This window comes from Rattus rattus, chromosome 11, assembly GCF_011064425.1.
Source record: "Rattus rattus isolate New Zealand chromosome 11, Rrattus_CSIRO_v1, whole genome shotgun sequence".
NCBI lineage: Eukaryota > Metazoa > Chordata > Mammalia > Rodentia > Muridae > Rattus > Rattus rattus.
Genome location: NC_046164.1, coordinates 63766284 through 63910462, shown reverse-complemented (window position 1 = coordinate 63910462; position 144179 = coordinate 63766284). Strand labels below are relative to the sequence as shown.

The 144179-nt window shown below is 39.5% G+C and overlaps 1 protein-coding gene across 3 annotated transcripts; it reads right to left on the bottom strand.

The window, feature by feature from the left end:
* Window positions 1-45942: 45942 nt before the first annotated feature.
* Rab28 (RAB28, member RAS oncogene family) lies at window positions 45943-126575 on the bottom strand. Of its 3 annotated transcripts, XM_032917156.1 has the most exons (8): window positions 126117-126575; window positions 121836-121932; window positions 116749-116837; window positions 105817-105946; window positions 57124-57227; window positions 54227-54304; window positions 47945-48039; window positions 45943-46826 (listed from the first exon to the last, which is right to left on the bottom strand). In XM_032917156.1, the coding sequence occupies exons 1-7, from the start codon at window positions 126189-126191 to the stop codon at window positions 47950-47952; spliced, it is 663 nt and encodes a 220-aa protein (XP_032773047.1). In that variant the 5' UTR covers window positions 126192-126575; the 3' UTR covers window positions 45943-46826; window positions 47945-47949. The 3 variants fall into 3 exon arrangements, with proteins under 3 accessions (XP_032773047.1, XP_032773046.1, XP_032773049.1); XM_032917155.1 differs by lacking the exon at window positions 47945-48039; XM_032917158.1 differs by lacking the exon at window positions 47945-48039 and having other exon boundaries at window positions 45943-46056.
* Between the last annotated feature and the right edge of the window lie 17604 nt (window positions 126576-144179).

Genomic DNA, 144179 nt, shown 5'->3' with positions numbered 1-144179 from the left:
GGAGTTAGTTGCTTCTTCTCCTGCCTCCGTGTCAGATGTCCTGATTGGTTGATATTACATGCAGTTTATCTATTTAGTCTTTGTGTTTCTGATCTCCATTCCTTATAAACTGCATAAAGCTTGTGGCTGTGTCTTACTCGTAGTTGAAATGCCAGGGCCCCTATACATGGACCCCTGGACTCTGACCTCATAGGAAGCAATGAATATCCTAGTAAGAGCACAAGTGGAAGGGGAAGCCCTGGGTCCTGCTAAGACTGAACCCCCAGTGAACTAGACTGTTGGGGAGAGGGCGGCAAAGGGGGGAGGGATGGGGAGGGGAACACCCATAAGGAAGGGGAGGGGGAGGGGGATGTTTGCCCAGAAACCGGAAAGGGAATAACACTCGAAATGTATATAAGAAATATTCAAGTTAATTAAAAAAAAAAAAAAAAAAAAAAATGCCAGGGCCCAGCACACTGCCTAGAGCACTGGAATCGCACCACGAAAGTTTGTTGAATTGAGATTCTACTCCAGATGACTAGCCTGACTTTCAAATTCAGCATTCCAATGGTAGATTTCAAATGCACACAGTTTGCAAACAAATACCTGGTCCAGAGTAGAAATAATTTGTTCAAGTGGGGAGCAGACATTGTGTTGTGGTTTGCCTTGCCAAGATGTGGTGTGGATAACATGGTTGGTGAACAGAGTTGGTGGACTGGGTGATCAGCATATTGTTGGTTTTGTAAATTGCAGAATGGTAATAATACTTGGTTCACCTAAGTATAGGGAAAAGGTTTTTTAACTGGACAAAAAGGGGGAAATGTTGTGGTTTGCCTTGGAGTTTTCTCTGAATTTGTGGAATAAAGGCAAGAGCACTAGATTTGGGCAGAGGAAGGAGTCAGGAGCAGGAGGGGGATTAGATTCAGAGGTTAGGTTGAGAGAGGACAGTTGTTGACAGTTGAGCCAGTGGAACCTGAGCAGGTGGGGGGGAGGATGGTAGAGTTTAAAAGAGTGAGCGGAAGAGTAGGAAGCTAGGAGAAAGAAGGGAACGGTTTAGAGACAAGATGGGGAACTGAGAAGGGTTAGAAGAGACAGGAGATGGAGAGAGTGGAGAAGCTAGGAGTCCTTGTAAGAGAAGGAGAAACTAAAGCATAAAAGAGTTGATATATTTGGGAGAGTGAGTAAAGAAAAGAGAGAGAGAGAGGAGAAGCAAGGAGTCGTTGTGGGAGAAGGAGAAGCTGGAGACCTGGCAAATAAAAGGTGCAAGGGATGGATGGTACCGGGCTTTGTATGTTTAACTGAGCAATTATATCCTACCAATTGGACCAAAGATTATTGTGTGGTGTGTTCTTTTGTGTAGGAGTCTCAGTATAAGAAAGTGTGTGGCTGGGCTATGTTTCTGCCCAAGATATCCAGCAGATATCTGGGGCAGTGAGGTGTGGAACCCTAGCAGGGAAAAACACCCTGAGGGAAAACATTCACCCCGCTTTTGTTTTTACTTTTTTATTTTTATTTATTTTTTTACAACAACAACATTGGGCATTAACTTGATCCCAAATGCTTCTCTAGAGCCTATGGATAATGTAGAGAATAAACACAGACCAGTTTCACAATAGTAGAAGGAAGGGTGATGGAATGTGGCGTCTAGTGCAATCCAAGGACCGTAGATGGGGATATTTCATCAACAAGAGTTCCCACTAAGATAAGAACCTTGATAAAGGCTCACCAGAATAATGACTTGAGCTCGATCAAAGAGCCAACCATCAGACTGAGTTCAGGTAACCTGGTAGGGGAGCTGGCAGAAGGACTGGAGGAGCAGAGGGAGATTGCAACCTCATTGGAGGAACAACATAGGCTGGCCTGACCACCCAGTTCTCCCAGAGTCTAGACCACCAACCGAGGAATATAGCTGGAGGGATCCATGGCTCCAGATACATGTGTAGCAGAGGATAGCCTTGCCTGACAGCAACAGAAGGGAAAGCCCTTGGTCCCCAGGGAGGCTTGATACCCCAGCCTAGGGGGATGCTGGAGTGGTGGGGTGGAAGAGTGTGGATGGATGGGGAAGCACTCTCATACAGGCAAAGGGAAAGGAAGAGACAGATGTGGGATGGAGGTACTGGTGGAGGGATACCTGGGAAATGGGATATCATGGGATGGGGAAGTGGAGGGGGTAACTGGGAAGTAGGATATCATTTGATATGTAAACAAATGGAATGATTAATAATGAAAAAAAAGGTGAGCCTCATAGAGAGAAAACATTAAGCAAGCAAATAAGACAGATCCATTCCTACCCCTAAGACTGTGGCAAGCAATGGGACATATTAAGAAAGTCTGAGGTTTGAATGTGTCCACTGTTACTTACCTACTGTCTTAGGTAGGGTTTTACTGCTTAACAGACACCATGGCCAAGGCAAGTCTTATAAAGGACAACATTTAATTGGGGTTGGCTTACAGGTTCAGAGATTCAGTAAGATTCATCAAGATAGGAGCACAGCAGCATCTAAGCAGACATGATACAGGAGAAGCTGAGAGTTCTACATCTTCATCTGAAGGCTGCTAGTGAAAAACTTGCTTCCAGGCAGCTAAGTTGCGGGTGTTTAAACCCACTGTGACACTCAAATAAGGCCATACCTTCTAATAGTGCCACTCCCTGGGCTGAACATACACAAAACCACCACGACCACTGTGTGATAACAAAAAAAAGTTGTGTTAACCTCTTTAAGAATGTGTTACAGGAAAACCCATGAATTTGGTTTGTGGTGTGTTGAGATGTAAATGGCTTTTGAGTGAAAAAGTCAAAAGGCAAGAGGCATAGTGACAACCAGGTCTAGAGCTCAGGGGGAGATTTTTGCACTAGGAATATTATGAAGGGAATTTCCCCTGGTGCATTTCGTGAAGTTGCTTGTTTTATGCTCACTTCTGGGAACAGGGTGTGGAAAGAACGGTGCACAAGGAACTACAGGAAACACTCAGGAGAGGGTCCAGAAGCTAAGTCCTCTGATGAAGGGCTTGTCTCTTCTGTATTGTTGGTGAGCTCTTTTATCCAGCCATTATATTTGATGGGAGCATCAAACTATCTAGGAGATCCACTTTTATCCTTCTCTTTCCTCTCAATACTGTGAAGTCTCAGAGGGTCCAGCTAAGGCCAGGGCTTAAATAATTCTCACACCACCAGCAAGTAACCCAGTGTTAATACCATAGGTAAAGAAATGAATGAACTGTCTAAACTATAATCAAACACAAAGTCCTGTTGGGAAGATCTGTCATAGGGAACTCAGCAAGGATGTTACAAAATACAAAACACACTTCAGTTCAGCACTGAACTGCCCAGTGATGGAAGGAACTACTAGGAGAAGTAGTCATCTTTATCGCAGAATGCCCATAAGCAGAGATGCATGGCACTCTCCTGCCCTTCTACATGGAAGCCCAACTACAGTGTCTAAGATAAGCAGCTCCAGAGGGGCTGTGAATTCAACATGCTACCTGTGCCCATTGACTTTAGAGAAGAGGAGTTCAGCCCATCATTAGAAACAAAGGAGAAATATCTGCAGGCTAATGTTGCTGTAAAATTATAAAAAAGCTTTCTTTTATCCTGCACTAAACTGTCACTGTAGTGCCCCCATGATATCTGGTAGATGTCTTCATCTCAGTCAGCAAAGCCTCTCACTCACTTTGCTCCATCCCATATCACACTCCAATGGCCTCTCTCTGAGCCTGGCTGCAATCTCTCTACCCATCTAGTTCCCAAGGCAGGTTGCCACCATGCCAAACACACACATCTCAATTCCGTGGCAGCCCAGTGTCTCCCCTACCACAAACTCTCTTAAACTTAAACCACCAAATGAAAGAACACACAACACAATAACCTCTGATCCAATTGATAATAAATAATTTGCTCATCTAGATACACAAAACCCTGTACACATCCATCCCTTAAGGATATTCATAACAACCTGTGAATGTGCAGAGAGAAATCTTAACATAAGCCTCCATGTTCTCTCTGCTGCTTCTTCTGCCTCCTCCAGTCTCCTCCTCTCTCTAAAACTTTTCTCCCGCCCATCCTTCCTTCTCATCCAATGAGAGGCCTTGTTCTACCTTGTACCTACCTTCACCTGTATGATATCCTACAGGCTAAAAGTACAGTTCTGTGGAATTTCCAGAAGGCCCGTGACAGATTCAGCCTTTCCCTCAGTATTTAGTACCCTCAGATGAGAGTCACTTGCCTCTCTCTAAGCAGATGTTCATCTGACAACACAGACTTGATTTGTATGTGTTCCACTTACACTCATCCCAATCAGATAGGCGGTCCCTTGAGAAGAGGGACCAGGACTGTTTATTCATCAGGCAAAGGTGGTTGGCAGCATAGTGCTGTGATCACGAGACTTTGTTTCCTTAGCCTCCAGCCCAATTCATAGAAAAGCTGTGAGGACTAAAGAATAAAGAGGAATACTGCTCTAATGTGTAGGAGAATCTGAAAATGAGCTAACCATTACAGTTATGTTCATGACTAACTTCTATACCTTCATAATATCAGTCAATAAGGCTTTCTTAGACTTTTTCAAAAGTGAGTACATGTATAACTAAGTGTGAATGTCAACCATCACTTGCCGGGCAATGTTTATTAATCTCTACTATGTGTCATATACTGTGCACGATACTGAAAAAGACTGAGTTCTCATTGCCAAGGGCTTTGCCATCTAGTGGTAAGGATAATGCTGTATTTTTTTATTATTAAGTAAACACCTTTTTTTCTAGAGTACATACTAAGCACATATTGATCAAGTCCTGAGTTGGGAGGACTTTGATCATCAGTCTTTTTAGGGGAATCAGATGGACTTCCACAGTACGGAGGGTTGGACTTTCTTGAAAAGTATCAATTTTGTCTTAATATTCCACAAGTATCCCCAAAATGGTCGACTTAATGAGGCAAAAAATGGGATGCATGAAGAGGTACAGGCAATAGAATCCATGGGTGGCAATGAATCAAATCCTTAATTAATATTAAATTACTTTTTAAAAAAACCCTGAAGGGCTCAAGCAGGTATGGCTGCTCCTCCTCTTACAGAGAAACTTCCCCAGTGTAGGCAGGAATTCTTGGGACATGGGTCCTCAGACTCGAAAAGGGGAAGGAAGAGTAAACTATCACAAAAGAAAGACACACAGCTGACCTAGCACCGGTAGGTGGGTTCTAGTGAACTCACCCTCAGTGTCCTAACACAAGAAAACACCAGCACCATTGACTGCTTTCTAATAACTGTTTTACAACACACTTTATACATATGAGAGGGCTCGCGGGGAGGGCATTATTATTTCTCTAATGCAAAGCAGCTGGGCCTGACAAGGGGAAAGAGGACTTTCTGGGTGTGGCTCTGAAAGTTTGTATTTTCCCGGAAGGTTTTGAGCCAGGGCCAAACCAGACCCAGAAATTCCCATCTAACCCTGTGTCAACACATGACTTTCATTAACAAAATTGTATTGCCCTTTTCTGCAGAAAGTGGTACCATTACTATAATAAAAACATGTCCATTATGGGTCAATTGCCACCTACATAGTGGTGAGGAGAACTCAGGAAGGAGAGGCAGGGAATGTTGAGAACAAAGGAGGGCCTGGCCTCCGGGACTCCTTCCAGTCCTGGGACTTAGACAAGGAGATGCATCTCCTACAGTCAGAACTTGGGCTCGGTAAAGTTTCCGATCATTGAACCAGTCTATGAGCCTGCAGGTATCTTGTCTCTCCAGAGACTCAAACACAGCCTAATGCCCTCCCTCCAAGCCCACTCTTGGACCACCTAATGGATTCTCCTTGACTTTCTGACTTTGCTTTATTGGTTCATCCTAACAAATGTCCATCTGGCTTCCAGCTTAATGCTTACCTTTTACGTTTAATTTTGATTTGTGGGTTGGTTATGGACATCAACATACTGACCACAAGTTAGTACTTCTGCTATGGTCAGTTGACTTCTACCTTGCCAGTATTCACTCCTGTGCCTACAGCCAGAGGCCAGCACAACCCATTTTGGCCAGTCATTCCCCAAATACTCCAAATATAGCCACTTACATATATTTTCTCCCAAATTCTGAAATAAATTGTTTATTGCCTAAGATGTGATATAAACTTGTGAGTACTGCCTTCAGAAATGTATGTTCTATATGTCTAAATGGACCAAGAATATCCCCTTCTTATGGTGGCCAATTCTAATGTAGGAAGCACCTAAAAGGTGTTAGAAGTCAGAGCATTAAAGTGCTGTTGAGCACCTTCACTGGTTCTATGCTTTGGACTTGAATTGTCTCCCACAAAATCATATTTTAAATGCTTGGTCCCCATCTTGTGGTGCTGTTTTGAAAGGTCCCTGTCCAGTCTTACATTCCCTAGCCTTGCACTGCTTCCTGTTGGCCAAGAAATGAAGAAAAGCCTCTTAACTGAACTCCTGCTGCTGTGAGGATCTACTGAAATACCTCTGCTCAAGCTATCATCAACTGACCATCCTGAAACCAAGAAACACAAGAAATCCTTCCTCTTCTAAGTTGCTTATATTGAAGTTTCATTGCAGCATCATAAAATGACTCATCCATTGAAATCTGACAGACAAGCTCAATCTTGACCAGGACCAGGCAAAATGGCATGAAGGAAATCATTGGGGAAAGTCCTTCCAAGACAGCAAAATTATTTGGGGAAAAATAGTATTTATTTTTTTAATAAAGGAAAATACCAGGAATGGAGAAAAGAGTTAAAATATAGAGTCCATTAAATCCACATTACAGTTATTTGAGGCCATCAATTTTACTCTGAGTCTCATAGAAACCACAGAAGAAAAGAAACTGGAAACTGACTTGCCATTCTTTGTACTGTAAGGGCAAAGGGAAAGCACACACTCTATTACAGAAAGCTGAATTCCTGCACTGGAGTCATTCCAGAGCCTGATATCATTACACATTAAACGTCCTAATAGGCCTACAAGGCTATCATTACAGCCACTTTATAAAACATGGAAATGTTACTAAAAATCCAGCAGGAATCTAAGAGAGGATGGCACAGCCTCAAAATGCATCTTTTTGTTGGCTGTATGCAATCATCCCTTAAAAGGCAGTATAGGTGGCTTCCTCTCCCATGGATTTGGATGCCTGTCTCTGCTATTGAGTTTTCAGTGTCTTGTTGCTGCTCTACCAAGAAAGTCTGACCACCTACTCATGCAGAATCAAGCATTGCCTTGTTTCTGCCCACCTCCTGGAGTATTCTTCCCACCATTCTAAGAAAGTACTCTAGTAAACCAGCCTTCAGAGACAGTGCAAGTCTCTCTTCAATCTCTAAATCCTGTGTTACTCGTTCTACCAAGAAGACCACATTCCAAATTTTTCATATGACCGTTGTCTCCATATTCAGCAGGTCTCACCCTAAAGTCCCTAATTCTCTTGGATCTTCCATGATCAGTCTAAACTAGGCTTCTCCCATATTTTCCAATTCAGATCTTACCACATCCCATCATGGAACCAACTGCAAGCTATAAATTCTGTATTTTTGCAACATCTCCCCACTGGAAGGTGAAATAGTAGTGATGCTGTCTGCCTACTATCACATATCCCTAGGATGATTATAGATAAGACTTGATACATAAGTGCTTAACACATACTTGCTCATAAATGGAGAACTGATTTCTGGTGAGGCCTGGAATGCAGATTTTCCTGCATTGAAACCTGGCTTAAAAGATCCAATGCTTCAGAAATGTATCCTTCCAAGGAAATAGAAGAACCCCAGTGTACTGGTGAATTTGCTATACCAATTTGTGTTCCCAATGGGTCGCACTTGCACAACCACCCAAGAGCTATCTGGATTCATGAATGAAAGAAACACACACACACACACACACACACACACACACACACACACACACACACCAACTAATTTTAATATGCATTGACTAGTTGAAAAGCTGGGCAGTTCTAGCACTCCACCAGGCTAGCACACATTTCCTACTAATACTCCTGGCTCAACACCTTCTAAATCTACATTTTATCTTTGCTGTCCTATTATCTTTGGGGAAGCCCCTCCCATAGGGCTCCTTTCCCTTTTCACCTACATTTTGGATGAATTTTCTTCTGCAGGTCTAAATCTAATGATCTATTTCCCTCTAAGATATCGTGATCTCCCTCTCCTTCCTTTCTCCCAGTTCCTAGCCCATGCAAATCTAAAGGTCTTCAGTCTACCTGCCCAGCCACTGGCCGTTGACTCTTTATTGATCAATCAAAAACCAATTGTGGACAAAGACCTTCAGTGTTTGGACACATAGATTCCCAATTTTGGGGGCCAGATTAATTCAAAGCATTAGAACCAATCCCCAACATCTTACATTTTCTATCCAAATAAAAAAGGCTCTTCTCTCAGATATAAATTGAGCATAACCATAGCAATTATGTAAATAATAAAGTATGAGTTACAGTTAACATCCAGTCCATCATTTGTCAATTAGATAAAGTACTCTACCACCTATCCTAACAAAAGAGCTTATAATTCTTTACCTGAATTATGTTATGATTTTAGCCTGTATCACCATCTGAAAACCATCCTTTTAACTCTATATCATCTCTCTCAATGCTAAACAATTTGAGTTTGAATATGAGACTATAACTAGTTTTTAAACCATCAGAAATCTGAGAATGAATTAAATATTACCTGAATAGTTGTGAAGCACAAAAATATAGCTTCCAAAACTTAAACAAATAGTAGAGACAGCTGACTACCTGGAGAGTCCCCTATTCCTCAAAATATCAGAGCATCTCTATTCAGCTTTCTGACCCAGAGCCATCTGGCAGACCTTGAAATGAAGCAATAATATGAAGGACTAGTTTACTCTGTCTTGGCAGAGCTTAGCTGTTGACTATCTCACATCTGTTTGTCCTCTTTGGGCAGTATTTTGTCTGCAGATGAATAGGACAATTTTTTTTCCAGTGGATCCCTTGCCATTACTGGAGTAACTCTACATGAAGGTTTTGATGTTCAATTTCTTTTTTGAAGGAGAATGGGGACATGTCTCATTGTCAAATGATTCTTAATAATGTAATAACATTAAATGTCACATTCTGTGGACTTCTGATGCTTTTGAAGACTATCTATAAAAAGTTCAAGTATTAAATCTTAACTACTGTTGGCCATTTCTATTTGAGTAAATTGAAAACACTTTATTATAATTAAATCAGAATCCAACATAACCATGAGTTTACTATCTGGCCCTTAACTTGTATTACTAATCATCCTAAACAGTCTGTAATAGCAGCTATTAGAAAGACTGGGTCAAAACCTTGTAATCTTAAATGAGTTGTATAGGCACAATGCGTATTTGAGAGTAACAATATTAATTTCAAATTTTGTATCAATATACAGATTTATACCAAGAAAAACTTAATTCTACATCAATATATAAATCTGTAACAAAGTAAGAAATTATTACTTCAATTTTGCAATTACAAAGATTTCTCTCAATGTAAGATTATGACTATACAATGCTTTGTTCAAGAATAAAATTAGTAATCTATCCTATCTACTTCCTCCCTCTTTAAAATAATGACCATTTTCAAATTATCCCTTAAAATGAAAAACTACCTATAATTTGTAAAATAGCCATAACCAGACACCCAAACCCAAGGAATCAGGCTGATAATTCTCCATGGCTTCTTCCTGCTAAATAGGGATGATGAGAAAATCTTTAAAGGAGTGGGGAGGGATAGGAAAATCAAAAAAAAAATTGGATAAACTTAAGAAAGCTAGCTTTAGCATCTGATATTCAGTCTTTGTATGCTTAGAGCACTCAGGACTTGGCTGAAGTTTTGACTGGATCCGTCTAAAAGGTGGGGTGAAGTGAGATCATCTGGGATCAGTAGCCATTCCTAAAGCTGTTCTGGAAGCAAGTCTCTGAACAGCATCAGGAAGTAGTGAGTTGGAACAGCAGGTCAGTTCAGCATCTCTGAAGGTGCATCTTGCCAAAGCTGTACCTTCTATAATATATGAATTTCACAACCAAAATTTTAGTACCATTAAGATATTTGTACGGATTGTACAAGATGCACAGATAAGTTAAGGATGCACTTTGTTTCTTCTTTGAGCTGGTGAAAGACAACTATACTTTTGTGAGTTCATTTGATCAATAACCAATTGTAATAAATCTTCATTCATGCCATATAAAGGAGGGCAGAAAGAATCTTAAGGATTCCGTAATCAACAAGATTTATTGTCTAATTTTTGATGAAGTTTTGGCTAAAGACTTTTTTATGTCTAAGCCAGTTTCTGTGCTGTTCCTGTGTTGAAGAAGCAGCATATCAAGTTATCTGTCCCGTTTGATTTTTTTTTTTTTAATTTTTCTTTGGTGTAGCCAAGATCCTTAGGGGATCTTCAATATCGTATCTGATTCATATCACTCTAGAAAGGATCCAAAGCCTTTTCTCCTTTCCTGTCAACACAAATGCAGGGCCTCTCTTCCAAAACAGCATGTCCTTGATCCAGTAACTGGAAATCACTAAAGGTATGGACAAAATTAATTTAATAGCTTGCCCCCTCTCCCAGAGGAATTTTAATATAACCACCAAACTCATAACCACACACATATGATAAATAAAACAACTCAAAGCAATTAAAATAATTTAAACAGATATTATAATCTGTTTAGATGATGCTTCTTAATCATCTCCTGTTTTGTTTTTACATGATTGATTTTTAATAGTGAGATCAAGGTTTAAGTTTCTACTGACCAAGATAGTTTTTAGGCTACCTATCTCCTGCTTATGACCTACAAATTAAGATCAAAAGCCTCAATTATTTATCCATCTATGTATACTTAAATCCCCCCTTCTATGGAGATTAATATTTCTATGGGTATATATAGTAGTATGCCCCTTTCTCTTTGTAAAATTAACAAGGCCTAAGTTCTACTGTCTGAGATAGGCTAGACTCCCTATCTCCTGCTTTCACCTAATTTTTAAAGATCAAAAACCTCAATTATTTATACACCTATATGATCTTACTGTGTAAGTCTATTTCCAGGTTCTATTTTTGTCATACCAGGCAAAAGCAATCCTAGAATTCCCATATAGACCCTATTCAAAGATCACAAGTATTTGCCCTGGCATATTTCTATAAAGCATTTTTTCATTTGATCTCCCTAAATTCTCCCTTCTTGCCTTTATTTCCTACATTTGAAATCAAAGGCTTGGATTTCATTATTCCATATAAACTTAAGAACATTTAAACACCTACCATTATACTCCCTTTCTATCCTTAAAAACAATTAAATCAAAAGTTACTTGTCCCTATCCTTTGATAATTTACTTGTAGGAAACAGGCAGCTTTTATTGTCTACCCCTCTGCCTTGGAGTAGCCATCCTGTCTATTTGCACAGCGGGGGCTCCCAGCATCTCAGTTAAGACTTTCAGAGCCGGCCAGAATCCTTTTAAAAGGGTAAATCCCTGCAAGCAGCTGTGTTCCTTTGTTCTAGTTTCATGGCTTATGGGGGAATAATGTGACTTGTCTCTGTGCTCACTGAGAAACCAATTCTCCCCTCCTCCTAAACTTATCTCATGATTCATGTGTATTCCATTAGAGAAACTCTAAATTATTTTTAATAGTGAGTTCCTCTTACCATGTTGCACACCATCTGTAACAGTGAATTTGTGCTCCCTGTCCCACTTTGGGACCCACCTAAGAGATACCTGGATTCTCAAATGAAAGACACACACACACCAGTTAATTTTAATTGACTAGTTCAAAAGCTGGGCAGTTCTAGTCTTCCACCAGACTAGCATACATTTCCCTCCAATACTACTGGCTCAACACTTTCAAAATCTATATTTTATCTTTGCTGCCCTGTTACCTTCTGCACAGTCCCTCCCATAGGGCTGTCTTCCCTTTACACCTGCACTTTGGATGAGTTTTCTTCTGCAGCTCTAAATCTGATCCATCTCCTCTCTGAGATATGCAGATCTCTCTCTCTCTCTCTCTCTCTCTCTCTCTCTCTCTCTCTCCCTCCCTCCCTCCCCTCCCTCCCCTCCCTCCTTTCCTTTCTCCCAATTCCTAGCCCATACAAATCTAAAAGTCCAGGCTGAGTCTACCTAGCAAGCCATTGGCCATTGATTCTTTATTGATCAATCAAAGACTAATCATGGACAAGGACCTTCAGTGTTTGGACACACAGATTCCCAACCATGGAGGCCAGATTAATTCAAAGCATTAGAACCAATCCCCACCCCAGCCCCAAAGAGCATTTGCTCCAAGGACAGCCAGCCAACTTCAGCACAAAGATGGCTCACAGATCCCTCTGGCAATGAGGTCAGATTTCTCCAGGAGCTTCTTCTGGGTAGAGTCAAATATGTTCCTCCCTGCAGTCTCAGACAAGGATGGAGCAGTGCACTGCATAGGGTAGTAGGACTGTTTTCCTCTATTCCTTTTAATCCAATAGGACAAAAATGTCCCTCCAACCCAAAGGTCCTGCAGACTACTACATGGTATAAGAAAATAAAGAGATAGTGTCTGACATGAAGAGAGAGAGAGAGAGAGAGAGAGAGAGAGAGAGAGAGAGAGAGAGAGAGAGAGCCCTTTCCAGCTCTTTTCTGAACTTAGCGCCCAGTGGCATTACTGAACAGCTCAAAGCAGCAGCCTCTCCTAAGAGAAGCTTCCACCCTGAGCCCACAGAGAGAAGCACTAAGCAGAGAAGAGGCCACCCACCAGTGCCCGCAGCCCAGACTGAACTGAGGGCTTATTATCACAGGCAGTCCTCGCTGTTCCCTTTGGTTTCCTCTCTCTTTCCCACACTCTTCTACAGCTCCAAACGGGCCAACTGGTGCCCAAACCCACATTCCTATTCTCCATTCTATCCTTCTCTGCAGCCACCTGGGGCAGGAACATAACAACCAGAGAGTTCTTCAACTAGACACCGAGGCGGTATGGTCAGAGACTATGTTCTTGCTGGACCACACTCAAGCTGTGGGACCTTGTACAAAACCATTCCTTGCCTCAGTCTGTAAAACAAGTGAGCTGTTCTCATTCATGTTTTAGCCACGTGACTGTACACTTGTAAATTGCCTGCTCTGATTTTAAAGGCACCATTCTTCTTGTACTTGTCCTTATCCTTCTACTATCTCATACTTCATCAGCCCAGTAGATGCATGTTATGGAGATAGTGGGTTAATTCAATGCGCTCTTAGATACATTTCACAGAGCATGACTTTAAATATAATTCAAAAACACAATAGAACCAGTTCCAAGATCCATTGCTGAGGATAGCAGTCCAGAGAGAGAAAGTTCTATTTTTCTCATAATTTATCAAATGTTTAAGCCCTTGTTATGTGACCAGCTAGAAGTTCCAGTTGGGTCTATTAGAAGACATAGATCTGTCTGCATTAGGCATGGCAGAAACAAGGTGAGATGTAGGCCAAGATTCTAATAATCCTATCACTGTGCAGTAAGAGGAACAGTTTGAAAACTTGGTAAATGATCAGGGAAGGTTACTTTCCCATGAGTCCCTTTCCCTGGCATAGTGCCCAGCACTTAATGTAGACTTTACTGGGATCTCTGCTTCAGGCCCACAATGAAAGGTTGACTAACTTCGCTAGAGGGATAGTGGATGTGAAATTCATTCTACGAAGGGAGAAGCACGGTTCTGCTAAGGACATATTCAGTTCATAGCAAGGGTACTGAGTGAATTCCAAGGGGAAACTGTTGGGTACCTGCATCACTTGTTATCCCAATTTTCAAAACTTACTGAGTGGAACGCCTACAACCTATGAAATTTAAGGTACATAAAATATGTCTCCAAAACAGTCATATGTTAGATCAATCATTCCCTACTCATAAGCCCTTGATGGCTTCTCAAACACCTCTCTGTGGCTTCCATGACCTCCCCCCCTCCCCTGCCTCTTGCAGTGCCTGCCCATCCTTTGGTTTCTCTGGCATCGTCTTGAATGTTCCTCTTGCTCACTCCACCCTTCTCCTTGGCTCCTTACTGATAGATCATTCTGTGCCAGCAGAGCTGTGACACTGGCTGGCCTCTGCCCCATGTTCTCCCAAGACACCCGAACTACTATGCCCTTCATCTTTTGAATCTCAGTTCAAATGCCATCTCAAGGATTCCTACCCCATGAACCATGTTTAAAATGCAACCCACTCACCCAAACTACCTCATCTGTTTGACTTCTTCTTTATAGCTTTGTTTTTAACATAGCATTTTTGTTTTTCTTCGATGTCTCACTGAGCTATCTTTGTGCACACTACAGTCAAAGCACAAAGGGAGTGAGAACAAACCTGTTCATTCATTGGACTTCCCTGAGCGGCTCAAAGAGAACCTGCTGCCCACAGAATGCTCAGGGGGCATCTGCTGAAAGAGTAAACGAACCACTTGACAAACTGGTAAAGACAACGCCTGACACAAAGGATGTAAAGCCTTTCTGTGAACGTGGAAGAGAGGAAAAATGCCAATCCTTCACCTTTGACCCTATTTCCTTATTCCTGTTGCATTCCACTATGATGCAATGTTTTATTTTATTCTGAAAATCTGTTATTGTAATTTTTAAAAATGTGGGGTTTTTCGCTAACCTTATAAGTGGCAAACAGAACTTTGATCATCTGGTACATAAGAGAGTAAGAGTAGGTCCAAAACAGCATAGGAGTATGTGAAGTTTGAATAGATTTAGTCCAATTGATTCATGTCTTTGAGAGCTTGGCCATGGGGAATAGCCTTATTGGAGGATGTGTAGCTTCATTGGAGGAAGTGTATCACTGTGTAGGTGGGCTTTGAGGTCTCCTAATGTTCAGGCTCCAACAGTGCAGAGCCTTCTCCTGGCTGCCTGTAGATCACAATGTAGAACTTCCAGTTCCTCTAACACCATGTCTGCCTGCTTGCTGCCGTGCTTCCTGCCATGATGATAATGGACTAAACCTCTGAAACTATAAGCCACCCCTGTTTTCCTTCATTAAGAGTTACCTTGGTCGCTGTGTCTCTTTATAGCAATAAACCTTGACTAAGACAGGGTGGTTCACACACACTTAGAAATGGGGTTTCATGTGTTTTGATGCTGTTCTCACCACACTTTTATTTGAATAGCTCTACTGATTTACCATTGCTAGGTAATTGCATTCTCGTGTCATTTTGAAGAGTAGTCAAGAAAATGACATGTCAGGGCCATGAAGATGGCTCTGAAGGGAAAGGTACTTACCCCACAAGCCCGAGTTTCAAAGGTGTGTACAAAGGTAGAAGGAGAGAATGGAGTTCACAAAGTTGTCTTTTCACCTCCATGTAAATGCCATGGCTTACATTCACATACCATAATAAATAATAATAGGAGGAGTACATGATGATGTTTTTCAAACAATGCAAGAAGTGATTCCATACACGATTCTTTTCTACACTTCTTTCATCACTGTACCACAAAACGCTTTGTGCCCTCCCGGGTGACCTAGGGAATAAAAAGTGTGGGCATATCAGAGCTGCAGGCAAGTGCTGCTTCCAAGGCTGGAGCACAATCTATAAAAGGTGAGCCAAAGGGACGCTAATGGGCTCAGCAGGAAAGCACAATTAGCAGTCCTGACCAGCCAGGCTGTGTTTACATTCTGACAGCCAGCTCTAATGCCTGAGCTCCTGTCTGTGTTTATTGTAGGCATTAATGCCTGTCAGGTCTTCATTTCTCAACGGGGACCCAAGCTCAGTCAACATTTTCACAGTAGGGCAGCAAAGGTGAACAGTGACAGATGTAGTTCCTCTGGCAGTCTTCGTACCTGCAAATTGCAAGGGTGTTGTGACTCTGCATCTCTGACTGTGGTTGCTGGTGCCAAAGTGGACCCCTGCCCCCACACTCCTCTCGTCTGAACCAGGATTGCATGGCAGTACTGTGTCTTTGCCCTCAGTTACAGCCATAGAGATGCCAACGCATGGTATTCAATGCAGTCATTATTGTGCCCATGCCAATTAGACCACCTAGGCCAACAACCCAGGAGAACACAGAAAGTCAAAACAAAAAGGAAAGCATTGAATGCAGGATACACAAGCAACAGCAATGAATGAAAAAGGAAGGCCATGTATTTGAAAGAGAGCAAGAAAGGGTATATGAGAAGGTTGGAAGCAAGGAGTTGGAAGGGGGAAAACAGTGTGCTTATAATCTCAAAAATAAATGAAAATGTATTATAAAACACTCTCTTGGCTCTTGGCACACTGTGCCACCAGGGCCTTGCAGTTGTTGGGTCCCAGCAGCTACCTCACTATCTTTTTTCTCCCCAATACATCATTTAACACATTTGAAAATGAGTGTGCCTTTGAGTCATTGTTTTAATGCTCCCCATTTAGCCTCATGCCTTTTGTGGTCACGGAATCAGGAGATGGGTAAACAAACGAGGAACCCTGTTGTATGTATCAGCATTCATCCCCACTTATGCTCATTTCTAATTTAATGGCCCTGATAAATGACGTTTTCCCCCTTATACTTAAAGAAGTATAGTACTTCAAATACTGTGTTACTAAAATTCCTCTAATTTTTTTTAAATTAGGATGCAAACAACCAGCTTTTTTTGTGGCACCTTCATACTTTTTTCCACTTTCCTGACACATGTTCTATTAACCTCCAGATCCCTCTAACTTAAAGCCTGTTTCCCCTCTTAGGAGCATTTTTGTAAGCTCTCCCCACTCTACATAACTACAGAAAAACTGGAAACTAGGATGTTCATACAATAGAGAACTCGCAGTGTCTTAGCTTTCTACTGATGACCGACTGTTGCATCAACTGTCCGAACTTCTGCAACAGATGGAGCTTGTGCTAAGAATTAAGAGCTATAATTACAGCTAAGCCAATGAAGATTCGCTGCCTAAAAGAATTAGAGACAGAATGTGGTGTCACCTGACTACAGTCCCTGACACTCTGGATGCTGAAGCAGAAGAATTAGTTAGACCCAGAGGTGCTGAGACAGCTTAGGAAACAGTGAGAACCCTGTCTTTAAGAGAGAGCAATGAAAACAGGACCTTAATTAATTCATTAACTCATTATTTTTCTGTGGATCATTTAATAGTCCTAAGGTTCTCCATAAAGGATTCCGATAGCCTCACATCCAGCTCCAGGCTCCTGCTGCCCACCTTCCAATCCACCCTGTCCTGTTTCTTCCCTAAGATCATGGGACAATGGCTGGGGACACACCTCAGTTAGAGAGCACATTCATGGGTCCGAGGTTTGGTCCTCAGCAGATACATATGCATTCACACACATGAATGCTTTTCCATTAAGAATGAATGTCAGTTTCTTCATCACCTACTGCATGACCTCAGATCTCTGAAGATTCCCTCACAAACCCCATCCCCACTCAGTGGGTGACTCCTGCCCCTATAAAGCTCAGATCCTGATGTGAAGCTACTGGAACTGCACTAGCCAACACAGCTGCTTCTAGCTGCATGATGCTCTTTACCCTGGAATGAAGTAAAACTGAGCAAAATGAGGTCTACCCTCAGTCACGTGGACTGTACTTCCTGTGTCCAGTAGAAGAGCTGTGCGCTGATGACATGTACACATCGCTCAGCCTCAGCGCTGTAGAAGGATTTCGGGAAGCATCTCTAGGGTAGTGTGCTCTATCCTGCTGCTCACTTGGGTTGCCCCTCGTCCCTCAGCTTCCAGTAGGAAGTGACACGGGCTTTCCATATAAAGGCCTCATCACCAGTTGGTGAAATTCTCAAATGGCCCATTTGTTATCTCCTTGGTGTTAAGCACCTGGCCTTTGGATCCTACCCTATAGTCTCTGGGCCACAATGAGTAAAGCAAAATGCCTGAAGGATAGTTATCAAATCTTAGCGATTTCTCTGTGGCAAATTCAGCTGATAATGCGGGGGGGTGGGGGCTTTTAGATGCTCACTACAAAACAGTTTGGAGAACATTAGATAATGATATTTGTCCACTGGTTTCACTTAATCATTGCATGATGCTTGCATCGAAACATCACACAGTACCCCATAAATATATACAATCATTCGTCAGCCAAGGATAATACAGTTTTAAGTATTTTGCCCCCCCCAGAGCTCTCTGCATCTCCAGCTCTCCCCCTCCCTATTTTCTTCTTTCCCCACCTCCCTCTTCCTTCCCTCTCTACATTTTCCTTCCTCCCTCCCTTCTACCTTCATATGAATATTTGTGGAGCATGGACTACACACCAGATCTTGTTCCAGGTGCTAGAAATATACCTAATGTATATAATCCATTACATACTCACATTCTAATAAGAGAATCAAAGAGTCAGTATGTGTATATATGTATATATGTATATACCTATATGTATATATAATGTGGTATATATTATATGTGTATATAATATATATTAATAGGCTAATTGGAATAGAGGGTGGCCAGGGTACTATGCTACACTGGGTCGTCAGAGAATATTTCTCTTACAAGGTGATGTTTGAACAGAGACCTGAATAAAGGTGGACAGCAACCTCCATGGATACCTGCTATCCACAGGCAGGGTCATATAGATGTCAAAGAAGAAGCACTTATCTAAAATCACCTGAGCAGGTCTTTAAAACAAGAAATTGGGGATGAAGCTGGAGCATCCTCCACTCTCATGAACAGCCAGTCCACCCACAATTCCTGGGGCTGCAATGGTGAGAAAGCATCAGCAGTTACTCCCTTATCTCTACTAACATCAGTGTCTAGCTTAAGTCCCATTTTTTTTTTTTTAAAAAAAAAGGGTTTTCTTATTTATTTTAATTTATTCCCTTTCCGGTTTCCACAACATCCCCATAACCCCTTGGTGTTCCCCTCATCCCCCCCATTACCGTTACATTCAGACACACCCCCTTCCAGCTTCCCATTTTTTAAAAAAGATTTATTTATTTTATTTATGGGTACCTGTAGCTGTCTTCATGCACACCAGAAGAGGGCATTAGATCCCACTACAGATGGTTGTGAGCCACTATGTGGTTGCTGGGAATTAAACTCAGGACCTCTGGAACAGCAGCCATCACTGCTCTGCATCCCAGAAACAGAGATTCCTTGGTGATCTCCCATCCTGACTTTTGTTCATTAAAAGGCTCCTTTGCAGACAATACCCCACAAACACATTTTCTAAAAATTCTCCACAAATTTCCATTAAAGATGCTCACAAGAAGACTAGAGAGCAGATTTCACTTTAAATATGACTATAAAATGAAGCCAAGGCCTGCAAGTGTGTGCTTCCTGGGACTCCTGATTTGACTCTGTCACATAAGAAGAGCTCTTTCCCTTCAGTGCAAGTACACAAAGTTCTCTCTGTCCTTCCAGCATAGTTTTGCTGGCATGGAAGAAAACCATTGCCTTGAGAGCTGGAGTTCTAAGTTGAAGGCCAAGGGCTTTGTTCTAGCCATGAGACCACAGAAGGGTGGGTATCTCAGTCTATTCTGTATAAAGTTGTACAGAGTTGAATGAGTAAAAATAAAATACTAGTAACACTCCAAAGTGGAAATTCAGCATGTGGTCCCCATCTTCTTGAATCTTTTCTATTGGAAATAGTGACTATTAGGTGCCATTAGAGTGACTAGTCAATAGGTGGCCCTCAGGTGGCATCTTTTTCTTTTTTTTAAATTCTGTCTGCCCAAAGTATGGTTCCTAGAAACTGGTCGAGTACCCCCCTGCCCACAGAGCCATCTCTTGTCAATACACAAATGATTTCACAATTAGTTGTCACTGTGACTATTCCCTGGGACATCCAGATTAAATTACTTCTAGGTGTTTTGGTGAGAATGTTTTGGAGATTGACACATGAACTGACTCTATAAAGTACATCACCTTCTGTGAGAGTCTACAAGGAGAGAAGGCGCAAGAAACAGGCATTTGCTCCTTGGCTGGCTGGATGCTGATTTGATCTGAGATACAACATTTCTGCCACTGGCCTGGCACTTAAGTCAACTTATTTGGTTCTCACACCTTTGGCATGAGCTGGAATTACTGGCATCACTGGCTTTTCTGGTTTCCAGCTAGCAAATAGCAGATGGTAGGGTCTCTCAGCCTATATAATCCAAGGAGCCAATTCCTCTGAATAAATCTTTTCCTGTGGATTTTATATAATGTTTGATTATGTCTCTCTAGAGAACCCTGTCAGATAAAAGTCTATGCCCTGTAGCCAAGTTCTTAATTTACAAATAAGCCTACCTCTTTCTGAGAATGACAGGAAGCAATCCTTCCACATATTTCAAGGATCAGTGGCAGGGCTCACATGTGGTGGGCAGTGGCAAATAGGTGCAGGAAGTCTAAAGCCATTCTCTAGGCTTCCAACTCTTCGTTATATCTTATGTTCTCCCTCAGTTGGTAGTTACCTCTGTGTGTGTGTGTGTGTGTGTGTGTGTGTGTGTGTGTGTGTGTGTGTGTCCTACAACTAAGAAGCTGGCTCATTAGATAAAATACTTATTACATAACTGTGAGTGCCTGAGTTTAGACTTTCCAGCATCCACTTAAACACTTAGGAAATACATACATGCCAAATGGATGTGGGACCCACTTGTAATTCCAGCACTCAGAAGGTAGACAATAGTTGGAGCCAGGACTAATTGTATGGGCAAGCTCAAGGTTCAGCTGAGTAACCCTCCCTTATGAGTAAGCTAGAAAGTAACTTGGGAAGATGCCTGTTGTTGTCTGGATCTGTATGACCACCTATGACTAATATTTAATTCAAATCAATCAAGAAGATAGAAATTTGGAGTCTAGCTCTTCCATCATGGACACATTTCAAGTGCTCAGTGCAAAGTGGCTAGTGCCTGCACAGAAGTCCTATGCATGCTGTTGTTCTGGGTCACTTTGATGACTGTACCATCAACAAATGTCACCAAAAGATTTCAGAACCACCTTGTGATTCTGACTTGTGATTACCATTGCATGGGAGTTGGACAAGGCCCCAGTGACAAAGCCTCTAAGGATAAACAAACACCTCACTAGCAAGCTGAGTGCCCTGCAGCAGAGACTTTACTCTGGCAGTTGTCACAACAACACAGTGAAGAGCAGCAGCAGAGGTGTGAACTGGGGCTTTTGGGGTGGTAGACTGTGAGGGGAAGCCTGGTAAGGTCGAGCCAAAGACTTAAAGCCAGAGACCCTGAAGGGATGGTAGGAACTTTGCCTGCTCCCGGCACCAAGCCCCTGTCATATAGCTGCAGTCCCTAATAGATTTGTGGCCATCAGTCACATAAGGGCAATGCCCCAAGCCCTTCCACGTGTAGATGAGGCATCCCTAATATCTCAGACCAAGACAATAGGAAAAGAGATGTGACCACAGTCAAGTAGGCTCAAAACAATTCTCTGTGCTAATGAGGTACCTAGAGGCCTAGAGGGCATAGACAATAAACTTTCCTTCCCAGACATTCTACCTGCAAAAAGTATTTAATTTCAGACCCACCCTGAGAAGTGGAGTATGGTTATGCATCCATTTTCTACAATGACAATAAACTGTTTAGAACCATAGACTCTTTTTATTGAGATCCGCTGTGGGGAGCCATGGAGAAGGCCTTCGCCTTCAGAGTCACAGTCTAGTCTCCCATAGAAGGCCTCTCTGCACTCCTAGCCACAACCACCACCAAGCCTGCCGTTGTCAAGCTAAGAACAATCTCACCCACTGGGACAAGCGGGAGCTTCTCTTTCACCCCCAGCCCAGGGCTAGATGCAACCCCCAGGACCCCAACTCCATTCTCTGCTCTTCTATGACTCCCAGTGGCATCTGGATGTTCAAGAGCCTGAGAACCCTGTGGCCCTGGCTTAGTCACAGGCCTGGGAACCCCCAAACCAGCTCCAGCTTTCCCATGGCTCAGACTGTGCTTTCCCACCCCTAGAGCAGTATCTCAGGCTTCCCTACAGCTAACACTACCCAGAGCACAGTCAAACTCCCTGCATCCCACCTCCTGAAGCAGCCATGCCAGTGGCAGAGCACGGGCCCACAGCCCAACAGAGGCTTCCCAGCCCAATAGCAGAGAGAACTCCCTAGTAACGTGAGCAAACATGGAGGCCAGGATCTCATGAAGTCTCTGTCTCCTAAACTGCCCCAAGCTATATAAAAGCCACAGCCTGGGGGGTCACTGGTGCTTCCTTTATCTGAAACATGTCCTCTTAACTGTCGGCTAGAGTTTCTCTGTAGAGGAATTTTAATCCAGCAATATGGATGATCTGACAAGGGATCACATCCAAAGACCTTCTAGATCTATTTTATCTGGCTGGAATATAGACATACCCTTAGCATATATGTTTAATCCCTAACTATGAAAGTAAAGTCAGTTTGTAAAAGGAAGCAACCATGTTTGAAAGTGATATCTAATTGAGAAGCAGACAAAGCAGTGAATCAGAGAAAGGTTTGATAGAATGATAGAAGAGTCAGAGATAGAATATGCCCAATTTTGACAAGAAGAGACAGGAAAGAAGTGAATTAAGAGAGAGAGAGACAGCAGAGACAGAGAGACAGAGACAGAGAGAGAGAGAGACAGAGAGAGAGAGAGAGAGAGACAGAGAGTGAGACACAGAGAGAGAGAGAGAGAGAGAGAGAGAGGGGGGGTTTTACCAGGACAATTTTACAGAGATGGACTGTAGGAAAAAATAGAATGAGGCAGGAAATGAGAAGGAACCAGAAGGTTAGAGCATGAGGCCAAGCTGAGCAATTCAGTCCAAAGCCAAGAGATGCCGATGTGAATCAGTCAACTTGAAGAAGCATTTGAGCCAGACCAGCTGAACTGAACCAGCCAGAGTTCAGAAAAAACAAAACTAGAAAAGGTTCGTTTATCCAGCAGTAAGATGACAGTTACATCAGGCAAACAACAAAAAAAGAAAAATACTTTTACATCTGTTATGTGTGTTCTGTTGGGCTCTTCAGTGACATCTGGCCACTTCTGTGAGAGGCAGCATGCTCTAGATCACAAGGAGCTCTATGACTCCCCACCAGCCCAAAGAAGCTACATCACCTTCTTCTGCAGACCAGTCAAATGTTAGATACCATTACCACACTCACCAATCGTTTTCACGCCCAGCTACTTGAAGGAAACTATGCACCTTCATTTCTTTCCCATTGAGGAACAGCTCTGCGAGCTAGTGGGGAGGGGAGGAAAATACTTAACAAGAAAATGCCTATTTATAGAATGATGTTAAATACACATAATGACCCTCTGTGTCTGTGGATTTCACGTTCATGGATTGAAAATAGTTTTTTAAAATGTGTTATAGTGAACAAACATTAACAATTTTCCTGTCAGCATTCCCTTGACAATACAGTACAACAACGACTTACATAGTGTTTTTAGTGCTGTAGGCATTACAAGTGATCTAAAGATGATTTAAAGTCTGCAGAAGGTTGTGTGGGTTCTATGAAAACACTACACCATTTTATGTAAGTAACCTGAGTATCCATGGGCTTTGGTGTCTGCAGGAAGTCCTGGACCTAATCTCCATGGATACCAAAGGACAACTAGACCCATGAAGGAGGGAAAACAAACTAGTAATTGTAGTTCTACACATGCAATGGGGCTCAGTTGTTCAATGAGTGTCTGTCAGGTACTTTCTAGGTGCCAAGCTAAGTTGGGTCCTGAGGACAGCAAAGAGCACAGTAGGTAACCTCAGTGGGAGGGAAGGCAGTAAAATCGAGACAGTCCACAGTGTGTCTGCTCTGCTGAGTGCCAAGAATGGAGTGATGTAGGAAGGGAAAGGGCCAGCTGCAAAGACACATATGGGAGATGCTGGAAACAGGGCGGGAGGCACTAGGATAACATTTAATTGCTGGCCTGAAGGAGCTGAGGGGAGCACCCCAAGCAACAGAGATGGAGATTCCTCCCTTGACCTGTATTCTTCCTCCTATCTTCAGAGCAGCGTCGCTCACCAAAAATTTGTTGATCCTTGTTTTCCGTTGTTCAAAAACAATTATATGAGTCATTTTCTTTAGTATTGAATGTATATGTATTCCAAGTATAGAACTATGCTGTAATACTAAATATGTTCTTTCAGGTAAAAGAGCTACTGCCCAGAAATGTTCATAAGCTGTCTCAAAGTACTTGCCTTATCTAAAGCAATCCTGATAGCAAGTTACAGTCTTTCAAAGCTGTCTTTGGGACTTGGGTCTTCTGAAAAGAACGGCTTTCCACATTCTCTCTCACAGAGAGTTTGCCTATGCATGCCCTTAATGGATGCAGGCAGGCATTATCTGGAAACAATATCCTGGGTATTACAAAACATGAGGAAGGATGGAATAGATGCTTATGAAATTGCTGGGGTGACAGGAGAGAACAGGGAGAGCTTGTCCCACTGTCAGGTTCACAAGCTGCATTTAGAACATCAAGAAGCTGAGGGGGTCACATGAGGGACTCTCCTGGTCCCACCAGCAGCAGTGAGTCAGGAGGACAACACCTGCTGCTTACTTCATAGACTCACACTTGGATGTGCCCCATCCCCAGTGACAAAAACTCCTCAGTGCTGCCAGGAGAACAATGATTCTGACTCTGTCTCTGAGCACCTTCTAGTTACACCTTACTTGTTTTTCATTGATGAAATGTGATTAGGAAATTTGCCTCAAAGAGTTCTGGGAAATGTCATTTCTGGGCTTCAGCCCCTGGAATTTAGGAAAGATCAGGGGATCTTCATCCAGGTGGGTGCTTGGTGCTGACACACAGTCACCTCTCTAGCACAATCAAGTTGCTTGGATTTCCCTAAATGTTTCCCTCCACTCCAGCGCAAGGTAGGTCTCCCTAGATGCCACAGTCAGTGCCCCACATTAGGCAAGATAGCTGTTTCTCCTAGGTAGCCACAGCTCCTTAGAGTCATACAGCTGTGCCAAGAGAAGACAAGTAGAATTCTCCCATTTTGGTCTGCCTTAAGTCCCTGGCGGGTGGTCACTCGGTAGGCTACTAACCTAGCGCTAGTGTTTTCAAGACGAGGTAGCTGACTTGTCTCACAAACTTCTCCCCATTTTCTCTTATACTTGCAGCTCTGCACCATCCCATCCGAGGTCCCAGTGGAACATGAAGACATTTCCAAATTAGCTGCAGTGAAGGCTAGTTTCCTCTCTTCCCTGAGAAATCTCCATTTGCATAAAATATTGTCCAGTTTTTTTTTCTTCCATGGAAATATGGCCCAAAAGTCTTGAGAAGAGTTACTCCTCCCTTTAGACTGCTAAGGGATCATATCTTTTCATTTCAAAGGGAGAGAAAACAAGTGAACTGTCCATGTTTCTGCAAAGTTTGCAGCCCTGTCAGGGTGCCTGCCCTGCTGCAGTAGCATTCCCAACACAGGGAGTAAAGTGAAGGACGAGGCCTGAAATCTCCCTGCACCTTGTCCTGAAGTCAAGGTGATGAAACCATGGCAGTCATTTGGAAGTATGTGCATTCACAGGAGAAGCTATGATTAAAAAAATAAAGAACAAAAACTAAAAAACCTTTCACAGAGCAAGAACTGATTTTATTTGTTCCTAGTGTTTTAACAGCATCCTTACTGGTATACTCTGCATGTGAAGTAAACCCAGATAGTTATCTCTTTATAAAACACTGGAATCATGCAAAAGTCCACCCCAATACTATTGGTAGTATTCTGCACTTGCAGACAGGAACCTAGCAGAACTGTCATCTGAGAAGCTTCATTCAGCAGCCAATAGAAACAGATGCAGAGACCCACAGCCAAAAATTAGGCAGCACTTGGGGAATCTTGTGGAAGATAGGAAGAAAGGACTGAAGGAGCAAGAGAGGTCAAGGACACCACAAGAAAACCTATAGGATCAACAAACCTGGGCCCATAGGGTTTCACAGAGACTGAACTACCAACCAAAGAGTATGTATAGGACAGACCAAGGCCCCTACATTTATGTAACAGATGTGCAACTTGGTCTTCATGTGGGTCTTGTAATAACAGGATCAGAATCGGATATCTCTGACTCAGTTGCCTGCCTTTGGATCCCTTTCCCCTAACTGAGCTGCCTTGTCTAGGCTCAATAGGAGATGTGCCTACTCCTACTGCAAGCCAAGGCTGATAGGTGTCCACGGGAAGCCTGCCCTTCTCTGAGAAGAAAAAGAGGGAGGATGGAGGGGTGAGGTAAGAGGGAGGGATTGGGGGTTGGGGATTTAGCTCAGTGGTAGAGTGCTTGCCTAGCAAGTGCAAGGCCCTGGGTTCGGTCCCCAGCTCCAGGAAAAAAAAAAAAAAAAAAAAAAAAAAAAGGAGGGAGGGACTGGGAGGAAAAGCTATAATCAGAATGTAAAGTAAATAAATAAATTTAAAAAAACCTAACCACAAACACTGAATGAATACTCAAGGCATGCTAACAAGACCAAACAACATAAATAAATAAAAATGTGTTCCTGTGTGAAAACAAAGTGCCCTCTCTTCTTGAGTAACATCTAATAGGAGACTAAAGTGTAGCCTATACTGTTCAGAATATCTTCCCTAGACATTTTACTCACAGAGCCTTTGAGGATGTTGTAGACATCTACCCACTACTCACTGCAGCCTGATTGCTCCAGTTTTCTTTGCTCTCTAAGCCTTGCCACCATTTGTCTTGAGTACTTCTTGCTCCCCTATTCCTTATTGGTCAGCAATATTATTACTCTTAGGGTTTAGGGATGGGGGCAGAGATGACTCTGGTTTGTCACGTACACTGGCTTCATGCTCTAATTCCAGTAATTACCATAGTGATTGCTATGTGATCCATGCAGGAGATGGGGAGTTACCTTCTTACCACCAAGAGATGCTAAGCTGTAAAGTCCCAGTTTAGATTCAAAGGAAACAGAAACCAGACTTGCGTCAGAAGCAAGCTGAGTTGAGAAGTAGAGAAACCAACCATCCACTGGGTCCTTATAAAACTTCTAGAGAATCAGCCGATTAATTACTATTATTCTCAAGGTTTGTCTCATCCAATAAAAAACAAAGTACTGATTTTTCTTAATTGAAACCCCTTTCTTATAGACTTGTCATACATGAAATAATTCTCATAATTTCAAGAACTGACACTTATAATATTGGAAGCTTGTCCATCAAGTTTTTAAAACTGTGTTAGGTCTGAACTAATTTCACCATCAAAACCTTCTTTTTCCAATGTACTAGAGTCCTGCTACACGGTAAAATGTTAGACCTGGAAAAGTAAATACCACGAGCCATTACTAGCCAGTAACAGTCATCAACACAAAGTGTAGGGAGAACTGTGATTCAGAATTAGCCGTAGAGAATTATTTGGCTACAAGATGATGAAGAAGTGGCACTTGGCTCCTATGATCTAAGCTTGAACAAGGCATTTTCCCCATCCAAGGAGTCCCTTCTATTTATATAATGAAAAGTCTGGATGGATTTCTAAGGGTTCTTTCACTAATGGATCTGTTAAATTAACCATAAGTGCTTCTCCCATTTTTTTATTATAATGCAAGTTGAAGCCAAGTTTAAGAAGGAAATATTTCTTCCATGAGCACAGCACTTTGCCCATCCCCCACCTGTGGGTGTTAATGTTGTAAAAATGAGCTCTGGTTTCTTCTCCACCCAAGGAGTTTGCTAGAATAGCATGTGGAGAGTCTAGAATAATATATGTATCCAGCAACCTTTTAGTAGTTGTTCTTCTAGCTTTTCCAAGAAGATGCCAAACTCTGTTAAACTCCCTATGTTCAGGAGTTTCCCGGTAAGGGTTGGAAAATAGACTCTTTGATATGGATGTGTAGATTTATTAAAAGATATAGTGAGCTATTTTAAGAAAAAAATGCCAAAACACTCTGGGCATATGTCACACACCTATAATCCCAAGCGCTTGGAAGATGGGAGCATGAGAAGCTGCACTTCAAGACCATCTCAGCTTTATCGGGAGTGAGAGGTCAGCAGGGCCACATCATGATGAGACCATGTGTTAAGAAAATATCAAAAAGGATTTATCATTTTAATAAATCATACATGTTACAAACTGAAGCATAGAAATATACATGTGACAGATTCATCACAAGAGAAAAAATGAGTTGATGGGTAACTGACTCTGAAACTTGGTGGTGTTCTCTAAATCAATATGGAGAGATCTTACTCTTCGTCCAACCTCTGTTCTCACAACATTTTTACAACTAGCAATGATGGAAAGACAGTGGGGTACTAAAGAATGCATTTAATCAGGGAAACAACATTTCTTGGTAGGAAAAACTCAGTTTAAGGAGTGTGTGCTGCTTTTTTATAAGCCTGACCAAAGAAACTATACATTTATAGGAAACGGCTGGAAATGGTTCTTTGTAGGGGTAGAGTGAATCTGGGGACAGTTCACAGTTCTATCCTAGCATGTCTCCACTCTACACACAGGGTTCCTATCTGATGTGTGATCAAGCTGTTGCTAGGTTAAGTAAACACAAGTTAGAACAAGGCAGGTAACATGCAAGGTTTCCACAAACTAGAAAGAGGATAAGTCTCTAGAGAACACAAAAATGGCAGACATGCCTCTAGAGATTCCCAGAACCATTTGGAAAATTCTGAGGGGAATGAGGGAGGCCTGTGTTTCTCTGGAAAAGCAGATCTGTTGTACTTTCCATCCTCATGATCTATGTGCAAAGAGACACTCTGTGTTCCCTCAAAGTGACACAGCCTGGTGATCAGAAGTGCCAATAAGGTAAGCCCATGAAGCTTTGCCCAACAGTGGTTGGAAGATAATTAGAATGTGGAACATTCTACCCTTTCCAGCCTTCTGCCCAAACAGAGGCCAGCTGCCAGATTTCCAACTCTCCTCTCTTGCCATTCAGAGTATCTACATCCGTGCCTCTGCTTGCAGGAGCCCTTTGGAGGTGAACACCTATTGATTGTCAAAATGATGAAATGAGATCAGAATATTCCAGACACAAATTTATAAGTCATAGGCTTGAGATGGAGGGAGCTATGAAGGCCTCTTTGCCTTGGTGATAGAGTGTTCTAAAATTATGCTTCACTAGAACCTGGCTTGTGAACCAAGTAGCTGCACTTCCTTCAATTCAAAGCAAACAACCTCAGTTTAAAAATAGGCAAAAGGAGTATACATATAAGTGAGCCCACCAGACTCCAGCAGATAGCTCACGTCCACGGTAACACAAAGAGCCATGCTTAAACTCTGTGAGTCAAAAAACAAAACAAAATAAAATGACAGGAACATGGAATGGGACCCATAGAAAATTGGGAGCATAGCAGGAGTAACGGGGTAAAAAAAAGCAAGTGGGTAAAAGCAATCAAAATGTATTATATGCGTGTTTGAAAGTATTTAACCCTTTAAAAGAAGCTAGTAAGTTTCTACAGAGAACAAAGCTCTTATGGGTAGACAATTCTGATGGCCCTCACTTTATAAAAGAGATGGTGAATGAAATGGTAGATATTGTCAACATCTTTACATAAAAAAATCACATACGTTTATCTTGTTCGAATTTCTACTTATATGTTGTCTGAGAGACAACACAAAATCATTTTCATCTTGGGTTCTACTTTCCTTATGGTGGCCAACCTGAAAATATGTTCCAAATTTTTTATGTGACATTTCCTGCTATGTGGGGAAAAAAAATCATGTCGCAATGGCAAAACCCATGGTAACTATTTTGGCCTTGCATCATGAGGTGTTTTCTCCTCGGTGAATACCTCTGCCCTCTAAGTCAATGCGTCTGTCTAATGTCTGTTATCAGACAAACTCTAACCTACCACTCGCTCCTACCACAACACCCAACCCACTGAAGAACAGACAGAAGAGATAGAGGGGTAACATTTTCCAACATGAGTAACTGTGGCTTGGGAGGACAGCTATGCATTCTTCCATACAAAGGAAATGATGGACAGCCTATTGCTACCCTATGCTAACAGCAAAGCGAGCACAGACTACGTGACAAACACAGGCTTGCAAACTTGAGATAAACCCACAAGAGTGTGGGCGGAGAGCAGAGGTGGCACAGAAGCATGGGGGAGCAATGACTCTAACAAACTATTCTACCTTGCTTTCTGTTGCTGTCATAGAACAGTGTAGTGACCTTGGTATGATCACAAGGACACTTAGAAGAAGAGATGGTAGTAAGGCACAGAGGCAGTAATGGCACATGAACTCAGTCAGCTCCTACAGCCTATGAACCTCAAGAGTTTCCAAGCCAAGAATATAGGCAGCCTCTGCTGGTGAGGGCAAGTAGTTGCCCTCTGCCTCATTGCATCTCCGCCAAAGAGCATCACCCTGAAACACTTCAGCATCGATGCAGGGAGAACGAGGTTAGACTGTAGCTCTCGAGAGATGTTGGGCAATAAGCATGTATCGTTTGTAACCGCTGTTGTTTCTTGAAGGCTCATTATTGAGCATCCAGAGGAAGACAGTACAATATCCTTTGCCAAATAAACATGTCAGCCTTTTCTTTATCCTATTCCTGCTTGGGACTTGAATATGAAGGCAGGGAGAGAACAGCCATATTGCAATTTTGAGGTATTACGGATAATGGGGGAGGATTCGTACACAGGAAACCAGAGTCAGAATCTGAAGCCCTGATGGCTTGTCAGAGAATTGGCCTGAACTGGCATTTGCTAGCTTGTTGTCACATGAGACAAATGGCGTGCATGAGTTTTCCAGTTTCTCTTTAATTCCTACTGTATATAATCACTGTGTATGGGGCACGTTACACAAGAGCACTTATACAAGTGTGCATTACACACTTCATACCACCTTCGGTTTGACTTCACTATGTGAGAACTTTGTAGAAATATGTGCTGGACTTCCTATCCCCACTGTTTTAGGGGAAACTACATGAGTTTAGGAACTTTATAGCCCAGATATTGAAGACAGAAGCATTAAAAATTAACTTGCATTTTCATATAATTCAGTAAACCATATTTAAAATAATGGTAGTAAACAGCCATCTCTTCCTAAGGATTTTACAAGAGAAAACACTCTTCATGCTGTTGGGTCAGTATTATAGGCATCTCTTGTCTGAGCACATGAGATACAGCATGTTACCAACTTCATCATCACCCTCTGGCATTTACACCACACTGGTCTCTCCATTCTGCCCACCTCCACACACAAGGACATCAGGTTGGCAGCACCACGTCAGTCTTGAGAGAAAACGAAGCATGCACTGTGGATACAGCAAACATCATTAATGAAAGCTTTATTTTTCCCTAAAGAGTCTACTATGGCAGCCAAATACATTTAAGAAAATTTTGATTGACACAAAATCAATGTGAATGATATTTTGATACATTATTCTAAGATACTACTCATATCTTTCTTCTCTATGGTAAAAGATTAAATCACTTTTCTTGCAATTTTTGGAACTATATATGGTTACCTATAGGCAACCCACTATGCTATTTAGCTCACTAGAACATCTTTCCCCTAACTATAACTTAGCATCAAAGAGGAAACTTCACCCCCCCCCACTCCCCTCCACTCCCCTCTACTCTCCTCAGCCTCTGGTAACCAATAGTGAGTCTATTCTCAACCTCTATGAAACCAACTTCATAAAAAGTTCTCCATGTGAGAGAAGTTATAAAGTTCTGCCTAGAAAAGCAAAGAAGAAGCTGGATTATTTCCCACCATAATGGCATCCATCACATCCACTCTGCCAGGTGATATGATTCCATCCTCTCTGACTGTGTAGGATTCCACTGTATAGATTCTTTATCCATTCGTCTGCTGACGGAGCCTGAAGCTCCCATTCCACGGCCATTGTGAGCAGTGCTGCAGTGAACACGGAAGGGAAGACATCTTTTTAACAGTGGTTTCATTTCTTTTCTATATACATTCAATAGTATGATTATTGAATCAGATGGTAATTCTATTTTTGAGACAAGTCCATTTCCAGTGGCTTTTGAAGTCTCCTTAACTGAGCATTGTGCTTATAGTAAGATACAAACCATGGCTTCTTACAACTCAAGTTATATTTACACAAGACCAAACACTCTAGGCGGTCCCCTTGAGTACACATCTAGGTTGCGAACTATGCAAGGTATGCTCTTTCTTATTGTTTCTCTCAAGTTTCTTAAGGGCAAACAGGGCAAAGCTATTCCTCAGGTGAAAAAGGAGATATACCACAACTGACTGCTAGGGCCCTGGAGAACTGGAGCATGACATGGGTAAGAAAGTAAGGTGAAGTGTTACGGCCAGGAGAAGCATGAGAGGTTACACTTCCAGTCGTCCTGATAGAGAAGACCTGAGCACCCCACCCTTACCTGAGATTTTGTGTTTATACTCCTGAAGCATGCGTGTTTTGAACATGGTAGACAGTGTCTAAATATTTGTCAAGTTATTTACACAGAGGTGACTCTTCCAGAGAGTCAGGGACTCCACTGTTCTGACTACGTGCAAGCCAATACCCTCTCCAAATATACAGAACTCACTGGCATCAGGCTTCTTTCCCTAAACATCAAAGCCAACCCTGAAACACTTATGGTTAGAAGATTCGATTTCATAAACATATTAAATTTATGTTTTTTTGAACAGCATCATGGGGAGAAGTACCGTGGTTACAACTCTCTCATCTTGAAATAGACAGAGAGCAATTTCCTCCTTTGCTGGCTGTCAGCCTGGCTTCTAAATCATTCCCCCCAGACTTGGCGGAATTTCAATGACTCTAAAATTAATCTGTTGGGCAGAGAGTATGTCCAGTGCCTTGAAATTCTGAGAGCTTTGCTGTGGTCTTAAAGTTGGTGCCAGGGATGAGAGGTCAGAGGTGAAATTCCAATCCTTTGTCCAATTGGAGAACCCTGCAAACACATTTCTCCCCTGGCTTTCTAATGGGGAACTATATAAAATATTTTGAATTAGAATGGATAACAACTAAAGCGAATGGTAAGCCACGTGGATGGTGTTTTTATTCATTTATTTAACATTTATTTGGATTCCTACTGCACACAGACATATGAACAGATAAATATTGGGACTTGTCTAGGTGAAAATACATGTACTGACTGCTAGGGTCCTAAGAGCATTGCTTTCTACAATGGGTAGGATTTGAGGTTAGGTTTAAAGGAAAAATGGACATGGGTAAGAAAGTAAGGTAAAGTGTTATAGACAGGAGAAGCATGAGAGGTTACACTTCCAGTGGTCTAGTTATGAAACGTAAGTCCCAGGGAGGTAGAAAAGTACCAGTGTGAGCATGGACAAGGGGGAAGAAGGTGTCTGGGTATCATATGCAATGCCTCATGCAAGGAGACCCATCACAAGTTTTATTTCGGGAATATTATAAGCATGTTTGTAGCTATGAGCCACCCTAAGACTTGGTGATCCCTGAAGAGCTATTTGGAAAAGCATATGCAGAAGACAGGAAGAAATGGTTGGGAGAAAAACAATACCCAAAACCTTAAGCACTGTAGACAGAGGCTGGGGAGACTGTTCGTTGGTAAAGCAATTGCCTTGCAAGCCCTAGGACCATGGTTTTTGTCCAAAATCCCACATCTTTAAAAAGCCAGGTGTGTGTCACCTGCTTGTAATCATAGTGCTGGAGAAGCAGAGACAGTCATTTCCCTGGGGCTCACTAGCGAGACACTCTAGCGCACATGCAAAAAAATGCTTAACGTGTGTTGGTAGAATGGAAGCATGGGAGCCTGACTAAATCTCACCTTAGAGTAGGTGACAGAAATACAGGTTTGGGGGATTAGCAATGACCTGTGTGTGATTTATCAACATGAATAGGTTAAGACATATCCAGAACCTCACTTCTGAATGTTTCTGAAAAGGATGTTTCCAGAAAAGATTTGGATTTTTGAACCACTACACTCCTCACCAATGGGGATGGTCACCTGCTGTGGCTTGAAGAATGGCAGATTCTCCCCCTCCCCTTTTCTTAAGCTGGGATAACCATCACCTTCTGCCCACAGACAGAGTTCCTGTTTTTTGGACCTTGGGGCTTTATGGTTTACACTATCAGTTGCTGTGGCCTTTAGTTCTGCACTGAATTTCACAACTCACTTGCCTGACACTTCAGCTTTAGGGAAAAAAAATGGGACTCCTCTGTGTCCATTATTACATGAGCCCCATTCCCCTAAGTGTCTGGCTCTTTATCCCTCCATCCATGCTTTGCTACCTAAGGGACCTTGGCTAATTGATACAGTGAGAGTGGCTGAAGCCAGAAGGAAAAACTGAAGAAATAGAGACTACCTCAAGAACGAGAAGAGAGGCAATAAGAACAACCTTTTGCACCAACATGAGAGAAATGGGTGAGACAGGTATGAGGAAATTGGGTCTGAAGAAGCAAATACTGTAGATAAAGGGACACAGCGACCAAGGGCATGGGTCCACCATAATACAGAGATACCAAGTCCCAAGATACACTCCAAGAAAGGCATCAAGGGTCCTCGGTGACTCTCGCAAGAGCTACCTCAGGAAGTCAGAGGAGAGGGAAGCCAGAGCTCCCTGTGATCTAACATGGATGTGAAGCATGAGATTTTGTACAGAGAGGAAGGAGGAAGGAGAACGCAAAGTGAAGGGCTTCAGAGAATAGAAGGAATATCATTGGCAGAACTCAAGATTTAAAAACACAAGGGAGAAAGGATTGTGTCCTCTTTATATGATCTCATAGGAGGTGCATAAGCAAGAGGCAGAGACCACAGGGGACAGATGGCCGGAGGCACATGCAGGTGAGCAGCTGCCTGAAACTGTTAGCATAGCAGGCATAGAGACTGGCTATTCAAGGTTGGGCACCGAACCATTTAACAGAGCTAAGAAAACCAACTATGTGGGAAAATTATCAGAAAGGGTATGGAATTAGATTTATCAATGGAAACAGTCATGCTCACAAAAAAAGAAGACAGGATAAAATCAGAGCCAATGGAAGGGATGAAAAGTGGCAAACAGGAGAACTACAGTTATTTTTAAAGGAAACATCAAATAAGTTTTGGACAAAAGGTATTAGTAAAACCAACCTCACACCAAGGTAGGGGAATTATTGTCATTGTTTCCAGCATAATGGTGTTTACTACCATTTTACTGGATTTGTTTTTTGAAAGATCTAAACATTGAATGGGCTTGATAGTCACCTCATTTTCCATAGGCAAAGATATTTCCTTCTATGTTAACTTTGCCAAAAATCTGAGATTCCGATACACTCTTCACTTCCCAGAAATCTTTCTCCCATCCATCAAATTAACATATGATGGAACCTTCCCTCCCAACCTTATAATTAGATCAGCTGCTGACCTGAGGGCCTTTTACCCATAGAAACAAAACATCTCTATGAGAATGTATTAACACCAAGGATTGAGGGCAAGACAGGACAACAGGGGTGACAACAGAGAATACTGAATGGACTAGCATCTTACAAAGCTCCCAACAGTGTCCTGGTATGCCTTCACACCCTCCCACCAACCCACCTACCCACACCCACACCCATTTTCTAAGCAGGATCTCTGTACTTCTGTGGAATATTTGACCCCATCCCCACCCCAAAGGCAGCACAGAGCTGAGGTCAGGTGGTATCACATTAGTTGGAAGGGGTGGGGTGGGCTGAACTCAATGTAGAGGTCGTCTGGACAAGCAGTGTGGGGTGTGGGCATTCCAGGACAGGTGGTATGTGCCATTCATTTTCTTGGGTTGTATATGCTGTAAGGAGCTTATCAAGGCGTGTTTATAAATGCAGGGACCTTGCTGTTTTAACAGATTAACCATAACATATTGGTTCAGTGACCTGACAGCCCATTTACATGAATGGTTAGTTTACACTTGACTCTTTTCCTGGACAGTAGGCAGATAAAGAGGTCATTAGGTTGATGGGGAGGAGGCTGGCCATGCCCAGAACTTCCATTAAGCAGTTAAGAATGGGCTTTGGATGCTCTATCCACCCTGAAATCCATGCAGAATTCACAATTCACTCAGACCTGAGTAGAAATAGAAAAATCTCCTACCCAATCCTGTCTAAGCCCATTTCCAAATAGCTCTAAACACAGGAATCGCCATTGAGAGAATATATCAGTCGCCCCCACAACAAGCCAATTACATTCATATCTGAACTTGAAAAACATTGTGTCTCTCAGTAAAATAACTATGTCTGCTGTGTTCACGTCTGTGTCTGCTGTTCTCACTTCCATGACCTCAGCCATGCTGGAACATGAAGTGTTCCAGACAGGCTCAAAAGGTGAGTACTAGGCTTCTACCTGTTAGCAAAGGATGGGGCTTAAATAGAGAAAGCCACCAGGACCATGTCCTGGACCCTTCCTGTAACTTCTATGTTTCTACCTGCCAAGAGGCAAACAGCATGGTCAGTAAGTAGCTAGTAGTTACCCTGAGGTCTATAAGCAACTTAACAAGACACACAGTGAACACTCAACCCTACCAGGATCTTTGTAGACTGCTACAGAACACCTTCTCATCCCATTCTTAAAATTCCTTACAGATAAATGGTGATGCCCACACCCCACATTAGGAAATCAAAGCCTAGGAAAGCCAAGAAATCTTACCGAGAGTGCTGTAGTTCCTAAGTGGCAGAGCCAGATGCTAGTCCTAGTCTGTTGGGCTTTCAGGCTATTTCCAGAAGGCCATGTTGTTTCATTTCCTTGTGACTTATGAAGCTCTGCATGTTCACACATTCACCCAAGTGCTTAACGAAGCGAATAGAAGGCATTTGTCATAGTAATCCCTAATGGAGATAACAGAAATATTAGCAAAGGTCCAAGTGAAAACAGTTCAAGTGAGGCCTAATTTTTTACAGGCCAAAGAATGATTTACTTTATCACAGTAAAGAATTTTATTTGACAAACACATACTTTATCATCTCTGGTCTGCTGAAAATGTAAGTTTACATTTTTCCCAGCCATAAAATTAAAATAATTTTGGCTCCAAAAACTTAAAAGAAAGCCCATTCTAGCTTCATTTCCCTGGAAATATAAATGCTAACTACTGAGCTTGAATAAGCATGAATACTGCCAGGTAGGGCAGCTCCTCCTGTCAGGGAAAGCGAGTTCAAATCCCGGCCATGCCTCTTGCTGGCAAAGTGACCTGGGACAAGATATTTATCTCTTATAAGACATTTCTATCCTCTACTTCACAGTTACTTGCTCTATGAAAGTCAAGAATCTCAAATCTTACAGCAAGGACTACATCAGAGGGCCCTGGTGAACTGCATGAGCAGAAAGGGTGACTGTGGAGATTAGTCATTATAAAAGATGCATGTCAGAGCTTCCAGGGACTAAGCCACTACCCAAAGACTATACATGGACTGACCCTGGGCTCCAACCTTATAGGTAGCAATGAATAGCCTAGTAAGAGCACCAGTGGAAGGGGAAGCCCTTGGTCCTGCCAAGACTGAACCCCCAGTGAACGTGATTGTTGGGGGGAGGACAGTAATGGGGGGAGGATGGGGAGGGGAACACATATATAGAAAGGGAGGGGGAGGGATTAGGGGATGTTGGCCCGGAAACCGGGAAAGGGAATAACAATCGAAATGTAAATAAGAAATACTCAAGTTAATAAAGATGAAAAAAAAAAAAAAAAAAAAAAAAAAAAAAGATGTGCGTACCTAGCTTGGCACCCGCTGTTTTAGAGTTACTTGGTACATTTTCAGTTCCTTTGTGCTTCCTCTGCACCTTGTCAGCTGTCTGAAGGGAAGCCGAAAAAAGAGCCAAATTCAAGTAGGCTCTACTGATCAGCTGAGGAAGAAGTAAGGAATCGCCTCCAGTTCTTCAAAGTTCTAGCATTTTTTATATCATCTTATCTCTAACTCTAACGCAGCACAGAGAAGCAAGCCAATCCATCAGCGAGAACAGGAAGCAGAGCCAGTATGAGAGGAAGTAGTCGGCTTAAGACTGCAAAGCTGAGCAATTCTAGAAAGCAAGACTTCCTGCCCAGGTCAGAGTAGATTTGGAGAAGGTTCCAACAAATGAGGGGACTTCAAGAGAACCTGGAATGTTAGTGGAAGAGGCAAAAAACAGAGCATCGCATGGGATTAGGTTTCCATAACAAAAAGCTTAGTTTTCTAGTAGTATCTGGTCTCATAAACAGCACTCCCAGTCTGTCCGAGATAAGCAGAGATGCAGTTCACTTTCTGGTTTGGAATTAAGGTTTTATTAGATCTTGACTCCCACTCACTTACCTCAGCGCCACCCCCCCCCCAAAAAAAAAACCCACAGCTCAAGAGATGTCATCATGGTTGCTGTGCCATTTTGTAGATTTGCAAACTGAAGCTCACTGTTGACAATACTATTGGGCACATAAGGGAAAAGTCAACATAGACAACAGTGCTCAGTGATGCCCAGATAGAATCCAGAAGTCTGTATCAAGGCTAAGTCAACAGATTCCTGATACTTTCAGCTTCTCTGGTAAATGTGATCAAACATGTTTGAGACCCTCTGATACTACCCAACAAAGACCCTCTCATCCTACCCAACAAATTTATTACAAGTAAAGAGAGGAAATCTGGCAGAAGAGAATTTCTAACTAGGACAAAATTTGTCCCTCCATTTAGTATCCACAACAGAATGGTCTCAGCTCATTCCAAAACTCTGTGTAGTTCTTGACAGTCTAGAAGGCAGATAGGTTTTATTCATTCAACAAACCTTCATTAAGTATGTTTTGGCACAAAGTCCAGGTTCTTGGCTTTAAGGGGACCAACAGGATAGGACGCCTCCCAGGAACAGTATGCCTTGATGGTACTTGAAGAGGAGAAGGCTTGGTTTACGGGTGACAAGGAAAGAAGAGATTAGTAATCTCTACCTAGGAAACTTTGGAGGAAAGAGAAAGCAAAATAAGGAAAAGGGTTTCCTGCATGCAACAGTAGCTACTTCCGTTGTAACAGCTGTATGTGTACTGTGACCTTACTCAGTACACATTAGACAAATTCCAATGAAAATTTTCTAAGGGTATTACTTCATATACAAGAAATAGCTCAACACTGAAACAATTTGATACAACAAACAGAAGAAGTAAAAGAAGTTAGTGTCAAATAGAGACCATGGGCAAACATCCTCACAGACTGGGCCTTTCATTGCCACTCAGGTCTTTCTTCCTCCTTAGACTGCTGCAGAAGGCCAGTCCCCATGAGCACTGTACATGAATGGATGAGTCTTCGTGCCAGTAACTCTACAGAGCAATATCCTCCTTTTAAGGGTGTATTAAAATACAAGGTCATAGGGAAGCAGGCACTCTTTTGGATTGGCAAGACAAGTTAGAACATTATTTCTAGAGGGCAGTTTGTCAGTGCTTTGAAATTATGTTTTCTAACTAGCTTTGTGATCATCCATAGGTCATAAGCTTAAGGTAAGCTCTGACCATTTCTTGGTACTTACCTTAAGGATAAATATATAAAAGAAAGCAAAAAAAACATTGCACACGCTAAAGTCCTAAAAACTTCTCAGTAGTAAAATAGGTAAATGAATATTATCATACAGCAACTATTGACAAAAATGCCCATGGATAAAAGAAAATATTTATAATATTACCCAGCCCTCCGAAAAAGGACAAGTCTCATTGTTTATTTAGTACCATGTAAATTATATTGAGTACAGCCTCTGGGTGTGTATATATATATATATATATATATATATATACACAGATGTCCAGAGGATGGGTGTAACCCAATGCCAGCAAAGTAAGTCTTAATTTCTTCCCTGTTCATCATTTATACAATCAGAACAGATGATGGAACTGCCTTTATTTGGAGAACCATATTCTTTTTTTTTAAGTATTTATTATATGTGTGTGAGTACAGTCACTACCTTCAGACACACCAGAAGAGGGCATCGGATCCCATTACAGATGGCTGTGAGCCACCATGTGGTTGCTGGGATTTGAACTCAGGACCTGTGGAAGAGCAGTCAGTGCTCTGAACCACTGAGCCATCTCTCCAGCACCCTATATTCTTAATACTAAATAGTAAGAAAATCCAACTTAATGGGGACTGTAGATATTTTTCTATGTCTTTAGTAGCATTCATATATATGCTGATGTAACTAATTCTCTATGAGTCAGTTCATTCATCTGACCACTTGTACATGGGACAGTAAAGACGAGGCTGCTGCCCTGCATGGCCTGCGGTAGGTAGACCCCATACCTCGTCAGCTTTATGGTCATGGATAGCTCACCAAAATGTGCTAAGCCTCAGTTTCTTCATCTGTCAAAGATACTAAAAGTCATTATCATAGGTATCTACTGCTATGAAACAAGCTCCCCTAGTGCTTCAAAACTTCAAACAGTAATGATGATCCCTCATAGTTCTATGGGTCAGGAGTTTGGGGTGCTCAGCTTGGTGCTTCTAACTTTGTGTGATGGTTTAAGTAAGAATGGCAGCACCCATAGGCTAATATTTTTTAATGTTTTCTCATTAGGGGGTGTTGCTAATTGAAAGGGATTAGGAAGTGTAGGCTTGTTGGAATAGGTGTGGCCTTTTTGGAGGAAGTTTGCATTGGGAGGTGGGCTTTGGGGTTTTCAAAAGCTCAAACCAGGCCCGGTGTCTCTTTTTCTGCTGCCTTTGGATGTAGAATTCTTAGCTAACAATTCTGCCTGTATGCCACTGTGTTCTCCCCTGCCCCCCAACATGGACTAAACCTCTGAAACCTCCAAAAAATGCTTTTATAAGAGTTGCCATGGTCATGGTGTCTGTCTCTTCACAGCAATAGGACACTGACTAAGACACTTGACTACTTCTCTGAGGCTGAACTCTGATAGGAAGCTAACACTTCAATTGCGTTAAGGCCTGACTGGTGCTGGGGGATGATCCTAAGCTGGTTGCACTAAAGGATTGCCAGGCACAATGTCTTATGTGTCTGTCTGTGAGGACTAGAGTCCTCACAGCATGGTGTCTGGCTTCTCCCAGAAGGAGCCAGTCAAGAGGCTGAGGTGAAAGTGGTGGCATCTTTAGTGGCCTGCCCTTGGAGATCATGTATCATAATTTCTTTAGTTCCTGACTATGAAATTACATAATTTAATGAAACAGATGTCACCAACATGGGAACAACGGGAAATGAGAATCCTAAAGGTCCCCAAGAAGAGACTATATCATACATTATATTAGGAACATGCTTATGAATAACATAGAATGCCTGCATTGTCCTAAATGAGCCACTGGAGTTACTAACTCTGCAAACTCCCTATACTGCTCTGCTCTAGCCCGTTTCTTCTGATAAGAAACTAGGCTGGAGGGGTTAAGTGGTCTGACTGACCATGCCCATATGCTCTATGGCAGGCAGTTTCTTAACTGTTCTTTGCAATATCTCTCTCCCTAATAAAATCCCAGGTAAAGTAAGAGTGTGGGACCCACCTGATAGAACCTGATAGTGTTCACCACTTTGTGTTGAAGAACACATGTTGGTGGGAAAACCATTAAAGGATTCTGAATGTCACACTGAGGAATTTACTTGCCCTTGATGGGAAAGGCCATATGGGACTATAGAAAGGATTTGAGTGAGTGATAAATTCATTGGCAAACTCATTCCTTTGGTGGTGCGTGCTGGCCACTGTGGAGGCCTCTGAGTAATCCAGATGTCAGTGGCAGAGGGCTGCATTGATAGAAAAGGGGAGGCTTGCAAGTCCCACCACATAAAACCTGTGGGTGCTACTAAGGATCAAAGCGGGTAGTCAAGGGCAGAACCAAGGGTGGCCAACTGTGCTGGTGTATGCACAGATATTTGACTTCCATGTGCAGTGTGACAGTAATGAAAACAGTCTGGAATCAGAGAGGAATATTCTCATTCCTAACTCCCAAGCCCAGAAAGCTGGTACATAGCAGGCTAGAAAGAACACAAGTGTGGGGATCCAAGCTCAGTGCATAAGACCATCAGTACACAGATTTCCAATGAATGGAGAAGGGCAGGAGGGCAGTCAACTCTCAGACGGTGATCACTTTTCTCTGTCCTCTTCCCTCATTTGGGTGAGCTAACTTGCTGTACATGGTTCATGAATCACCTTTCCAATGGATGGTGTCTCAGAAAAATAAGGATTACATGAAGCCACAATAACCTACCTGCTTCCTCTTCTAGTCCAGGAGTTCCTGGAGGCAGATACAGGTCTATGTGCTCTGTTCCCAGCCCCAAGCTGAACGTTGTGGTTTTGCCTTCTGACAAAGTCTGACAAATAATCCTAATGCCATCAGCTGTACAGCCAAAAGCTGAAGTCTACAGGCACAGGGCTGCAACTGGCCTGAAGGTCTGTTCCAGGCTACCTACTAGCCTACCATTCACAGCACCTAGGATGTAAATGCTTCACTGCTTGTGCAAGACAGAGAAAGGCTTTGTTCCTACAAAACAGTAAAAAAGTTCTCTACAAGAGGGAAATGGCCTGAGAAAGGAATGCATATTTTCTACCTTGCATGAAGGTTCCACATATGCTAGGAAAGGCCTTATTCACGTGTAAGTTTTAGTGGGCCAAAAGAACTTTTAAAACTACATTAGAGGGCCTTTAGTATTACTAATCACTACCACTCCTCATTGTCTTCTACTCTACTTCTCATGGTTTCTAGCCACATAGCCCTTAGAAGTGGAAGTTGCTTAGAAGCAACAGAGGGCAACAACGCTGACGGTATAACTTCCATCATTGGGGGGCAAACATTTGAAGATTCTTTCCTAGGCCAGACTGAATCTTCCCTACTCCATCATACTTATCCTACTTCTGGAAGCATATCACTCCTCTCTTAGAGGCCATTCCAATCTATCTGCATAACACTATCTTGGCCATCTTACCTGCCCTTCTCCCCTCCACACTAAGCACGATCTTCTTTCAACTATTTGATATGGTGTCAAATACGTCACCTTACTTGGAATGTGCTGTTATCCTCTAAAAGGAGGAGCATCCATAAGAGCAGAAAAGGTGACCACAGTCCAATCTCTTGAAAATCAGATAAAAAAAAAAAAAAGACAAAACAGACAAGCTAGCAGCATAAGCATCACTTGAAAATGTTATATAAATACAGAGCATCATGCTCCACTGACCTGCTGACTGCAGACTACTGAGTTGCTCAGACTGTAAATGCAGCCTAAAATTACACTAATCCTTGATGGTAACTGTGCTATGCCTTTGGCCCTGTTTGCTCCTATTTAAAAATGTTTGTAACTACTCTTTTCCTTAAGGGATATTCTATCATAACAAAGATCTAGTTTGTTATCTGTCTGGGAACCCAAGCAAAGACCTCTAGTACAGGCAACCATTTGCTTATACAAGAAGAAAACTGTTTTAAAAGAAATATACATTAGAAAAACAATAAAGGAAAATTGGCAAATACTACTATACAGCTCAAGGCACAGTTTGATCCAGGAAGGCATTATGGTTGGCCCTTCCCAGTCCTGCTTCCACACTGCCCCATTCCTGTCTTTGTGATCTCAAGGTGGCAGCCAGGGACCTTCAGGGCTACATCCTTCTTCATCCTCCTCCACTAGGTAGAGAGTCTTCTTCTGGTACCTTGAGGTTTTTCTTTATTCAGTTGGGTAGAGTTACATTGGTTTTGTTTGTTTGTTTTTTCTTGTTCTATTTCAGCCAGCTCAGCACACATCCCAGGGTTTTATGAGTCCTAATGGACTCATCCACTTATCTCTGAGCCAACCACTGATACACATGGAGTCTATGTCCTAATGGGTTTAAACTAATGAAGATCCTAAAACTAAGAGTGGCTGAAAATATGGGGGACTTTTATCAAGAATGGAAGAACTAAGGCTGCGGATGGACAACTACCATAACAGACCTGCATTTCTCTTTCCTCGAATCTTGAAACATTTTAGGACATCTAGCATTACAGCCCACAGTAGCATAGGTTTGCTATTTTAAACATCACAAACATTTAAACATTCTACTTTATCTTATTTTATCATGCTCTGTCACTGCCTCAGTGATCAACTTTAAAGGGCCCTGGCTTACTTCCTCTTGAAATAATAAAGCAATCTCAGGAGTTCTTCAGGCCACTCTAAAACCACTCCAGAGCAGTTGGCCCACATGTAACAGAGACTGAGACTGAGAGGCAGCATCCACAGACCAGTTCTGGGTACAGACTTTTGTGTTTTCAAAAGCTCAGTAAGCAGCAGAAGTGACCACAATGTGTTTGAAATATTATAGCATGTGCTTTCAAGAGAACATGTGTCTAAAACTAGATGGGAAAAACTTATAATTTCTTAAATTAAAAACTGTAGACAGGAGAGGTAATAGTCAAAGTAAAATGAGCATGGATTCTACATTGTTGTTTCAAAAATAAACCTTGAGGTATAGGAAAAGTTGGTAATGCAGAATTCAGAAACCTGCTTCCCCTACACTGTTCTGCATGCAGCTTGTGTTTGCTTTATCTGTACTGAGATTCTCAATTCCTGGTCACACTTAATTGACATACAGAAAACCAATAGGGCTGAAGAAGGGGGGGAGGGGATTAATTTATTTTTATCTTAGTGATGAGGACATGTGCTGCTCATCAAGGTGGTCATTGTTGAAAAAGAAGATGGCACCTCATGGGGCCAATCACCACATCTCCAAAACCACTCACACCCTGATGTGACACAAATGTGTAGCAAGCAAGCATTGGAATCAGGCAATTCTGTTCTCAATCAAAAGCATTTTGCATAGCTCTTGGCCCTGCTACTTACCAAGGGATACTCACTCTCTGATCCAGTTTCCCTTCAGGACATCAGTTGGTATAAAAATAAAAGTGCAGATGACAGGTTCTGGGATCCTTCATGACTAAAGGCAAGCCTACAAGGGTCAGTGTCTCCCCTCTCCCTGCTCAGATAGAGTCAGTTCAAACTTTAACAACACACAGACACATTTTCGCTGCCACCACATCCCCTTCTGATTTATGCTCCTGGATTCTCACAGTGCTCAGCTACCATGTGACAACATGTGTGCACATGAAAAGCTGGAAATGTCTGAATTCCTCAAGTTTCCATATCCAGGTAAAAGTCATCACAAAAGGGCTAAAGGGTGTGCTTTACCCCTTAACTGAAGGAAAAGCCATTGGCAAATGTAGCTTAGCCAAGGGCTGCAATCAACTGCAGCATTTAGAACAGCACCACCAACAAACATCTCTCTCCTAAGAGTCCAGAAGAATCCTTGAGGGTTCAGCTCTGACTTGTTCAGCTTCTTCTTCTCCTAAATGCCCTTGCCTGCAAACATTAGGCACAAGCTAACAGGAACAGCATGTGGGCAAGGATGAAGGGCTTATCACCCTGAACAGCTTCAAAGGGTGCTAAATTATTATAAATTTTAAAATAGTAATTACATGAAAAACTAAACCAAAATCCTCTGAGTATGGTCACAATTTTTAATTTTTAACCTTGTAGCCTTGAGGCAGAGACAGATGTGCCACTATTATGAGTTATGTCTAACTCTCATATCCCAACATCTTGGGATCATCAGTTCAGTTCAGTTTCCTTAGACATACAGGACATGAACTTTTCTAAAATTTCTAACAGCTTTAAACCCGAGTATACAAATTTTGTCACACACTTGTAGCAAGTCTCCAGAGATTGCTTATATTGATGGACATGAGAGAAAAAATACAAGACATTGTCCTTCATGTGTGTTCTCATGGCTTCTAAAAAAATAATAGAAGGCTCACAGAGAAAAGTTGTGCCTTGTACTGCAGGACAAGAAGGGGAAGAAAGTATCCTAGAGGTATTGAAACTCTTCTCATGGAGCTGAGAATAACTTCATGTATGTGTAGACTGAGAGGCTGTAGGGGGGTCATTCCTACTTTAGTAACAAGTATGTGCTGAGCACTGCTCCTTTGCACAAAACATAGCACAAGTATGACCAAGACAGAATAGGAAGCAGACACTGTGGGAGAAGGGAGAGAGAAAGAAAGAGGAATGGGAGAGGAGAAGACGAGAAGGGAGAATTCCTGGCCGTGTGTGTGCAGCTGAGACAGAAGGTAGAGTATCAGCTAATGGATAAGAATGAATTCACAGTTTTATGTGCACAGAACCAAGAGTGGCATGAGCTAGGCAGAAAATGGGCCAGGGATGATAGAGGCCCAGAAATGGCAGGCTACAGGCTCAACTATAAACAAACAACAGAATGCCTAGGAACTCCTAAGAAACTGGCGGCACACCAGACTTCACAGGATTTGTAGACATGTGTTCAAATCTACTCTGCTTTTCTGTAACAAAAAGGAAAAATTAATGAATGAAAATTCCAGAGAACGTAATTTAAATAAATTTATTTATGTGAGAAAAACATCAGAACATCAGGTACAGTGTGACCGATCCACAATGATCCAAGGATATCATGACTCATCTGGAAGCACTCTCATACAGCCTGTAGGAGAAATTCCATGTGGAGGATCAGCTGAACCATTTATCAAAATTCATAAAGCCATCTAAGCCAAATATGATAAAATATGCAATGACCATGATACAGTAATAAAAATACAATATCAAATACTCAGTACTTGTGAGTTATAAACTACAATATAAACACATTAGGCTCCTTTTAAAAATGAAAAAATATTTCTATTGCAGCCTCATTTGAAGCACTTTCAATTAGATGCAGCTTTGTATAGTTTACTCTTAATAGCCAGCAAAGGAACACCTTCTTGATAACTTCCACCATCAGTGCTCTCAAGTACACGTTCACATACACAAGTTCAAATAGAAAATGATGATCAAAGCGTGGAGCATCTTCATATCTGTTTAAATTTTTTAAATCTGGGAAAAAAGAAGAGATAAAGAAGCAACATGGTTCTTCTGGAGCGAGGAGGCAGTCTCAATCCAGAGAATGGACTTTCCATTCAGATTTCAAAACATGTGGTCCCAAATCTGAATTCCTTCCTGTCCAGGGAGCTGCCCGATACTCTGAGGCGACTAAGGGATGAAGGAGCAGAGCAGGAGGAAGTGTGAGCTGACTACAGAGACAGTCACTGATAAAACATGTTCCTAGGCAGCTTCGGCCCAATCCAGGGGAAGAGCAGCCAGAACTATCAATACAGTGTGTGCTCACTGAACTGCACACATGGAGCTCCGAGGTGGATTAACAGTTCTTGACATGGGCTCCTGGTTGTAGTTTACAATATCTGCCTTCACCACTCTCTGCCATAAAAGAAAAGAGTTATTATCAAGACATCAGAAAAGTCCCCCGAGCCTCAGTTGCTTTCTGAGCTCTGGTGAACGTCTAATAACAAACATCACAGACGGAACAGGAGTTGGTATTAAAAACAATCGACCAGAATTAATAAATAGTCACGTTTGGGATTTTCTTGATTGCCTTCCTTTTTTGTGAAGAATTTACAAATTTTAATACTTATTGACGTTATCACAAGTTTTATCAAAAACTCACAGACCAATATGAAGATTTAAACCCTGGTTATAATTTTAGTACAAGTTAAAATCATTCATGCATATTTAGTTGACAGATAAGACATCACCATTTTTAAGATTTTCATTATTTTTTAGTCTTCTCATGATCATTACACTTGGCCATAACTTTGTGAATTAGAAAAAGAAGTGTGTTTTAAAGGACTTACATAGAAAACAGAAAAGTCCTAAGAAACTCCACTGTTAAAAATGTTTCCAGTTTTCAAAACATTCCTCTCAAAATACTTCAAATAGTTCACTATGGGTTATGCATAATGACTCTAATAAAACATGACATGATGAGGAATTTAAAAGTCACCTCATATCCATGCCTATAAATCAACTTAAATCAAAAGATACCTTCACACTTCTTTCCATCTTATGATTAGTCTAAAACAAGGAATTGAGCAAAATGTCTAATATCCATCTCTAAGCAATAACTGAAATGAAAACAAACCATCTTTTGGTTTTAGCTTTTACTAAGTCCATGCACAAAGACTGAGAGAGAAGGGCAATTCAAGCCTTTCTTTAAAGTAATTTAAAATAACCTTTCAATTACCATCTATTTCAGGGGGGAAATGGTAAGTAATTGCTAATGAAATAACTGCTTCAATCCTCTGCACTACATTTGTAATAAACATGTTAAAGATAAACATAATTGAAAGTAACTGAAATATTTTAATTTGTTCTCAATTTCTTGTTTAGTTTATAATTTTCCTGGTAAAAGACCAATTTTTCAAAGTTCTAAACCAAGACTTATTCATTTTAATTAATAATGTTCCTTCATAGGAAAACAAGATAATATAGCTAGCCCTCGCCCCCTCCCCAGTTGGCAATAATGCACCCATAAGTACCTGCACTACTGTACTGAACAGACTCTACTCTGAGCAGAGTTGGGGTGTTGATTATCTTCTTCCGGGTACTTGACTATGTCTGCCCTGACAATACGCTGTCAATTCCGTACAACATAAACAAGATGAAGGAGAAAGGAAAAGAGAAAGAGAAAGACAAAATGAAAAGCATGTTTATGACTGACAATAGAAGGAAACACCAAAGCAGAAAAAGAAATTAACACATGAGTTCAAACATGTCACAAAAGAACCAGCAGAATGTTCACACATAAAAGGAAGGAAAAGAGAGCCAATACACATTGTTCATAATTCTGTCCAGCCACTGAAATAGATGACTAACTTCTCAGCAGTGCAGAGGACTGTGGAAGTATTTGTTCATTTTCTGTGACAAGCATTGCTGATGATCTACTACGTCAGTCACTCTGGTCTAGGCGTGCATGACTAAACCACCTGAAAGATTTACTATAGAGCTAATGGGCCAAGAATAAAACCAGTTGTCGCACAAGTTAAGTATTTCACTAGTGAGTGGGATGCTGTTGGGACAGGTGGGAGGATAAAAGCCTATTGTTTCAGCGATCAGAAGTAGCACATACCCTTTACAGTTTACATATTTGTAATTTTTACTTCCCTAGTGCTTCTGCTGCTGATTACTTCCCATCCCCCTAACCACTACCTCCATATTTCCAAATTTCATATAGAAATCACTTCAAATACAATTGTGAGTCATGTAAAAAGAATCATGAGATACAATATTAAGGCACAATAGCTGTTTGCTTTCAAGAATTTTTCTAAATAAACAAAAATACATTGCTACACATTAGTTGTTCTCTCCTTGGGGATAGGACTCTGTGGGATAACCATGTATAGAAAAGAAACAAGGGCTGGAGAGATGGCTCAGCGGTTAAGAGCACTGGCTGCTCTTCCAGAGGTCCTGAGTTCAATTCCCAGCAACCACATGGTGGATCACAACCATCTGTAAAGAGATCCGATGCCCTCTTCTGGTGTGTCTGAAGACAGCGACAGTGTACTCATATATAATAAATAAATCTTAAAAAAAAAAAAAAGAAAAGAGAAAAGTAACAAGCTCCTCCCATCTGTGGATCTGAAGCAAGGAGTACTCTCTGCATGACTGCGCAGATCTGACTTCTGAAGCTCTCCTTTCCTAACAGCGTATATTCATTTTCTAAAATGAAAACACCTCAACATGAGTAACTATCTATGAAGACATTTCTTAACATAAATTTGATAAATACTGAGAGTAAATGAACAGGATTCTGTAGTGTATAAATGTGGGCGGTTAGCTGAATTCTACATAAGTTCTCTAGTGGGTAGTATTAATTCTGGACAAGATTCTTCACTTACCAGACACCTGGCTTGGTACCATCCACAGAAGCATTGCTAACTGAACCATGAGACGGAAGCAGGGTATATCAATAAAAGGTGTGCCGCAATCTAACTCCCTAACAGCACTGTTTCATACCAAACTACAGGTTACAATGAAGAAACGGGATTTTCACTGCCATAATAATGGTGTGAAGAAATAAGCCATCCATCAAGCAAAGCATTGTTTTAAGCACTCTTTATAAACATAGCCAGGTTACTGAGCTGTGTGCATAACACTGGGATCAAAGTACCATCTAATGCAAATGACCAGCTCTCACCATTCATTTTGTCAAATTAACAAATAATCCACAAGACAAATTTGTCCTTGGAGTCTTGACTGCTGCACATGAAACTATGTGCCATGTTTTCAAACCTGAAACTGCTTAGTTAGATTGTATCTGAGGGCTCGATGTTTGCTTGTTTATTAACTGAGATTCAATCTCATGGTTTGTTTTTTAAGTGAAATCTGATCTCACTGTAGCCCAAGCAGATCTGGACCTTGCTATATAGACTAGGTTGGCCTCAAATGCACGTGTGCTGGGATTAAAGTATTTGAAAAGATTTATTTACATTTAAAGGATGAATTTTAAAAAGGATATTTGGGAAAATACGGTCAGAATGTTTAGTGAGTGAGGGTTAGGGTAAGACAAATAACATGAGAAGTGCCTCCTTCGATGAAGGTGAGCATTAGAATGGCTTCAGAAGAGCAATATTTAGAAAAGAACTCTGAACTCTGTAAGGTCTCCTTAAAGTAAAGGCTTGTGCCATCTGTATAGTTTAACTCTCAACAAAAATCTAGGACACCCTACCATTTGCAGGGTCATAGTTCTTATAATAAAGAATATACATTTTAGCATGCCTATACATCTCAGACATCACAGTGATTTTTGTTTTGAAGAAACTAACACATGTCTAAATCAAGCTCCATGAATTCATGGTTTATTTTTTTGTTTTGTTTTGTTTTGTTTTGTTTTGTTTTGGTTCTTTTTTTCGGAGCTGGGGACCGAACCCAGGGCCTTGCGCTTCCTAGGTAAGTGCTCTACCACTGAGCCAAATCCCTAACCCCGAATTCATGGTTTATTAACTAATGTGTAAAACTGTGGAGGCTTAAATTTTGTCCTGAGAGCCTAAGTGTACATGGCAAAGGTCTCAGGCTGAAGGACATTAGCATGGGAACCTGTGCTCTTTTCACAGATTGACTACTGTGTGCGTGAAGAACTGAATGCTAGACATGCTAGAAATGCCTCAGGGAAATTTAATTCCTCTCCCAGAGCTTTAACTATCACTCTGAGCAATCTGAGAAACTAAACTGGACCCAATTTTTACATTGTGATGGGGGAAATCTGCTCCGAGGAAGGGAGTGGTGAGGATGGATGGAGAGGGAGAATAAACAATGCAAATCACACTATAATCTAAATGTAAAAGCTGAAATGCTTTTTGCATGGCGATTGAAATATCTGCCTGCTCTGTTGTGAAGCTTATTCCTCTTTGTGCTTAGATTGCTCTGTGGTCCTTTGACATTGTACAGTCCACACAAAAAGGTTTGCTATATCCAAAAATATCTCCTTTCTCCCATTTTCTTCTTGCAAAGCTTACAGAATGTGCTGATAACTCAATTGATTTTATTAGACTCCCAAATGGAAGCAATCTAGGTTAGAACTAAAATAGTGGAGTGTAAATACTCAGTACATAGAAGAAAAACAGAAACCTCATTGTAAATATTTATGACACAAACCAAATTACTACAGCATCAAGCTGTCTTTGGCTGGTGACTCTGACACATCTTCATAAAATAATATGAAATACTTAAAGGCATCAACATGACAAAAAACGTGTTAAATACAAAAGTATATATGTATATATGTATACACATATAAAAGTACATATATATATATATATATATATATATATATATATATACACACACACACACACACACACATACATACATACACGTATAGTGTAGTGTTGTGATTGTTGTTTTGACCTGGAATTTCTGGAATGAAGTTTTTAAATAGTTTCCTCTAAGAAATATTGACTATGAAACTAATCAATGAACTGAAAAAGGTACCAACTCACCATTCTATAAGATGTGATAATGAAACTTCCAACACACACAAATTTCTGACAAACACAAAGTAAGAGCTTGTAGCTCCTTAAATTCACCTACAGATGAATGAATTAAAATATTGCCTAGTCAACAAATGGTGCTGGTGAAACTGAATAACCACAAGTAAAAGAATGAAATTATATCCTTATCCTAGACAAGATATCCTCCACAAAATCATTTCAAGATGGATCAAAGACCTTAATGTGGATCTTTAAAATGTAAGTGAAAAACAGAGAAGACACTTTAAGATGCAGCCAGAGGCAAAGACTTTCTGCAAAGGACTTGGGAAAAAACAGCAAGAATATCAAACGGCTTGCACATAGTAAGTGAAACACCGAAGGGACATGACAGTCCACATATGGGAGCAGAGCTCTGCTATCTAACTACACATCTAGTAGGGATTTTTATCTATGACACATTGAAAAAAAAAGAAAAAAGAAAAACAAGAAACGCCAAACAATCTAATCAGTAAATGGGTAAAATTTATCAGTAAAAAGTAAAATTAACATAGAAAAAATGGTCAACATCTTTAGTCATCAAATGCAAATCAAAACTATATTAAGATTCTATCTTACTGGTTGGTAGTGGCGCATGCCTTTAATCCCAGTGCTCAGAAGGCAGAGGTATGAGGATCTCTGTGAGTTCAAAGCCAGCCTGGTCTACAGAGCCAGTCCAGGAAGTCAGGGCTACACAAAGAAATCCTGACTTGAAACAAGCAAACAAACAAACAAGAAAAAATAAAAAGATTCTATCATCTCACTACAGTCAGTATGGCTACCATTAAGAAAATAGAAGACAGTCTGCAACCCCATAAGAACAACAATACCAACCAACCAGAGCTCCCAGGGACTAAACCACCGCTCAAAGAGTACAAATGGACAGACCCATGGCTCCAGCTGCTATGTAGCAGAGGATAGCCTTGTTGGGCACCAATGGGAGGAGAAGCCCTTTGGTCCTGCCAAAGCTCGATCCCCAGTGTAAGGGAATATCAGGGCAGGGAGGCAGAAAGGGGTGGGTGGATGGGCGGGGGAACACCCTCAAGAAGAAGGGGAAGGGGTTGGGAAAGGGGGTTTATGGAGGGAAACCAGGAAAGGGGATAACATTTGAAATGTAAATTTAAAAAATCCAATTAAAAGAAAAGAAAGAAAATACAAGACAGTAAATTCTGGTAAGCATGGGACGGGGATGGAATCTGTGAACCCATGCACTGTTGGTTTAAATATAAAATAATAGTTATGCCAAACAGTGTGAAAATCAGGGAATCTTTCATTAGAGAACTAAAAAAGACCTACCGTAGTCAGCTTTTCTTTAGTTCTTAAGGCAACATATTATAAAGATCCCTGCACATCCATGTTTACTACAGCACTATTCACAACACTCTTCCTATGGAATTAGACATACAGAAGTATATACAGAAGTACAAATGATCAGTAAATACATGAAAACATTTTCAACACCATTAACCATCAGGAAAAAAGCAACAAAACTACACTGAAATTCCTTCCCATACTAGTCAGAAGGGCTATTGGCTAAAAAAAAAATCATCTGGCAAAGATGTGAATGGACCTCTGTAAACTGCTGATGGGAATGGAAACTAGAGACGATACTATGAAAATCAATCCAATAACTGAAACAGAACCTACTATACGACCCAGCTATATCACTCATTAAAGTACATGCAAAAGAATCTAAGTCAGGATATTACACAGATCCCTGCACACCCATGTTTGCAGACTGTTCACAACAGGCAGGACTTGGACTCAGCGTAGGTGTCAAGCAGTGAGTGAACACATAGAGATGGGATGCAAATGTACACTGTAGTCCAGTTCAGCCAAAAGGAAATGAGTATGCCATTTACAGGAAAGCAGATAGTACTGGAGATGAATATGTTAGGAGGAGTAAGGCAGAATCACAAAGAGAAATACTACACTTTCTTTCATATGCATATTATTTATATACAAAATATCTTGCAATATATACGTAACAGAGAGGCTATACAGAAAAGCAAGCTAGCTCGAATTGCTTTAACACATATTTGACAGGCACAGTAATAAGAGTACATCGCAGAACTAATTTACAGAATAATCAAGTAAATACTAAAAGATGTGAAAAGATAACTATTTTTAGTTGCAAGAAGGTGGATAGAAGTATCTAGGAAATACATTAGTTTGATGCTTCTAATCTTATTACTCTTGCTCAAAGTTTTCATTCTATAAAATGTGTGACTTACAGAGCAACTACAATGGCATTTTTAAGCTCTGAACTGCTGATATTTGATTTACTTATAAGATCATCTAGAAATAATCAAAGAGCACAGAAATCTTCAGTAAGTAATGCTATTAAAGTAACAAAATAATATAAAGAAATAATAGCATTGCATGTCTTTTAAAGAACAGATAACTCTAAAGAAGTTTGAAGTACAAGCAGGGTCTTTAACCCCACACTTCAGAGGTCAAGGTAGGGGCAGCCACCAGAGGCTACAGTCAGGTCCTCTAATGAAAAAAAAAAAAAAAGAAAACACAAAACAGGATTCTCTGAACCTTAATCAATTAACTAAGAACTGACAAAATTTTATTCTTTTTTTTTTCAAACAAAAGGGACAAAATTGCAAGGCTATCATTATTTTGTAAAAATTAATTTTCCATCTTCAGCAATAAACACTCATTTATACGTGTAATCTAGTTCCAAGGTTTTGGGTGACATGTACATAGAATAAATGTGGAAGAATTGATGAATAAAAATCATCATAAGAAATTCATTACTTTTTAAAATATAAATTTTAAGATAATCACCTGTGACTGTTCTATTTCTGCTTTGTTTAACTTGATTCCCAGGATTTCTGCCGCAACTTTCTGAAAACACAGGAAGACCTACATAACAAAAATAAGTTTAAATGATTTAAAACAGGCATGTTTCAGTTACCTTCAAATACACTGAACTTTCTAAAGAAGCATAAACAGCAAGTATTCCAAAAATGGCTCCATTTGTCAAATATGGCAACACATGAAATGAAATAATTTTTAAAGAATTAAACCACAATTTGAAAATCCAAGCAATTCATTGAGTTAGTCGAAACATGCATTTATTAATAAAAACATTTTAAAGATGTGCTTTTATTTTATGAGTTTGAGTTTTCTACCTACATGTACTTATGTACATCACATGTGTACCTGGTGTCTGTGGAGGTCGGAAGAGGTGTCAGATCCCCTAGAAATGGAATTTACAGATGGTTGTAAGATACCATGTGGATGTTGGGAACCAAACTAAGGTCCTCTGCAAGAGCCGCAGTATTCTTAGCAGCTGAGCCATCCCTCCAGCCTCATTTTAAGGGATTTAGCATAACAATTACAATGACAAATGTAAAGAGCACATCAGCACATCTAATACCATAATAAACTCCCACAATTCCTGAAGAAAATGAAGTAAGTTCATGTATCCTTTTGGCTCTGGTGTTTGACTCTCTATCTGTTCTATGCTGATCTCCTGAGCTGGCTTTAGTCTGTTTTAACAGGTCTTGCTTTCCAAACCATTAACACTGTTGGTTCTCTTATCAATGTCCAAACTCTCCATTATTCCCTAAGTAAAACAACTTGGTCCTATTTATTGTATTTTATCTGTTCGGGTAAAGGAATGATAGAGTCCATTACAGCCACACGTTTTGAACATTTCTATAAACATCCTTTAGTATGTAGCTGCCTTTTGCCAGGTCCTCTATAATCCCTGGAGCTTTAGCCCTAATCATTTCTGCTGTATAACTTGCTTTTGCTCTATAACTATCCTACCAGGTTTCTAGTCTAATTCACCTGAGGATCACTTACTAAATATCAGTCACAGTTTCCTAACTTAATTATTTCTAGGGGACTGAAAAGAGGGCTCAGAAGTTAAGAGTAATTACTGCTCCTCCAGAGGACTCAAGGGTATTTCCTAGCACCCACATGGTGGCTTACAAACCACTTTTAACTCCAGTTCCAGAGGATCCCATGCCCTCTTCTAGCCTCCGAGGGGTCCTGCACTCATGTGGAGCACATAAAAAGAACTAACACAAACAAGCACATACACATAAATAAAAACAAATAAATCTTTAAACAATTATTACTTAAAAAAAAAGTAAGAGCCATAAGCAAGGTTCTAGCCCTAGCACCAAATGAAAAGATAAAAAAACCTAAGTTAAACAAAACACTGGACAGCAGCCAGGTGTGGTGATTGATGTCTTTAACGGCAGCACTTGGGAGGCAGAGGCAGGTGGATCTCTGAGTTCAAGTGCAGCCTGATCTACAGAGCAAATCCCAGAACAGCCAGAGCTATATAGAAAAATCCTGTCTCAAAAAACAAACAAATGAACAAGAAATTGGACAGGGACAAATAGTTACAAGATTCATAACCATCAGTTATTGTCTCTAATATGAATGTGGACATAGTATTGTTTATCCAATAAAACACATAAGTGGTTAAATAGAAAGTGAATAGTTAGAAAAATTTAATAATTTCAACCTTGACTCTCATGAAAGAAATTCAAAATCAGTAAGGTTTTAATTGTTGGAAATCGTTGTGTTATTTGTACTGCCCTACCACTGGGCAGAAGTTAAAAATAATTAAGTCCTTAGTATTACAAGGGCCAGTGAAATAGTAATCTTACAATACTAGGAAAAGAATAGGTAATTTCATCTTTCTGGTGAACATCTGGTAACATGTTTCAATCTCCAGTCAAAGAATCTATCTAAAGGAAATAAAGCATTAAAAGTTACTAAAGTTTCATAATAAAACTTAAATTTGAAATTTAGAAAAAAGCCTACATGTCCAAGAACAATTAGAACATTAAAAGACATGGGAAATTTTTACAGATAAAACGTTAAATAAAAGAAATACAATATAAAACCACTAACCATAATCTTAGTGTTTAAGTTAAAATGGGCCTGATATCATTACTTGGGCTCACAAACCGTATCTCTACCACTCAACATCTATGCAGAGGGGGCCCCGTGATAGGAGCTCTAGAAGATGCACCTACACAAGAGACAACCAGACTCAGGCACACCTGCCAAAGAAAGCACAGGATAAGCACAGTGAGGGCTTCAGTGAAAGAACACAGGAGAATCCTCTGAGGGTCTGAGTGGGTATCCCTAAAGGGCAGAATTATGGGTGACTTGAGTGTTTCATGATTCTTGTTAAATCAACTATAAAATTTACTAACCGAAATAAGCATTCTCATATATTCTATCTATGCCTTCCCTCCAAAAGCATCACTGTGTTCCTTGTTAAGAAATAGAACTGTACTTCTTGTGGGGGGGAGGGGGGGTACATCCTCTTGGAAATGGGGGTGGGGTGGAGATGAGGAACTGTGGGAGAGCAGACCTGGAGTGGGGGGGCAATTGGACTGTAAAAATAGGCTGGGATTTAGCTCAGCGGGTAGAGCGCTTACCTAGGAAGCGCAAGGCCCTGTTCGATCCCCAGCTCCAAAAAAAAGAACCAAAAAAAAAAAAAAAAAAAAAAAAAAAAAAGTACTTTAAAAAAAGAAAGAAAGAAGTAGAAGTGCTCTTCTTGGGAGAAAGGGGACATCCTCTTGGAGATGGGGAGGAGGAATGGGATGAGGAAGTGTGGGAGGGCAGAGCAGGAGGGAGGTAATGACTGGACCTTCTCAGGAACTTAGAAAGACAAAGCAGCGCTCACAACACGATCCAGCTTTACTTACAGAGTCTCCCGTCTTGGCGGAAACAAAGTGACTACTGAAACCATTTTCCTGGCAAAATCGTAAGTGTTTATCAGGTTTTACTGTTCGCATGTGCTCCAAGTCAACTAGAAAAATGTTAAAGAGAACAAAACTCAATATTAGAATCAAAAAAGTATATTTAACATGTTTAAAACTTATTTTCTAGTATCATTTCCCACTGAATTGGGCAATTTTTCAACTTCTTTGTGCTTCAGTTTCTACGTTTTTAAACAATGAATAGTGAATATACCTATTTAATACATCATTCTTTCAGAATTAGATAGTGAACAAAGACTGGCGAGTAAGTGCTCAGAAATATGTGTTACTATACGACAGCATTGCCTATATAAATTCTCACACCATGACAAATTCAAAACACATCTGCTCAGTGTACTGCATTTAAGCACTAATTAAAGACAGTACTAATTAAAGACAGGACGTACAAACACAAGTATATTTGGCTGGAAACAGTTTAATTACTTACAAGATAATTTAATGATTAGAACAATTCTGAAATCTTTTATATTATATAGTGACATTAATTTCTTCACACTACAGTTTACTTTCACAAAGATGAAGCTGCTTTCCAAACTGTTAACAATACAGACTTTGAGGATTATATTTCCTGGACTTTAAAGCACAGTATAGAATTTGTATCTAACACTGCTTTTTTAAATGAAATCCTTTACTCAACAGTTTCTTGTGCACAGCACTATAACCCTCTAAAAGTTTATTTAATGACATCAAATTATATGACAAATATAGTCACATGACTTAAAAGGTAATTAAGCTCTTTGAGTCAGCAGAGAAAACTATTTTAAAAATGTAAACTGATTTTCTGAGAAAGAGATCTAGCCAACTTGTAAAACCTTAGAAGTCTAGCATGCTTGCATAATACTAACAATTGATTATCACCTGAAAATGCTTTCTCATTTCATAAAAGACTTCATTGAAAATCATACTGAGTTTTTAGTTTGAAGGCTAAAGTTTCTCCAGGAGAAATTTGAACCAACAGAATCCTGTTCTCCTTGCAAAATAGGGAGATGCATTTTTTTTGTTTTTTGTTTTTATCTTTTCCTGGCTGAATGAGAAAAAAAAATACACATACCTAGGGACACCATTAAATGAACTCAGCAAGTTGTGTTTATAATCGTATGTGAATATATGGTAACAAAGAATAAGAAGCCATATATTTGAGGTAAGAGGGAATGCTGAGGGGAGACAGAGGAAGAAAATGATATAGAGTACTCATGTGTACAGGAATGAACCTCATCTTGCTTTTCTCTTTTATTCAGTCTGAGACTCCAGCCCATGGAATGGTGTCATCCACAGTGAGTACCTCAATCGGCCTAAGGTAAACAATCCCCTGTAGGCATCTCCAGAGACTTGTTTCCTAGGTAAGTCTAGATCCCAACAAAATAAATCAAGAATAACCACCATATGAGATACTAGAATTAATTATGTAGCATGTTAGGGTTGGTTTTTTGTTTTTTTTTAACTTAGACTAAAGTAGAGATAGTTTGAACAGGCCGGCTTTGGTATCTGCTTCACTCCTTCAATATTTGAAGTCAAGGAAAATGACATTCTTCAGGGAACTAAAGGAAAAATAATGTATGTCCTCAATACAGAGAATTATTAATCTACTTTGACTAGGATGAAAACATAATTCTGAAAAGAAAGCACAACTGTTTCATGAATCCCAGAAGACTATGTTTAATGACACTGCCTTTGCAACTCTAGTTGTTGAGGAAGTTGCTCATTGCTCCTCCTCCCTTTTTCCCAAGTCAAATTATGAACCTAACCCAAGAACTACCAATAGCAGTTTTACACATTTTTTGTAAGGTCTATTTACAGGGTAGTGCTATTCTACCATCTGCGTCATCAGAGTAAGAATTAGCCCAGGAATCAGAAAAGCCTTCAAATAAATGTGCCATCACATTTGCTAAACAAGAAGCCTTCCAAAGACAATACGGAAAGCCCAGAGAAACCTCACCTACGTGCCAAGACAATATCTAGCAAAAGGGTCAAGACATTCAGTGTAGAAAGAACCATCTCTTCAAGAAATGACACTGGGAACACTAGATATCCACTTGCAAATGAATGACGATGGAAGGTTATCATATGTTAAAACTTAACTCAAAATGGATTGTAATACCTAAATGTAAGGCTCAACTCTCAAACTGTTTAAAGACAACAAGGAAAAAGCCTCAAGACATTGGAACTAAGATAAATCTCTCAGATAGATTGAAAACACAGCATCAGAAGAACTAAGATAAGTCTCTCAGACAGACTGAAAACACAGCATCAGAAGAGAAAACGAATGGAGCTACATCCCACTTAGCAAGGCTTACACATCGAAGCACACAGTCAAGAGAGTGAAGAATCACTAAGGTATTACTATGCAGAAGGTATTTTATATTTTAACTTTTAATATACTTTTGAAAGTCTTACAACTTGACAACAGAAAACACGCCCAACCTAATAATAGGCAAATGACCTTCTAGACATTTCTTCCAAAATCTTATCATTTGAGGTGTGAAAATCAAGACAGCAGAGAAAGTATCTCACATCCATTAAAATATATATCATATTTAATATTTAACAATTATATATAATACATGTATTATATTTATTGACCCCAGGACATGCCCCAGGTCCCTATAGTCCTGGAATGGCCAAAGAGAGAGACCAAAGTGCCTACCCAAGGCCTACAGTGGGCACCACTATGGTGAGGGAATACGTGATGGATGGATAGGACAGAGAGACACAGATGGGAAGATGGGGGAGAAAGTGAAGCAGAGCAGTTCAGGTACTGTGGAGAGAGGTGGGACCAGAGACGTGGTGGCAGTGAGGAACAGGCAGATATGAGGAGCCTATGCAACTACTTCTGGCCAAGAAGAGGTCCTGGCTCGAGCTGCTGCCAAGGACCATAACTTGGTGGGTTCAGGGCCCCACTGCAGCCAGGGTCTGGGCTGATGTCTGGTGGCCATCTGAATGTCAGTGGTCTGGGCTGCTGCCTGAGACCAAGTTGATGTCCAGGACCACACTGTCTTCAGGACCAAACAGATCTGAGTCCTGCCTGGGGCTTACCACTCAGGGCCATGTCTGGGCCCATAGTCCTGCTGTAGCTGGAGTCTGTGTTGATGTCTAAAGCTGGAGTTACCACCAAAGGCCATGTAGATGTCAGTGGTCTGGAATGCCACCTGAGACCATGTGATGTCTGAGGTACATACTAATCTGAGTGGCCTGTGCTACCACTTGAGGCTATGGTGACATCCAGGCCCATGCTACTGGGTACATGTGGGGTGAGGGGGGTCTCCATCTGCAGTCCTATCACAGCCAGGGTCTGAGTTGATGTCCAAGGCCTGTGTTACCAGCAAAATCCATGTAGATGTCCCTAGTTTGGGCTGACATTTAAGGTCATGTTGATAGTGACATGAGTGTGGGAAAGAAGTATCACACAGACATACAGACACACACACACACACACACACACACACACACACACACATGCATACACACACACACACACACACACACACACACACATACACCACCACCACCACCACCACCACCACCACCACCTACAGCAAGTGGATAAGCTGGCCGAGGGCCTCATCTGGGTAGCACTGTAGAAGTGTCCCTGGTAGTAGGGCCTGGGTAAGCCAGTTCTAAGGATGTGAGAGTAGAAAAGCTGGCTCTGACAAAGTAAATAAACAAATAATCCCAACTACTTAATTGTCTATATTAGAGCAAACGTAAAGGACACATGGGCTATATGTAGCCTTAATTCTTTCCTAGACAGCAAGTAAAGGTTGGTATAAGCCAGGCATGGTGGTATAAGCCATAAATTCCAGCATTTGGAAGGCACAGTCAGGAGATCTCTTTTTTTTTTTTTTTTTTTTTATTAACTTGAGTATTTCTTATATACATTTCGAATGTTATTCCTTTCCCGGTTTCCGGGCAACATCCCCCTCCCCTCCCCTTCCTTATGGGTGTTCCCCCCACCCCTCCCCCATTGCTGCCCTCTCCCCAACAGTCTAGTTCACTAGGGGTTCAGTCTTAGCAGGACCCAGGGCTTCCTTCCACTGGTGCTCTTACTAGGATATTCATTGCAACCTACGAGGTCAGAGTCCAGGGTCAGTCCATGTATAGTCTTTGGGTAGTGGCTTAGTCCCTGGAAACTCTGGTTGGTTGGCATTGCTGTACATATGGGGTCTCGAGCTCCTTCAAGCTCTTCCAGTTCTTTCTCTGATTGTTCAACAGGGGTCCTGTTCTCAGTTCAGTGGTTTCCTGCTGGCATACGCCTCTGTATTTGCTGTATTCTGGCTGTGTCTCTCAGGAGCGATCTGCATTCACATTTTGATCATCCGTCTTGAGTTTCATTTGTTCTAGGCATCTAGGGTAATTCAAGCATTTGGGCTAATAGCCACTTATCAATGAGTACATACCATGTATGTCTTTCTGTGATTGGGTTAGCTCACTCAGGATGATAGTTTCAGTCCCAACCATTTGCCTAATAATTTCACAAAGTCATTGTTTTTGATAGCTGAGTAATATTCCATTGTGTAGATGTACCACATTTTCTGTATCCATTCCTCTGTTGAAGGGCATCTGGGTTCTTTCCAGCTTCTGGCTATTATAAATAAGGCTGCGATGAACATAGTGGAGCACGTGTCTTTTTTATATGTTGGGGCATCTTTTGGGTATATGCCCAGGAGAGGTATAGCTGGATCCTCAGGCAGTTCAATGTCCAATTTTCTGAGGAACCTCCAGACTGATTTCCAGAATGGTTGTACCAGTCTGCAATCCCACCAACAATGGAGGAGTGTTCCCCTTTCTCCACATCCTCGCCAGCATTTGCTGTCACCTGAGTTTTTGATCTTAGCCATTCTCACTGGTGTGAGGTGAAATCTCAGGGTTGTTTTGATTTGCATTTCCCTTATGACTAACGATGTTGAACATTTCTTTAGGTGTTTCTCAGCCATTCGGCATTCCTCAGCTGTGAATTCTCTGTTTAGCTCTGAACCCCATTTTTTAATAGGGTTATTTGTCTCCTGCTGTCTAACTTCTTCAGTTCTTTGTATATTTTGGATATAAGCCCTCTATCTGTTGTAGGATTGGTAAAGATCTTTTCCCAATCTGTTGGTTGCCGTTTGTCCTAACCACAGTGTCCTTTGCCTTACAGAAGCTTTGCAGTTTTATGAGATCCCATTTGTCCGATTCTTGATCTTAGAGCATAAGCCATGGGTGTTTTGTTCAGGAAATTTTTCCAGTGCCCATGTGTTCCAAATGCTTCCCTAGTTTTTTCTTCTATTAGTTTGAGTGTATCTGGTTTGATGTGGAGGTCCTTGATCCACTTGGACTTAAGCTTTGTACAGGGTGATAAGCATGGATCGATCTGCATTCTTCTACATGTTGACCTCCAGTTGAACCAGCACCATTTGCTGAAAATGCTATCTTTTTTTCCATTGGATGGTTTTGGCTCCTTTGTCAAAAATCAAGTGCCCATAGGTGTGTGGGTTCATTTCTGGGTCTTCAATTCTGTTCCATTGGTCTATCTGTCTGTCTCTGTACCAATACCATGCAGTTTTTTATCACTATTGCTCTGTAATACTGCTTGAGATCTGGGATAGTGATTCCCCTTGAAGTACTTTTATTGTTGAGGATAGTTTTAGCTATCCTGGGTTTTTTGTTATTCCAGATGAATTTGCAAATTGTTCTGTCTAACTCTTTGAAGAATTGGATTGGTATTTTGATGGGGATTGCATTGAATCTGTAGATCGCTTTTGGTAGAATGGCCATTTTTACTATATTAATCCTGCCAATCCATGAGCATGGGAGATCTTTCCATCTTCTGAGATCTTCTTCAATTTCTTTCTTCAGAGTCTTGAAGTTCTTATTGTACAGATCTTTCCCTTGCTTGGTTAAAGTCACCCCGAGGTACTTTATATTATTTGGATCTATTATGAAGGGTGTCATTTCCCTAATTTCTTTCTCGGCCTGTTTCTCTTTTGTGTAGAGGAAGGCTACTGATTTATTTGAGTTAATTTTATACCCAGCCACTTTGCTGAAGTTGTTTATCAGCTTTAGTAGTTCTCTGGTGGAATTTTTGGGATCACTTAAATATACTATCATATCATCTGCAAATAGTGATATTTTGACTTCTTCTTTTCCGATCTGTATCCCCTTGACCTCCTTTTGTTGTCTTATTGCTCTGGCTAGAACTTCAAGAACTATATTGAATAAGTAGGGAGAGAGTGGGCAGCCTTGTCTAGTCCCTGATTTTAGTGGGATTGCTTCAAGTTTCTCTCCATTTAGTTTAATGTTAGCAACTGGTTTGCTGTATATGGCTTTTACTATGTTTAGGTATGGGCCTTGAATTCCTATTCTTTCCAGGACTTTTTTTTATCATGAAGGGGTGTTGAATTTTGTCAAATGCTTTCTCAGCATCTAATGAAATGATCATGTGGTTTTGTTCTTTCAGTTTGTTTATATAATGGATCACGTTGATGGTTTTCCGTATATTGAACCATCCCTGCATGCCTGGGATGAAGCCTACTTGATCATGGTGGATGATTGTTTTGATGTGCTCTTGGATTCGGTTTGCCAGAATTTTATTGAGTATTTTTGCATCGATATTCATAAGGGAAATTGGTCTGAAGTTCTCTTTCTTTGTTGGGTCTTTGTGTGGTTTAGGTATAAGAGTAATTGTGGCTTCATAGAAGGAATTCGGTAGTGCTCCATCTGTTTCAATTTTGTGGAATAGTTTGGATAATATTGGTACGCAGGTCTTCTATGAAGGTCTGATAAATTCTGCACTAAACCCGTCTGGACCTGGGCTCTTTTTGGTTGGGAGACCTTTAATGACTTCTTCTATTTCCTTAGGAGTTATGGGGTTGTTTAACTGGTTTATCTGTTCCTGATTTAACTTCGGTACCTGGTATCTGTCTAGGAAATTGTCCATTTCCTGCAGATTGTCAAGTTTTGTTGAATATAGGCTTTTATAGTAAGATCTGATGATTTTTTGAATTTCCTCTGAATCTGTAGTTATGTCTCCCTTTTCATTTCTGATTTTGTTAATTTGGACACACTCTCTGTGTCCTCTCGTTAGTCTGGGCAAGGGTTTATCTATCTTGTTGATTTTCTCAAAGAACCAACTTTTGGTTCTGTTGATTCTTTCTATGGTCCTTTTGTTTCTACTTGGTTGATTTCAGCTCTGAGTTTGATTATTTCCTGCCTTCTACTCCTCCTGGGTGTATTTGCTTCTTTTTGTTCTAGAGCTTTTAGGTGTGCTGTCAAGCTGCTGACATATGCTCTTTCCTGTTTCTTTCTGCAGGCACTCAGCGCTATGAGTTTTCCTCTTAAGCGCAGCTTTCATTGTGTCCCATAAGTTTGGGTATGTTGTATCTTCATTTTCATTAAATTCTAAAAAGTCTAATTTCTTTCTTTATTTCTTCCTTGACCAGGTTATCATTGAGTAGAGCATTGTTCAATTTCCACGTATATGTGGGCATTCTTCCCTTATTGTTATTGAAGACCAGTTTTAGGCCGTGGTGGTCCGATAGCACGCATGGGATTATTTCTATCTTTCTGTACCTGTTGAGGCCCGTTTTTTGACCAATTATATGGTCAATTTTGGAGAAAGTACCATGAGGAGCTGAGAAGAACGTATATCCTTTTGCTTTAGGGTAGAACGTTCTATAAATATCCGTTAAGTCCATTTGGCTCATGAGTTCTCTTAGTCTGTCTACGTCTCTGTTTAATTTCTGTTTCCATGATCTGTCCATTGATGAGAGTGGGGTGTTGAAATCTCCTACTATTATTGTGTGAGGTGTAATGTGTGTTTTGAGCTTTAGTAAGGTTTCTTTTACGTATGTAGGTGCCCTTGTATTTGGGGCATAGATATTTAGGATTGAGAGTTCATCTTGGTGGATTTTTCCTTTGATGAATATGAAGTGTCCTTCCTTATCTTTTTTGATGACTTTTAGTTGAAAATTGATTTTATCTGATATTAGAATGGCTACTCCAGCTTGCTTCTTCTGACCATTTGCTTGGAAAGTTGTTTTCCAGCCTTTCACTCTGCGGTAGTGTCTGTCTTTGTCTCTGAGGTGTGTTTCCTGTAGGCAGCAGAATGCAGGGTCCTCGTTGCGTATCCAGTTTGTTAATCTATGTCTTTTTATTGGGGAGTTGAGGCCATTGATGTTGAGAGATATTAAGGAATAGTGGTTATTGCTTCCGGTTGTATTCATATTTGGATGTGAGGTTATGTTTGTGTGCTTTTCTTCTCTTTGTTTTGTTGCCAAGACGATTAGTTTCTTGCTTCTCCTAGGGTATAGCTTGCCTCCTTATGTTGGGCTTTACCATTTATTATCCTTTGTAGTGCTGGATTTGTAGAAAGATATTGTGTAAATTTGGTTTTGTCATGGAATATCTTGGTTTCTCCATCTATGTTGATTGAGAGTTTTGCAGGATACAGTAACCTGGGCTGGCATTTGTGTTCTCTTAGGGTCTGTATGACATCAGTCCAGGATCTTCTGGCCTTCATAGTTTCTGGCGAAAAGTCTGGTGTGATTCTGATAGGTCTGCCTTTATATGTTACTTGACCTCTTTTTTACTGCTTTTAATATTCTTTCTTTATTTTTGTGCGTTTGGTGTTTTGACTATTATGTGACGGAGGTGTTTCTTTTCTGGTCCAATCTATTTGGAGTTCTGTAGGCTTCTTGTATGCCTATGGGTATCTCTTTTTTTAGGTTAGGGAAGTTTTCTTCTATGATTTTGTTGAAGATATTTACTGGTCCTTTGAGCTGGGAGTCTTCACTCTCTTCTATACCTATTATCCTTAGGTTTGATCTTCTCATTGAGTCCTGGATTTCCTGTATGTTTTGGATCAGTATCTTTTTCCGCTTTATCTTTGACAGTTGAGTCAATGATTTCTATGGAATCTTCTGCTCCTGAGATTCTCTCTTCCATCTCTTGTATTCTGTTGGTGAAGCTTGTATCTACAGCTCCTTGTCTCTTCTTTTGGTTTTCTATATCCAGGGTTGTTTCCATGTGTTCTTTCTTGATTGCTTCTATTTCCATTTTTAATTCCTTCAACTGTTTGATTGTGTTTTTCTGGAATTCTTTCTGGGTTTTTTGTGTCTCATCTTGATGGGCCTCTACTTGTTTATTTATGTTTTCCTGGACTTCTTTTAGGGTTTTTTGTGACTCCTCTCTATGGGCTTCTACTTGTTTATTTATATTTTCCTGGAATTCTTTTAGGAATTTTTGCGATTCCTCTCTGTAGGCTTCTACTTGTTTATTTATGTTTTCCTGTGTTTCTCTAAGGGAGTTCTTCATGTCTTTCTTGAAGTCCTCCAACATCATGATCAAATATGATTTTGAAACTAGATCTTGCTTTTCTGGTGTGTTTGGATATTCCGTGTTTGCTTTGGTGGGAGAATTGGTCTCCGATGATGCCATGTAGTCTTGGTTTCTGTTGCTTGGGTTCCTGCGCTTGCCTCTCGCCATCAGATTATCTCTAGTGTTACTTTGTTCTGCTATTTCTGACAGTGGCTAGACTGTCTTATAAGCCTGTGTTTCAGGAGTGCTGTAGACCTGTTTTCCTGTTTTCTTTCAGCCAGTTATGGGGACAGAGTGTTCTGCTTTCGGGCATGTAGTTTTCTTCTCTACAGGTCTTCAGCTGTTCCTGTGAGCCTGTGTCTTGAGTTCACCAGGCAAGTCGTTTGTACCAGAAAAGTTTGTCTTACCTGTGGTCCCCAGGCTCAGGTTTGCTCGCGGGGTGTTGCCTATGAGCTCTCCACGGCCTCAGCAGCCAGGAAGATCTGCGCTGCCCCTTCCGGGAGGTTCCGTGCACCAGGGTTCCAGATAGCTTTTGTTTTCCTCTGGGGTCAGTACTGTGTGCAGCGTGCAGTCTCTTCTGGTTTCCCAGGCGTGTCCGCCTCTCTGAAGGTTTAGCTCTCCCTCCCACGGGATTTGGGTGCAGAGAACTGTTTATCCGGGTCGGTCCCTTCAGGTGCGGTGTCTCAGTCTCTGGGGAACTGGTGCTCCTAGGAGATCTTGTAGTGGTACTAATAGATCCGATTGCGCTTCCTACCGGGCCAGGGATGTGGGCAGGGGTGGGCAGCGTTGGTGGTCTCCTCCGCTCTGCTGCCTCTGGCGTGCCCGCCCGACCAGGCCGCGAGAACTCCTCTTCCGGGGGCCTGGGAGCAGAGAGCTGCTGAAGGCAGGGATCCTCTGCTGGTCCGGGACTCTGGCCAAACATCGGAAGTGTCCGGCCCCAGAGGAACTCCCGCCTCTGTGTGACCCGAGATCACCAGGCAAGTCGTTTGTAGCAGAAAAGTTTGTCTTACCTGTGGTCCCCAGGCTCAGGTTTGCTCGCGGGGTGTTGCCTATGAGCTCTCCACGGCCTCAGCAGCCAGGAAGATCTGCGCCGCCCCTTCCGGGAGGTTCCGTGCACCAGGGTTCCAGATAGCTTTTGTTTTCCTCTGGGGTCAGTACTGTGTGCAGCGTGCAGTCTCTTCTGGTTTCCCAGGCGTGTCCGCCTCTCTGAAGGTTTAGCTCTCCCTCCCACGGGATTTGGGTGCAGAGAACTGTTTATCCGGTCGGTCCCTTCAGGTGCGGTGTCTCAGGCGCAGTGGTTCTGCTGCTTCTGGGCCCTCCTTTACGGGTACCCAGAGGTCGTACAGTATCCTCCTGGGCCAGGGATGTGGGCAGAGGTGGGCAGCGTTGGTGGTCTCCTCCGCTCTGCTGCCTCAGGAGTGCCCGCCCGACCAGGGGGCCAGAACTCCCCTCCGGGGGGCCTGGGAGCAGAGAGCTGCTGAAGGCAGGGATCCTCCGCTGGTCCGCGGCAGGGATCCTCCGCTGGTCCGCAGGAGATCTCTTAAGTTTGTGGTCAGCCTGGTCTACAGAGCAACTTTCAGAACAGCTAGGGCTCCCTGGTAAAACCCTGTCTCAAACCACCAAACCATCATCCCTGAAAACATACAATTAACATTATAGAGACTAAGTGTATTGTACCTATATGATTAGGAACATACACATATGTCCTTATAGGTTGAATACATCAGAAAACCTTTAAATGTTCCAGTTTAATTCAAAACATTTCCACTGGTCACACAGATATTAACTGTTCCTAAATTCATAAAGTATTTAGAAGAAAATTATACATAATTAAAACATTACATTCTTACAGATGTTATAAATATTACACTTTCTGCTCCCATGTTGTATACACAAATGATTATATATCTTTAAATATATATCATCTTTAAATACATATAAAGGTAGTTGAGCTTTTTCTTCCTCCTTCAAGTCATAAGAATCTTACACATTTATCAGCCTAGTTATCTGGATTAACTGCAGGTTATAAAAATCACACAAATAACAAAAAACAAAAAACAATTTCAGTTAGCTACTATTTAAGAGAGTTAACACAGGGCCAGAGAGGTGGATGTGTGGGTGAGAGCGGTAAACCGTTCTTACAGAGAACCCCAATTCACCTGCCAGCACCCAGTTCATAACTGTCTATAACTCTAATCCCAGAGGGTCTGAAAACTTCTCTTATCCATGGGCATCAGGCATACAAAGATATATGCACATACATGCAGGCAAAACCCTGAAACATATAAAAAACAAATAAATACATAAATCTTAAAAATAAACTGATAAAGCACTATCGTAAACTGAGGAAATCAATAGGAGCACCTATTTTGCCTCATACTACACTAACGAACACAAGTAAGAAGTAGGCAAACAGGGTTGGGATTTAGCTCAGTGGTAGAGCGCTTGCCTAGGAAGCACAAGGCCCTGGGTTAGGTCCCCAGCTCCGAAAAAAGAACCAAAAAAAAAAAAAAAAAAAAAAAAGTAGGCAAACACACTAAGGACACCATCAACAGGACAAATCGGCAGTCAACAGCATGGGAAAAGATCTTCACCAACCTTACATCTGACAGAAAAACTAACATCCAAAATATATTTAAAAACTCAGGAAATTGGACTTCAATAACCAAATAACCTAATATAAAGTGGAGTACAAAACTAAGCAGGGAATTCTCAAGCACTTAAAGCAACGTTTGACACCCTCAGTCACCAGGAAACACAGTGAAGTGAGTCTGAGACTCCGTCTTACACCCATCAGAAAGGCTAAGGTCATAACCTCAGTGACAGCACACACTGGGAAGGGTGTGGAGCAGGGGGAGCACTACTCCACTGCTTGTGGGAGTATAAGCCTGTCCATCTACAGCGAAAATCAATTTGGTGGTTCCTCAGAAAATTGGGAGTAGTTCTACGCCAGGACCCAGCTATGCCACTCCTGGGTATATAGCCAAAAGATGCTCCACTACACCATAAGGACACTTGCTTGACTATGCTGATGGCAGCTTTATCTGGAATAACCAGAAAGTAGAAACAAGCTAGATGTTCCTCAACTGAATTATGGATAAAGAAAATATGGTTTATCTACATAATGGAATACACACAATTCAGCTATTAAAAAACAAAGACATCATGAAACTTGCAGGCAAATGGATAAAACTTGAGAATATCATCCTGAGTGAGATAACCCAGACTCAGAAAGACACACGTGGTAAGTACTCACTTATAACTGGAAATCAGCCATAAAGTGCAGGATAACTATGTTACAATCCACAGACCCAAAAACTGGGTAATAAGGAGGGCCCAAAGGAGGATGCATGAATCTCACTCAGAAGGGGAAACAAAATAGTCATCTGAGATGGATGGATGGATGGATGGATGGATGGATGGATGGATGGAGAGAGAGAGAGAGAGAGAGAGAGAGAGAGAGAGAGAGAGAGAGAGAGAACTGAGTGAGAGAAGGGGTGAGGAGGGATACAGGGATGGAGATCGGGTGGTGTTGCTGGAAGTGAAAATAAGAATTGGTGGGAGGCATCTCTGAGGCTAGCTGGAGACCTGGTACAGGGGCAGTAATAGGCAATCTATAGGGGTGACCCTAGCTGATATTCCTAGCAGCTGGGAATATAGAGACTGAAGTAGTCACCTCCTATAAACAGTTGGGACTCCCAGTAAGGGCAAGGGGCAACAACACACCTATAAAACCTTCAACCCAAATTTTGTCCTACCCACAAGGTATATAGGGGTAAAGCTGCAGTAGAGATTGAGGGAAGGGCCAACCAATGACTGGCCCAACTTGAGACCTATCCCATTGGAGACAGCCAACCATTGACACTACTAATGATATTCTGCTATGTTTCAAGAAAGGAGCCTAGCGTAACTGTCTCTTGAGAGGCTCCATCCAGCATCAGATGGAAACAGATGCAGAGACTCACAGTATAACATCAGGCAGAGCTTGAGGAGTCCTGTGGAAGGATGGGGAATAGGATTGAAAGAGCCAGAGGACTCCAGGACACCAGAAGAATACCTATAGAGTCAACCAGCCTGGGCCCCTGAGGGGTCACAAAGACTGAACCAGCAACTAAAGAACATGCAAGGCCTAGACTTAGCCCCCTACATATTTGTAGCAGATGTGCTGATTAGTCTTTATGTGGGCTCCCTAATAATTGGAGCAGGGGCTGTCTCTGACTCTGTTGCCTGCCACTGGATTCCCTTCTCCCACCAGGACTGCCTGGTTGGGTGTCAGTGGGAAAGGATGTGCTTAGTCCTGCTAGGACTAGATGTTCCAGGGTGGGGTGGAATCTAGGGGCAGGGGGACTTGCCCTTCTCCTCAGAGAAGGGAATAGGGTTAAGGGGGAGAGATCTGCAAAGTGGGACAGGGAGGTTGGGGGGTGGGGGGGAGCAGCTGTGATCTGGATGTAAAGTGAATAAAAAAATAAGTTATTAAAAAAAAAGAAATAGGCGAACACTATAAACATTACCTTTCATGACTGTGAGAGAGAAAAGAATGATAAACAAGCTAACATGCAAATAAATGAGTCTTCTGAGATGGTGGTACACATCTGAGATCCCAGTACCTAGAAAGCTGTAGCAGGAAGATCATGAGTTTAAGGCCAGCCTGAGCTATATAGTGTAAAGATGGTAACCTGTGCTTCATGTGGAGACTCTGCCCTCAATACCTACCTAAATTAACAAATAAGGATATTACAATTATCATAATCCAAAATGAAGATGCAAAAGGTGACCAGATAGACAACATCATAAAGAGAGGAAAGAGGGAGACAGCCATGGAACTGTGGAAACCTTCCTTCTTGATCGGAGGCTGAAAGGATTAAAATAAGTTACTAAAATGTATAAAATCAGACAAGTCAGGAGGCTGAAAGAGAACTGTATTTCATTCACCTTATTCAAGATTCCACAGCAACTATACACACAGTTACTGATCATTGTGGTCAAAGCAATAAATAGACAATAGATTTTTAAAACCTAGTTGTAAAAAAAATGTAATCAGAGCTGATGAGAAGATTAAATGATATTCAATTTTAAAATTTGAAACAGTTTACAACAAACCTTATCTTTATGCTGGCCTTAAAATCAGCAGTATACTTCTATTCCAACATCCAATCATAATACAGTCTACAATTAATGACTTTTTTCATTCAAATCAGAAACTATGCTTTGTAAAAAAGTGAAAGTACTCTATGATGCTTATTAGTTACACTGTTAATGTCCAGTGCCTGTCAAAGAAGACAGCATCCAAAATATCAACTATTTTTGCTCTGACTCATACCACAGATAACAACAGCAACAATATTCTCTGTGAAATGATTATAAAAGCTGCCACACTGAACTTAAAGAAGTAAAAGCAAAATATAAATACAACACTTGTGTAGATTTTCACTGTAATTTTTAGGGTATCAAGGAAACATCTACAGTGTTGATCTGGTTATACTCAATTCAAACAAACTACTTGTCACATTAACTACCTCCAGGAAGTTACTCCAAACACAAAATAAACTGTTTATGCCCCTACTCAGATAGATAACATGACAGATTGTTATTAGTTGAAGACAGATGAGATACATTAATTTGATTGTGAGCATGTGTTTAATTTTACCCTGCCACGTACACTCTCTAATGCTGTCTTTCTATGATGCCATAGTAAATCATGCCATACTCAAAAAACTGCTAATGCAAGAAAATAAAAAAAAAAAAAAAAAGACCAGAACTCGACTTTGGCTTTGCAGTTTCTTAAATTAACCTTTTTACCAAAGAAACTCCCTTCACTATTACTGAGTTTCACATAGGGATATAAAAGAACACTGTGCATTCAAAGCCTCTTTAGTTTCTAAAGTCAGTTTAAAGATGTGAAAGCAATTTAACAGTTTTCTATATACTAACGTTTTTTAATGACCCGTCTCATCTTTCCAATTTCTACTGGCCTCTTTATCCACCAGAGTAAGCACATCTTATATTGATGACACTGTCCTTATTTGTTGCAAGCATTCTCCTCAGGTTAGGATCCTCATTTTAGATCTCTCATAGTACTTTTGAGAAACAAAAATTTAGGTTTCATAAAGTTCAATATTCTTGAGATGATGAGGTTGTTAGAACTCCTGTGATGCTTGAGTTCTTGTTATACGCAGCTGAAAACAAGTCCATAAAGCAATCTCCACATACAGCAGCAACTGTGAACGGATTGATTGCATGGGGAAAAAGGTTTTAGGGTTTTAAAATAAGGACAAAAGATTCCTTGGGAACCTGTAGTCCACTCCAACAGAGAGACTAACTGCAGATCTTCACTTACCCTACTTTCCTCCAAATCTAATCCCATGATTACTTTCAGATCTAAAATAAAGCACCTGCTGCAGCCTCTCTTTCCTCACCCTGCTCCCATCTCCAGGGGATCACACAGGTCTTCCCCTCCAAATGTCCTTACCCAACACTCATTGTTTAATATATCCAAGCCCTCAACTTCAACAGGCATTCCCTGGAAACCTGAGGCCAGTTTAGCCAGGGAAAGAGGTAGGCTAACTGCAGTCTTCATCTCTCCCTCCACCCCTCCAAATCTACTCACGAGGCTCATCTCTATCTCTTAGCAAACCACCAATTGCAGCCTCCCTTCAACTCCCGACTCCTCCCAGCAGCAGAACACTTGCTATGGTCTCTCTGCACTCTGACCCCTATCACCAAAGGAATACATAGAATATCTTCTCTCTCTCTTTTTTTTTTTTTAACTTTTTAAAAATTAAAAAACTGGGATATGTAGGGGAGCGGGGTAGAATAAATCAAGCGTGGGGAGAGCTGTGGAGAAATGGCCTGGAGAGTGAATGGAAATGAGTAGTAGGCAATGGCCACAGGGAACCATCTCTAGGGCATGCCAGAGACCTGGGATGGGGGAGACTCTAGTGAGTCTTTGAGGGTCACTCTAGCTGAGACTCCTAGGAGTGGGGGAATACAGAACCTGAATTGGCCACTTCCTATAGCCAGGCAGGACACCCAGTGGAAGGTTAAGGACACCAACCCACCCACAACAAAACCTTTGACCCAGTTTGTCCTGCCTACAAGAAATGCAGGGACAAAGATGGAGCAGAGTCAGACAGAATGGCCAACCAACTGGAGACACATCCCATGAGCAAGAACCAATCCCTGACACTATTAATGATACTGTTATGCTTGCAGACAGGAACCTAGAGGCTCCACAGATGCAGAGATCTACATCCAAACATTAGATGGAGCTCTAGGAATCTTGTGGAAGAGTTAGGGGAAGGATTGAGGTATCTAAGGGGATAGACTCTCCATGAACAACAGAATCGACTAACCTGGAGTCTTGGGCTCTCCCAAAGACTGAACCACCAACCAAAAAGCAAACATGGGCTGGACCTAGGCACCCCCACATACACACATATGTAACAGATGTGCAGCTTGGTCTTCATACTGGACCTCCAACAACTGGATTAGGGCTGTCCCTCATTCTGTTGCCTGCCTGTGGATCCTCTTCCCCTAACTAGGCTATCTTGTCTGGCCTCAGTGGAAGAGGATATGTCTAGTTCTGCAGACACTTGATGTGCCAAGTAGATTGGTACCCAAGGGTGTCTTCCCCCTCCTCAAAGGTAAAGAAGAGGGGGAAAGGCTATGTGAAGGGGGAACTGTGAGGTAAGGGGGGTTGCAAACGGCATGTGCAATAAATAAATAAATGTGACATATTTATTCATTTTATATCTTGATTGCAGCTCCCTACCTACTCTCAGTCCCACCCTCAAACCCACACCCCCCCACTCCCCCTGCTTCTTTCCTCAAAGAGAGAGAGGCACCCTTATGGGTATTAACCTGTGCATTAACCTGGCACGTCAAGTCACAACAGGACGAAATGAATCCTCTCCCATTGGGGCCAGTCAAAGCAGCCCAGGTAGAGGAAAGGGATCCAAAAGCGGGCAGCAGAATCTTAACCACTGCTTCAATTTACTGGGGACCCACTTGAAGACCAAGCTGTACATCTCCTACTTATGTGTAGGGTGCCTAGGTCCAGCTTCTGCATGCTCTTTGGTTGGTGGTTCAGTCTCTGGGAACCCCCATGAGGGCAGGTTGATTTACTTTGTAGGTCTTCTTGTGGTATCCTTGACCCCTCCAGCTCCCTGAGTCCTTCCCCCAACTCTTCCACAACTTTAGCTAAGCTCCACCTATTACTTGGTTGTGGTTCATTATATCCACCTCCATTAGCTGCTGGACGAAGCATTCCAGAAGACAGCCATGCTAGGCTCCTGTCTGCATACAGAGCAGAGAGTATCATTACTAGTATCTGGAGTTGGCTCTCCCATGATGTAGGTCTCAAGTTGGGCCAATCACTGGTTGGTCATCCCCTCAGTTTCTGCTCCACTTTATCCCTCCACATCTTGTAGGCAGGACAAATTTTGGGTGAAAGGTTTTGTGGTGAAAGCTTACAAACTCATGGAAACTGAACAAATTCACTACTAAATGAAATACGGATCAAGACACAAATTAAGTCTAGAGTTGAATGAAAATGGATACACAACATACCCAAACTTATAGCTTTCCATCAAGCAAGTTCATAGCACTAATGCCTACATTTTAAAAAATGAAGAGGGTTGGGGATTTAGCTCAGTGGTTAGAGCGCTTGCCTAGGAAGCGCAAGGCCCTGGGTTCGGTCCCCAGCTCCGAAAGAAAAAAAAAAAAAAATGAAGAAATCTCATATTGTAACATAGCAGCATATCTGAAAGCTCTAGAGCAAAAGGAAGAAATCATATAAAACAAGTAGATGGCAAAAATAATCAAACTTAGGGCTAAAATAAAAAAAAAAAAAAAAAAACAAACCGAAACTATATATGTGTGTGTCTGTGAATGTGAGTGTGTGTATAAGTATATATATACATATACATGTACATAAAGAATTAATGAAACAAAGAATTGGTTCTTCAAGAAAATCATTAAGACTGACAAACCCTTATCTAAATTAATCAAAAGGTAGAAATGGAATATACAAATTAACAAAACTAGGAATGAAAATAGGACATAACAACGAACACTGGGGAAATCCAGAGAACTGTAAGTGTTTTGAATACCTGTATTCCACCAAATTGTAAAATCTAAAAAAAATTGAGAATTTTCCCTATCTACTACTTCCCAAAGTTAAATCAAGATTAGATAGGCAATGTAAACAAATCTATCGCCCCTAGTAAAACAGAAGCAGGGATTTAAATGTTCTCCTCGAAAATAAACTCAGGGTCAGAGATTCTAACCACAGAACTCTACCAGACTTTCAAAGACTTAATACCATAAGAAAGGTGAAAAACATTGTTCAATATAATATTGATTTTTCATTTTATAGGATTGCTACATTTATATTTCAAAATCATAGTTTCATATTACAATAAGAATAAATCTCTTATATGTGATAAGGAAAAACAGAATGCAATTTATAAAATTTTGATATAGCAAAACTAATTTGATAAATAGTAGATGGGTGAAAAAGCAAAGAAAAGGAAAAGACTAAGCAATGTATAAAACTACTTACTATAAGGGTAGCAAGGAGTTAACAAGATCAACACTGGCAATGGGTAATGCTCTAGCCCTGCATTAATTCTTTAAACTATATACACAGGGGCTACAAAGATGGCTCAGCGGCTGAAAGCATTCACTGCTCCTGAGGAGGACCCAAGTTTAGTTCCCAGAACTCAGGTAGGGTTGCTCACTATTGCCTATAACTCCAACTTCAGGAAATTCAATCCCTCTGGCCAAAATGTAAACTAAAGTGCACACGTCCCTACACAGACACACACAGACACACACAGACACACAGACACACACACACACTTAAAGATAAATTAAGGGGATGGAGAGATTGCTCAGTGGTGAGATGCACTTGGTGTTCCTGCAGAAAACCCAGGTTCAGTCCACAGCAACCACAAGGAGTGACCAACAACTGATTGCTACAGGGATTCTGAGAGGATAACAATGACTAAGGGCAAGCAATGTGAAGAGAACAAAGGGAGTAGGTAAGAATTCCTACTGCTTATTCAAGTCATTTAGCATCACTAATTAGACTATTTAGGATAGCACATAACAATCCCTATAGTGACAGCTGAAATGGAATAATGGACATAAATGGACGCACAGCACTTTCTAGCAAGTAAAATCGTTCTGTATTGTGGCTGGGTACTTTTGCTGCTTTCTGTAATATTTGTGCCTAAAGAGGGTTCTATGTACCTTGGAACGGGAGTCCCATAAGCTGAGAAACACACCATGTCCTCTGTAAAAGCAATAAATGTTCTTAACTGCTGAGCCATTGCTCCAGCCACATATATGATTGGGAAAAAAAAAAAGAGGATTCCAGGGTTATTAATAACCTGAGCAACAAGTGCTTTTATCTTCTTAGCCTTCTGACTAGCCCCTGAGGTCTTGTTTTTATACTTTTTGTCTATGTAATATGTCTATGTAGCTAATAAAGTATCTGAGAATCCAGAAATTTATTTCTCCCTTTTCGATCGGTAAGGCCTATATACATTTTTATTATGGTTTTATAATAACTAAAACCTTCAAAATGGCAGTGAAGTATTAAAGTCAATACCCTTACCTGGTATGTGATCTTAGGTAGGAAGCATTCACTCTTTCACCAATGACTATGGTACTAAAAGTATGGGGTGTTACATAGATGCTACTTAAGTTGAATTTCCTTGCCATTTCTAGTTTGTTGACAGATTTTTCTAAAAATCAAAAATGGATGTTTAATTTTATCAAAAGGTTTTCGTGCATCTATTCAAATCTTTCTATGACTTTACTCCTTTAGCCTACAAGTGCAGTATATTACATTATTTCATATATGGAACCAGACTTTCATTTTCAGGATACAAAGATAAAGCCCACTTGGTAACAATGTAGTACCCTCTCTAAATATTACTAGACCAAATTTGTTAATGTTGTATTAAAGAACTGCATATCTATGATCATGAGGGCTATTGGCTACAGTCTTTATCTGGTTTAAATATCAGATTATCAGGTTAATGCTATATAAATGAGTTTGGGCCTTCCAGCCTTCATCTGTGCCTAGAGCTAAGGCACACAGCCCTCCGTACCCAAATCCTGCCCTAAGAGAGCAGGTCTCCCAGGAGTGCTCTCACATCTAAGATCACAGGGCCATAGGAGAAACAAGCTCCAGTCAGAGACAGCAAGACCAACTAACATCAGAGATAACCAGAGGCAAGTGCGGAAACCCAAGCAACAGAAATCAAGACTACTTGGCATCATCAGAGCCCACTTCTCTCACCACAGCAAGTCCTGGATACCCCAACACACTGGAAATGTAAGATTTAGATTTAAAATCACATCTCATGATGATGATAGAAGACTTTAAGAAGGACATAAATAACTCCCTTAAAGAAATACAGGACAAAAAAATAAAAATAGATAGATAGATAGATAGATAGATAGATAGATAGATAGATAGATAGATAGATAGATAGAAAGAAATACAGGACAACGCAGGAAAACAAGTAGAATCCCTTAAAAAAGAAACATAAAAATCCCTTAAAAAGTTACAGGAAAACACAACCAAACAGATGAAGGAGTTGAATAAAACCATCCAGCATCTAAAAATGAAAATAGAAAAAAATAAAGAAATCACAAAGGGAGACAACCCTAGAGATAGAAAACCTAGGGAAGAGATCAGGAGTCATAGATGCAAGCATCACCAACAGAATACAATAGATAGAAGAGAGAATCTCAGGGGAAAGCAGCATCTATTGAGTTATGATGCACAAAGTTCTTTTCCTTCATTCATTGTTTGCAGTTTGTTTTTTCCTTTGTTTTGAAGACAGGGTCTTGTTCTGGAGCCCAGACTGAACTCAAGCTCTTATTAATCCTTTTGCCTCAGCCTCTCAAGTACAGAGATTACAGAATTGAGTGATCACATCCAATTTAGAATGTACTAAAGAAAAAAAAAATGGGTCACGACTGCTGGTGTTATTCAGGCAACCACTATCTCTACTGACTGCCTGACTTCTGTCAGTCTATGCAAAGATGGAGTGATCAAACACAGGGGTGCATTTGTTTTGTTCTTTCTGTTCTATCAGCTTTTATTTGTAATTCTCAGATTTTTATGGGTTTATACATGTTTAAGTTTGCAATGCCTTTTTTAAAAAAAACCTATCCTTTTGCAAAAAAAAAAAAAAAGCTTCTCTGATGCTTGAAAGATGCTCTAATATATGGACACTGTTGCTGTAAAATTATAAAAAATGGCTTTCTTTTATCCCGCTAGGTCTGGAACCACAGTGCCCCAAGACATCTGCTAGATATCTTGTCTGAAACACACATCCCAACTCCGTGGCGGCTTAATGTCCCAGCCGTCACACACTCTTAAACTTAATTCACCACAAGAAAGAACACACAGCACAATAACCTTTGATCCAATTGATAAGATATAATTGCCCACCTAAACATACAAAGCCCTGTACATATCAATCCCTTAAGAACATTCATAACAACCTGTAAAGGTACAGTGTGGAATCTTTTTTCCCCCATCTTTATTAAATTGGGTATTTCTTGTTTACATTTCAAATGTTATTCCCTTTCCCGGTTTTCAGGCCAACCCCTCCCTCTCCCCTCCTATATGGGTGTTCCCCTCCCAACCCCCCCCCATTACCACTCTTCCCCCAAGAAACCTGTTCACTGGGGGTCCAGCCTTGGCAGGACCAAGGGCTTCCCCTTTCATACAGTGTGGAATCTTAACGTCAGCCTCCACCTTCTCTTGGCAGCTACTCTGTTGTCTCTCCCAGTCTCCCATCTGTTCCAGTCTCCTCCTTCTCCCTCAAACTTTTCTCCTGCCCATCCTTCCTTCTCATCCAATGACAGGCCTCGTTCTATGCTGTACCCACCCTCACCTGTTTGAGAAGTCAGTAGATGTCAGTTTACTACTATGTTCCATTAGCTTCTTCATAGCAGTAGGTTTCCCATAAGGCCTACGATCTACCTAACTACTGGTTCTATATCAGTCATGAGTTAAATCTAAACAGAACATAGTTGGTGACTCCCAGGCATATGTGCCACTATTGCATCAATGAAAATGTCTTGCCAACTAGGTCATCATCATAGCTCACAAGGTTCACAGCTGAGTGAGACTGATAATTACTTTTCTCCTCCATTAGTGTGCAGAGCACTATGAAAGCTAATCAGTAGGGATGTTGGTTCCAGGTCAATACCAACTTGATTTTTTTCTATGTTCTATGACTCATTTATGTTATGCCTTTAGGGTCTTACTGACACCATACATACATACATACATACATATATACATACATACATACATACATACATACATACATACCATATATAAAATGAAACAAATCTTTAAAAAGAAAACTATAGTTAAGCATCTCTTTACAACACAGCTAGAAAGTTTCCCCACAAAGTTTATACCTTTATTTTTCATTCATCATATGAATAGATTCTATCTGAATACCAACTAACAAAGAGGAAACACACTAGTTACCATACAGAGAATAAAATAATATCATCATCATCATCATCATCATCATCATCATGTAATTCTTAGCCCTAAGTACTGGGATTAAAGGCATTTACTAACACTGCTTGGTTTATTTTTATGTGTATAAAAATAATTATTTTACCTGCATGTATGTCTGTGTATCACATGCCTACCTACTAAGGTCAGTAGGTGTATTAGATACCTTGGAACTGGATTAGTTACCTGGAATTATGGATGGCTGTAACCAAAATATGTGGTTGCTAGGAACTGAACCTACCAACTCTCCAAGAGTATCTCATGTCTTACCTTCTGAACTATCTCTCCATCCCACGTCCTTAGTTTTTAAAACCTATTTATATCTGTATTAATGTTTAAGTTGGTTCTTTATGGACAATATAAAGTTGAGACTGCTTTCTAAGTAGTATGAATCTCCCCAAAATTTTATAATTATATTTAAACCAGGTCTCTGCAAACATTTTCCTGTAAAAGGTCAGATTATAAATATTTTAGGTTTTATGAATCTTATATTCTTTAAAGTAACTATTCTATTCTTTTAGTGAAAAAGCAATCCTTTATGAGAAGACGAAGTATGGTTCTCTTCCAATATCACTATGAATATTAACATTTGATTTTTTTCATCATTCAGGTATCATAATTGGTATCCTTCTCCTAAGCTTTTTCTAAATACTTTAACATGTAAAATCATTCTTAGTGGCCATAAAAAAGTAAATAAAGCAAAAGGAGTCACAGGTCATAGTTTATTGACTTTTGCTTTATACTACTGCTGAAATGCCTTCAATGGCTTTCTATAGTTCTCATAATAAAATATAAACTCTTCCTACCTTAAACCTCATATTCTAGCTGTGACAGAATGTTGTAAGTTCCTTTAGTAATCCAGGTGGTTTCCAAAATTCAGTAGCAGCTTTACTAATCCTATACTTTGTCCCTGTGTGTACGATGTACGTCACTTTAATTCTGTTTTAGTGTCTCTCCTACCATTATACTATGTATGAGGCACTCGTAAATAAATAAGTGAAGGTATGATTTAAAAAAAAAAAAGAGGAAACAATGTATAAAGATGTCTAAATACACAAGAACTAAATTATAGTACACAATTATGTTTCTAAATAATTAAAATGTATTTTAATCAAGTCAATTTAAATCCTAATAAAGCTGAGCTCCTTTACAGAATTTCCTTAGGTTGTAATGGTAATATGGTATAATGAACTTTTAGAAGATACTACTACCCAATACACCAAGAATAAATAAGACAAATGTCCAAAAAACTGACTCTTCTAAAGAAAATAATGCATTTATTTACAGAAAAGGCAAATGGTAATTTCAAACAAAAAGAATCATTTTGAAAAATAAAAATTAATTCCTGAATAAACCTAAAACGAAGTACAAAAATTAATTTTTACTAATTCATGAAAATATAGAATATTGATCAATGATTTTAGTGCTTAAAAAGAAGATATCCTGAAGAAACAGGCAACTCAATTTCAAGCCATAAATATATTCTCCTCTGTAAAACCTTCAGTTCATAGTCCCAGTATATTAGCATATCAAATTATAACTCTGGATATAAATGGCATTGTCAGGAAGAAGTTCATATAAAGACAGAAGCAAAATTATACTAACATCTTTGATGTTGTTCGGTTTTACATCAAAAGGTTTTTTTTTTTTTTTTTAGAAAATAAAATGGACGGAGGCCAGAGAGATAGCACATCATGAAAGAGCATGTATTTCATGCGGTCCCTCAACAACTGGGGTGGGGGCTGTCTCTTACTCAGACTCTGCTGTCTGTCTTTGGATCCCTTTCTCTTAGCTGGGCTGCCCTATCTGGCCACAGTGGGAGAGGATGCACTTAGTCCTGATGGGATTTGATGTGCCAGGGCCGATTGGTACCTGGGTGAAGGGAGTGAGAAGAGGAAGGGCGTGCAATTGAGACGTAAAGTGGATAGATAGATAGATAGATAGATAGATAGATAGATAGATAGATAGATAGATAGATAGATAAAACTTATGAATAAATTCAACAAACAACTAAAAAAAAAAAAAAAAGAACGTGTTGTTCTTACAGAGGACCCAGATTCGATGCCTGTTACCATGGTGACTCACAATTGTTCAGCTCCAGAGAATAATACCCTCTTCTGACCTCCACAAGCACCAAGGATATACATGATACATATATACACATGAATGCGAAACATTCATACATATAAAATAAAATAAATCTAAAATGTTTTAAGAAAATAAAATGTACAATTTTACTTAATACGTTTTAACAATTCCAACTTCTTTTTGCTCAGTCACCCACCATATTATTACATTTTTCTTAAAAACAAGTAGCCTCTTTATGGTTTTGGATATTCCCAAATTATAGATAATTTTAAATATGTATTTGAGTCATTACAAAGGACTTTGTAAACTCCACATTCAAGTATTCATTTTTAAAAGTTAGTGTTTTGCATAGAACATATTTGACTGGTAATGCCAATTTGAACTATGGTTGAAAAGAAAAGATCATTTGCTAAAAGATTTTAAATGTCCCTACTCAGAAGACACACACGGCCAAAATCTCAGTTCAAGAATATCTGACTTAACATCAGTAGTCTTTCTCTTCCTGAGATGTCTTCTAGGAAATTACATACTCTGAGAAATAGATTCAAATATAGCACACGATGTTCCTCGCTCAGCATGAAACCCCAGTGGTCTAGCTCATAAATGCAATGTGCTCTCTGAAGTTGAAATAATAAACATGTGGGTTTACACCAAAAAGAAGCTAAAGAAAGCTGTCAGCTTATTTGGGATAGACAGGAAGTTAAAGAAACTTCTGAAAACCACAATCCTTTTAGTCAGTAGTTTTCTTAATGTGTAATCATGTTCTGACATTGTCATATAATAGACGTCTTTTACTGGGTAGCACAAGAAAAATATTCAGAAAAGCTGACAAGCGTCTATTAAGTCAGAAATACAATCAGTACTTATAGATAGCACTTACAAATTTCATAGTGAATGCTGTATTCATGGGGAAGCAATTAAGGGGGAAGTACTCAATTTTGCTTCACACTTTTTCTAGTTAGTACCTATCTGAAGAATAGAGGAAGATTACACTATGGGAATTTATAACAAGTAAGTATAATAGAATTTTTCACTAAATAGACAATTTTGTTACTTCCTCAGTTTGCAGAACTCTATGCTCATTTTTCCGTTTATAGAGCATTGTAAATATTATTTTAATTAAGAAGTAATAATAAACACAAAAATAAGTTAAATTATAGAAAAATCTAATAAACATAAGTTTTGAGCTCTTCAAAACAAGTTCTTAATTCTACATGGTAATAAGCTGGGCAGAGCTGGCACACACCTTGGAGAAAAAGGCGGGTGGATCTATGATATGAAGGCCAGCCTGGTCTAGAGAGTGAGTTCCAGAAAACTGTCTTTTAAAACAATAGAAAAGAAAAAAAATCTACATGGTAAGAAAATATGAGCTAAAAACATTGAGTGAAAACAGTAACTCCAGGGGAAACAGATTTAAAAACAAGTTAGCTCTATGCAAAAAAGAGGGAATTTTTTTTTCCTTATTGATATCTGTAGTCACTGAGCTGAGCACCACAAAAGCCTCTGTCCCAAAAAAAAGCCATCATAGAGCCAGGTCCCTCCCTCCCACCCCAGCCGCTGCAGTATATGTCCCACAGGAACCGTCTAAAATGGGGGCTCCTGTCAAAATGCCAGTACCACATCTTCTCAGACTGCAGCCTCCACATGAGTTGTCTATAGTGGCACACTGCCTTATCTCCCTCAGGAGCTGTCAACAGTGGCAACACCTTTCCTGCCTCAGCCTACTGCCAGCATGAGGAGCTGTCCACGATGGCCACACTTCTTTCCTGCCTCAGCCTACAGCTTCAATGAGCCACCACAGCGGGAGCTGTCCGCAGAAGCAGCTCACAGAGGCAGCAGTTCCTCTCAGCTCCCTTCCTACACTCCCCAGGAGCTCACAGAGATGGCATCTCAGCAAAAGCTAGCTATAACAGGGAATGAATGACTTTCCACCCTAACCCATGGACCCAACACAGGGAAAAGGCAGTGAAAAAAAAGGCCACCAATTCCTGAGCAGGAAAAACGAGCAAACCCTGAACAGGAAAACACACCAATCTTAAGACCCCCATCAGGATTTGAAACCCCACCAATCCTCACCCTGGAAATTGAGAAACTGCCCCCTCAGAAATCCTATATAAGCACTGTCGCTTTGTCCAATTCCCTGCTGTTTGCTCCCAGGAGCAAAGGGCGGTCATCCCTAGATTCATCCCTCCATACCCTGGACCTCCAATAAATTTCTTTCATGAGGTTTGCTGTCTGGTCTGACTTTCTCCTTGGAAGAAGACAAGAAGAAAAGAAGCAATGAAGAGAAGAGATGAAAGAGAAGAAGTGGGGCTAAGGCTCCTGAGCTCCTCAGCTCAGCTGGGGAGACCCTTTCCGAGGAGCTGTAACACCCCTGCTGAGGAGGCTTCCTCTCAGAGCTGTGCAGTTTGTGAGCTCCCTTGTCTCAGATGCCCTTCCACTGGGACACCTTCTCCCCTCAGAGCTGTATGGCCCTCCTAGTCCCGGGATACCCTTCCATCCAAGCACATGTTTTAGACTTTATAAGCATGTGCTGACTTTACTTTAAAAATCCACATATACTCCTCACAGCCCAACTTCAACTTCTTGAGAATTGGCTATATGGTGTGGACCCAGGGCTGGCTTAGTTCTTCCCAACTTCACCTTTCAGTCATTCCATCTGTTCTACCTCCATTCCTTTGTGTCTCTCATCCAACCCTCAAAACACTCTCTATTAGAGCCCTCACAATGACCACACGTGGCTGGGAAACAGCAATCAAGAACTGAACAACTACCCAACAAAGGCTGAGCAGATAGCTCCAGCAGAGAGCACCTCAATGGTAGACCGCATCACCGGACTCCTAGATCCAAGTGCCAAAACTAAGTGGGCAACCAAGAAAATATGTCTCCTGCCTGGGCCAGCAACCTTATTATAATAAACCCTGCAAGAAGTACACAGACTTCAGAACAGCAATTATGAATATGCCCAAGGATCCTGTCTTAGTTATATACTTCTATTGCTGTGATAAGACATGGCCAAAGCAACTTATGAAAGAAATTATTTGTGATTCACAAAACCAGGAAGCTAGAGTCCATGACAATTCTGGTAGGAAGCAACATTGCAAAAGGCAGGCAGGACTGGAACTAGAGCAACTGAGAGATCTTATTAGGATGGCCTATTCTACTGCTTTCTCAGTACAAAGTCTCAATGTCTTCCACATTCCTTTCAAACATAGCACTCTCAGGTCTGTCACAGCAATACCCACTTCCTGGTATCAATTTCTAGTTTAGTTACTTTCCATAAGACATTATAAAGGCAACTTATAGAAGGAAGGGTTTAATTTGGGGCTTACAGCTTCAGAGGGTTACTGTCCATGTCCATTCTCATTCAAGCTACCACGGACCTTAAAAAGATGTGAATAAAAGCCTTAACGGAGACTATAAAAATACAAACAAAAAACTGAATGAAATAGTGAAAACAATTGAAAGTACAAAACAAAGAACAAAGAAATGGAATCACTAAGGAAAAGCCATACTGAAATAAAACTTTAAATAAAAAGCTCAGAAACTCAAAAAGTTCAGAGGTGAGCCTCACCAACAGATTGAAGATCCACAGATAGTACAGTCCTCACCTCTCATCAAGGAAACTTCTCTTTGCAACAAAGTCCATTACAGAAAACCATGAACCAATCAAAAGAGAGATGTGGAACCCTAACCCAATGGATAGATACATCTAGAAAACACTCCCATGTGGGAAACTAAGGGAGCATTGCCAAAAAGAGAGGAAAGAAGATCGTAAGAGCCAGAAGATCAGGGAGTTTGCTTGAGGCTGTCTCCTTGTAATGGCAGAAGCTAAAACCACACACCAACATGTCTGCCTAAACGTGAGCTGAACGATGACAACATGGACATGACAAAGGAAAAGGGGGAAAGACCACAAAACCTCAACCAAAGAACTACAGACAACTAAGAAGTGCTAACAATAGAAGAAATAGTCTCCCCTAAGAAAGAGCAATTGGTTAACCAACACCAAATGAAAACATGCATACAGGTAACATTTATATTTAGAGGTGTGTGTGTGTGTGTGTGTGTGTGTGTGTGTGTGTGTCAGCTTTATAGTCATGGATAGCTCACCAAAATGTGCTAAGCCTCAGTTTCTTCATCTGTCAAAGATACTAAAAGTCATTATAATAGATATCTACTGCTATGAAACAAGCTCCCCTAGTGCTTCAGAACTTCAAACAGTAATGATGATCCCTCATAGTTCTATGGGTCAGGAGTTTGGGGTGCTCAGCTTGGTACTTCTAACTTTGTGTGATGGTTTAAGTGTGTTGTGTGTGTGTGTGTGTGTGTGTGTGTGTGTGTGTGTGTGTGTGTGTGTACTTTTTGTTTTTTATATTTTCGTCTTATTTGCTGTTTGTTTGTTTAAAGGGGAATACCCAGTGGAAAGAAAAAACAAAGTTGAATATGTGGGGAGTTGCTGAGGACCTGGTTGACACTGGGGGCAGGAATTTTATATATTTTTTTAAAAAGGAAATTCATACATAAAGAAGGACCAATCACAGTGCATTGTTACTTTTTTTACTTCTTTTGTTTTAAAGCAAAGTTTCTCTATATAGTCCTGACTGTCCTGAATGTCCTGGAACTTTGTAAACCTGGCTAGCCATAAAGTCAAAGATCCACCTGCATCTACGTGCTAGAATTAAAGGCCTCTGCCATCACATCCAGATTGGTTTTAAATAACTCTTTTTTTTTTTTTTTTTTTTTTTTTTTTTTTTGGAGCTGGGAACCTAATCCAGGGCCTTGCGCTGCTAGGCAAGCGCTACCACTGAGCTAAATCCCCAACCCTTAAATAACTCGTTATGCTAACACTTAAGTATAAAATATAAATATAGTATGACAAAAATGTGTTCCTTAAGCAAGCATATCAATGATATCAGATAGTATATAAGTTACAATGTTATTCTGCCAATATTTAGTAGTATTTTTAACTGAAATATTAGTAAGTACAACCCACTGAATTTAGAATTTTTTTATTAATTATTATGTTGCCTTTTGTATATTAATGTGTCAAAAGAAAAGGAACATTTTGAAGAAACTTGATTCACAGAGATAGCAGATGACTATATGCAACTGTCTGTAACATATCAAAATTAAAAAACAAAACCACATCATATCTGATATAAATAACTCACTGTATCCAACTACAATGAAGATTCATATGTCACTGAAACAGGTATTCAAACTTAAAAACTTTAGATGTCAATTTATGATTGATTGAGCTGCATACACTTATATAATAGAAAGCATGTATGTATACATTATGTAATTATATATAATATAAATGTCAGTATGGGAATTGTAAAAGAAAGCAGCAGACTAGGGAAGTGCCTCACTGGCGAAGCCCTTATCTAGCATACACAAGGCCCAGGGTTCTATCCTAATCACTGCATCGAGAAATAAAATAAAGCAAGGATAGATAAGAATACTGAAGGAAATTCTTAGAAATTTGAAACGTAATTTTCAAATATTTTCCAGAATAAGAGACTAAAAAATAAAATGGATTGACAAATTATATCAATCCTGAAGAAAAAGATAAAAATCTAAGGAGCTAATTACCATGAAAAATTATTTAAGAGATGTTGAAAATACATGAAGCAGCTCAAATATTTACCTAATAGAAGCTGAGAAGGAGGAGGAAAAGATTATTTTTTTCTGAGTTAATAATAACAAAAGTTTTAAAGACTAAGGGACATATATGTACCAATAATATATTCACTGTTCTAATCTAAACATACTAAGTTTCAACACTATAAAATATTTTTTAATCTTCCAAACTCTATGACAGCAAAAATATGGAAGGAATAGTAAAAGCTAGTATCACTGTTTTTCATCTTCTTTTTTTTTTAATTTTTATTTTTCGTGGATATTTTATGTATTTACATTTCAAAGGTTGTCCCCTTTCTCCCCTCTCCCATAACCTCTTCCCCCCCCCGACTTCTATGAGGATGCTTCCACTTCCACCCATCCACTCCCACACCACCCATCCACTCTCACCTCAATGCCCTGGAATTCCCCTACAATGAGGAAACGAGCCTTCACAGAACCAGGGCAAAGGGCTTCTCCTCCTATTGATGCTGGACAATGCCATCTCTGCTACATATGCGGCTAGAACCATGGGTCCCTCCATGTGTACTCATTGATTGGTGGTTTAGTCCCTGAGAGCTCTGGTGGGGTCTGGTTGGTTGGTATTATTGTTCTCCCTATGGAGAACAAACCCCTTTAGCTCCTTCAGTCTTTTCTCTAACTCCTCCATTGGGGTCCCCATGCTTAGTCCAATGGTTAGCTGCAAGCATCGTCATCTGCATCAGTAGGGCTCTGGCAGAACCTCTCAGGAGACACCCACATCTGGCTCCTGTCAGCAAGTACTTCTTGGCATCAGCAATAGTGACTGGGTTTGGTGGCTGCATATGGAACGGATCACCTGGTGGGCCAGTCTCTGGATGACTTTTTCTTTAGTCCCTGCTCCACTCTTTGTCCCTGTATTTCCTCCTGCGAGTATTTTGTACTCCCTTCTAAGAAGGATTGAAGCATACACATTTTGGGCTTCCTTCTTCTTGAGTTTCATATGATCTGTGATTTTTTTTTTCCTTAGGTATTTCAAGCTTTTGGGCTTATATCCACTTATCAATGAGTGGATACTATATGTGTTCTTTTGTGACTGTGTTACCTCACTCAGGATGATATTTTCTTCTTTCATCCATTTGCCTTTTTTAAAAACATGTATTATTTTTATATGTATGTGTGTACACTTGCATGTGTTTATATACACTACACAGGAAGACTCTGTGAGTTTGAGGCTAGCCTGGTCTACATAGTGAATTCTAGTACAAAAGGACTACATAGAGTGACCCTGTCTCAAAAGAAAAAAAAGAAAGAAAAAAAGGAAGGAAGGAAGGAAGGAAGGAAGGAAGGAAGGAAGGAAGGAAGGAAGGAAGGAAGGAAGGAAGGCAGGCAGGCAGGCAGGCAAGCTAGTGATATGTGACCATGAAACAAAGTATATTATAAACCAGAGTAAAAGCCTAACATGAAACCATGTCAAAAAAACAGCAAAAGTATAAAACTACTTCTGTTTGGGGTAGAGGGCTGCAGATTCAGTTTATGCTGCTGATGAAATTCTGAAATAAATTTTAAATTTAAAAATTTAATAATTTTAAATATTGTTAAACTTTAAGAGTACTCTTTGTTAAAATGTATTATAAGCATAAAATTAGGCTGCCTGCAATTAGACAATAGGAAATATACTTTAAAAGAAAAACTTCCAAGTATCCAGGAGGAGTAATTTTAAAAAAAAACAAAAGTTAGTTCATCTACAGAAGATAAAGGAAGACAAAACAAACTACAAATTAAGTCAGAAAACTTTGTGAAAAAATGAAACCAATGATACTAATTAATGAAATGAAAGCCCATCTAAAAGGCAACAATAGGGGACTGGGCTCAGCAGTGAAGAGCACAGGTTGCTCTTCCACAGGACCCAGGTTCAATTCCCAGCACCATATGGAAGCTTGCAATTGTCTCTAACTCCACTTCCTGGGAACTTTGACATCCTTACACAGAGAGAGGTAAAATATCAATCAATGAACATAAAATTAAAATAAATCCAAAAGAAGGCAAGAACAAGGATTTTAAACTTAACTCATATATATATTATAGGCCAATAATATGAAAATGTTATCAGGATTTTACTAAATAAGCCAGAGTAAGAAAGATAAATACAACATGTTGCTCTCATTGGTAGATCACAGACTGTGTATGTGTGATCATATATGCACACGTATGCTCATGAGATAACAGAATAGCTAAGGGAAGGCCAGAAGAAAGGAAGATGAAAAACGAAGGAAGGAAAGGTTATGGGAGTCAATATAGATAAAATATATGACACACTTGAAAGAAACTCCCTTCATGAAGTGCAGCACTATATACAATGGATATACATAAATAAATAACTATTTAAATGCATAAATAAATCCTATCTGAAAAAAAATCATTTTTGGATGATGTTAAAGATAAGAAAATCAGAACCAAATCCCAAGCATAAAGTCAGAAATCTCTAAGATGTGCTCTGTGTATTAGAAAAGGACCTAAGTGCTAGGTATGCGTGGTATGCACCAGTAATTTCAGCACTGATAAGGATGGGAACAGAAAGAAATGTGTTTGAAGACAATGACTGCACCAGGAGATAGTCTCGAAAGGGGAGCTGGGGATAACCCTATTCTCAACAATGAAAGCCTGCCCATTAGAAAATACAATGTGAAAATATCCACATGAGATTGCAAAGCATTCTTACTCTCAGCTGAAGACCACTGGCTTCTAGGACTGTCTTATTAAAGCAACACAAACTACTGTCTCAAACAACAGAAACTGCCGTAGTCCCCAAAAGGCAAGGGGATGACAGAGTCAAGCTTCCTTCAAGGGCCTCAAGAGTCTTTCCTCACTTTTTTCCTAAGCACTAACTAGCCAATGGGATAAGTAAAAACAAAATATAGAAATATTTATGTATGAAGTGTCATGAAGTCCATTTCTTTATCACTAAAATCATTAATTAAAAGAAATGATAAAACTAGGAATGATACTATATGGTTGTAATTCTAGCACTTGAGAGGTGATGGGGATAAAGGTTTAGAGCAGTGATTCTTAGCCTGTGGGTTAAGTCCCCTTTGGGGTTGCATATCAGACATTATGATTTATAATAGTAGCAAAATTACCATTATGAAGTAACAACAAAACAAGTTTATGGTTGGGGTCACCACAACATGAGTAACTGTATTAAAGGATTGCAACATCAGGAAAGTTTACAAAAATCTAGTTCTGAGCTCTACTATTCTCTTAAACCTTAAATTTTCCCCTTAACTTTTTCAGATTTTTCTTCTTCCCAGTGATACAATACAAATAAATTAAATGTTGTCTTTCTTTTATAGATTGAAAGTTTTCCTGGGAAAGTATTTCCCTAACATTAAAAGACTTACTTGTATAAGATTTTAAGTATCCTAAGAGCAGGTTTCATGACATATTCCTTAAAAATCATCTGTATTGAATAGCCAAGTGGTCATCCCTGAAATTATATGCTTACAAGCACATTATGGAGACTGAGCATGTTATATTAATATATTTATGAATATACATTAAATATAATATATATTTTAACTTAACAATAAAGGCCCTGAATTTCGGAGACCATACATGGGAAGGACTGTAAAGAAGAAAGGGAAGGAAAACATAATATAACTATATTTTTAAGTCTTAAAAAAAATTTAAATTGTAAACCAAATATATATACTTACAGAAGTAGTACTTATGCATTGGCTTTACTAAATAATTACACAAATCTTCCTATTTCTTTTCTATGATGCTTAATTTAAATGCGTTTCAAATTATGGAGATTTTAGAGCATGTTCTTAACACAACAAAAAAAACTGAACACATTTTACAACATCAGCTCATAGGACATACTTACTTCCTTAATTGTTAAACAAAATGAGACTACAATTATATTTACATTTTTCCATTGTCAATAGCATATTGTTTATAACAGTAGACTCTCATTCTCTACTCTTCTCTAAATAGTAATGAGAATATGCACATAGTAGCAGTTTGAGACATTGCTATAAATCAATGTGCTACAGTGATACCTAAAGAAAAGTTTATTTCACTGTAATGATGCTTCCAGGCATCCCTCAAGTCAGGTGGTTACTTGCAGTTAATGATCTGTAACATACCACACAAGAAGTCCTAAAAAGACTTATTATCCATTGCATGTGGAACAATATTTACTTTATGGATGACTAAATGAATGAAGACATTCAATGTAACTGTAAAAGTAAAATCAAAAGAAAACTTACAAGTAACATGTTTCCTTTAAGTAAAAAGACTGTGACCATTTTCCATTAATACTTAACCTTTCACTGGAGACCATACCACATAGAATACTCAGATCCACAAAGCCCAAGAGCTGTTCTAGGTTAATGCTAAGTGCTTCCCATCAAGGAGCAGTCACTTTACAGAAATGTGAGCTTATCAGCCTTTCTTGTTAGAATCAGAGACACATCTCAAAGGATAACAACACAAAATACACAAAATTAATACATAACTATAGAGACCATTTTTAACCAAGCTATACACCCACACACACACAGACAACATAAATATGACTAAAAGACTATTATTATTCTACACGGAAAACTTGCTAATCTCAAATGCGTGATCTGTCATAACTGCCAGACTTTGTAGGTGCTTACATCTTCACCATCTATAATTTCATTCCATTCACTAGACTCAGCTCTTGTCCACCATATGTCCACTGTGGATTAACTATTCCCTTAGGTACAATTAAGGACTTTCCATTTGTTGTAAGAAGAGCTGAGTATGAAGGACACAGCCAGAAATAACATTTATAACTCAACCAAACACAGAAGCACATTCACGCTCAAGCAGTGGCTTGTGCAGCATCTTTTTTTTCATTAGACACATGTCTGAATAGCAAAATAAACTTGAGATAAAAATTCACACAAAAGTACAACAGCTCTCACAATTCAGAGTAGCTATCAAAATTGCATCACCTCTACAACTTAATTTTTTAATTAAAAAAATCTTCTACAAGTGAAAAGGCTCTAATTTCCAAATATTAATTATAGTCAACATTTTAATCATTACATTTTTCAAAGATATTTAACAAAATTTAACTTGGGTTTTTTCAATCCTTACATAATAAATATATACACTGCCTAGATGAACAATGCAATGGTAGGATGTTTATCTAGCATGCATCAGACTTTGAGTTCAAGCCTTAGCATTCATTGCTCAGAAAGAAAAGAAAAGAAGAAATATATAAATTTGAAAACAGAATTGCCTGTTACTGCCCATAAATGTGTCCTTTATTTCCCAATAAAAAGGCATAGACTAACAGAATGGATCCATCCTAATGCTGCATCCAAGAAACAGACCTCTACATCAAGGATAAATATTACCTCGGTGTAAACAGTTAGAAAAAAGTATCCTAAGCAAATGAACCTGAAAAGCAAGCTTGTGTTAGATATCTTAATATCTAACAAAATAGACTTGAAACTAAAAACTAATCCAAAGAAATAAAGATACTACCTACTCATCAAAAAAAAAAAAAAAAGTCCACCAAAAATATCATTTCAACTATTAATATCTATGTCCTGAGTATAAGGGCATCCAGATTTGTAAAAGAAAATCACATACTGACCCTCACACGTGGATTGTTGGAGACTTCAAACCCCGACTCTCACCAATGGACAGGCCATCCATACAAAAAGTAAACAAAGAAAGTTAAACTGGAGCTAACAGCCACTGTAAACCAAATGGACCTGACAGATATTCACAAAACATTTCCCCTACCCCAACACAAACGAATATACCTTCTTCTCAGTATCTCATGGAACTTTCTCCAAAACTGACTACTTACTCAGACACAAAGCAAATCTTTCAAATCTCACTACTGAAGGAATAGTAAGTCAAGACAGAAAAAGACTTTTTAGAATTGAATAAAAAAAATACACACACACACACACACACACACACACACACACACACACACACACAAAACAGCTTATGGGAGACAATAAAGATGGTTCCGAGAGACAAGTTCACAACAATAAGTGCCTATACAGAAAATTTGGAAAGATTTCATATTAGTAACTTAACAGCACACCTAAAGGTTCTGGAACAAATAGTAGAAATCACATACAAAGGACTAGATGGCAAGAAATAATCAAACTCTGGGCTGCAATCAATAAAATAGGAGAAAAAATACAAGCACTGAAACAAAGACATGGTTCCTTGAGAAAACCAGTACTATTGACAAAGCCTGGTGCAATTAAAGGGCAGAAAGAGGACATCCAAGTAAACAAAGTCTCAAACAAAGGGGTTCATAACGACAGACCTCTTGAAAATTTAGAGACTCATGACATACTTTAAAAACTTCAAAACTGGAAAAACTAAAAGACATGTGTAAGTTTCTAGATATATACCATTTATCAAAGTTAAATCAAAATCAAAGAAATGATTTAAACAGACCTATAGTGGCTACTTAAATAAGTCATTGAAAGTCTGCCAACCAAAAAAAAAAAAAGAAAGAAAGAAAGAAAGAAAGAAAGAAAAGGTTGGGGATTTAGCTCAGTGGTAGAGCTCTTGCCTAGCAAACACAAGGCCCTGGGTTCAGTCCTCAGCTCCAGGAAAAAAAAAAAAAAAGTCTGCCAACCAAAAAGAGTGTAGGAACAAATGCTTCTAGTGCTGAATTCTACCAGACTTGCAAAGAAGAGTTAATTCCAATACTCCTTGAAGTATTCTTCAAAATAGAAACAAAGGTAACTTATCAATTCATTTAGCAAGGCCACAGTTACCCTGACACCCAAAACACATAAAGACCCAACAAAGAAAGTGAATTACAATCCAATTTCCCTTATGAACATAGATGCAAACATATTCAATAAAATACTGGAAACTGAATCCAAGAATATATCAAAAGGATCATCCAACCATGATCAAGTGGGCTTCGTCCCAGAGATGCAGGGATGATTCAACATATGTAAATCAATAAAGGTAATCCACTATATAAACAAACTGAAAGAAAAAAAACACATGAGCATCTGATCAAATACAGAAAAAAACTTTTTAAAAAAATCCAACACCCCTTCATGATAGACGTCCTGCAAAGATTAGGGATACAAGCAACATAGCTAAACATAATAAAGGCAATTTACAGGAAGCCTATAGCCAACAGTAATTAAATGAAAAGTCAAAGCAAGTCCACTAAAATCAGGAACAAGACAAGACTGTCCACATTTATTCAATATAGTATAGCAATAACTAAAGAGTATCAGGAGATATGAATTGAAAGAGAAAAATTAAAGTATCATTATTTGCACATAATATGATAATACACATAAATGACCCTCAAAATTCTACCAAGGAACCCCTACAACTGATAAACACTTTCAGCAAAGTACCTAGATACAAAATTAAATCAAAAAAATCATTAGCCCTCCTCTATAAAATGGAAAATGGACTGAGAAAGAAATCAGGGAAACAACCCCTTTCACAATAACCTCAAATAGTACAAAATATCTTGGTGTACTTTAACCAAGCAAGTGGAAGACATGTATGACAAGAATGTCAAGTATCTGAAGGAAGAAAGATATCAGAAGATGGAAAGATCTCCCATGCTCATCAATCTGTAGGATTAACAGAGTAAAAAATGCCACCCTACCAAAAGCAATCTGCAATGAAATCCCCATTGAAATTCCAACACAATTCTTTGAAGATCTTAATAGGACAATTCTCAACATCATATGGAAAAACAGAAAGTCCAGGATAGCTAAAACAATCCTGAACAATAAAAGAACTGCTGGAGATCTCATCATTCCTGATTTCAAGCTGAACTACAGAGCTACAGTTAAGAAAAAAAGTATTGACATAAAAAACAGAGATGTTGATCATGATAAATGGAATCAAATCGAAGACCCAGACATAAATACACACATGTACAAACATGTGATTTTTGATACAGCCAGAAATATACAGTGGAAAAAAGAAAGCATCTTCATGGTCAAGTTGGGAGATTTATATAGAAATGAAAGTAAATAGACCTATATTTATAACCCTTCACAAAACTCAATTCAACATAAAGCCAAATACACACAAACCTGATAGGAGACGGAGTGAAGAATAGCCTTGAACGTACTGGCACAGGAGACGACTTTCTGATCAGAATACCGATTGCATAGGCATTAAGATCAACAATTAATAAACTGAACCTCATGAAACTGAAAAGCTTCTGTAAGATAAAGAACACTGTCATTCAGACAAAACAGCAACCTACAGAATGGAAAAATATTTTTAACCATCTCCACATCTGAAAGACGACTAATATCCAAAATATATAAAGAACAAGAAACTAGATGCCAAAAAATATATAAATAGTCCAATTTTAAAAGGGAGTGAAGATTTAAACAAAGAATTGTCTATAGAGGAAACTCGAATGGCTGAGAAAGTTGTAAAGAAATGTTCAACATCCCTACCCATCAGAGAGTGCAAAGCAGAACGACTCAGAGACTCCATATTACACCTGTCAGATGGCTAAGAAAATGACAGAAGGGACAGCTCATTCTGTAAGGATGCAGAGCAAGAGGAGCCCTCCTCCATTCTATAAGCAAACTTCCATGGCTGATATAACAATCAATATAGTGATTCCTCATGAAGTTGGAAGTGGATCTACCTCCAGATCCAACCAAACCACTCCTGGGCATGGACCCAAAGGCTGCTCCATCCTACCACGAAGTCACTCACTCAGCCATGTCCATTGCAGCTTCACTCATAACTGCCAGAAACTGGAGACAGCTTAGATGCTTCCTCAACAGAAGAATGGATAAAGAAAATGGTAAATTTATGTAATGGTGTATTACTTGGCTATTTTTAAATGGCATCATGAAATTTGTAACATATGAATGGAACTAGAAAAAAAAATCATCCTGAGATAAACCAGACCCAGAAAGAAAGATAACGGTGGTATGTATTTGCTTGTAAGTGGATATTTGCCATTAAGTAAATGATGATCCAGCTATAATCCATAGAGCAGGAGTGGTTGGGTAGAGAGGTGGGGTCTGTGTCTTCCTGAGAGAGGAAAATAGAACAGATTTAAGTGTGGACTCAGGGTGAGTGAGGACAGAAGTTGGGGGTTAGGGAACAGGTGATAGGGAGATGGGTGCAAAGGGAAAGAAGGAAGAGAAAAAGTCATCTCTGCAAAATGGTGTTTGTTTGCCTACAACACTAAGTTAAAATCATGGTCTCCTCTAAAATCTCAGGACAAAAGACATGTACATTACACACTCTGACGACTGGCAACTATATAGGGTTTGAGGAATTATATCAGTGGTGCTATGTTCTCATCCCTCTTTCAATTCTTCTAGAGTTATTCATGTCTATGAATGTGTGCCTGCTTGTGTGTATACACACCAGGTGCGTGCCTGCTGTCCACGGTGTTCAGAGAATGCTGTCAGCATCCTGGAACTGCAGTTACCGATGATTATTAGCTGCTATGTGCTTTAAAATTTGAGGGAAATGAAGAAATATCAGCAAAGAAATTGGATAATGGCCAATGGAAGGAGGAGGACAATCTGAGGTGTCCTATAAACCAAATGCAACTGTGTTTTAAGAAAGGAATCAGTTGCCAGAGAACACAGAGCCTCTGTAAAAGCTTCAAGATTCTCTACTGCTGAGCCATCTCTTCAACCTCTTCACCCCTCTTTTCATCTATAAAGATGACTCAAAGTGGTGAATTCAATTTCCCAAGGTCACACAATACAGTAAAAATCACAGCACCAATTTTTTTAAAAAAGGTTTTTTGATCCCCAGTTTCTTTAATTAGATTTGTCCTATACTTAGTACAAATATAAACTATAGTAAACTATTAAAAGGGCCTAATTTTTATCATTAAAATCAAATCACCTTTTCGCAAAGAAATCTGCCTTACAGATGTCTTTAATATCTTTAACACTTTTTATGCTTCTCTAACACATTCCATCTGAACTAGTTTCACTTCCTCCACTCCTTCCAGCCCCTCCTCCTCCACCTCTCCTCCCCCGAGATCCACCCTCCTATGTTTCCCTTCAGAAAAGAGCAAGGATCTCAGGGATATCAACTGAACACAGCATAGTAATCTAATATTTAATAATTTCTTCTAAAATTTTAAATCAGTGGCATACTGTAAAGGAGACAAAGAGAGACTAGGAGCTGACTATGCAGTCAGTCTAATACCCACTTCAGACAGCTCACAATTGCCTTTTATTCCGGCCCCGGGGATCCAAAGGGCTCTTGGGCTTCCATGGGCACCCATAAAGGTACAGAATATTTTTTAAATGATTACACAACTCCCCGAAACAAAGAAAACAAAACTAAACACATAATTTCTTCAGCTAGGTAATTTGCCACCCAGTCAAAATGATTTGAGGCAAGTTATCTAAAAGCACTACAAAATAACAAAATGCCATCACTGACGCAGGTATCAGGTAAAAAGCAGGTTTTGGTTATGGCTATAAAGCAGTAGTCATTTGATGTTCTCATCCCCACAGCAATCTGAAGGCACGTTTGCACAGCACATTTGGAAATAGGACTCATCCAAGTAAACTACAACGAGGCCAACACTCCCTGGAGTGCTGTACGCATGTAAAGACCCAGGATAGAGAGCTGCTTCTCATCTAGACTCATGCACTTTCTTGCAATAGCTTCTACTGAGCAAATAATCCCGACTGTGCTTTAAACTGTACATGTAAAGAAAAAAAGCAATAACACCTAAAATAACACCTGGGTCCAGTGCTCTGGAACTGTTATATTCAAAATATAAAAAAATTAAAAAGATGCAAAGTAATAAAAAATGAGGAAAGGGGCAGAAGGTCTCAGTTTAGAAATATAAACAGAATGAACTTCACAAATCCTTAAAAGAGTTGTTTATGCTTATAAATTGAAGCGCTCTGAAATAAATGTCCTTGCTATAATACTGTAGCTGATAAATTTTATAGGAGTTGATATGAACCCTTCAGGGTAAGAATCAAATGTTAACTATTTAGTAATCTCATCTATTTACTATCCAGATAAAAGAATTTCAAAGCCTCAAAGGATTTATAGTGTAAGTAAACATGTTTCTATAATTCTACACAGCCGTTTCTCACAGTTTATTAACAACAAGAAAAGGCTTTTAAAAGCTTTGTGATAATTTTATTGAGAGAATGAATGCAATTTTCAGCTTCAAATGCACTTATTTTTCTAATACATGTCCACTGAGTACAGAGAACACAACTTATAGGGTATGTTAAAATGTAACCTTTCAACTTCCCAGTGTAAAACATCACTTCCTGGGCAGATAGTACTCCAGGGACAATCAATCACTGTTAGGAAGAATATACACTCAACATTGTTAAATAGTCCTGATGCACTCTTCTCTATGCCCTCATCTGTCATGAAGATTGTTTAAAAATCTGAGTTATTAGTCTTTATTTGGGAAAGGATCTGGTTAATATCTTTAAGAGCAGAAATCATTCATCCATCCACTCTATGCTGGTGCATGGTAATTCCTGCCCCCAATACATGTTCCTGATAACCACCCTACCACCACTAACCGAGAAGCTATAAATCAGGGTCAGGGCAGCTCCCATGTAACCCCTGTTAACTCTGTTTACAATCTGTCCACCTCAGAATGTGAGCTAGCTATAAGAAGCAAGCTGACGGATCAGATGGTAGGAAAATGTAACAGATTAAAGAGAGAAAATGACAAATTAAGATGGTACATAATTATAAAGCATGGACTGAGTTTTAAATCAATCTTTTAAGAAGTTAGCATTCCCAATTTTTCATTTAATTTGTCATAACCTTGCCTAAAACACTGAAGAGAAATTAAAACTATATTTCAATGCAGACAAAAATTAAAATCTTGGAAATAAACCAAAGTACAGGTTTCTAGCATGAAAAAATCAAATTAGGAAACAGCAAACATTCTAAATTTTTCATATTTATGTAATCAAAGAAATTACATGAAATCTCTATTTTGTTTTAAACATGACTGAGTATAACATAACTGTGATGCAGTTTCTAAGAAACTCCCCCTGGCAATATTTCCTAAGGTAAAATCCAGGAGACAATTGGCCTTAGGACATCTAATGATACCTTTTCTGTATTGAGAAAAACCATGTTGTATGCATGTAGGAAGTTCTCAAACAATTTTTTTAAAGAGAGAATGAAAATCATTTCCCTGACTAACATTTTGGGCCACAAGCACTTCTTTCTAGTTTCAACCATCTTCATGAATAGGCTTTTATCCATTATGCAGGTAATGATATCTTAATTTTCATAAAGTTTAGTTTTAGTGTAGAAAGGCATACAAGAAACAGTATCAGATGACAAGACCACATAAATGACTGAACACAATAACAGCAGAGGCCTAGGTGGCTCCTTGAGACTGAGTTGCCAAAGGCAGTAACTTTAAAATGACTATTAGAACAAGATGAGAGTGAGAAATAGAGCTAAGGGAAAGCAAAGACCAAAGGAAAACGCATGTCTTGCAGAAGACCTGAACTTGGATGGCTTATGTAAAGAAAGGCAGAGGAGGGTGGAGAAACAAGGAACACGCCTTGAACATAGATGATGAAATCTGCAAGGCAGGCCAGAGTCAAACCTTCACCTTGTAAACTTGGAAGAGACCGGATTTCACTCAGAACAACGAAAAAGGATTAAAGGTTTTAAGTAGGAGCAGCCTATGAGTTTTCCTTTGGCACCTAACTGAACACAGCAAGGTGCAGGAACACTAGTCAGGAGGCTCTCTGAAGAGAGGCATGGCCAGACCCACCAAAGTGTCCCTAAGTGAACACAATAAATCAACTACTCCTAAGCTCTGCAACACGGCTTCTTCAAGCTAGAGGTCCCCAAAGCTGGAAAGGCACGGCTCTCAACAGCAAAGAAACAGGGAGTAAGCCAGGTGGATTCAGTTCCCGGCCTTTTATGCATATAATTGTTTCCAGATGTAACATGGCCAAAGATCGGAACAAAATCAATAACCACTTCTTGAGCAGTGCCTCTGGCTCAATTTTTGAGAAGTTACCAATGGCCAGCTTAGTATGCCATAGCTATCATTGGAAATTTGTTGAATAAATGGCCCTCCCCCAGCACATAGGGAGGAGGAGAATAAGATAGTGACAAAGGATTTCCTAAAAATCATTCCCTCCATGACAGTTTCATAGGACATCTACTTAGGATCTAATGGGCTGTAATTTGTGATCATCCAGATAAAAGCTATGCATATTCCATGCTTTTAAAAAACTATAATTAATACTGAAATAAAAATTGAGTGTTTCCTATATATAAAACATTCAATTTTATATAACATACTATTTCATTTAATCTTTAAACTTATCAAACAGAAAATACTATTCTCATTTCCAGGTGTAAGGAATCAAGACTTAAAGATGTGAAGACATACAGTTTTGTTAAATACAGAAATTGTATTTGTAAAGTAAGTCTCTCTATATCCAAAGCCCTGTGATCCTAAACTACATTCTATATTTCAGGTACTATCTTAGGTTGTACAAATATCACTAACTAATGTCTGACATATTTTTAGAATAGAATATAGGCTAAAAATGTTCTATTTTTCTAAAAATGTTTCCATTTTCAATAAAAAGCAAGTAATTACATACTCTACTAATGATAAGCACACAACGTGTTATGAATATGTCCTCCTACTAACTTTAACTAAGACTTAAATATAGCTGTTAATATTTCTACAAACTGTATTTTTGTTCAACATATTCTTTAACTTGTAAGAAATGGAACACAACAGTGAGTTTATCTCAAGATCCTGCTGCACCACTCTTGGGCATATAACCAAAAGATACTTCATTCTACTATAAACACACTTGCTCAACCATGCTCATCACTGATCTACTCATAATAGTAAGAAATTGTAAATAACCTCTATGCCCATCAACAGATGAATGGATAAAGATACTGTGGTACATATATACATACTGGAATATTACTCACCCATTAAAAATGAAATTATGAAATTCAGAGATAAATGGATGGAGATAGAAAAAAATCACTAAGTGAGGTAACCCAGACCCACAAAGACAAATATGATATGTATTCATTTACATGTGGATGTTGTAAGCCCCTCAGACAGCCAGTCCCTGTTCCTGAGGACTTCCAACCATCAGGCTCTGCCCACAGAACACTCCAATGGTCATAAAGACTGGCTCCAACCCCTCCAGATGCAGGTGACCAACCTCCACCCTACAGAGTAAAAAGCCTACTTGAAATCCCACCAATCCCAGAGCTCGACCCAAGCTCGGGAATTGAAATCCCATCCTGGAAAGCTCTTCCTCCAAGAGACCCTAGATGAAGTCTACTTCCACAAGATAGAAACCACACCCAACACTGCTTGAGTGATCAAGAACTGGAAACTAAATAGCCCAGGGACCTAGAGTAAAACCAAATACTATTGCTGTACCAAAATTACATACCAATAAAATGACTCCTACATTCTGCTATACTCATTGGTCAGTGCTTTGCTTAACCATCATCAGAGAAGCTTCCTCCTACAACAGATGGGAAGAAATACAGAGATCCACAGCCAGACAATGTGTAGAGTGAAAGACCTTGAAGCATTAAGGCCTAAACAGGGTGTATTTAGGTATGCTGTCTGTTCTGGGTGGGGGGACCCTCAGGGCTCAGGGAACCCACAGAAGAGACAACAGAAAAAAGTGTAAGAGATGGAGGGGACAGAAGACATCAAAAAAAATCAAGGCCTTCTAAAACAGTACAACTGATGTATAACGTGGACATATGAACATCAGAGACTGTGGCAGCATGCCCAGGACTTGCACAGGTCTATGGCCAGATGGTATCCCAAAACTGAGAGATGTGGACACATGCCACACCCTTAACCAAAAAGATAGCTACAATTGATAGTCTCTTTCAATGAAAAATTAGTTTTCTCCAACGGAGTCTCAGTGGGGAAACAAGGCACTCTTAATGGTGGGTTCCATGCCCAGCAGTAGCCAGCAAACCCAAAGTGAAGTCAATAACCTTACAGGCCTTTGTGTATACACTATGGTTCTGTGTTTATATGGGATCCCTGTGTGTGTGAAGGATGTGCGCTATGTTATTATTATTCCTTAGGTGCCTGCTTGTTTTCTAAGGAAAGACAGAAGGGCTGTGGATCTGGATGGAAAACAACTAGGAGGGGATAAGAGAGGAGAAACCATAATCAGAATGTATTGTATGAAAAAATCTTTGAATGAAAACAATAAATGAAATAAAAATAGAAACACATTTCAGCCAAAGGTAACCATGTTTAAACAACAGTATAACAAACCAATTTCCACTCTTAAATCCATTTTCTCTTGCTTTGATAATGTGTTGTCTTTTGTATACTTTGCTACTTTTAAATAGTTGTATTTCCAAATAGAAAATGAATACACATTATTATATTAACTAACAGAACATCAATTTAGAAACACAATTGTAAAATATTCAGAAGACTCAAAGTTAAAGACCTAATAGGCTTAACTGTAGAATAATCCTTCACTCTATAATCACATGAAATTAGGCCAATGAAAGATTATACAGTAAATAAGTCAGGAAACATTCACCTATAACCTGTGTCATATATGCAACAGTCTTTGTGACTATATTCTATGTGTCATTTTGAAGGGGACTATTATAAATACATAGTGTTTTAAGAAAAGGATGATCACTAACTCAAAAATGAAAAGTATGAATTTTATAACAGTAAACCTCAAATACAATAATCTACTAATTTTCTAAAAAATATTTAAATAACTTACATAAAGTCTTATTTTTAATACCTTGGCATAACTAGTATTTCATCAAGTTGTTAGTATCAATCAACAGTGGATGTGTTACAGGATAACCTAAGCACACAGCAGACTGCATATAATTATATACACTATGCCATTATCCCAGATGATGGTTAGATTATATCCTGAAAGAAACGAAAACAAATCGCAATCCCACTCTCCTCTACAGCTTCCAATACAGTGATGGGAAACCTCCAACAAAAGTATAAGTAGAATATAAGTTAATGCTTTGGTAACATGACAACTGACCAAGAAATTATCATCTAAAATGAAAAGCTGCACACAGAAATAGAACCCAAAGTGACCAAAACCTATTATTTGGAAGGGAGATTTCAATGAACTACAAATCATAATCCACTCCAAAAGAATTACTTATAAAACAGATGTGCAATTTTTAGTTAAAACTAAAGAAAAAACACTACAATTTCTACCAAAGGCCATGCCACTTTGCGACATATAATACTTTTTCTAGACAGCTGACAGTATTATTTTTAACTCTGCAGAGAAATGACTTCACACCTGTTTTGTAATGGTTTTAAATTAGGGATTAGGTTTATTAAATCCTCGTCTTGGTATATAAAACAGAATATACGATGCAGAAATCTAGGTCACCCTTTAGGAAATATTATTCCCTAAATAATTACAGAGAAAAATGTATTGCATGTTTCAGCCATTTAGAGACATTAATTCTCTTGGTGGTATAAACAGGCATTGACTTAACTTTTGCACTCAAGAAAACAGTTCCCAACTAAATCCTCCATGGTATAATTTAAGTTCATTTTCTCTTTCTCTGACCTCAAGTAAATTGGAGAATATCAGATTATACCATAATACCTCCTGCATCTAAAAATCTCTTATTAATATTTTCTTTTCCAAGGTACTACAGGTCAATGAACCAAATAGTAGTTGAGTCCCTGGTTCAGTTTTATGATTTCTAGTTCAAGAAACTGATCTCGGGGTTGGGGATTTAGCTCAGTGGTAGAGCGCTTGCCTAGCAAGCACAAGGCCTGGGTTCGGTCCCCAGCTCCAAAAAAAAAAAAAAAGAAAAAGAAAAAAAAAAAAAAGAAAGAAACTGATCTCAAAAAATTACTTATCCATACTTTTTACCAAGTATTTCTCCCTAACACAATATACTCACCACACACACACACACACACACACGCACACACACACACACACACACACACACACACACACACATTATCTGCATTTCAGAAATAAACTCTAAAAATTTCAGAATTTCAGGAATAAGAAATTTCTACCCAAGCATTATTCCTTCTATAGAATAGCCATAAAGGAAGATGTAACAAAGCCCCAAGAACAAAGCTGAAGCTACAGTATGGTGTCATGAAATCTAGAGCTGGGTTGCCATTCTTAACAGTCCATGTTGTTTCCTGAGGATCGCAGGAAGCCAGAAGATACACTATCAGTCTTGAACTTAAAAAGCAGCCAAAAGCCACAGAACAATTATGACAGAGCAAGCCTCGAAAAAATTACTGAACAGCAGGTCTTAATCTCCCTGTAATGACTGTTCACATGGTTGGAAGTTATTATTAGAGTGCAATGTGAGCCATATCATATACTACAAAGTTCAAAGATTAGATGCTACTTATGGAAAAAATGTTGACTGGTTATTCATATTTTTAAAATTTTTCTACTTAAACTCCAAAAAAGCTGTTTCCAGATAACGAGTATATTTTAGGAATAAAATGGTCAACAATACAGGCAAATGCCATCCAGACACTTGGGAGGCAGAAGCAGGCAGATCACTGTGAGTTTGAGGCTAGCAGGGTCTACAGGGTGAAGTTACAGGACAGCCAGGACTACACAAAGAAAGAAATCCTGTCTTTAAAAGGAAGAAAAAGGAAGGCAAATGCCTTTGCAAGGTCTCACAAGGACCACCATAATCAACTACCAAAGACCAATGGGCAGACTTTATTTCTTTTAGTTCCAGGGTCTGCTAAGTTCAACATCAAGATGACAGCAAATATTGATGTGAACTCTCTTCCTGGTTTGATGGCCATCTTCCTTCTTCTTTCTAAGGAAAAGAATCCCGTCCTTTTCTTCTTGTAAGAGCCACTAATCCCATTCATGAGGGCTCTGCTCTCAAGACCCAGTCACTTGGTGAAAGCTATCCCTCTACTTACCATCATATTGGAAACTCCGTCTCAATATCAGTCGGTGGGAAACACAAACATCCAGTCCACAGAAGCAAGAGAACTTACTACACAGAAATAAGTAGTAACGACTTACTTTTATTGCCTACTAAAGCAACCAGGGGCTGAGTTTCTGACTCTTCGCTTACTGTCTTCACCACAGAATACCAATCTTCCAAATTCTCAAAGCTTTGGTAGTTTGTAATATCATATACCAAGAGGATTCCCTGTCGCAAAAGAATTATAGAATATTTATAACATACTTTTGAAATAATATTAATAATACTCTTCAGAGTTTCAGATATATCAGGTATATTGTAAAAAGCAGTTGCTTTTATATATAAATTGATTTCAACTTAAATGAGTTATAAGTAGAAACAGTAACAAATAATCCTGTTTACAATAAATTCTCAAACAAAGACGCAATGCAAGCTAAGGTATAATTTTTCAAAACTTTAATTTCCCAATAAGAACCTAAAAAATTCTTAATGAATTCAGGATAAGAAAATTCTATCACAGCAAAGCACAAGGACTGCATACTGCCTCTCACTTGCACGAAGTCAAACATCTGCTGCTGAGGCAATTTCAAATGTCTTCAAAAATGAAGATTCCATGATGTCCCTTGATAGGCAATTTCAGTGTTTAACACAATTTTCTTTAAATGAATTGTGGATTTCCTCTTTTAGTCCTCTGTGCATTTAGAGAACAACTGGAAAGTATCCTCCTTATAATAACCCTTCATATACTTGAAGACAGTTAAGTAACTCCTTACCAGTCTGCTTTCCAGAGTAAATAAACTCTGTTCCTTAAGGCTGCCTCAAAGGGCCTATTTTCTGTCCCTTTAATCATGGCTATTGAGTCTTCCCAGGACACACTACACAGAGTTTTCTGACATCCTCTTTAAAATGAGCAATGTAAAACTGGACATGATACTATAATAAGAGTCCAAGAAAAGCTAAATATAAGAGAGGGGTTGCTTCCTGCCTCTTATATATCACATTCCTTTTTTAATTTATCCCATTATATTATGAAGGAAGAATTAGAAGTATATACATACACAAAAATAACAGAACTACATTCTTGATTCTCATCCAGTTTGTGGTCAAACACTTACTACACATCTCTGCTTACAGGAGAAGTCACTTGTGGTATTTATGTCTACTTCTTATGTTATAATAATATAACTAGTTTGCATCTGCTAAGTATCAAACACAGACTGAGATCTTTTACACCAATCCTCACACCTCCTACAGAGATTGGCATTATCTCCAAGATGACCCAGATAGACAACTGATGAAACGAGGACTGTGGCCAAGGACTAAATGACTATGTTTGTCTACAGATGCTATCCCATGCATTATGCTGACTGCTAGGGAGGTGAATGCTAAAGTTCAAGGAAGTCTTCCAGAGTAACTAGATATATAAACAGGTTGGCATACAATACAGTAGTCACAGCAAGTAATAAGTTGGTAATAAGGGTGGAGTTCTACTGTGGTTGCTATCAATGTGACATTATTAATTATAGACACTACTGGAACACTACATAGCATTTCTACCCAACACATAAACTATAAATGTGAACAACCTTGGGAGTCCAGACAACAGAAATTATAGCAATGAGTAAATAATTCATTTTGACCACATAGCATTTCTAGCAACATTTTTGAGTTTATATGAAAAATTTAATCATGAGTGTATTCAACTCACTCACAAAAACTGCCAAAAATTAAGAGTTGAGTTTCTAAAATAACAAACTGGCTGTTAATATGCTCTTCCAGTACTGAGCTTTTATTAAGCCACACTGGCCCTCTTAAGTCACCTATTTCTTGTCTTTAAAAGTAGATTTCTAGGGAGTAGAGAGATGGTTCAAAGGTTAAGAGCACTTTTCTTCCAGAGGACCTGGTTCAGTTCCCAGCACCTATATGACAGCTGTCATCAGTCTATAAGTCCAGTTTCAGAGGATCTAACATTCTATTCTGGTCTATGGGGGAATCACAAACATGTAACACACAGATAAAACATGCAGACAAAATACCCATACACATTGAAAAAACTGAATCATAAAATTCCTGTAGTCTCCAAGATCCTTTTCAATTTAATTATTCTGTAATTTTTAAAAAGTCAGATGTGTTGTCTCACAGTCCTACTTCCAGAACTAAAGAAGCTAAGGCAGAAGGATTGTTGAGTCTAGCCTCTACTATATAGTGATTCTAGAACAGTCTAAACTACAGAGCAAGACCCAGTCACAAAAACCTTTTTGATCATTGACCAAAATAGAGTTATCTAAAGTAAGAAGTACAATTTCAATTTCTTGAAGAATATAGGTACGAAGCTGAACGCTAGAGATAGCCACTCCCAATTTACTGACTCTACCTCCCCCTGTTGGGGGTGATGATATTTATTGTTTGCTGAAAGTTCTACCCTTAGATTCCAGGTCTAGACACACCTTTATTTATTCTTTGTGGTCTCACTTTAAAAATGTTTAATACACTTATATGATCAGAAGACTAAGAACACACACTATACAGATAATGTGAAATTAGCACTTTTTAGTCATTTATTTTTATTTTTATGTACACTGATGTATGTATGTCTGCATGAGGATGTCATATCCCTGGAACAGAAGTTACACAGTAGTGAGCTACTATGTGGGCGCTGGGAATTAAAGCCAGGTCTTCTGGAAGAATATCCAATGCTCTTAATTGCTAAGTCATCTCTCTAGCTCCAGTGTACATGATTTTTATTATCCAATGTCAATCACATTCTCATGGTAACTTTGAGGTGCTTAATACTCATTAAATAAAGACCAATATATGATAACAATCCTTGAGATTGTGGAACCTTTTGATGAATACATGAAAATCTTTATTCAAAGTAGAACAATAGTGGAGTTAGACAAAACACATGCAGATAGAACACACTGTCACCATGTACTGATAGCTGGCACAGTGGTGCATGCCTTTAAGCCTAGGATACAGAAGGTATAGGCATGTGGATCTCCAATGAATGTTCCAGTCCATGTATACTTCATAAACTTCTATTTAATGTAGTTTTACTTAAGAATTATAAGTGGCTGCTTTAGCATTACAAATACAGACCTGATTCACTACAAAAGAAATAATAGCTGCGAGGCTTCTCTGAAATATTTACTCTACCTCTTTATAGGAAGGTCTGCCAATCCCTACTCTAGACCAATGTGTTCCCATATCTCTAAATCAAAAGATTCTTTTGAATTTTTTTAACTCATAAAAAAAGAAACTTCGGGGTTGGGGATTTAGCTCAGTGGTAGAGCGCTTGCCTAGCAAGCGCAAGGCCCTGGGTTCGGTCCCCAGCTCCGAAAAAAAAAAAAAAAGAAAGAAAGAGAAAAGAAAAAAAAATAAACTTCATTCACAAACCTAGCTATCCTCTAACCCAAACATTCTCGACACAGTTAAACATCAAAACAACTACTTTATCTTTGTTCTTACCATCATAATTATTACTGGATTTGACTTTCAGTGACAGAAATATCTGAAAAGCTGATATAAAAAAAAAACAACCAAAACAATAAAATACAAAAGAAAGTAGGAGCTTTGGTTTCTGACATAGAAAGAACTGTGGTCATCATCTCTATCCTTAAGACATAAAGACCGGGTTTGTTTCAAGGCTCGTCAGAGAACTGAGATCACCAAGGAAAGCCCAGGAAGTTAAGACAGTCACAGACAAGACCTACTTCCCGGGATCAGCAGATCCTGGGGTGGTGCTGTAGGATTATCTACAGTGATGCTGACAACCTGCAGTGAGTGTACTGTGGACTGACCCAAGTACGAGGAACTCTGAGCAGCCCAGTCTTCAGACCACACCACACTTTCACAGGATTTACTTGCAGAGCCAAAAAAGGTCCACTCCTGGTTCTGCCAAGGAGAAAGTAACCGTTGCAATACTGTTCATAGCATTATATCCCTTGGGTAAAAGAAAGTTTCCAACTTCCGATTCCTCTAGCCAGCCTCTCATTGAACTGAAGCTCACTGAAAGACTGACATTCCTCATTAAAATACACAACCTTCCCCTTCTTCCATACTCTAGCACAGTGTCAGCAGAGCTCCAGGATAAGAGCAACTACAAGCACACAGTTCTACTGAAAAGAGTTCTCTGAATCTAAAAAGCACAGGTTAGATGAAATGGACACTAGAGGAACTGATATCCCTGGCACCTAGAGCTGTAAGTAAAAGGTATAACACATCCAGGGCCAAAGCAACATAAAACTTCATATCAAAGGCCAGTCTTCCTAAATTCTTGTTATTCACTCACTTTGTCCGTAATTCAGTAGAAAATTATTAGGCATTTACTACAGGAACTCTTTCCCTGAGGGATGTACAAAAGGATCCACTCAGCAGTATAGGGCACCAAAGACAAAATAAAGTGCATTCCACCGAAACCCAATTTAAAGAATTCATCAGTTTATAGGGCTTACAGAGCTGGTGAGGTATTACTTATAGGAGCACTGGTAGCCCTGAAACAGCCATATTCCCAGAAGGTCTCCCTCCAGCCTAGATGATGATGGGCCTAGATGGAGTGGCCCATCGGGTAACCTACATACTACATACTCCAGTACCTTGCAAGACCAAGAGGCCAAGTTCAATTATGTCAGAATTTCACACCCATGGCAGACAGGTGTAGGAGGGAGCTGCTGGAATCTCAGTTCAGAATCCCAATAATCTTTCTCCTACCCATTCTTTTTTAAGAGAACACCAACACATCAACAGTCAAAAGCCTCCTCTTAGGGACTAGACCAAGGAATCACCACCTCTCTAATGAGAATACTTTGTATCTGCAGCTAAAGATATGATTTCTCAGATTCCTATGCTTATAACTATGCCTGTCACCTGCTGCAATGACCCACTGTGATTGACAGCCCTCTGGAACCATAATCCAAAATAAACTCTTGTAGAACTTGCCTTGGTCCCGATGGTTTATCACAGCAACAGAAAAGAAACTAATACAGTGGTTTGGGTTGACTATAATTATTAGAAAAGAAAAAGAACCAATAATCTAAGTTCCTATGATAGGAAACCAAAATAAAGACAATTTCAGGTAAAGCAAGCAAAAATGAATAGAAATAAAAAGTAAAGCACAAATTAATAAAAGTTGAAAAGAGAAAAGAATACAAAAAAGATTTCTTTAAAAAAATCAATTACAGGGAAAAGGCAGAGTGAGCAGTATCAGACTGAATTAAAAGTCATCAGTGCTGACATCACAGACATCAAATGGATATATAATCAACGTTATGGCTATGAATTTGGCAACATAGGTAAAATGAACCAAACATCTGACATTCATTACCAAACTTTTGCTCCCAGGACCTCTACTACCAGCCTCAGCCCCTGGAAGCCTCCTTGGGTAGTCAGCCCCTCAAAGTCCCTCAAAGCTGAGTCTCTCTATCAATCAAGCCAGAGCTCTTCTGACTCCCTCCAAAAACCATAACAAACAAATACAACTTTCTCAGATGTGAAGGGCATTTAACTGCAACTCTAGTCCCAGGACAAGCCTGGCAACTGTGGAATCTAATTACCTTTGCAATGCTGTGGGCATTTAAGTCATTAGCATTTCTCTTGTCCCAGACACTTCCATCACCTCCAGGCCATCATCTTTCCCCTTTCTTTATGCCATGTTGCCCTTCTGTTTCCCTCCCTAACTCAGCCTCCAGTTGTCCTCTCCTTCCCAAACCTTTTCAAATGACCTTTGAAAAGCATACTTCAACCTTAAGGAATCCCTCTTTCAATACTAGACCTTCCATTTCTGTTTCAAGAAGACACAACCCTTTTCTTTGTAACATTCAAGACTCTTGTACATAAACGCAAGGTAATGTACTCTGTCTGCATGTTTCACGTATTTCATAAACATTAGTCATTACAACAACTACACAGCATTCTCAAGGTAAATAACTGATTGCTGTTTGTAAGCCACATGCAGTGATGGCCATACTTCATGCCCAATTAATAAGTTCTCATTTTTATTATAATTTCATTAAAACTGGCAAATGACACCTTAATTTTAACTATAAATTTCATATTCTCAATAATTTTCCTAGTGACTGCATTTATTATAATTTTATTTAAATTAGACTATAGTAATCTTAGTCTTAATTAAAAAATATTAAATACATCATAATCTCAAAAATTAAAGGTTCAGGGCTGGAGAGATGGCTCAGAGATTAAGAGCACTTGTTTCTCTTTCAGGAGACCTGGTTCAATTCCCTGAACCTGCATGGTAGCTCACAACCATCTTTAGCCATAAAGCTAATTATAAAAAAGAAAAAAAAAAAGAGTTCATTGATTGGTTTTTTTTTTTCATCTAACCTGCAGGAGGAATAATTTACTTCATTTCTTAATTATACAGAGAAATTAATTAAATCATAGATACTAGATACTATGCAACGGCTATAACATAGTACATTTACAATATAGAAAAATACTAGTACAAATGGACTCAGCAAGTTGTATTTATATATTTATGCATTTATAGATACATAAGAATAATAATTAAATAAAAAGAGACCATCAATTTAAGAGGACCCAAGGGAAGGAGGAATAGAAATAGCTGAAGGCAGGTAAAGGAAGGCAGAAATAATATAATTTAATTGTTAAAATTACAAATAAAAACATTTTAAAGAAACGTTAGTGCAAGAAGACTATAAATATAGCTGTATTTGGCAAATATTCAATAAAAAATCATAGTAAAGGCCTTGAGAGTCGAGCTTTTAGATATAATCTGCCTCTAGCTGTCATGCCGGCTCCAAGTCATGTTCTTGGTGGTTAACAAGCAGGCTTGTCTGTGTGGGGCACTGATGCACAATAGTCGTTGTGTGCTACCTCACAAATGACTACACTTCATTGAGTTTATGCTCAGTAGAGCAGTGTTTGCAAACCACTTAGATTCCAGGATGGAAAGAGCTACAAAAATGAACCATCCAGCCCTTCCCTGAGGTTTGTTATTAGCCTCTGTTAGCCACAGGTTACAGGGCACTAAACACTATGTCCTGTGTATTTGCTCCTAACCACTAGGAAAAATAGCCTAAAACATCTTACTGAAGACTTCTAGAAATTTTTAAGTCAATTTAAAGTCTAGGCATTTAACTAGAACTTGTTTTAATTCTTAAATTGTTCTTGTTAAAATTATCTTAATTCTGGAGTTCAGTTCAATTGGTTTCAACCTACACTTTTCAATAGGACTTTTGCTAAAGTTTAATGTTGCTAGGAAAAAAGTGAAGAAGGTAAAATAATCAATTTTATCTAGAGCCTAGTAAACTTCCATCTTTCAGATAAATTTCTTCCTGGACACTAATGCTTTAAAAAACATTCATATGCACACAAGGAACAATACTCTGCACCTTATTGACCCAGACTTATATAAGATAATTCTTCTACAATACTGAAGAAATATGTAAGACAATTCTATAAACAATGCAGAAGTCAGAAGCTCAACCAGAGGTTTTCTAAGTAGCATATTAAGCTAGTATCCTAAAAGCATACTCCTGGAACATTATGTATGAAGCGTTTATGTCCTGTTAAAACATAACTCCCTAAACGTTGGTATCCTTGGCTGAGGTATATTATTTACATATATTTCAACAGAAGCACCTACTGATAAATGTAGTTTTGTATATTTGACATACCTTTTAGGTTTAGAATTTCTGGAGAGCACAAAAAAGGTTATTACAGTATCATTAACTTATGATAATTTATTTCGTCTTCTCAGAATTTCAAGTTTTTGGAATGAATTTCTCAGCAACACTGTATTATACTGTTACTTAGCATAACAGAGAGTACGCTTGGTAACAAAATTGTGACTAAGAAGTCAGCATGTACATCAAGGTAGAGCCAGGTATAACACATTCTAAGAAGGTATATAACACTTACTTTCTTCCAGAAATGAACTTCATTTCACCAAACCCAAGTGTTCTCAAAAAGTAAATATATGAATTCTGGGGGACTGGAGAGATGGCTCAGTGACTAAGAGCACTGACTGCTCTTCCAGAGCTCCTGAATTCAATTCCCAGCAACCACATGGTGGCTCACAACCATCTGTAATGGGATCCGAAACCTTCTGAAGACAGCTACAGTGTACTCACTCTACAGTGTACTCACATACGTAAAATAAATAAAAATCTTTAAGACTGGGCTGTAGACAGGCCTGTAGAACATTTAAAAAAAAAAAAAAGAATTCTGGGTACCAGATGTAGCAATGCATGCTTTTAAACCCAGCACTTGGGAAGCAGACAGATCTCTTAGTTCAAGGCCAACCTAGTATAAAGAGTGAGTTCCAAGAAAACCAAATTACAACCCCCAAAAAAAAATCCTATCTCAAAAAAAAAAAAAAAAAAAAAGAAAAAGCAACCAAACAAACAGAAACCTGAAGGAGGTTCTATCCAACTTCACATTTTAAGCACTTATGTAATAATATAAAATATACACTGACTTAGGGACATAGTTACATAATATTATAAATATAGTAAATTAGAGAATAGTTAGCATATTTTGTGACTTTCACCACACTATTTACTTTTATATAAAAGCAATACATTTTTAAATAATTTAAATGATATATTTTACATGATTTAAAGTAAAGCAAAAATAACCAAATCCAATTCATACACAATGTGCTGTACAATTTTAAAGCAAAGCAAAGAATCAACTTTTGTATTATCTGTCCAATGATGCATAAATTACTTCTATTTGTCTACCAAGAAAACTATTCTAGTTGACAAGACACCTCAACAGATAAACACATTCCTACACAATGGTGGAAGGCAAAAACAGACTGCACAAAGTTGTTCTCCAACTTCTACAAGTGCACCATGGCACACATAAACACAATTTAATTTTTAAAAAAATAAGCTACTCTTTGTGACACATTGAGTCATTTATAACTAGAAGAAACAAAACAAGTATGTGGCCTGTAGATGTATTTTATCTGACAAGGAGAAAAAAACTCTGTTATTTTCAAATCCAATTTACACACTCTCATAAGTAAAAAAAAGGACTATGGCTCCCTGCATCCTTCTGTCCAGCCACTTCTCTTCTGCCTAATATCTATCTAAACATAATCAGTTTAATAAGAGACAACAAGGGCTGGGATGTAGCTCAGTGATGTAGCTTTAGCCTGGTGCGTATAAAGCTATGGGATTAACGTTCCAGTCCCATAGAAGAAAAAGCTCTAAACAACTGCAAAAAAGGACAAAAAAATATGAGTTGCAGCTTTTAAAAGTTAGTGTATGTACACTATCAGGTCATATAATCACAAGTATAAATGTGAACCATAAGCAGAACGACTTTGCAAAAGAAACAAGATAATGCACAAAAGACAAGAAGAAAGTTTTAAGAGTCAAACCAAGTGAAAACAACTGCCTCTGGGACATCGCAAATGATCCAGAACCCTGTCTTCTCATTTACACTTTTCAACATTTTATAGAGTAAAGTAGATTCCATTTTCCATGGTTACTGATTAAAGCCAAATTGTGTAAAATTCTCTCTTTATCCTACAGATTCATTTTTTATAAGAAACAGTTTCACTTAAGCAACTTATGCTTTCTACACTTAAAACCCTGAACTCTAATAAAGCACCATGATGAACATTTAGAGATTACCCTCATGTCTCGTGATGATGGAGAAGCTGCAGCCTAAAACCAGAAGCAAGAGCAAAAATACATAGTCTTGGGGAAGAGTGCAGTAAGTGCCCTGCACTCCTACGCTTGTTTACAAACATGCTACTTCAGTAGACAATGATAAATAGCATCACTGCGTCCTTAATGTCTCTGTCAAAAAGAAAGAGCAATCTGCCAAAGCATTTAAAAGGTAATTATTCTTCACTGGGTATCTTTAAAATAAAATAATTCTTAAAAAGTTTTGCTAGTGTACATTTTCTATTTGTATAATTTTATTTAAAACAGAATTATAGCCAGGCATAGTGGTTCACACCTGTAATTTCAACTCTTGGTGGCTAAGGCAGAAGGGTTTAAAGCTAGCCTGGGCTACAAGTGAGTTCCAGGCCAGCCTGAACCATAAAATTAGATCCAGTCTTTAAAAAAAAATTAATAAATAAAGACACAAGCATAAATTATATCTGTTACAAGGTCAAATTGCCAAAAAAATTTAGGCAAATATTCAAATGTCATTTATGCACAGACTTTCCTTTGAAAACATACTATTATTATTATTAAACTACTACATTATTTCATACCTATCATATCTACTTATCTGATACAGAATAAGATTACAAACATTAGTCTGAATTATAAGTAATAAGTCAATATACGGGTCAAAAAGACAGATATGTTGATATGTCTTTTGTTCCTTTCAAATGAAATACCCCTTTAACTATTTCATTCAGTTTATTAATTGTAGTCATGAAACCAAATTACTGTATTTATTCAACAAACTAATGTTTAGTAAAATGAGTACAAGAGAGTTTTAAAGCATTTTCCAATTTCCACCAAACCATTGCAAATGTAGTCTGGAAAGAATGAAGCCGAAGGACTCGCACATATAAAATCTGAATATCAGATAAAAATCAAAATAGCACCAGACGTGGCGGCCTGTGCCTTAACAAAAGTACTTGGGAGGCAGAAGCAGGAGGACCTCTGAGACTTAGGCCAGCTCGGTTCTGTCAGAGTGTCACACTGACACCCTGTCTCAAAACAAGTCAAGAAAAAAAAAATGAAATTAGCCAGCCGGAGACACGGCCCTGCCTGCTTTTCCTAGACAATGCTGGTTTAACAGCCCCCACACAGCAGCTTCACAATTGTCTGTAACTCTAGTCCCAGAGAATCTGAGGCCCTCTTCTGGCCTCCTTAGGCACCACATACGTGTAATAGCAGACATATGTGCAAGCAAAATAAATTAAGAATTAATTAATTTAAAAAATCCATACACATTAAATAAAAATAAAGTAAAATTAAAATTCTGTGTTTATGTATGATGTGTATCTGCATGCTTTTGTAAGGAAAGTAAGTATTTAAAATATTAAGGTAATCATAGAATTTATATCATACCTGTGCTCCATAGATGTATTTATCCAACATCTTGCCACCTATTGTCTGCCCTCCTATATCCCAAACTTGAAGAGTAACATTCAAATTTCCTAGAATATAAAAATAATATAAAATAGGAATACAAAAGACTAACAGTCTAACAGCTAAGCACAGTGTCACAGAGCACTAAGTAACAACAATAAACGCTGATATCTATTTGCATTTTCTTCTGCCAGTTTACATGGTCAGATATTTAAAACTAAAAACACTGTTGTCAAACAAATTGTGTGGGGGAAACTTTTCCTGATACGTCTATGGAAACACCTTTATTATTCCATTTAATATAAAATAAAATTCAGTGCCTAGCATGGTGATACATGTCTTTAATCCCAGCATTACAGGAGAATCACTGTGAATTGGTTGCTAGCCTGATCTAGGACAGCCAGGTGTATACAGTGAGTAGGTGAGACGCATCTCACAAAACAAAAATAAAAAAAAAATACTATAGACATTAATTTACACATTTAAGCCTTAACAAAATGAAATATTTTTAGAGAATGAATCAATATAAAACATATTTACAGAGAAAAAAGAATACTTTCAATATAAAGATAAAAGTTGTACACACTAATCTACCCAATCACTAGTTCTAAACTCCATGTTCTAAACACACTATAAAAATGCACCCATAATTTCTATTCAAATGAAGTTTTAATTTGAATGTCAGCTATTATATGTAAAGCTAAACATAATAATTATGTTTTCCTATTTAATCTCTACAACATAAATGGTAAAGAGCTCTATTCAGAGCCCAAACAGTGTTTACAGGCAAAGTGTATTTCTAACCTCTACGATTCATGCCTGTACAAAGCATGATGATTGAAACAAATTATTATGTGTCCTTCAAAGCCTTCATCGTAATCTAATGTTCTACCCCATACAAGCATTATAAAAGCTACCAAGAACACTAAAAGGCAATCTTTGAATTCATGTATGCATTTTATAAAACATTGACATGAACAAAAATTGAATTAACTTTTCTCTTTTAACAATATAACTAATTATTGAGCTACGAAAGTCAAAGACTATGTACAATATGTATTAGTTGAAAATTTCAAACTTTTTTCTCATAAAATTATACTGTTTTCTCCAAAGTCTATCCTGGTACCTTTGAAATGATTCACAAATTGGAAATTTTTTTAAATAAAAATTTAGAAACTAAAGAAAATGAACTGTCTTCAAAAATAAAACAGATTTTAAAACCATGAATTTTTAAATCAATGTAAAACACTAAAATCTGAGAATGTCCATTCCACCATTTAACTATACTTATGAAAAGAAAACACGACAGTGAATTAATCACCAAAGTTTTTCACTTCAGCCTCATCTCTGTGGACTTGTATTACAAAATGTCCATTATTTAGATGTAGATCTGTCCCATCTGCTACAGTGCAGAGATGTCCAGGAGCAACACCCATTAGCACTACTGAGAGCTACTGAAGTTTATCACCGTGGTCATTGCCATACATGCAGCTCCAATGAGGTGAGTAATGACCAAAATGTTCTTAAAGCTGTATTAATTTGAAATCCAAATATTACAGACTATTAGCCAACAGACTTATAAATCCAGTTTCTTATAATTCGAACTTTTATAAAAACCAAAGCTAAACTCATCTTTTCAATCGAGTTTGCTGCCATCTCAAATCAGGTGGGAACAAGCTAACTCTCTAGAGAGGTATGAATGAGGTTCTAAAGCCTGCAGCCAACAGGCTCTGCTCATTTCACTTGCAAAACTCAAGTCCTCAGTTTACAGCAAAAGACAGCGCTCCCCAATAGTAATGCACACAGAGTAAAATTTCAGGGCACACACTAATACTTACTAAGTATTTAATCCCATTTCCTCAAGGCCCAATAATCCCTACTGTTTAAGCTAGCACCCAGATATGACGCTTTCCCCCCTCCCTCTTCTTTTTCGTTCTGATATCCAGAGTCTCTATGAATTACACATTATAAATAGTTTTGCTATAACTTCATGAACACTCTTTACTGTATGCTTCCAAATTCTGGTGAGAGTCACTTAAGCAGACAGCTCAGATACTTAGTTGCCATCTAGGAGATTTACATTTGTGCAAGAAGGTAATTTTAAGAACTTTATCTTTCTAAATAAATACTTTTTGTTATTTGCTTGCATTTTATTTATATAGATTCCAGTCACTAAGAAGTAAAATTCCCCTAGAATTATTAGTAACATATAACTTTACTTGCAAAACAATAGCAAGAAAAATTACTATTGCTTTTACCTTCAGTGAGTAATATTATCATCATAGTTATTTCATATCCTTAGAAAAATACTTTAACATCTACATTTTAATTTTAGACTTATTAATACACAAAAATAAAAAACTGGATACTTTCTACCTGAGGACCAAAAATAACATAAAACTATGATGCAAACTTATTTACATTTAAGTTTTTGTCAGCACATCATGCAACAGCTAGTATATTTTCAATATAGCTATAAAGCTATACAAAGATGTTCAAATATAATACTTTTTAGAATCAAAAATTCATCTAACACAAATTTTTGAACAAATAAAGGACGTTAAAGAAACTATCAGCGCTCTAACTCTAATCTCAAGTGCAAAGTGCTGTAAAATCCCTGTTCTCTGTAAGAAATGACATGTGACTAGGGAAAAAGATTAAATGAAGTGGCATTCATTTTAAAAGATAAAATACAGGTCAGCTACATTTGTCGTGAGTCAAAGCCACCACAGGGACTCACCAGCGACCCTGTATAAGTACACTTGGTGCCTCAGTTAACCTTCCTTAGAGCACTGCACAGTCACCATGGAACTCAAAAACACAGGCCTGCCAAAGACTCCGAAATCCTTTTCACAGTAGAACGAGCGCTGTTTACTGGACTGTACCACAGGCTTCCTGAAGGTATTTTGACTAAGGCTCTTAAGAAGCTCTATCAGCAGAATCTCTGACTAACCGATACACTATTTTAAGCAGCAAAATCTGCACAGTGGTTGCATCCAGACTATACAGCATACCAGATCGTGAAATACACTAAAATGGATGAGTATCACAAAGTAATGACCTTGAAAAGATGCATAAAGAAAATGTGAAAAAATGAACAGGGAGTTTACAACTCTAACAATGTGACTAACTAAACTCATGACAAATATTAAATTCACATGCTATGCTACATTACTATAAATGCAAAGAATGTTTCCTGTGATGTTTTAGTTAACAAATGATACAAACACTAATCATCATACCTCAGAATTACAATGATTTGAGACTGGAGTCAGAGTATGCAGAATATATATTTAATATTATTTAATATCTTATAATTTTATAGTAAGTCAAAATATACTCAAATAATTTTTAACTGAAATACCTGTGAAAATTTTGAATCCATTAAATAACTAAAACTGTCTTCTAAAAATATATAATTTTTTTCTAGAATTCTACTTATCAAACTTCACTAGAAAAATTGAAACAATAAAAGCATACATTTCGAGATGCCATTTTTAACCTAAAATGTTTCTAAATCTAAATATATTATAAATTTGCATTTTAAAAATATCAACAATATTTTACAAAGTAGTCACAAATTTTGAACTCATATCATTGTGCAACAGGTCAGAAATCAGAAAATATATAAAATATCCCAAAGTATCTTTTGTTTATAATATTAATATTTGGGTAGATTTTTGTTGTTTATTTCACCCTTTCAACTAAATAATTAGAAATTTTAAACAAAATTAATGAGGTAACTTGCTTAATTAATTAATCATCCCAGTAAAATAACTGATAAGAAAACACTGTATTCTTATCCAGCAACTAGAATCACTAAGTCATACTTGCGCAATGATGTTTTCAGTATGCATGCTGTAGAATTTGTGCATGTATCTATCCTATTACCAATTGCTCACTCGGTATGAACAAGTAAAATGATATTTGAATCTCGAATGCAGAAAAAGAAAATATAAATGAAACAATGAACAACTACACATATACTTCTCATTAAACCTCTGAACAATAATTGAGTAATGGAAAAATTAGAATTTAGATTTTTTTCTCATACTGTATCACCTAACTATTTTGGATTGAGATGCAATCATAAACTATCAAAAAAGAAATAACAGGAGATAGTACTAATGAGATATAAACACTGTTTCCAATTGCCAAAAGCTTTCCATAACTGCTTTATAATTTTCACAGAAGTTACCAATAGATGGGGCATTTGGGAGGGAACTCATTCCAATAATACTGAAACTTACTCACATTCCAGTATAGGAATCTGATATTACAATTGCAACCACTTAATTCACAGAGAAGACAGTGATGGTTTTTTAAAAATCAATCAAGATAACTACTTTTAATAATGTATTTGAAACATCATTTTATCTCTGAAATTAAGTGGATACATTTTAAAGCTCCAATTGTTCGGAAACTAACCTGAAACATAAACCGCTCTTTTTGTGTTATTATTTCCCTGTATTTCCCACAGAATGTGCTGCAACTGGCATCTAAATAGTTTCATTGCATGGTGAACTGAAACATCGTGAATGCTCAAACTGTACTTTTATGAGTGCCCAGGGACCCTAACTTTTAGTGGTCTATTAAATGCCAGCAATTTCATGCTGCCTTGCATAGAACAGCATTCACATATTAGAGCACAGAAGTTCCATAGCTACATTATACTTCTGTTCCGATTTCCAAACAAAAAACAGAAGCTAATCAAAATAGTATTTTAAATCCTACCCAATATTTTTACATTTAATTAATACAATAGCAGTCAACAAATGTATAGAATTTGATTTTTTTAAAGCTTTCTGAAATTTTATAAGCAACTATTATTTATTCTTAAGAAAGATAAGTACAGAGTTGCTAGTAACAGCAATAGGGAAATGTATAAACTTTTTCTTACCCCAGTGGACAGTATACTCTCATACTAGATGCTAATAGCTAATTTCTTTACATACTCCTGTGAGACTTATGTAACCTCACACAGGTAAGGTTCTAAAGTCTCTTACCTAGTAAGATTGTCCTGTGAGTGAGACTTACACAATCTCATAGGTTTTATAGGCTCTCACCTGGTAAGGTAATCCTTCTCAAAAAGAAATCCAGTCCTATAGTCTGCTTGTACTGTTTCCCAAATGTCTCTTGAGCAAAACACGTAGCTAAGGAAGTCTAAAAAAACAGATGCACAGGATACCAAAATTAATTTCTTTGTTTAAAAAATAATGTAAACATAAGAACACCTCTAAACTGATTAAGTAATTCTAGCATGTATACTTTAATTAGTCCAACAAACAACCTTTAGCAGCTATAGTCAGTCACAAGTACAGAGATTCACCCTCCCCACACATCGTGCACTGGGCTATAACCAGCAGTGGGAACAGGAGCCTAATCTAATCAGTTAAAGTTCATTAGGTATTCTGATTTTCAAGTGCCTCCTCCTTGATGGAAATTAGACTCTGAGAATTGCAAATGGGAACTAAAGCAACAATGTGATTAAGATCTCAATTTTACATATTGCTTCAATAAAATTTTCAGAGAACTCTTTTAAGTTTACTTCTAAGGTTACATGCTCCGAGGATAGCTGTACTATTAGCTAATAATAAGAAACACTGATTAAGGAAGAGAAAGCTACTTGTAGAATTTTTTTGGTTTTTCTAAAAGAAACATTGTGTTCATTTTTCTCTGTACTTAAGACAGCAAAAATAATTATACAGAAATGTCATGATAATGTGTATCATTTAAATAAAAGGGCTAGTATTCTGAGATTAGAAGCAAACCAGCAAAATAATTATTCCTTATCTGAAGACAGTGCTAACAAGTCACAAGACATTATAAACAGCTGTTTATGCACATTTTAAATAAAAGCTCTAAATTTCACTGACGGACTCGAAGGGCTTCCTTTGAGAGTCATTTCTTATCAAAGCACAAGATACTCCTAGTAACAACTGAAATGATTCTAAACTCAGAATGAAGCATTGCACATGCACTGCTCTTACTTGAAGGCCTACCCAAAGGCAGAGGGAGGGGGCATTGCTAAGCCTCAGGACAGGCTGTCATGTTTTTTTATTTTGATTTTGATTTTTGATTTCTATCTTTTTTTTCCTTTTAATCTTGCTTTATTTTAAAACTCTTTTAAAAACCTAGGACAAATAGTCAATTATGATATTAGAACGGAAATTCTAAGGAACCCTTGGCCATATTTCAAGTCCTTTAGCAAGGTGACTTCCATGTCTTTTACTTAAGGGCCATATATTTTTTTCCCACAAAGGACAATTTGCACACTCTAGCCCCAAACTCTTTAATATTCCAATAACATAACTATAATAAATGTCCAATATGTTTGCATCGAGTATTCATTGAGCACTCCCATATGAAAGATGCTCAACCGGACACTTAGAAATAAACTCACTACATGGATTCTCTCATTGAAGCTCGTAACAGTATCAAAATGAGAAATCAGAAGATGGAGCTATGTGACTGTAAAGACCTTTTGGGTTTCTGTGAGTTTTAACTATTCCATTGAGTCCGGCAAACATAAAGCAGCAAAGTATCTGCAAAGAGGCTCCGTGGTCTAGAGAAAAATACCATCCCTTACAGTACTGCAAATGTTCCAAACGTTTCGCATATGAATGGTTGAAATATTTAAGTCAAGAGCAAGGCACATGTCCAGTCTAGTGTTGGGTGGGATAGTTTTCACTTTCATTTAAGGTTCTCTAACGTACTGTCCTTATATTCAGTAATATTCAGAAGTGGATACAAGTGGGAGTGGGAGAGCACAAAACCAGGGAAGAAAAACAGCAAAACAAATTTTATTTGGAAGATGCAATAATGAAACCTAAACTTCATTTACTAAAAAAATTACACATAATTGGAAAGATTCTGAGTAAAGTTCTTTCCTTGAAAACACAATTTCCAGATTTTAAAAGTCCTCCCCTCAAAACTCTGAGGCAAAACAAAGCCTCAAAATCACAGGACTTCCAAATTCAAAGTAATAAACTGCCAAATGCCTAGGCCATAAGTCATACATAGTACTAATCTAGGTTCTTAAATCATCTGACACTTTGCTATGAAAATGAATCAACTGCTTCTGTGGGAGGCACTTCCTCTTCAGTTCTTTATCCTTAGCGTCATTTTTCATATTCAATAATTTCTCACAAGTTTCTGTATAAATGCTCTCCTTAAAGTGATCAACCAGCTACCATTTCTGAAATATTTCTATTTGCTTGCTGACGTGTGTTTGTGTAGGCTTGGGAAACATTCTTTATCCAATCTATATCCTGAGATGATACAAAAGAGGTATCGTTGTATTTATTATGATAACAAAAAGAATGTTTTACTTCAGAAAATCTTAAGCAATTAAATTGAAAATCTGGAACAGAAAGGAAAGACATAAAAAACACATGGGTCTAGAGGGATGAATGAAGCATCTTTTCCAGAAACTGCTACTGGTCTTTCTAGTGCTATTCTTTACTGCTGCTCTGCCTGTGGGGATAAAAATGCTGAGAGCTCAACTACTACAAAGGTGGCAAAGAGTTAAATGAGGATGCAAATAATGAAAGTGAGGCCGAATTTCATAAAAGGGAGTAAGAGGAACAGAAGAAGTGTGGTGCTGTCAATAATCTGAGAGCTGAGCACACTGTTAGAAAACAAAGTTTGCTGTGGTAATCATGAAACACCGTTAAGGTTCAGAGGCTCATTTCAGAAGGTATGGAGAAAGAAACGTTATGACATTTTAAAATATATTACTTAAGCAGATAAAGGCTGAGTCAGGGCCCCATAAAAAGATCACTCATTCTTCAACAACAACCTTAACTCAATCATACAGAAGAGAAAAACATTATACATTGTTCAAAACTGAACAGAACTGTTAACAGAGGTGCAAACTAATTACACCAAACTTGCAACAAAGGCAAAATAATGTATGACTGTCTAAATTTTTAATATATATAACTATGAATAAATTTCAGCATGTATTAAATATTAGCAGAGAAATTAGTAAAACTTAAAGAAAATGTAATATCAACTATTTTAAATATGGAATGAGATATATTTAAATATTTAAAAATAAAAATAATAGACTTAATAGGCAATCTTGGGGTCCTTTAGATAATAGTATTATGAAGTGTATGGTTTTAAATGGAATGCAAGTTCAGTTGGTCACTGAATGCAAATGAATATTTGAAACAAAACAATGTGAAGTTCAGAAGAAAATCTATGTAATGCAACCTATAAAATAATCTAGCTTTGTGCTGAATTAAAGTTTAGAAATAATACTGATGAGCAACAGTTTGCTTGTTTGAAACGTTTAAGTACACAACATTTCATGTACTACCTAAACAAAAGCAGGCAAGCTCTGTTCTTTGCTTAAAAGAATATAATCACATTAAACTGTTTTTCTTCGGGACAATGTTCTACAGCCAAGTATCCTGGGAAAACAAGGTACGGATTAACCGAAGACTCCAAATTTTGCAGAAGAATGAAACCTTCTGTAGCGGGCCTATGAACCCAAATTTCAGAACCAAAGCACGAAAGGGTGTGCAAAGCTTCCTTCCGGGAGTGATGCAAAAACTGTCACCACAGAAACCAGGTCCAACTCCAGCAGTCACACATGCGGGAGAACTGTTTTCCTAGGAAGACTGTCTGCTGGCAGGACAGAGGAAGAGAAACTTTTGCTACCTTCCCCAAGAGAGCTGCGACAGGTGTGAGGGCGCCCAGACAAGAGGTCACTTTATTGGGAAGGTAAACCGCAGTCCCTCGAAGACGCTGGGGACCCTCTCCCTAGAGCGAGTACCAGGCACCGAGGCAATGTTTATCCCATTTCAGTTCACAACTTCGGGTCAAGAACACCGGCCTAGAAGGCAGGGAATTAACTGCCTGCGGGTACTCTCCAGCACGCGGCCATTCATTCCTGCAACCAACGGTCACAGAAGGCTAGGTTTTAAGGCAGAGCTTCCTGTGTCCCCCGACATCCTGACCACCACGGGGGCTCAATAAATCTATTGAATGAACCCTTGCACTGACTGGTGCTAAGACCGGAAGTAAAGTGACAGAGGACACTAAAAAGGCAGCTAAGGTGTACGGAGCGCACTCGGCCAGTGCATCGTCACGATTCGTGTGGGTTTGGGTAGTGGCCGACCCCAGGAGCTGGCCTTGTCCGGCGGGCGGGCGGGCACGCGCACAAGGCGCAGGCGCGAGGAAGGCCGCGGCCTGAGGCGAGCCAGGCCAGCCAAGTCTGAGGGGCAGCTGAAGAGGACTCAGTGCTGGACAGCGCTCGGCACCCCGTGTGGGCCCAACAGGCCTGATGGGACCACAGTTCCTGCAGTCCAGGAAGCCGGGCCTGCCGGAGGACTGACCTTCCCGGAGGTGCCGTCCCCCAGCACGACGATTTTCAGTTGCCGGTCCTGGCTCTCCTCCTCAGAGTCTGACATGGTGTCCGAGGATGCTGGCCCGCCCCCGAGGTGGAGGACGGGAAAGAGGAGGCCTCCGGGGGCGGGGGTGAAGAGGCCAGCAGGCTGCACGAGCGGGTCCCCCGCCCCGGCGTCTCCTCAGCCCTGAAGGAACCCAGGGAGAATCACTCGCCGGCTGCCATCTTGCCCTCCTCCCCTCCCCGACCCCAGCAAGGCTCCGCCCCCGGAAAGCCCCGCCCCGTACGTCACTGAAAAGATGCCCCGCCCTGCGCCAACCATCACGATGCAATGGGGGAAAACGTAGAGTCAGACTGGTCGTCCCGGTTTGCTCGCGGGGAACATTGGCTAGGAAACAAAAGCAAGAATTTCTTTATAGTTTAGCGAAACCAAATTAAAACAGAGTAGCTCTCGAGCGTTCTATCCTTCTTTCTTGTTTCCATGAGGCCCAAGGACATAACTCATATGAGTGAATTAGTCCAAGGGGGCGGGGGCATGGCGAGGTTAGGTTGCCATGGAAGCCTGGAGCCAGGAAGAGGCACAGGGGCGGGGTCTGTCTCTGGGCAGCGGGGGACGCTTCGGGCTGCTCCTCCCCAGGATCCTTCCTGCCGGTGAAGGTGAGCACCCAACAGGAGGTTGGAGGGCTAGTGGAGCAGCTGGAAACTGCTAAGGCCTCAGCAGAGTGGAAGACGTTAGCCAGACTCCAAATTTCATTAGTAAGGCAGAACTGAGTGAACCGAGCACCATCCTATTGACTGCACAGTCTTTACCTCCAAGCAGCAAACCTCAGAATGGCGAGGGAACCCTGGGGTTCCCATGAAGTTAAAACAACCTTCCATAGTAGGATCAGGGCCTCCTTTTCCTTTCGTACCTTCAGGAACTCACAAGTGTAATTTGCTAGAGGAAAACTGTTGTGTGTAGGACGATGCTGCTATATAAAATGGAAACAATTGTGATCTAACAGTATTTTAAATATCTGTGACCAGTTAAGAGGGTTTAAATGAGAGTTTAAAAACTGAAAGCCAATTTTTTGTAAAGCACAAAGGGGAAAGATCTTCTTGTATGGAAGACTGTTAGCCTTGATTATGTCCAAGAAACAATCCAAAGGAAAATACAACTAATCCACAAAATACAAAAATGTCATTGGATTCTCAGGTACAGTACTCATGACAGTATCTGGTAGTAGGACCCCTTCAAAAAGCTGTGAGAAGACTCCCAGGCACTTTATGAAATTGGGGATCTTTGCAAGTACAACACTGACTTTAACACAGCTTTTCAGGCTTATACAAATTGGATTTTAATACCTCCACAGTCAAGAGTGTGTTCATTTATGAAACACATAGACTATAGATGGGTGACCTATAGTCCTTAGAATAATCTCTCCTAGTTTCTCACTGCAAATTCAACTAAACATCCTAATACCATTGCTCTACCATGCATGACTTCTCAAATCAAACCAAAACTCCCCACACTAAAGATGTTTGTGACTCAAGAATGCTTAATCTTTCAAATATTAGTGATCGTTGCCTTCTTCACAACACTTCTGAGCATTGAGGACATGGAAATGAAGAAACCTATAGGACCTAACTCTGAAGACTTTAGTAGACTAAATCACATAAAGATATCAAGGCCTCCTTAGCAAATATTAGCCTATGTCATAGACGTGATTTCCAGATGTGATTAAAGATCTAGTGACAAGAAGACTAATAAGACTTCCATTCATTCACATATATCCTTATAAGGAAGAAGTGGAATCTGAGCTGGATCAGACAAAAAAACAAGGCAATATAACCATGAAAACAGAGATGGTAGTGATGGAGCCACAAACCAAGGAATGCTGGTGGCCAGGAGAAACTGGCAAGGATAGAGAACAAATTCTCTTCTGGAGCTTTCAGAGGGAACACATTCCCCACACCTTGAGTTCAGTCCAATGGCACTGATTTAGAACCTCTGTCCCCACAACTTCAAACAAATGTGTTGGTTTCAACTAGCAAGTTTATGGTAATTGGCTATAGCAGTCACAAGAAGCTAGTACAATACAAGACACTAATACTAATAGGGCAACAACATTTGTCAGATAGTTAAAAATATTAAAACAACTCATAGATGGCAATGTTCATTATTACTCATCACTAATGAAGGTAAAATAATTTCAGAAAACATTCTGCTATAATCTTTTTTTTTTTTAGACAAGACCTTACTATATGTAACCCTTGGTTTGCCTGGAACTCGGTGTTATAGACTAGGCTGTCCTTAAACTCACAGAGATCCATCTGCCTTTGAGTCCTTCGTGCTAAGATTAAGGGAGTGCCATTATTCAGGGCTCCCTTTGTTGTATTCTTAACAATCTAATAAAACTGTTGCGATTTAAAGCTGAAATGTCTCCCAGAGGAGAAAAATAATCATCAGTGGCCTACAATAGCAACTTGCCTACAAGATATAATGATACAGTAGTTTCACAACTATTATAGGAGGTACCAAACTTTACACACACACACACACACACACACACACACACACACACACACACACACAAACACAGGGTTTAATGTCCAGTCTATCTGATGGGAAACTGTTAATGGAGCCAAGAACCTGAGACTAGATAGATCATGGGCTTTTGAAGAAAACCAACTACTATTACTCTGTTAACAGAACATAGTAATAAAAATGACTCCAAATGGTATACTACTATAGATCAGTGCATCACTCAACTCTCGTCAGAGAAGCTAGTTTTTACTGTAGAAAGTGATCTGATTAGCACTAAGACCACAATTGGGTAATATGCAGAAAGTGAAACATCCTGGAGCACTCAACCCTACATGGGATGTCTTTATCAAACCTGCCCCACCCCCAGCCTCAGGCATCAATGCAGAAGAGGAGGCAGAATGATTATAAGAGCCAGAGATAGGAGATGACTCCAAGGAACAGTGCCTTCCAGAAAGAATGGAATTGATTCACATATGAACTCAGAGATTTTGGCATCATACACAAGACCTACGTAGATTCAAACTAGACAAAAACCTCAGCACTAAGAAGAAGTGGACATGAAGTCCGGTCCCTAACCAGAAAGCTATGAACAATGGATTCATGCTGGAAGACTAAAAATTTTCTCCAGAGGGACAACCTAATGGGTGAGCCTGATAGCCTGAGTTCAACCTTCAGAACCTACATAAAAGTGCAAGAAACGAACTGGGTCCCCAAAGTGGTTCTCTGATCTCCACACTAGGCCATGACATGCACACCCACTCACATCATTATTATATTGGCTTACATACATATTAATATTATACACAATCATGCACACAAAACAATTTTAAGACAATTTTAATATTCTGCTCATCAGAAGACCCATTTAGGCTAAGGATGTTTTTCAGCCGTAGAGTACTTAACTGCCATGTGCAAAGCCCGGGTTTTGACCCATAGCACCACAAAATAATAGTAAATGGATAAAACTGAAAACAGGAAGAATAAGATTTCATTGCACAGCTAGATTTGGAAAGTCTACTCATGTTACTAAAAATTCACATGCACACAAATAGAAGTATGGGCTTGGATAAGATGTCACAGAAGAGGTAATAACATGACGAGGTTATCAACTTCATTAGTTAATAGGAGAAAAGCAAATGAAAACTGTAATGAGCTAGGACTATGCCATACCTATTATGTTCTTACAAAGGCAGATATTGTGGAACAATGGGAATTGGAGCCTTTCCTCTTTCCATACACTGGTAACAGGAGTATAAATCTCTGTAAACACTTTAGAAGCCCATTTGACATCATCTACTAAAGCCAAACGCACAACTTCATTTCTTGGGGCCACTTGTCCATCCAGTGCATGTGTGCCTCCGCCAGGACTTCCAGCACACTCCACAGGAGTGACTTTTCTTCTAATCTTGAAAATCGCCCTCTTGGCCAAGGTGAATGTGAAGGTGCAGCCACAAGACATGGATCTGGTGAAAATAGAAAGCAGAATTATAGAATTATGCTACCAGTTCCCTTATGGAATCATAGATCAAATAATCTAAGCTGAAATGCCACACATAGAGCAAAACAATGGGAGTGGTCATCAGTAGACTGATGTCTATGGGTCAGTTGAATCTTTTAAAGAGTGATACAGGCCTCTCTATAGAATGAAGGATTCTCAGAATGCTAACAAAATGAAGGGGTCTGATAACCAGGAAAACTAGTCTCTTAAGTCATGGAGGACGAGGGAAAGAAAGGAACATGGAGCACAGATATTTGAACAAAAGTAACCTGCCATTAACAGAAATCAATAAAATTCTCAAGAATTTGGAAAGTTAAAAGCTTATAAAAGCTTTAAAGTCTGTAGTAGCCTCCCCTTCCCCCCAAAAAACAAAGCCAAATAAAAAAATTACAATAAAAAAAATGCTACACAGAGACAGTTCATTAATTTCACCATACAAAGTATAGAAGTACCTCCTTGAACTGGGCGGCAAGACAGAGTTGACCATAGAGGACATTGGAACCATCTCAAACACGTTTATGAAGGGAACGTGGAGATAACTCATCACTGTGAAATATGGCGCTGTTGGCAAATGGACACATGAAACTGTACAGGACAGTCAGTCAGCCCAACCCTCCCACCTACATACAGGCTTGGTCCGGGCACTGTGTGAACCCTTTAGTTTTTTGATGACCACCATAAAGGTGGTGAGCTTTTGACATCTATTTGAATTTACATATCAGAGTGGTTCAAATTTTAATAAAAAGCTGTGGACTTCACTCACAGTTGGCAAGTTAATTACCTGGAGAGGAAATAATTCATGATGCAGCATCTGATTTCTTTGAAAGCATGCTTCACGATCATGGATACTGACTTGCTGCTATGAAAACATTTATTTGTGAAGACAAAACACAACACAAATTAAGTTTAAAAAAGTTTAATAGGGTGTGGGGCAGTGAGAGGTAGCCAGGTCCTCGGTTGAGCTAAAGGCTTTGAAGCTCCAGAGGCCCTGAAAAGACAGTAGGAGTTTCACCAGGTCCCTGTCACTAGCTACAGCCCCTCCCCCATATATTTGTGGCCATCAGTCACCGTCTCAGACAATAGGAAAAGACTGTGTTGTAGGCTCAAGACAGATCTCCATTTTAGTGAGGTACCTAGAAGCCTGTCCCTGCGAAAGGTATTTAATGTCAGGCCCACCCCCGAGAAGTGGTATACAGCATTATACATCCACTTCCCATTATTACAATCAATGGTTGGAACCACAAACTGAAACTGTCTCTTCATCGAGATCCACCACGGAGAGCCATGGAGAAGACCTTCGCCTATAGAGCCACCTGGGCCATCTAGTCTCTCATACAAGACCTCTCTGCACTCCCAGCCATAACCGTGCCTAGCCTGCTGCCATCAACTTTGAGTTTAATGCCTGAGTGTGGGTAGGAAGATATTTACTGGAGCACGAGCAGAGCGTGAACAGAAGTCGGTGGCTACACTATTGAGGAAAATGAGGCCTTCTCCCTCGATAACTGCCAATAGTCCCTCAAAGAGGGTGTCTCATGGACTCATTCCCCATCCACGGTGAAGTAATGGTCTGCCTAATCTTGTACGTGTCTAGTGCAGGTAATCATGGCTGCTGTGAGTTCTTGAGTACAGTGGCTATGTCATGCTAGAAGTTATCTTTCTGTTGTCCGTCTCCCAATCCTTAAGGCTCTTAAGTTCTTCACATGCCTGCTTCACTGATGCTTCCTAAGCCTAGCAGGGAGTGATATAGCCATCACATTTAGGGACATGCATTTCACCATCACTTAATTCTTATCCCTTTAGCCAGTTATTTAATATAATATTGAATAAAAGAATTTGGACACAAATGAGAACAACTTCTATGATTATTTTTATGCAAGGTTTAAAAATCTGCTGCCGTTAGAGGTCAAAACAGCCATTGCCTCTGGGAAAGAAAATTTTGGAGTAGGAGGAATGTCCTTTCTTGATTTGATCCATAGTCATATGGTATGTACTTTTGGGTGATTCAAAATTTATACCTAATATTTGTGTAAATATGTGTTTAATTGTGACCCCGCCTGCCCCTGGCTGATATCCATCCACAAGGGCAAAGGGAGCAGAGATGATGGACAGGGGATTCAGAAGTCCTATGAGCACATCCAGAAATGATGACATCTGGACCAGCTGTGAGAGGCAGATTAACTTTCCTCGGGGTGATAAGGCTTATATAGTTTTGGGGATTGGGATCAGAATATCCAGGATGGGCAAATGTCATTGGCTGAAGGCTGAAGGTACTGAGATGCTGCATTAGCAGAGAGGCATTCCAGGAACCTCAGAGAAAGGAAGTTGAACCTGCAATCTTAACCAAAGCTACATGACATTCTGCAGGAAGAGGCATGTGAGGGTTTTCGAACTCCCTTGACAAGGTCAGAGAAGGGTAAGTCCTGCTAGTGAAGGGAGCCCTCCATTTTGCATCAAGTCCAAAAAGCTATATAGACAATAGTAGACTTCAACCTTAGTCAGGGCAGCAATGTATTACTTAAAATTATATGTGTGTATGTGTGATTATAAATGCATAGTAAAACTAAAAGTAGAGGAATATAAACTAAGCTATAAATCCCAAATAGTAAATTACAAAGAATTATGACTTCACATAGAATGTCACTTGAAATTGGTAAAGAAAATATGAAAAAATGAATCAACAATAAAAGAAGACAAATAATTAACAATACACTTCCCAGAGGACAGATGAGAAATGTGTTGTGTGGTCACTATATTCTACTAGTACATAGAAAAAGTGTTGGCAATTATAAAGGAGACCTCATGAAACTGAAAAGCTTCTGCATGGCAAAGGAGACCATCAGATAAAGAAGCAGGTTACAGAATTGGAAAGTATCTTTACCAGTCACTCATCCAAAGGAGAATTGTCTAAACTATACAAGGAACTAAAACAACTGGACACCAAGAAAACAAATAACCCAATTAAAAATGGGATACATATCTAAACAGAGTGTTCTCCAAAGAGGAAACACAATTGGCTAAGAAAAGCCAAAAGATAGCAGGGAAATGCAAATCAAAATTACTTTGAAATTTCACCTTATTGAAATCAAACAAATGACAACTCACACTGGTGAACACTCACCAGTTGCTGTGAGGGCAGTAGATTGACTTCAGAATCTAGCTAGATCACTCTTACACACATGGCCAAAGGACTCCACATCATACTACAGACATTTGCTCATCCATGTTCACAAATGCTCTATTCACCATAACCAGGAACTGGAAACAGCCTATATGTCCATCAACAGATGAATGGGATAAAGAAAATGTGTCACATTTACACAATGGAACATTATTCAGCTGTTAAGGGAAAATGAAATTTGCAGGTAAATTGATGGAACTAGAAGAAAATCATTCTGAGTGAGGTAACCCAGACCTTGGAAGACAAATTAGGGTACGTAGTATCTTGTATGTGGAAGTCAGTTTTTAAGTTTTCTAGTGACATAATACAATCTGAATAACCACAGAGATTAGATATAGAGTAAAGGACTACTGGGAAGGAAGGATCTCCCAAGGAAGGGGAAACAGAATAGTTATGGAGAGATAAGGGGCAGACTGGAACAGGTGGATTAAACATAGAGGAAGAAGAAAGAAGGGAGTGTCACTGGGTGTGTAAGCCATACTTAAGAGTAGGCCCCAACATCATCTGGGAGGGAAGGAGCTTGGTCCTGTAGAGGCTTGACACCCCAGAGAAAGGGGATGTTAGAGGGGTGACACTGGAGTGGGTGGTGGGTGGGAGAGTGCCCCCTTAGAGGCAAAGGGGAGGGAAATTGGGTAGGAGGGTTGTGGAGGGGAGACAGGCAAAAGGGATAACATTTGAAATGTAAACAAGTAAAATGATGAATAAATTTTTAAAAAGAATAGGTCCCAAGCCCAGCACTAAATGACAAAAACACACAACAAATTCAAGTTTTTTTGTTGGTCATTGTTGGTTTTGGTTTGTTTGATTTTTCATATTGATTTGTCTGGGCATTTTCTTTTAATCTTACTAGCCTTTTGCTTGAATATTATGGTTTCTGATTCTGTGTTTGTATGTGTGTGTGTGCGTGTGCATGCGTGCATTCGTGTGTGTGTGTGTGTGTGTGTGTGTGTTTTCTTTTGCTTTTTACTGTTTTTTTTAACTGCCTATTTGTTTTCTAAAGAGATGGAGAAGGAGACATGGCATCATATGGATGAGAAGGTAGGAGAATCTGAGGAGGTGGGGGAGGGGGAACTTTGATCAGAATATAACATATGAACACTCATTTAAAAGAAAAAATATTTTTTCAATAAAGGCAGGAATATAGGAAAGGAATGAACCCATGGGGCGGAGGAAGGGAAGGAGATAAGAGGAAGAGGGGGCTGACAGTAAACATTGTGTACTACTTTACACAAGGATGAAAATTGTCAAACAACAAAATAAAAGGGAAATGTATTGGCTTCGCATCTATCTAAAAGCTTTTGTCAGAAGAGAAAAACTCGTGCTTGACAGATCTCGGGTGGTTTGTGGGCTCCGACTTCCCAGCTGTCCACAGTTCTGCCTCATTGCCTGGGGGATGTGCTCCAGTGCTTCCCAAAGCAGAGCTCCAGACAAAACCGAAAATGTGTAGAGCCGGAGACTTCTCAAATCAACTCTACAGCTGTGAAAACCAGACCTGTCACAACCCAACAGCCAGGCTGGCATGTTTAAATCAGGTAGTATGTGGGCAAGTGTTTTGAAAAATAGTCGGGGAGGAAATACAGTACAATTCAAAGCACGGTTTTGGGGGCTGTTAGGATGTGAGTTTCCCTGGCTGTCAAAAGCCAACAGAAAGAATTGAGTGACTACTTGGGCAGTTCCAGATTCTACAGGGTGGTGGTGTGTTCACAAGACAAAACATCCTTTCCTTTGATCCTCCTGAAGCCTTGGTTTATATAGACCTCCCCTATCCATGAAGGTGTCTCCCTTGGTGGCCTCTAGCTATGTCATCTGGACTTCTGGTTTATCCAAGTTGTTAAATTTAACTGTAAGACATTGGGACAAGTGTGATGCTATTATCTTAACCTTAGGATACTGTCTCCTAAAAGAGAGATCTTTGGGATACTTGTACCATGGATTCCTTTCTCAATAACATTCAAAAGAAACTAAAAGCTATCACTGCACCACCTTTGAAACATGACAGTGTGCTGGAGAAGCCCATACTCTGAGATGCTCCAATCTTGTTGGACCTTTTTAAGCCCACTGATACCTAGTGCTTTAAACTCTCATTTATTTGATTGTTTGTTTGTTCGTTCATTCATTTATTCATTTATTCTCTCTCTCTCTCTCTCTCTCTCTCTCTCTCTCTCTCTCTCTCAGTCTCTCTGTGTAGCTTTTGCTTGTCTGGAACTCACTTTGTAGACTAGGCTAGCCTCAAATTCAGAGATCAGAATGCATCTGCTCCTCGGGTGCTAGAATTAAAGTCATGTATTAGGATGCCCTTCTTAAACCCTCATTTCTAAATGGTTCCTATATCAAAGGTTTTATTTTCTCCTTAAATCTGTATGGAGTTCCAGTATATGATCCACAAACATTGGTGTCACAGAAAGATGAAGGACCATCGAGGCACCATGGTCAAACAGCAGCTTAGGCCTGAGTGATCTCTGCTTTTCATCATTTTTATGAACTTGAACCATTGACACCACCTCTGTGAGTCTCCTTGTCCTATGAAGAACAGAAACTATAGTAACAGCTTATTTCACTGTGGTGGTTTCCATGGGAATGGTATCAAGGAAGCACCTCAGAGCCTACATACACAAAGAAGCTGGGCTACAAGACAGCCATAGCAAACTAGTGAGGCCAGAACTGTGACTCACGCCAGCAGCACCAGAACCAGCCTGAGCTACATAGTGAGTTCCAGGTCAACCCTGGTATAGAGTGAGAGAGGTGGGAGGAGGGGGGAGAAACTAGTTTTGTTTTGTTTTGTTTTCAAATAAAAGAAAGGGTAAGCTCTGTGATTAAATTAGGCAAAAGGTTTGGTCTGACCGAGAATCATTGTCCTCAAGAAATCTAATTGAATTCAATAAAAATTGCTGGACTTAGCCTGTACACTCACACCGTGTGGTGGATTGACTACATGCTGTGTGACAGCTCATTTTCAAAAACTGGATTCCCTGTAGAAGAAATTCAACCTCATGATGGCCAAGGTCTAAAAGTCCCACCAGAGTTGCCAGTCAGTCGCATAAAATACCAGTGGGCCAGCATTCACATCTTGTGACCTATTATTTCTACACACACACACACACACACACACACACACACACAGGGAGGGAGGGAAGGGGGAATGGGTGGGGAGAGAGAGGAACAAGGAGAGAGTTCTGTTTTTCTAGAAAACTCTGGTGCCTTCTGTGAAGTACACAAAGATGAACTAGACTATTTGATTAGCATTTTGATAAGAGGACTTACAAATCTACTTCCTTAACCAAGTAGTAAGAAGCAGCAGACTCCTCAGAACTGCTGTGTATTACCAAATCTCTTCATCAGAGTATTTAAACAAAAGTGTGAATCAGATTTTCAGGTATCACAAGCCCCAGCTTACTCGTTGCTTTGCAGAACATGAGATCTTAAATGTGGAAAATAACCGAAGGAATTTTGAAAAGCCCATGTCATTTACCCTGAAAATACTGAGTCTGTAGTCAGGTCTAATTAGTTTTTCAAAAAAAAAAGGGGGGAGGGTCCAATTCTGTATAATAAAGCACAACTTTTCCTAATTATCTGTCCTCTACTCCCCCATGTTCATAAAAATTACTATATGAATACCATGAATTCAATAACACACAGGGTTTATTTCAGTTCTTATTACTAACTTGGTGGCCCTAGGCAGATCTGTTAGCCTCAGTCTTATTACATGTAAAATGGAAATGCACGTGACCTCCCGAAAGCATAGTTAGACCTAAATTGGATTTTTAATTATTTGAAACAACTCTAAAAACTATTTATTTGTTTTTTTATTTAAGTGCCTATCTGTGACATTTTGTTTATTCCTAATTTTACATATAACAGGAGGCTTGGGAAGAAAACAAGACAGGCTTTTAAATACACACACACACCTTCCTGTTTCTCATATATTTAGCAAATTATAAATTCTATAAAAAATCCTTCTACCACAAACCTAAACTTTGGGGTTTTTTAAATGAAACTTTTAAAATACAAACTACAATCACTGACATTAAAGCGTCTATGAATGCATTAAACGGCCCATTTGCAACAGCTCGATAACCAGGATATAGATATTGAATCAGCCAGGACCTAACACAAATATGACAGTATATCAAAAGTGTGCAAGAAAGCTGAGAAATGGGATACAATAAGAAAGCACAACACATAACTATAGTTCAAAAGAGGACAAAGGGAAGGGAGGAAGCCAATTTTAGTGGCTTTTCAAAACTAATGAAAAATATTAAAATGTGCATATAGAAGACAGAATATTCTGGGCTGGAGCGATAGCTCAGGGATATAGTGCTTACTTAGCATGTTTGAGACTCTGGGTTCAATCCCCAACACTGCAAGCAAACGCACGCACGCACCCGCACACAGGATACCCATATTCATTGTGGGAATACTTCACAGCTTACCAAAGACCAAGACTTTTTATATTATTCTGTGTATGCCAATCACAGACTCTATTTTCTGGCAACCAGGAAAATACAAACCAAGTTATATTATCATGATACTTTCAAGTGTTAGGTTGAAAACGTTGGTGTTTTTTCTGGTGTTTTGCTTTTTTCTTTATCAGGTCAGTGATTTGCTGGAAGTCACACCCCAGAGCATTTACACCAACTATTTGTGTTCCTTACTTACTAAGTAAAGCAAATCCCATACTTTCTCCATGGGGTTAAGGTCAAGACACTGAGGGGAGCCACTCCTTCCTAATTAGTTCCCCAGACTCCTCTTCTCCCCCTCCCTTTAAATGGCCACAACAGTCTAGAAAAATGTTTGGAGTCATAATCCTCCCGATAAATGAATCCTGGATCAAGCAGCTGGTTTCCAGAAGGGGCCCCTCACTGGGCTGCAATTACGTTAAAGGTGAACTCCAGTAGTCAGGGTCACAGCTAAAGTACGGCAGGGAAAAATACCTATCTCCAAGCTCCATTATGTGATTGGAAAGTTAAGAGCCTCCTGCTTCTCCATGCTCCCTCCCCGTACCCCCAACCCCCCACCTGGTGTACTGTCACAAGGTGAAGATCCTTGTAAATGAGAAAAACAGTAATGAAGGGAATGCAAGAGAAAGTCCCCTACTGGTGACTTGTAGCAAGAAAAGACTCCCATGTTCAAGCATGTATTGGCCTCTTAAAGCTCCTCCTAGAAATCCTGACAGTGATTTTCCATTCCTTAGATATCACACTTATTTCTATGCTAAGAAATAGGAATCTAGTAATGGCTGGTGGAACAACGTTATTTCTTTTTTTATTGAATTTTTTTGTGGTTTCTCTTTTTCAGTATTTTTATTAATGCTTTGAGAATTTCTTACCATAGATTTTGATTGTATTCATCCTTTCTTTCTTCCCCCAATTCCTCTCAAATCCACTCCTACCTCCCCTCTCTTCTTCCTACAGCTTTGGGTCCTTGAAAGGGCTTTTGTGTTATGTACTAGAAATCATGGCAACGTAAAACACTAGTTCATTCTAGAGCTTGGCTGCCTTTTCATAATCCTATAGACTTATCTCCCTGTTTATTCTAGTATAATTAAAATACTGTGCTCATAGGCCACGTGAGGGTGCAGTCTTTCAACCCTTAATTCTGTCAATAATATTGGTTTATGCCAAGAGAGGTGTAACTTCATCACTAAAATCAGTCCTACTTTAAGCACCTTTCTTATTTTGAGATGGCAGTAACTCAACCTTTAAGTTGAAAAAAAATGCAAGTCTTATTGGGAAAAATATAATAGATATTTCAAAGAAATGATGGGACTGTATGTGAGAACTGTCAAACACTTCTGTTGCAATTTAAATGATAAAGAGACAGGCAAAACCCTTTCTAACACATAGAACAGAAGAATAAAGAATATCAGCTCTACCTGTGTTCTACTAGGATTTCTCAGAACTTAATAATAAACCCCTGCAAACATTGTGCTTATAATGGCAGAACTGTATTCTCTTTTGATTGTGAGCATAGGAAGTTAACAAGACCGCTGCTCTAGCATCTCTGGGAGGATATCCTCCTCCTCTCCTCAAGTTCCCGGTGCCCCACAGGCAGGAGTCAGTGTGTAATTCCCCATCAGCCTCAATCACCTAATGACCTCTCCCTTCTCCAAATGCGTTCTTCCTTTGAGCGTGACGACTTTTGGAGACCATCTAAATAATTTTAGGTGATCTCCCATAAATTCTGCCCTCAAAAATGGAGTTTCATATAACTCAGAGGTGTACAGAAAAGTACATGGACGTGTCTCTCAGGGCATCTCCTATCTGACCACTCCACCTGTAAATGGACTCATAGCTAGAATGGCTCCCACCATTGTGATTTGAGGCAGTCTTTCCTTGACCATACAATACTAAATATAAGAAATATAAAAAGAGAGCACACAATACGAGATACAAATGGCCTCTTTTATCTCAGCATTTCATACAGGTTTAACACAAAGAAAGCAAATAAAAAGTTCCTTATTAACTGAAACCTCTTGATCAAAGGCTAGGCATCTTCATGAAGCCTAGGTTCTACTCAGCAGCTTTCTCCTAGAGATCTTGCTCTTTATGGTCCATAGATGGAAATTCCTAACATAAGCTCCCCTCATACTCTCATGTCCACCACCCTCCCCCATCCCCATAGGAAAAAAAAAAAGAGAGCACACAAAACAATCCACAGTGAATCAGAAAAATGAGGCAGCCAATGACACTAACTCTGTGGTTATAGATGACTTGAAGTCTTACAAATTCAATTATTTTATAATCATAGAGACTACTAATGCCCATAGTGCAGAGTGATGTTCAGAGCAAGTATCTTCTTTCCATCCCGATATCAGAGGGAAAGCTGTTAAACTGAAACTTTCCTTACAGTCATAATTTTTAGTAAGTGTTGTATTCTAATAAACTTTTGGTTCGTTGATGATTTTTTTGCCTTAATGTCTACATTATACACAGGACTGACCATTTCTAAAATGAAATCAGCCTTTTAAAAGATGACAGAAACTATAGACTGGAGAGGACAGAGCATTTAAGAGCACATCCTGCTTTTGAGGACCTGAGTTTGGCCATCACCACCCTTGTCAAATGAATCACAACCACCTGTAACTGCTGCCTCAGGGATATCTGATATCTCTGGCCTCTGCAAGCACTGCACTGGTGTGTACAAACCAGTCTCAGTGACACACACACACACACACACACACACACACACACACGACTGAAATATAAGTTAGCCAAAGTACATTCACAAAAAGTCTACATTTGTGTCTGATGTCTTTTAAAACCCTTTAAATGAGAAGTAGAAGAAAACTCCAATGTGATTTGCAAACTAGCTCAGGAGAGACGTCACAAAGACTTTTAAGGCATTATTTTTTTCCATGCATCATCAGAAGAACTAGAAGGAACAAGCCAAAGGTGTCTCTTTAGGTGGTACGTCATCTACACAACAAATATTAGAAGGGCAGCCTGGGATGGGGCCCTTCCCATCTCCATCTGTGCCCAGAACCAGGACTGTTCCACAGCCCTGGACACAAAACCTGCCCACAGAGAGCTGGTCTTCGAGGAGCACTCTCCCTGTTAAGCCCTCAGCCCACAGGAGAGACCCCACTTTCTTCCCAAGGAGAGACACCCTGGGAACACACAGAGAGTGGGGGTCCCAGGGCCGCCCAGGACAGGACCCTTCTTGTCTCTATCTGCACCCAAAGCAGAACCTGCCCACAGAGAGCTGATTTACCAGGAGCGCTCTCACTCCAAAGATCACAGGCTCACAGCCTCACAGGAGAAACAAGCTCCAGTCAGAGACAGCAAGACAACCAGATCAGAGATAATTAGATGGCAAGAGGCAAGCCCAAGGGCTGGAGAGATGGCTCAGCAGTTAAGAGCACTGGCTGCTCTTCCAGAAGTCCTGAGTTCAATTCCCAGCACCACATGGTGGCTCACAACCATCTGAACGACACCCTCTTCTGGTGTGTCTGAAGACAACAATAGTGTACTCATATACATAAAATAAGTAAATAAATCTTGGGGTTGGGGATCTAGCTCAGGTAGAGCGCTTGCCTAGAGCCCTGTGTTCCGTCCTCAGCTACACACACACACACACACACACACACACACACACAGAGAGAGAGAGAGAGAGAGAGAGAGAGAGAGAAGAGAATTAACAAAAAAGAGTCAAGGGTTGGGGATTTAGCTCAGCGTAGAGCGCTTGCCTAAGCGCAAGGCCCTGGGTTAGGTCCCCAGCTCCAAAAAAAAAAAAAAAAAAAAAAAAAAAAAAAAACAAAAAGAGTCAAGCACCATAAGCAACAGAAACCAAGACTACTTGGTATCCTCAGAGTCCAGTTCTCCCAAAACCATCCAGGATCTAAAAACAGAAATAGAAATAATAAAGAAATCACAAAGGGAGGCAACCTTGCAAGCATCACCAAGAGAATACAAGAAGAGAGAACTTCAGGGGCAAAAGATTCCATAGAGAAAACATTGACACGAATCAAAGAAAATGCAAAAAGTATAAAGTTCCTAACCCAAAACATCCAAGAAATCGAGGACACAATGAGAAAACCAAACCTAAGAATAATTAATAGGTATAGAAGAAAATGAAATTCCCAACTTAGAGACCCAGTAAATATCTTCAATAAAATTATAGAAGAAAACTTTGCTAACCTAAAGAAAGAGATGCCCATGAACATCATGCCAACATACAAGAAGCCTACAGAATTCCAAATAGATTGGACCAGAAAATAAATTCCTCCCATCTCATAATAGACAAAACACCAAATACACAAAACAAAGAAAGAATATTAAAAGCAGTAAGGAGAAAAGGTCAAGTAACATATAAAGGCAGACCTATAAGAATTACACCAGACTTCTCATCAGAGACTATGAAAGTCAGAAGATCCTGGGCAGATGTTATACTGACCCTAAGAGAACATAAATGCAAACCTCAGTTACTATATTCAACAAAACTCTCAACTAACATAGATGAAGAAACCAAGATATTCCATGTCAAAACCAAATTTATACAATATCTTTCCACAGATCCAGTCTACAAAGGATAATACATGGAAAATTACAACAAAAGGAGGGAAACTACACTTTAGAAAAGGCAAGAAAGTAATCTTCTTGCAACAAACCCAAACAAAAAGAGCCACACAAACCTAATTCCACCTCTAACAAAAATAATAAAAAATAACAATCACTATTCCTTAATATCTCTTATCATCAATGGACTCAATTCCCCAATAAAAAGACATAAATTAACAGACTGGATACATAAAGAGGACCCAGCATTTTGCTGCATACAGGAAACACACCTCAATGACAAAGAAAGACTGGGAAAAAAAATTTCCAAACAAGCTGGAGTAGTCATTGTAATATCAAATAAAATTGACTTTCAATCATAAGTTATAAAAGAAGATAAGGAAATACTCTTTATAGTCATCAAAGAAAAAATCCACCAAGATGAACTCTCAATTCTGAACATCTATGCTGCAAATGCAAGGGCACCCACATTCATAAAAGAAACTTTACTAAAGCTCAAAGCATGCATTGCACCTCACACAATAACAGTGGGAGACTTCAATACCCCACTGTCATCAATGGACAGATCATGGAAACAAACTAAATGGAGACACAGTAAAACTAACAGAAATTATGAAACAAATGAATTTAGCATACCTCTATAGAACATTTCATCCTAAAACAAAGAAAACACTCATTCTTTTCAGCACCACATCTTACCTTCTCAAAAATTGACCATATAAGCAGTCATAAAACAGGCCTGAGGAAAACGCCTAGCGCCATCTGGGCCCCCGGTGCGCAGGGTCCCAAGCAAAGGCAGGGGAGGCCCTTCTGGCTGCTGCCCTCACAGAGGGCTGAAACCCAGCTCTGACAAGGGACTCCAGGCCTGAGACCAGAGGTGAGACCAACTTATCTGCTCCAAGTGACCTGCCTGGTAGACTCAGGACTCACAAAGGCAAAATTCCTCCAGGACCTAGCACTTCCGGTTTCTAGCTGGGGCCCGAACCTCGCTGATCCCGGCCCATAGTTCCCTGCTCCCAAACCCCATGGGAGAGAGAGCTCACTGCCCAGACAGGTGGGCACTCCTGAGACTGCAGGGTAGGAGAGACCCCCTGCCCACATCCCTGGCCCAAGAGGAAACTGTATATGGCCTCTGGGAACAGGAAGATAGGGACACTCAATGCTGCGGTCCAGACATGGCCCAGATCTGAAGAGAAGTGGTCAACAGCTCCCTGCACACAAATCTGGTGGGAGGGAGAGCAAGACCTTAAGAGGGGCAGACACAGGGGTTGGGGATTTAGCTCAGTGGTAGAGTGCTTGCCTAGGAAGCACAAGGCCCTGGGTTCGGTCCCCAGCTCCGAAAAAAAAAAAGAACCAAAAAAAAAAAAAAGAGGGGTAAAAAGAGGGGTAGACACACCTGGAAAGCCAGAGGAGACTAATCTCTGCCCACATTTCTGACTCTAGAGGAAAATGCCTAGTGCCATCTGGCCCCCTGTGCACAGGTTCCCAAGCTAAGGCAGGTCAGGTCCTTCTGGTTGCTGCCCTCACAGAGAGCTGAAACCCGGCTCTGAGAAGCAACTCCAGGGCTGAGACCAGAGGTAAGAACAACTTTTCTGCTCCAAGTGACCTGCCTGGTGGACTCAGGACACACGTCCACAGGAACACCTGAAGACAAATAGAAAAGAACAACTACACGAATGAAAGCAGAACACTCTGTCCCCATAACTGGCTGAAAAAGAACAAGAAAACAGGTCCACAGCACTCCTGACACACAAGCCTATAGGACAGTCTAGCCACTGTCAGAAATAGCAGAACAAGGTAACATCAGAGACAACATGATGTCAAGAGGCAAGCAC

Excerpts from the sequence above, each read along its gene's own strand:
- Rab28 (XM_032917155.1), bottom strand. The coding sequence starts at position 126,191 with ATGTCAGACTCTGAGGAGGAGAGCCAGGACCGGCAACTGAAAATCGTC. Across the intron at positions 57,228-105,816 it reads TGCTTTAGTAGGCAATAAAA|TTGACTTGGAGCACATGCGA; the intron begins GTAAGTCGTTAC and ends ACATTTTTCTAG. Across the intron at positions 54,305-57,123 it reads CCGCCAAGACGGGAGACTCT|GTCTTCCTGTGTTTTCAGAA; the intron begins GTAAGTAAAGCT and ends TTTGTTATGTAG.